The following is a 144179-nucleotide window of genomic DNA, read 5'->3' as shown; positions in this document are numbered from 1 at the left end:
CCCAGTGGGGCAACAGCAGTCAAAAACCATGGCAACTATGTCCAAACGCCATTTGACCGCAGCTCAGACCTATAATTCTGAACTAACTCGCCCAAGACATCGAGTGATGCTGCTGTCCAACCCCCCCACCGTGAAGAGGACCGCTATGTGTTCCACAATGACGTCTGCACAGATGAAATGGGTATGGAGGAGTCGCTGGGGTTGGATTGTAAAGGCTTTGGTGTTTGGGGAGGGAACAAAAGAAGAGCAGTCCCGCCCCTTTCCTTATCGAATCATCCGTCGTCCACGCCCCGCAGTTATTTAACTGTCACTAGGTAGTGATGCTAATGACGTTTACACCCGTTTAGTTTTTGTCTTTTTTACCGTGTTTACAGTAGACATTCCTTGTGTGTCGTTTGTATTTATTTATGATTACCGGTTGAAGATTGGGGATTTAAACAACAAAAATATATGAAAAAAAAGAATCTACCGTACATTGAACACGTGGGAGTGCTTCGACATTAACAAGGATCTCTGACTATCATTGAAAGGTAGAGTTTAAAATAGATATTATATAAATTACACCTGTTAAGCGGAATGATAGAGCACTAAATATTCTCCAAAGTTTTGTGTTAAGAAAAGAGGGTCTTTTTTTTCCTTTCTATTTTTTTTTTTTTTTACTAGGTGAACGATTTCATCACAATCTCATTGTACTTACAGTGCAGGGCTGTGAGTATGAGTCAGTTAACAGTATATAGTGGATTCTGTGCCTAGGGTTTTCTTTTTGCTCCGGATCGGTCTCCTTACTAGTCGCAGAACACTTCACCCACTAATCTGAAGTGTGGCACTGGGTGGTGGGCTCCATTTGCTTTAAGCTTGGCATGCCGCTGACTCACTGACTGTAATCAAAGGCTGCCTTTACTCTGAATGTGAGAGTTGTCTTCATGTTGCACACATCTTTCTGCACTGCAGTTCTTCAGTGAGAGAGGGGTGTTAGAGCAGAAGGAGGCCTGCTGGTTGGATAATTGTCACACCAGTTGGAGAGTGGAAGGAGGGTGGGGGGGGGGCAAATTTGGTGTAAGTTAATTGTAAAAAAATAAAAAAAATAAAAGGCTCCATAGACGTGGGGTGGGGAGGAGCAGCACTGTTGATCGGTGCGACGTGTACATAAACACTGACTGTTCTTTGAATGCATAAGTGAAAGATGTATGAAATATGAAAGCAATTCAATCAAATTTGACTCTACCTAAGTTTGATTCAGGATATTCTCTGCGTTGTTGTCCGCAGACGTTTTCTTTATGTAATTAGAACGTGTAGCAGATGATGACTGAACTCTTTCTTTCTTTTACAAATAAAGAGCAGCTTCCACAAAGATCAGAGCTGGAGTTTGTTTTGTGTTCACACTTGTGGAGTTTTTACTCCAGAATCAGGCTGGTTTCAGTTTCTTTTTCTATATCACTGACTGCATAAGAGTACTGGAAAATGATTTACTTCCAGTTCCAACCAAATGAAGTCAAACCAATCGTGATAAGGACGTCGCCATGTTGGAACCAGACCACGACAGTAAGCGGTGATTGGTCCAAGTCGATCTGAGTCAACATTTCTATGCTAACAAATAAATTGACTGAGTAATAGCTGTTTATTTCTCAACAGAAGTTTTGGGATTTTGGGGATTTACTATCTGAAACGCAAGAGGAGAAAAATAACATTTAAAATACACTTGATAGCAATAATTGGTGTCCCATGTCTGTTATGTTTGAGAGTCTAATCGCAGACAGGAAGAAAGATGTGAAAGCGCTCCTTCCTGCAGCGAGGTGACTGACGGACCTCGGGGCACCCATGGTCTTATGCAGAGAATGATGATGATGAAGAGGATTCTCCATGATAGATTCCATTTTCTGGAACATCCTCCTCTCCTTCACCGCAGTGACAGATTCTTGGTGGATTCCCAGAACAGAACTGGAGCTCAACGCCGGTTGGTAGATCCTCTTCTTGTTCCTGTCAGTGCACACCCCCCAGCAGCTCCCTGCGTAGAAGAGGGTAAATGCAACAACGGCATCATAAAAAAGCCTCAAGGATTCCTTCATACTCCGAAGAACCTCAGTCTCCTCAGCTCCTCCTGGGATGTCCGGTTGCTTCTTAGATGGCATTTTGTAGTTGCTAAGCGACAACAGTTGATCATGTAGACCAGGGGTGTCCAAATGTTTTGCAAAAAGGGCTAAATTTGGTAAAGTGAAAATGTAAGGATCAACTATTTGGCCAGCATTTTCTTTAACCCTCAGTTTTCTTATTCAGAAGTACAAACCATTGTGGTTTTGATCACAGAAATGAACAAATCTGTTCTTCTCATTTGGCCCTTGAGGCTCTGAAGGTGAGGTTTACGACGGCTTTTAAAGGAATATAGCCAATAACAATCAAGAAATCGTACGTACAGGTCATAAAAAGTGCCAGGAGATGCATATTGTCGATTTTATGTCTGGAGCCTGCATTCAACCCACGGGCCAGACTTTGGACATATCTGGGTGTATATAAACGATACACCAACAGACTACCTCAGACCCAGCTCATCTCCTGAATACTTCAACTCCATAGAAAAGAATTTTGAGTTTAAGCAGCAAACAGATATTTAACCTTTAAAAAAGGAAAAGTAAACCAAAGACTCTTAGGCTACTGATTTAACACAAATTTTTTATATATATATATATATACACACACACACACACACACACACACACACACACACACACACACACACACACACACACACACACACACACACACACACGAGCATTTAGGGGCCTTGTTTAAACACCATGTAAAGAAGCAGGACTTTCACACCAAATGAAAGAAAGTGGAGAGAATGTGAGTGCGATGCAGGTAGAGACCAGAGGTCAGTATCACTGCCAAACCACTGAGTCAACACCACTTTGAAATCAAATGTGACTCTACCTAAGTTTAATTCAGGATATTCTCTGCCTTTGTGTTCGCTAAACAGTTTGGGGGGGCCCCCGGTAAACAACATCATGCCCTCTGCATCGGTTGTATTAATTATTGAAAAGAAAAGATTCCTTACAGAATAAAAACGACCATTAAATAACTTCTTTACTGGTCCACTTTTGGACAGCATCTATCTCAAGAATACAAATGTTTACTTGATTCCTTTTTTTTCTTAATATCTCTTTAAAGAGTCTCTCCATGCTTGCTAACTGTTGATGGAATATTCCATTGCTCCAGAGGAAGGGATGAAACACTTTCACTTGAGCAGTCCTATACCATTTCAGTGATTTTTATTTTATTAGTGTCAGTGTTACGGTCCTGTCTGGCCTTAGACTTATAGGTTTGTTGAGGTAACATAACTTGGGGGCTCATCCGGGACATCCTGTAACTGTGAAAAGGGAGAGCCCATGTCATGCAGTTATGGAGGAGGGTGTTGCTGGTCTTGCTAGTATTTCACCCTCAGAGGAGAAAGACTATTTGTCCACCAGAGAGCGCCCCTGCACTTGCCCCACTTTGATGCTTCATCTCATCAGGCTTCTGCTTGACAAAACCAGTCAGGGATGATTCCAGATTTATGACATGGCGCGTTATCCTACTGGAAGTAGTCATCAGAAGATGGAACCACAGTGGTCATAAAGGGATGGACATGGTCAGCAACAATACTACGGTAGCAGTGGCGGCTACTGGTCTGTCAGAGAGGGGGCGCTCATTTTCGGCCTACATCATAAAATTGTCTATTTAAAAGTAAATCCTGCCCTACGTTCCTTTTCAAGAAAATGGTCTGTGACCCTGTCGTACCAACTAGGAGTCTTTTCAAGTGACTTGACCAGTGTCCTCTCAAAGGCCAGCAGAGCTAGGCTGCTTAAATGGCCTTGGCCCATTGTGTTTCGGGTCTAGGACTTGAGTCGCTTTAAACAGGAGAAGCTCCTTTCTACACCTGCAGATGTAGCTCCAATTGTTGCCACTAATGAGAACAGTTTGTAAAGCTGAGGCATTGCACTGTCCAACTCCATGTCTTTAAGGAACACCAAGTAATCACACAGCTTTCCCCTGTTACCCTGCAAGTCCTGATCTAAATACAGGACTTGAAGTTCTGACCTCAATCTTCCTGAATCAAAGTGATGGCCATAACTTTTCAGGACACTTTGGAAGGCCTCCTCTGGAAATACCTGTCTCATGTCATCAACTTTCCCTGGATTGACTAATACTAAGAAGAGCATGGTTTCCAAATTTGAAAAACGTCAAGGAATCTGCACAAGATGTTATCAAGGATGGCCATGTACAGATTTCTGTATCGCACTTGGGGATCCTGCAATTGGGTCAGACGGCTCTTTCTCATGGCCTCATCTCATGGGTCTGATGTGAGATCTGCTGTTTTGGCATCAATGGTTTGGAAACCCCCCTCTGACCTCTTCTCTTTTACAAATGCAAGAAAAGATTCAATTCTGTTCTTGCAGTAAAGAACATCCATCGCCCTCTGCTGGACAACATCAAAGACCACATCAGTCTCAGAGAAGAATTGTTCATATGTGTACAACATGAAAACAAACTCAAAATTGTGCGCAGTTTCACTCACGACGCTAGCCTAGCCTACTAATGTTATATGAATGAATGAAGGAACAAATGAATGAACGATCTAAAAAAATATATTAAACTCTGTAAAACTGAAACAAGGAATGTGGTGTATAATTGTTCGAAATGTATGATGAAAATCATGCAATTTCGCCAAGCAAATATCAAAGAAATAGGTTGCAGCAGTTTTTATTTTGACTGAACTTGAGAAATCCACGATGGGACTGAGCGCGAATAGCTTCAGTGATTCCTTATAGTACAGAATCGCTGTCAGTCAAAAGGAGATGCAGTCTTTCGACAGATCCTCCAATCATCGAGCAGAGGCTCAGAGTCCGGGCCAGCCCACTCCCCATTCACCCCCAGAGACGCCGTGGGCGGGGCATAATCGCAGCATTTATCCAATGACCGTCTAGTTTCGAAGCTGTTCAAAGCAACCCCATTGAAGTCAATGGATGCTGGGCTTCAATAGGGAAATGCACTATGACGCTGCGGGAATGTATGAGAAGGAAATCGAGTCAGCCGACCTGCTATATGTAACTGATTCTGAACGAACTCGTCTTTGAGGTGAACGTTTTCTAATGCATTTTTAGTCAATTAAATGTTAATACAATAGTACATATTTGACCATTAATTTTGTGACATTATAGGGGAAGCCGAGCTTCCCTTGCAGTCTTAAAGAAATCACAGCTGTCAGGTAGGCTGTGGAGTTGTGACCATGCTCAATTGTTACTAAGGGCCCCAAAGTCTGCCAAGAAAATATCCCCCACACCATTACACTATACAACCACCAGCTTGAACTGTTGATACAGGATGGATTCATGCTTTCATGTTTTTGATGCCAAATTCTGACTCTGCCATCCGAATGTTGCAGCATAAATGGAAACTCATCAGACCAGACAACGTTTTTACAATCTTCTATTGTCCAATTTTGGTGAGCCAGTGTGAATTGTAGCCTCAGTTTTCTGTTCTTAGCGGACAGGAGCGACACCCAGTGGGGTCTTCTGCTGCTGTAGCCCATCAGCCTCAAGGTTGGACGTGTTGTGCATTCAGAGATGCTCTTCTGCAGACCTTGGTTGTACCGAGTGGTTATTTGAGTTACTGTTGCCTTTCTATCAGCTGGAACCAGTCTGATCATTCTCCTCTGACCTCTGGCATCTATTTTTGACAATCATTTTTATTCTATTTATTTGTAATATGAATTAGACTTTTCTATGTGGAGCATATTTTGTCCCGACTTTCAAAAACCAGTGATGTAAATAAATTCCTAATGAAATGTTTGTGCTGAATGTTGATTGGTGTTTATTCCTGCAATAGGGTTACCATTTTTAATGTGCAGGATATTTTTTGTGCTCAAACAAGAGGAATTGTTTCCTGACTGAAGTAATTTAATCAAAAACACACTAAATATATCCCACCAAGTCATTTTTTCACATTTCAGAGATTTGAGCTTCTTTTTTTTTGTTTATGATCAATGTTGTATTTTTCTGTGAGCTACTAATATCTCTAAATGTTTTTCAAAGATACTGAAATGTAAATTTTCAAAGGCAAACAATGGTTCTGTCAGATTGGTATGAAAAAAAAATCAACTACAAAATCCAAAATGCATCATTTTCAACATAAATAGAGATGTAGCAAAGTACTCCGTGTTTTTAAACAGTTAAGACGTGCGGCATCTCTTTTTCCCTAATCCAGAGATAACCATCAACCAGTTAAAGCAAATACAAAACCAAGAACGCCGGCAAAGCTGCTTCTGTTTAAAAGTTGTCACGCGGTTTTCTACATTTCTGGGAAATAAAATCTTATTTTTTGGTTCTTTTTTGCCCTTTTTTCGACAGATGTTCAGAACCCCCCCCCCCCCCCCCCCCCCCCCGATAAAAGCATGGTTGCCAGGGTGCTTTGGACCTCTAGTCAGGAAGGGGGAGCCTTTGACGATTGATCCCCTCTGAATGGCTATGAGTCAGTCACTCCTAATTCTGTATTTTTACGTACATTTAAAAAAAAAATTGTATTGTATAATTTTTGTAACGTGTTTGTTTAGGGTTATTTTCTGTGTTTTTAGTCATTTTAAATAATTGCAAAAGCTCTTTTTATTGCTCTTTGTTTCTCATTAATATCTTATTCTCAGTTGCAAATCTGTAATTGCCCACATATTATAGTATATTTAGAATATGCTAAAATTGAAATTTTATTTCCATATTTTTAGTAGGTACATTTGGTGTTGCACCTAAATATTCATCCTGGAGCCCAAGACAAAACCTGAGCTCCAGGAAAATTACGCAGCGCCCCTTAGTGGCAGCATCCTCCAGCTCTCAGGATCACTTCGGTCTCCGTGGGAGGAGAACAGATGGGGGAGCAGATCCATGTCGAGAGCGTGTGATTGCTGTTTGACCTCGGCCTGTCTTGCCTGCCTGCCTGCCTGCAGGGATGCTCACACCCCTTTGTCAAACATGGAGGCTAATCAACTGGCGACACCTGCTGGACACCGCCTGTAACTGCAACACAAATATGCTGGAAGTGCTGAAACGTGAAAAAGGCGATTGAAGGGTTTTTTGAATTAAACTAAAAACGAAGAAAACCGCAGGATGACGTTTACATATGTGGTAGTGGCCGCTTCATATGTTGCGGGTTGCTAGGCCCTCTCCTCCCCATCATCATCATCATCATCATCATCATCATCATCATGGGATCCGCCCACTCCTCTGAGCTCACGGCGCGTCCGAATGCCGCCTCAGACCCGCGGATCACACGAACCTGCTGACTGCAGAATGAGGATCCAGGAAACGCTTTGTGGGATTACTAAGGGAGTCCTATAAAGTGAGTAAGAATCTCTATAATCATGCTGCAGTCGTTTACTTTACTAAGGCCATAATGAACCAGGGTCCAACAAGTCCAAATTCCATCTTTAGTTTAGTAATTTAAGTAAAAAGTTAAATAGGTGGTCCTGGTCCACTTTGCGCACGTTTAGTTCTGCAGCTGCTCAGAAAAACACGCAGGAACTCCAGGCTTTGCTGCGCATTTCAGACCAAAGTTGAGGCGTTTGTGTTGTTTGTTTCTGCGGCCTCCTCCTTGAATAAACTTTCCAGGAGGAGCGCACAGGACTGGAGCACTGCAGGGATGACTCACATCCTACATGAGAAGCTGCACACACTCAGGAATGAAAAACTAAAAACTCTTCTTCTGCCTAAATTGGCTCCGTTTTCTACTTTTAGGGTCTACTACTCCAAATATGAGCCCCTGTTTCAAATCTCTGTTAAAGTTGGTAGTTTTTTTTTTAGTTATAGGTTGTATTCTTTAAGTTTACTTTAGAATGAGCTAAAACAAATGTATGTTTTACTTTTCCAGTCATAACTCCTTGAATTGTTGAAATAGCTTGTTGTCCTGCAACTATTTCTGGCCTGAATATAATTAAAGGATGCCAAAAGTTATTACCCTTAATCAGAAGCTTGTTGTGCGGAAATCAGACAAACAACTCTCAGATGAAAACAAGGTCCTGGTCTTTTAAGTCTGGACATCAACACAAAGGCACCATAAGTAACCACTTGTTTTGTTTTGTTTGCCTTGCCCAATTGAGGACATTTGCCGCACTCACACTCCTGAGAGGAGCAGGACGAGGAAGAATGATTGACCTGAGTCACCTGACGGAGGAGGAGCAGGAGGCCATCATGACGGTGCTGAGGAGGGACGCCGATCTGAAGAAAGCCGAGGAGGAGAGAGTCAAGTATGGAACCTCTGTCTCCCTCTAATGTGAATTTAAAACAAAAAACATGTTAGCAATCCACTCCCTTCTGTAGCTCATTCCTATGATCTTGAGATTATTTAAGTTAATGTCTTTATAGGTAGATCTTCATCACCCGCTGTTTGAGAAGAGATCTTTTGTAGGACAGTGTTTGCTTAATGGGTTAACAAAATAAGAGACACTGCTGAGAACCTCAATGTGAGCTAAGAAATTAGATTACAGACAATTTGGAGTCAGGGCAGAGCAGGGGATCGTGCTGGTCTGACACACATCACACCCTTTTGTGATAAATCAAACATGAAAAAAAAAATATTCTTTTCAAAAAGTTAAAACTGGGATGTCTGAAAACACAAGAGGAAAAAACTCCAACATCTCCAGTTGAAGATCAGACAAACAAGCCTCTTAATTCTCTGCAGAACAAACATTTTTCCATTCTAAGTTTAATATAATTGTGCTGCCGACTTTGTTTCTGGCCGGCGCTTGAATGCTGGCTGTGTCTTGTCCAGTCTAGTGTAAAAGGATTAGGCCAGCAGTGTGTAATAATGCGGCAGGCCTTTTTTCACATGACAGCCACGATTCTCCGACAAGTGGAGAGATGGAGAGGTGATTGTGAAGCGCGGGACTTTGTCTTGAACTCGCTTCCATTTTCTTCTAACTTGATAGAGATGTTTTCCAAATTCCATCCTGAAGACGATCATGTGCCGCTGTTATGCAACGCCCATGTTGAAGCAAAAGATGAGAGGAAGCAGTCACATGAAGACAGGAACTGGTTTTCTCTTAGTATGACATTTGAACCAGACAGAACAACTCGTAAAGTTAAAAAAGCAAATATATGTGGACAAAAAAATCAAAGGGTTAAAAGAGGGCAAGTGTTAAAGAAAAAACACCTTTCTGGTACAATCTGTGCAGAAGAATGTCAGAAAATGCTTAGCATGACATTGAAAATACTGTAAATATAACTATTTATTGATTTAACTTAACTTTACTTACAATTTTGTGACATTAGATAAGACTAGCTATTTTGCTCGCTTGAGGCTAATGTTCTTTATATGCTGTGCCTGATAAATAAATAACATGAGATATAATTGGATAATTTCTGAATTTCAACAGCAGTTAAAGCCCCTTTTATCCAAATCCTACATGACAGCTTAGAAAAGTCCTTATGCTCCTCTAACCATAAAACCACAAAACCTCTAACCGTAAAACCTGCAAATGTCCTGCTTTTGTAATGTTATTTAAAGTTTTTATGCTATTTATTTACTAATCCCATCTTTTTCAATGATTATTATGTAATCTTAATCCAGGTATAATCCATTATGTCCTTCACACTGTTACCAAATTATGTTTCATCAGAAAATTGTGTTTGTATTTAGTTGAACATAATCTCTACTAAAAGTGTTATCAGATCCCAACATCTACAGAAGTCCAAATGTATTCCTGCTTAGATGTTTCTCTACTGGTAATGGTCTCATTACTGCTGCTGTTAATAAAGTTATGTGTTAATAAAGTTTATGAACTCAAAGATTGACAACAGAAAAGTCTACAGGACAAAAACCAATTAGTGATGTCAGATGGTTTGTACACATTAACAAGTCTAAAACTAATAATCTTCTAGTTTAAATAAAGTAAAGTGTATTTCAGCATGGGTGGGACGGCTGTGGTGCAGAGAGAGCGGTTGACCTCTGATTGGAGGATTGCAGGTTCCGTTTCCACCTTGCTTGCCCATGTGTGGAAGTATCCTTGGGCCTTAAAGCAAGATAGAAAAGTGAAAGTAAAGTAAAAGTACACGCCATTTATCATGAGTGTTTTAGGCCTAAGTCACACGCACCCATATGGGTGTTGACCTGTATGGGTGCTCTGGGTTGCACATAGAGTTTTGTAGACAGATGCAGCAGCATCTTAAGGAAACAGAGGTGTGTTCCCTTGAGTTTCCTGCTGCCACCTTAAGGGACGTCATGAAACTGGAACGTTGTCGTTCATGTGGTAAGTTTAATGTGAAATATTTGCAAGGATAATAAAAGTTATATGCACATGTGACATGCAGGTGATGCTGCTCATTTCTAATAGCTTAACAGCCAGGCTGTTAGAAATGAGGGATGCACGAGGAGCGTGCACCTTTTACCTGAACAGCACTAACAGGCTCCCTAGGCAGGGTTTAGGAGGACTTGAAAAATGGAAAATTTTGGAATTACATGCCTGCATCTTAAGTTTCCCCCACGACCTGTCGCCTAAGCATGCCTATAGAAAAAATGTGCATGAACATTTTTGTTTTACAGGCTCAAAGAGCGGCCTGCGGTTTTGATATTTCCTGCATGCCCCGCCAATGACTTTAAAAACAATGGATTAATCGAGGTGTGATGTCACCCATAGAAAATGCCTCACCTCCGGCTCACGCGAAATGAGGCAAAATCCCTCAGCAATGCGTGCGCCGCCATGTTTAAGCCAGTGTACAGTGATTGGTCCAAGTGGCTCTGAGTCATCGTACTTATGGCAATGGCGACAGTAGTAGGGGTTGAGCTGTCCATTGTTTTTACAGTCAATGCTTTGACCATTTTTTGCCCACAGACAGCCCGTATCCACCCATAAGGGCAGTTGTGACTACGGCATAAAATGTTGATAATCTGTGCTTAAATGTAATCCAGCGAACGTACAGAAATGGGATTCATCACAAACACTGCGACAAAAAACATGGTAAAACTTTATGAGTGAGGAATAAAACTCACTGTCACAATCAATTGAAAGAACAAGGCTAAAATATCAAAGTCTTCTCCAGGTTTGCCTGTCTGACCATCCAGGACGTCTCACGCTGGACTATTTCTCCCCTCCTGGTTTGAGGATCTGAACCTGGTTCCTTTTTTAGGAGGAGTAAAAGGCCTGCATTTTCTGTTTGCTAATCCCTTTGGATGTACCATCCCATGTTCAACAAATGCACGCATGCTAGACCTCCCCATTTTTGCCTACATACAACATTCTGGTCTGAATATTTGCTGCAATCACCAAGGTCTGCAGTCATGGTGGCTCCACCTGTGCCTGCGCCCAGGTCTTTGTTCTCACCTCGTCACAGCCTGGCCTTTGGGGCTCGCACTGTCCCTTCACTTTCAGGGCTAGTTGATTGTTACACTGTCCAGGATGGGTGCAAGGATGTACAACTCGGGGCCTCCAGCAGCAGGGACCTGTCAGAGTTGTACTTGATCATGGAGCCTGGGGTATTCTGCTCAGTCCTTTGCCAGAGCAGCAGTAGTCCATCAGTGATTGCACTAACCAGTGCAGAGGGGTCTCTCCCATCCTGGAGCCATGCGGAAATCAATAAAGATTCATACCTTTAAAACTATACATGTTGTTTATGTTTGGACAACTGAAGTTTGATTTTCCAGATTTGTAGTTTCATTAAATAGATAAATCATAAATCATAGGATTTATCTGAAATTAATGAATCAGTTCTTTACATGTTTTTATTTAATTGTCTGTATCATTAATAAGACTTCAAAAATGACTCTATTGTTTGCTCTTTTACTTAATTCTTTGTGTTTTGGCTGAACTGCCCGCTCCTCTCGCACTTTAACTTTTTTCCTCCTGGTAGTTTTTCAAAGAAAGTCTTCAGGTTTGAGAACTTGGACCTGTCTCCTTTTGTCTTTTGCCTGCAGGAAGCTGGAAAAAGGGCTGCACAGGGATCCACAGCCGGACCTCAAGCTGAAGTACTTGACGGGAGAGTGGTTCTACGAGGTCAAGTCCCGGAGACACACCGACAAGATCCACGGCTCGGAAATCATCCTGGCATCCATGAAGCAAGGGAAAGCAGCCGGTTTAGGTGCGGCCATGCTGTGCATTTTTAATCTGGTAAAGAATGTAGCCCTGTTTGTGACCTTACAGTTAGTATGTGAGAGATTTTCTTTTTTTGCTCTAATGGACATTCTTTTTCTTAAACAACTACGAGTTTAACAAATGTGGTGAAATTTGTTATTTTTTCCCAACGTTTCTGACCTCGACTTACACAATTAAGTATTAAATGCAGCGTCTTTTAACTAACTTTCTCTGCAGATGGCTCTCTCAGAGTCGACAGATCTAAGCCCGCCAGCATTCGAGGCTCAGACGTCGGGCCCCCGGTGAAACCCCCGAGATACTTGGAAACCCTGCAGCCACAAGAAATAAAGTAAAGTAGTATTTTTCAACCTCTTTTTAACCCAATGTTCACTTTTTCCTTGACAAAAATCATAGGAACACTGACAACATAAAAAAAGAGAAATTGAAGTACAGGCACCCCAAAATGCTATGTGCTTTTTAAAAATTTATTTTGGGGAAAAACAATTATTTCATTTTTAGCTTTAGTCAAATGTGTCTGCAGGCCACTTGACCTTAATTCTGTTTACTATATTTCGTTGTTACTTACATTTAAACTTAAATGTCATTTTTTCAAAAATGCTTAAAGTCTGAGATTGAATTTTCCTTCAAACAGACATTATTAAAACGCAGGTAGAAAGATGATTTGGACCAATCGCTGGGATCTATGCGTGTTAATAATGGCTGTCTGCTCTTGTTAGTCCTTTTGGCACAAAGAAGTGAGGAAGTTTACCACGTCTGATTGGTCAGATTGATGACGTTCAGGAGGAGGCCTCCAAGAATAATTGCTTTAAGCAGTTAAACTTTTTCCAAAACGAGAGCGATTGTTTGCCAAAGTTGCAGCAGAATCCTGCTACAGTCTTCTTCTTCTTAAGGTTAACCCTAAACCTAACCCTAACCCATTTTTTATGACCTTTTATATTTATAACTACTCAGTGTGAAACCTTGGCCTTTTTGATGAGCTGATATCCTGGTGATGAGGATTGTCACACACTTTTTTAGCCAAAGTGAGCAACACATCTCCAACATTTGACTCCAGTCTCATCAAGGTGGTGTTAGAATTAAGGTTACAACGCCACCAAATGATGTCTTGGGCATTTTGTTCCTGTCTCCGGATGAGTTTGTGTTCAGGGTGTCTTGTGTAAACATAGGTGGTGCTAAGCAGAAAATATCTATTTTACAATCAGCTGGTATGTCGTGAACTGTTGTCAACGCACTGAATCAACACGTGAAACTTTTTTTTTTACTTGAAAGCAAATATGTGACAGAACAAATGAACAGTGAGAACATGGCTGTTTTTACTGAGTCAATATTAGCAGTTAGGGATTAGAGTGGGAATTCGGACAAAGCCTTTTTTCTATTTTCTGAGATCTTTTAGAGGCTAGACAAACCTACACCTGTTGAGTATATATATTCTGATGATGTTACCATGTAGATTTAAATGACTCACTGCATGTAACAGAAAAAAGTGAAAATTTGATTTAACATAACTATCTTTGTTTTCTGCTGATAGCTTGAGTAACATATAACTTTTTAAAATGCAGACATCTGTCGTTAAGATTTAGACAGATTGTGCAGGTTAAATCACATCAAGAGACCACAGAAAATAGTGGTTGGACAGCTTAGTTGGTTAAGTGCAGGACTGGCATACATGATATCAGGGTTTAATTCCCAGGGGGCACGATGAGCTTCATCCAGTGTGGGTCCTTGGGGAAGACCTTTTACGCTACTGCCTTACTATGTGGCCACAAGGAGGCCCAAGTCCGGGTCCCCCTGCCCCTGACCCCAGCCTGGATAAAATATAGGGCTGTGTCGGAAAGGGCAACAACAATAAGAGATCACAGAAAGATTTTTTTTTAAAGGGTTGTATTTCTTTGATTTTTTGTCATTTTGTTTATATATATATATATACACACACCTTAAACAGCTTTTCAAATATTTTGGTTCTGCTGGTGAAATGTTTTACTTCTTTTCTCCGCAGTGATGCAGAAAAAGAAAATCGATATTCAGCAGTTCGCTCCCCAAAAACGGTAAACCAGATTTTTTTTTAATTAACTTGGATCTGGTTTCTTAAGCTACGTACACACCAGGCATGCATGGTGCACTGAACGTGAGTTTTTGAACTTGCTTTTAGCATGTGGTGTTCACACAGGTTTGATGCTACCTCATACTAGTGAAAGACTGGAAATCGTGAATCTCGTTCCAGAGTTTTTCTTTCACAGTTCTGTTCCGGTATATGAAAGACTTGGTGTCAAAAAATTCTGGCTGGACACAAACTGCAATTATAAATTTCTCCTTTACGATCCATTTTCAAACAGTTGGCCCTTCCGTGAAGTAAAACGGACGCCAAATCCAAGTCCCTGATTGGTGAAAGTTCAACTGGTTAAACTTTCAGCATACATTCAATTGCAGCGCGTTTTGTACATAGAGCCTGAAAACTGACTTTAAAATGTGCATAGCGATGCGTGAATGCAAGAGTTTTGAATACTGAAGCCATGAACCACGCATATACAGTTTACGTTTATATAGAGCTTTCATTGGAAGTGGTCACTTGAATGCTCGTTTCCGAGCCTGGTGTGAATGTAGCTTTACAGTCAGATAGTCATCTCTGGAATGATTCGTTATTTTTCATTTTCCATGCAGCCGAGGCACAATCCTTTTAACCGCGCATCCCTCATTGTTGTTGATCATCCCGAAAATAATTGTGAGTTAGTAGCCAGTCGGAACGTGGAGCAACAGCGGACAGGTTTGAGCTAAGTTTTTAACATTAGATGAGAAGCATTTGAAGTGCTGTGATACAAGAACATCTCCTTCTTCTGCCCTCAGATCCCATCTCCTCTCCGAAGAGCCACTCAGCAGGCGAGTCCACTAGAACCTTGGGGAGTTCCATCACATCAGAGGGTTCCTCTATGGGCTTCAGACCAGTTCCAAAGAAAAGAACATTCCTCTCCAGAAGAACCAACAGTCAGTTGGAAAGTAACGGTCAGGTGGTTGCTCCCGTGAGGCCTGTTGGGATTGTTCCCGCTCCAAGACAGCGACGCCAGCGAGGATCCAATGAGAGCTCTGAGCAGCAGAGCAGAACTGCAGAGGAAAACCTGCCTCAGCCGTTGTGCAGCGTTCCTCAGGTTGTCTCGACTTCAACTCTGGAGCTGTAAGCATTCCCACCTTCTGTAACCAGAGCCAAGTTAGTGGATAGCTGTTAGCTATAATCTGGTTTAAGACCTTTTTCCATTATGACTTAAAGAGTGTTTTTCAGATTGGATGCCTCCGCTGGGAGAGGAAACCTACAGAAGAAAGAAGACCCAGATGATCTGGGCCAAACCTGTGAAGATTTAAACTTTGTCAGCCTTCATCGAAGCAAAAGTCACGACAAAGAGAACAAAGGCTGTGTGGGAACATCAGCAATTCAGGATGACAAGAGTTTCCCTCAAAGCACTATGGGTAAAAACATTTTTGTGTCTGTTTCTAGTATTTTTCACCCCCTTTTTTTCCTCAAACACTGAAATGAACAGTAAATAGGATCATTGACAAGTGTTCTTTGCAACATAAGACCCTTTCCAAAAAATTAGAAGATAATTGAATAGTGTTTTCATTTTTATAATTACAAAAAAAAAACTTTCATAGAATATAGATTCAGGGTCCACTGTTTTATTTATTTATTTATTTATTTATTTATTTATTTATTTATTTATTTATTTATTTATTTATTTATTTATTATATAACTTGGAGTTCTATCTCATAAAACCCATAAAAACAGAATTTCAGAAAATTAAAATACTTTGGAGAAATCACCAGGTTTTGGTGCTTCTGGAGCTATGGGCAGAGGGCAGGTCATGCTGTAGGATGAAATCGCCATCTCCATCCAGAGTCTTAGAAGAAAGAATCGTGAAGTCCTCTTGAATGTTCTGGTAGACTATAGCAGTGATCTTGGATTGAAGAAGGCAGAGTTACAAACTCCAGCGCTGGAAATCACAGACCAAATCATGACTGACTGCGGAGATTTCACACTGGACCTAAAGCAGCTTGGGTTCTGCTCCTCGCCAGTCTTCCTCCAAACACTTGGACCTTGATTCCCAAATAAAGAAAGGACCTTGGACCACTGGCCAACAGTCCAGTCCTTTTTCTCCATGGCCCAGTTCAGACGTTTCCTCCATTGGCCCAGGTTCAGATGTGGCTTGAAACGAGAACCCCTATAGTTGTAGCCCATCTCCCATGTGTCTGAATGTGGTGGTTTTTGACGCTGTTCTCCACCTCATTCCGCTTTGCCTGGATGTCTGCAGGTTCTTGAATCTTGTCCTTTTGATTATACGCTGAAGCCCACAGTTGTCTCTTTTTCTGGTGCATCTTCTCCTGCAACACTTTGTCTTCCATTAGACTTTCTGTTGATCTGCTTGGATGCATCATTCTGTGAACTGCCAGTCTCGTTAGATATGAACTTTTGTGGCCTATTATCCATGTCTATGGAGGGAATCAATGATGGTCTTCTGGATGGTTGTCAGGTCTAAAGTCTTCCCAAAAGCGAACCAAACTGAGACAGTTGAACCAAACTGAAGAGATTTAATGACATGTGGGGAAGCTGTGAGGGTGCTTTGAGTTTAGTGGATTATTAGTTGGTGAAACTCAGTTTTAAAAATTCATGTCCTGCACAATTTGGGACGATTTCCCCACCGTATTCTAATTTTCTGAAATTCTGTTTTTGTGGGTTTTATGAGCTGGAACCCCAATTTATGTAAAAAAATAAACAAATAATAAATATATAAATTAAATAGTCTTCTTTGAATCTTTAACCCCTGATTGGTTAAATCATTTTTATTGCCCTAAAAGTTTATTAGTTTTATTTTACACTTTTAAGATGGAGGCAAGTTAAAAAGCTGCAAATATTTTTTGTGTTATTTTAATAGATAAAAAATTGAAATGTATATCCTCTGCTGCAGAGAGCTGCTGATTTTTGACTTGTTTGTTCTCTTTTGTCCTAGATTTAGATCTGCCAGTCCACTTTGATCCCAAATTCATTGATGATTGTGATCAGCAGGAGCAGATGCTAAATCAGAAGCATGAGTTTAAATTAACCCCTCAGTCTGTCAACCCCAGCGGTGAGGAAGACTCCATCGCAAAGGTATTGGATTGGTTTAACCGAAGCACAGACAGCAATGATTTCCTGATTGAAGAAGATGAACCGATGTTCTCCGAGAGCTCCGCCAGACATGTAGCTGTCAGAAAAGTCCAAGAGGAAGACTTATCAGCAAGACACGCCAGTGAAAGGAAGAAGGAAATGGCTGAAACGGAGAGGAGTATCTCACAAAGACGGACAAGCCACGAACCAGACTTTAGGGCTGCATGCAGGAACGGCAACCAGGAGCGACTTCCAGCCCACGAGGAAGCATGGGCAGAAAACAGAGAGAGGCTGATGTCTCCAGATGTGAAAGATATCATTGACGAAGGTCAACCGCTGAAGATCTCCAATCTGAAATCATTCTGGGAGAAAAGCAACACAGGCGTCAAGATACTTATTAGCAAATCTATAACGCCTGGTGAAAAAGAGACGGAGCCTGCCCACCTTTCAGCAGAGACGGAGGCAGATGTAACCTCTGGAATGAACAGCGGGAAAGAGACCCATGAGAAGTACACCTTGGTTAAGAGCAATGATAGACCAGCAACAACAGACATGGGAGTCAGACTTCACTCTCGTGAAGAAAGCCTTATAGTCACTCCAACTCAAAGGAACAACAACGACGTTGACCATCTAAAGCTGCGATCTTCTATTCCACCAATGCTCAGCAGAAAAGACCCTGACACCATCTGTGTTTCCAATCTCAACTCATTGGAGAAGGAAAGCTGTGATCCAGAATCTGAGATCCTGTCTGTAGTCAAACCCAAGCTGCAGGCAGACAGTACACCGAAGCAAAGTGACCCAACCCAGCAAAAGAGGGGTTCAGTGCCAAAGCTTGATACAGATCTCATCCCGTACGTGGACTCTAAGCAGGGCATCGACGTTCAAATCCCTGCTAAAGCGCAGCTGCCAAGAGGCTCGAGTGAAGACGTGAAGAGGAGGGAGAGTGAGGACAAAAATGGGATTTCAAACCTGCCCTCTAAGAGAAGAGACAGTGTACCCAGCAAAGACAGGACTAACAGTCCACACCTGGGTAGGCAGGCAATACCCCATCAGGAGAGCACAGCAGAGAGAATCAAGCAACTGAAAGTCTTCTGGGAGAAGGAGTGGAACAAGCCTGTGTTCTATACTGGCAAACCTAAAGCGTCTGGAGAAAGCAGAGCTGCTCATGGCAGCAGTCAAGGCAAACTCAACAAAAGATTTACAAAGTCTGAGTTTGACTTGAGAACAATTGGAAATGAATTAGGTAGCGATCAGGAAGATGGGGACCGCAATCATCCAAACTTTAGCGTACTCCCGTTTCAAAGGCTGGACAAGCTGTCGCCGAGCCTCAGCGCAAGCCGCATGCAGTTCAACACTCTGCGGGAATTCTGGGGCGAAGCGGCGTCCGATTCCAGAGGATTGCTGACTGTTGACAAACCCAAAAGCCCCAAACGAAAAGAGTCACTCGGTGGCCAGATGTCAAGTCCGGAGTTAAAGAGCTGTAACTCTGAGATTTATTTCCACAATCAAAGTCTTGAGAAAACAAAAGCAGCTGTCAATAAGTCGACTCCAGCATCTCCCAATCAAACGACACCTCTGTACAACAGACAGGTGGTGGCTGGGGTCAGAACGATAAATGACAGTAAAAACAACCAACTGAGTTATATGTCCGTTGAGTCAGGGCAGCACAGGCAGTCCAAGAGGAGTTCCAAGGAATCCAGTAGAGATGAGAAGTCCACCAAGCAGCAATGCAGCGCAGGCAAAGAGGTCCGGTCTCGCTCCAGCAGTCGTGGAAGCCCTATGCGTCGAGCCACAAGCATGTTTACGCTGAGCGCTGCCGATGACAAAGAACAGCTCAGAAAGGATGTTAACTCCATACACTCTCAGAGCAGGAAGCACAGGCAGAACAACGAGAAAGGGGTTCAGTCGAGAAAACTGTCAGAAGAACCTGAGACCGTGGCTCCACGCGCACGGGCGTTTGTTCCTACGGACTACCGGCATTATCTGGGGATGACAGACAAGTCCAGTGTTGACAATCTGCTGGCCCTAGCTGTGGAGGACCAGAGCTTTGACTGCACCGACAACTATGAACTTGACCTGGGTGGACCAGAGAAGGCGAGCAGCCCCGTGACCTCAGAGGAGCGTCACAGCAGAAAAGCCGGCAAGTTGAGCCAGCGGCAGGCGTGGGCCAATCACAGCGAGTCTGACACGGGGCAGGAGTCCTCCCTCAGCAGCGTGTCAGAGACCTGGTCCAACACAAATCGTAAGCAGCACCCTTCCATTCACACTGGTATTAAACCAGATCTGTAATCTCAAAGCTAAAGACATTAAACCACAGCTTCCAAAAAAACAAGTCAGTTTGAAGACCCACCCTCATAAAAATTGTGTTTTTAAACACGTTCTTGTGGCAATTTTTCATGATGGAGGGCATTTATTAAGACAGTTGAGCTCAAAATTGAATTTTTGAGTATTTCTTTATTCAAATCTTCATTAATCAGGATCAGCCGAAAAAATGCTATCGGAAAAAACTGTTGGCTGGATAGCTCCAATATTACTTGCCTTTTTGGTTGCGCCGCTCATGTTAGGTTAAGGGTTTTGGGGGCTGTAAGCCAGCAGGAGAGAGGATAAACGGAAGGATGACGGAAAGCAGGGGTGGGCTTACTCAGCACTGAAGGTCTCTCCCACATGTGAGAGGTGAATTTCTAATGAACTACTGTCGTTCAGCAGAAACAATATCCTGTAAAAAACAACACAGTTTTGAAAAATTTTGCTTAAAATTTAAAAGCTCACTTTGACTTTAAAGTTCGGAAGTAAACATAAGTTGCTTCTGCCTCATTTGAGATGGTTTCATAGCCCTGCACCTCCATGAAATTTAAAATTTTGACATAAATTTCAAAAGCCCCTGAAACAACTAACAAATAGTAAGTATCATACGATCAAAAGGGATCATAAATACATAGAATTCAATAGGATAGTACTAAACTTTAACTAAACAGACTAAACTAAACTGGCATCCCTGCCCTCTGACCCTCCTTAGCGGTAAGGAAAAACTCCTAAAAAAAAACAGATTCCGGAAAAAACGAAGAAACCTCAGGGGTGCCCACATGAAGGAGGGATCCTCCCCCAGGATGGACAGGCAGTTTACCAGAAGTCGTAGAGAAGAATTAATTTATCTAACTCTAAAACTACATATTTAAAGTCCAGCAAATGATCTTAATCCAGTTGAAGTTTGGGAACGCCTGGTGAGACGAGCCGGAGACAGGATCCACAGCCAGGTGTAGGAAGGCTGATGTAGAAATCAGGTGAAGTTTCAATCAAAGTTCAGAGGAAGTAATCCAAGGGGTCTCACAATTATGTCCCATAAGTCTTATGTTCTTTTTAAACCAAAAATTTCAAAGCTAATCATTGATGTTACATTTTGAATGGAGACAATGCAAGGTGTGCGGGGGGGGGGGGTCCTTCCTACATCATAGTAAACAGCTGATGTGATTTGCAAAGTTCAAAGACTACTGAGGATTAATTCAGAACAGGATTTTCGGGCACCTTATTTCAAGTGGAAATTTGGATTTATATAAGAAATTGAAAAGTGATTAAAAAGTAATTTAAGTGCAGAGTTCAGCCTTTCCTTTACAGTGGTCATGGCTCCTGCTGTCACTGTCACCATGGTCTGGATCTGACTGAGTCCTTTGTGTTAGATCTTTGTGCTTTACTGTCTAAAGTCTGTACACAGCTGGGTCACCTGCCCATGTTTAGTTTTTGGGTTGGTCCGTGTAACACTTCAAACTTTACTAAATTCAGTTTAGAGAAAGGTTTCCCAGTTTAAAGAATTGTAGTTGTTTTTGCTGAAATCTTAATCCAAAACATCAGTTTGCACATATTGTTGTGTTTTTACTTCAAGCATCCTATTGGTCGAATACGTAAAGGGCTCTATTTAATTAGTTAAATACTTCAAGCTGCCACAACATTGTATTAGCATGCGTGTGAACATTTAAGGTAGCCATTTATTTATTTTTCTCTGTGTAATCAGATACATGATAGTCTGGATGCTGGTGTCATTTTTTTGTTTTCGTTTATGAAATCTCCCTGCTTGTTTACAGTTTTGAAACAGTTGATCTGTAATTATATTTTAACATGTTAATTTAATGTTTTTGCCATGTTTAGGAGAGAATAAGGACGAAGACCAAAATCCTGTGCGGAAAGCCCTGCGGCGAGCCGAGGCGCGGGCTAAGAACCTGGCTAAAAGTATGGAGGACATTACATCATCTCCACGTGAGCATGTCCTTCATTCAGAAACTTTGCTTTACTTTTTGTGGATGCAGTTTTGATGACGACGTTTCCAAACTGGCTTTTCCAGGACAGGAGAAAAGACAAGACCCTGCTATTGATTCTAGGCGCAGCAGTGATGGTAAAGGATTTCTTTATGATCAAAATCTTCCAATTATGCTGGAAAAGTAGTAAATGAAGTTTACGACAGTTTTAGCCATCACGCCTCCTTCCTCCTCCTTGTTCTCGGATCCTGATCACCTGAAGAAGATGAGCAAATCTGTTCCTTCATTTCTGCAGAAAGAGGTAAAAGATCTCTACGCTTTAGCCCAGTGGCACAAAGCCCACTCCACATCCACACCGCTTCCTCCACCTGCTATCTGTGTTTCAGGACACAGACGAGGACTCTTGCTTGCAAGAAAGACTAATGGCAGGCCACCCAGTGACTAACCTGAGGAGCTCTCCTAGCATGACATCTGTATGTTGATACTCAGCATCACTGACTGCTTTTGCATGTGACCCCATTCTGTCCCCTCCCTTCTTACCTGCACCGCTGTCTATTCAGTAGTTTAAAAATGTGCTTTTTAGAGTCGTTGTCCTTTTTCTATGTGCTTATGTTTTATGGCTGCATGCTAAAGAGGTCACAACCAGGAAAACTAACCTACAGACTCAGAGTGGGCAGTAAACAGCAAAACACTGAATGAAAGTCAAACAAGGGCAAACGACAAAGTCAAGAAGTGAGGCAAGCAGCAAACACCAGGAGATCACATTTATCAGAGGAACAGAGCACAACAAAGTGGAAATGTTTGGAACTACACTAATTTTAACAACAGGAAATCTGAGAGACTATTTGATGAAAATGAGCCAGCATAAGCAGGAGACCAGAGCAGAAAGGATATGTGTTTTAAAAACAAGATAGAGAACAAAAACGCCTGTAAAATGTGAAGAAATACAGTTTTAAAATAAAAGACAGCTAAAATAATGAAGAAATATTCAAAAGAAACTGGAACATTTTTTATTTCGTTTGGCTTCTCTAGGTCAGAAACTTCTAAATAAAGTCCTTCTGAAAATTTCTCACAGGCCTCCTACACAAGCAGTTGTAGCACAAGGTGTCACAAACTATGCTAGTACCTCTGACCTTGCTTTTCTTTAAAATATGGAGCAAAACGACGTTGATATTTTGTGACATCAGTCTAGAAAAAGCTCCGGTAAGCAGCAGAGGTGAAGATGTTATACAGGTTTTAAAGCCATAGTTAACCCTCTTTACAATTGCTTTCATTGCAAAATGCAAAAAAATAAAAAATAAACAGAAGCAAAGAGTGGATTCTGTCCTCTATCAACATGAGAAAAATGGCAGATTTATGCTACAACAGGTGTGGGCTTATTCTAAAAAATGTAAAACGGGAAAAAGTCTATTGAGTTTGACTTTTCGTTTTGAATATTTTGTTGTGAAAACCAGACAAAAATTAATTAAACAAAATAAAAGCAGTAGGAATCTGTTTAAGTAAAAGTAACTTGTATGTGAGAAATGAAAGAAATATATCTAATACATTTTTATTCATGTGAAAAGTGTATTAGTTCATTCATTCATTCATCTATCTATCGGAGCCTATCCCGGCCACTTGGGCGTAGGCAAGGGATGCCCTGGACTGGTCGCCAGTCTGTCGCAGGGTAGAATATCCTCAATCACACATCCATTCACTCTCACACTCACACCTATGGACAATTTAGAGTTGCCAATCAACCTATGTAGCATGTTTTTGGACGGTGGGAGGAAGCTGGAGATCCCGGAGAAAACCCACGCATACACACAGAAACTCCACACAGAAAGGTCCCCCGTTGATGTTGTGTTTTTCATGTCCCCCAGCCGGGACTTGAACCGGGGGCCTTCTTGCTGTGAGGCAAGAGCGCTAACCATTGCGCCACTGTGCATCCATAAGTGTATAAGTGTTAATAAAAAGTTTTTTGAGTCATACTCTTAAACAATTGTGGTAGATTATCGGAATATGTAATGTATTGTAACACATGTATCATGACACGTATCGCATCTCCAGTCTCTTTCCAATACGCAACCTTACTTAATTCTTGCCTGCAGAGACTTGAGACTTGACCCCAAGGATTTAAGGTTTAGAACTTATAAACAATGTTAATTTGTTAGTTTTTTTTCCCTGTCAGGTCTAAATATAAAAGCTCTCTTTATAATGTTTTTACTTTGGAAATGCCAACACACCAACCTCCTCTTACTGTGTTGATTAATAGTGTTTTAATGACAATTTCTGATAATAAAATGATCATTTTAACTATAAGTTTGAGTCTTGACAAAGGTTATAAAAAAGGTGATCATCCATCTTTGTTAAGCACTGCCTTAAGTGCTTAACCAATGACGCATGTCTCCATATTTGAAGGCTTTGACATTTTTCTATGTCGAGAACCTGCAATCTTCATTCCCCATAAAGTATCCAGACCATGCGCTGTAAAAAAAACGACAAATATTTTAAAATAGATTTTCTCCTGTGTGTTTTCAGCTGAGTGGAAGTGTGATGACCATGTACAGTGGCGACCTTGTTGAGGTTCAGGGCAACATTCATTTCTCCATCAACTACGTTCAGAGGCTCCGAGAGTTTCACATCTTCGTGTCTGAGTGTAGAGACTTGGCTGCTGTGGACCCAAAGAGGGGGCGCTCTGACCCGTGAGTGATGTTTGAATTTCACATGGTGGTGGCCGTGTACCGCTTTGCCCGTTTGGTGTGAACAGCACTGACTGTATAGGAGAACTGGAATGAGTGAAAGACGTCACTCATAGAAAATGGCTTACTTCAGGCTGCAAACAAAATTCAGTCAAGTTAGTCGCCATCTTTTCACGATATGGACGCCGCCTCATTGGAGCCTGAAAATGACAACAAGCAGTGATCGGTCCGAGTCAGTCTGAGTCTACGTTTCTATGGCAAACAGTTTCTCCAATCAGTAGTGAGCTTGTTAGAAGTTCACACCCCTACCACTTGAACTTGGGCTCGGGAGAATCAAACATATTTAGGACAAAAAGGCATCCCATACTTTGGTTGAGGCATCTGATTGGTCAGTTTATAATTTGTATAAATTGCAATAAAAAAAAGATTATGCAAAAAAATATATTATTAGCAAGAACATGTTAAAAGCAGGTAGTAGAGCAAAAATAGTTATTCTGAAAAACGACTGAGAAATAGCTCTACGGGATTTTGGCTTCTTGGAGCCGGTGGGAATTGGGAGGCCAGCAGGGAGGGGTCACTCAGTCTAGTTCTCTTTCACAGTCAATGGTAGCAAGCTTTTTATTTTCTTCAATGACCATTGGTGGCTTGCTTCCAAAGTAAGCAACATTACATTAACTTTTGTGTTGTTAATTCAAACTTTATACCTGAGGAAGGGGATTGTCAGAGACATGATCCAACACAAATTGTATGCAGCACCTCTATTCTTCTAGTTATCATGTGATCATATTGCCATTAAACTAGATCAGTGATCTCTAAGCTAAAGACATACAACTACAAAACAAAAACAGCCAATTTACAGACGTGCTTCAATGAAAATTGTGTTTTTTTCTTGTAGCATATTTTTCATGATTTAGGACATTCATCTTAAAATTGTGTTGCTGAGTATTTCTTTATTCAAATCATTGTGAATCAGAAGCAGATGAAAAAATGCCATTGGAAATAGCTTGAAGCAGTGACGTAGATGCTACAGTCAGGGGGGCTACCAGCTCCCTGCTTTGCTCCGTTCCAAAGCATCCACTTGCAGACCACTAGATCCATGTACGTTTTTGTTTTCCTCGCCTAAGCTGGAATCTGGCTCTAAACTGTATGACTGGATAACTTCAAGATTGTTTGCACAATGCTAACATAAAGTGTTGTGAGGGGCTGTAAGCTACTGAGAGAGAGTGTAAACAAAGATATATATTTTTTCCACTCTACAGAAATGATGTCCTAGAGGACTACACAGATTTTTATTTTGTTTTTAGCTAAAAAGAGCAAAATTGTAATTAAGAGACCACTGGGAATGCTTTTACAGTACAGTGGATCAAAAGATGATACATAGGATTAAAACACCCTTCCATCCCGTATAGTATTGTCTATAAAATGTAGCTTGACTTTTACAGTACACTTGATATAACTAAAACTATGGAGTCCTATACTGTTCATAATTAAATAAATATGGCCTCATGCAAATACACAATCAACCTATAAATCTCTCATAAATATAAAAAAAGATCATGAAATTGTGAAAAACCTGCACACTGATTTTAAATAAGCCATTATATTATTCAATATATATAATTTTGCTTTAAAAACCTTTTCATTATTTTAAAACAGCATTTTAAAATATTCATTTTTAATCATGTGGAATATTATTATAATTCTGTCTTTTTTCAGAAGCTCGTATTTCAAAATCAATATTTTCCAAAGTAGCTTTGTTTTTATTTCATGTTGCTGTTTTTCACAATAACTGATTTATTTCATGAAGAGCTTTTTCAGGAGAATGAGTCTATCTGTCAATCAGTGAAAGTGGGCGGGATCTAAACGCTCATTGGCTCATCCATGGAAATCGACTCTTATTCCTCGATACCCGCTCAGCGGTGTGCCAGTCCGATAGATGATATATTTCAGCGATATCTGCACGGCTTTGCTGACATTAGAGATCAAATAGAGACAAACAATCTGTCTGGTGGAGAAGATGGAAACATGGACGACTCTGTTTTTGTAGTTTGAGGGTTTGTGTGGACCAAACCACAGAGAAGCTCCGGTCGTCCACGTCTATAAGTCCCCCGTTGAAACACTCTTCATTCTTACGCCATTCACTCGGAGCGCACATCTTGCCTTATGTCGGCTCGCAGGCAGACCGACAGACCAGGCAGCTGCGCAAAGCGGAACAAGCCTGCTCAGGCCTCCTGAACCTTATGATATTTTTCTATTTTCATTGAGACAATGATTATAATCAGGTCCTCTGATTTAACCTTTCCTGCGATGACGTTTCTGACCGTGGTCGGAAAACGCAGCGGAGATCTGGGATTGATTGAGCAATTCTGCAGCCAGGGCTTACTCCAACAATCAGGCTCTGTACTTTGGAGGAAACCTTTTTTTACTATTACTTTTCCAGGGGACAGGGCAACAGACCCTTAACTTGCGCTCACACACACACTCGCGCTGCCTGGGCGCTCTGATTTACACGTAATTAAGACGTAGTTTGACTGCAGGACTTGAAGCAGAGACTCTCTCTGGGATGATGATCTCATGAACTCAAACATGGAAACATTGTTATCATGTGAAACTATTCAAAATAAATAACCCTGATCTTTTAATACTCCATGTGCATTGTGCATCCATGCATTTTTACTGAGATAAGCACAGGCAACCGCTCCATGTGGCTATCAGGCTAAAAACATTAGCTGGTAGCCCTTCCCACATGCGGCATGGTGCATTCATGGAACTCCAGTTCATAGAAGTTTTGTGGAATCCAACAACCACCCAGCCTAACTTAGACCACTACTAGATGTAAATGAGAAGATGAAAATTGCCGAACCGACCACAAAATAACCCAAATTATGCACACTCGCCCAAAGCCATTTATATACGCAAATTTAGAACAAAAACTGCCCAATTTCGTGTAACACTGTGGATGTGTTGAGGTGCATAATCCCCCTTGTGTTGAGGAGTGTGCATTTCGCTGTCAGGTTTGGTGAAGCATCTTCGATCGATGTAGTCAGGGTGCTGCTGCTCATGTCTGAGTAAAGGAGTAGCCAATCACAAAAGTGTCTCCGCCTTGTCTAATTTGATTGACAGACAGACACAGTCTCCTGAAAAAGCTCTTCATGAAATAAATCAGCCATTGTGAAAAACAGCTACATGAAATAAAAACAAAGCTACTTTGGAAAATATTGATTTTGAAATACGAGCTTCTGAAAAAAGACGTAGAATTATGATAATACTCCACATGATTAAAATGAATATTTTAAAATGCTGTTTTAAAATAATGCACAGGTTTTTAAAGCAAAATGAAATATATTGAATATTATAATGGCTAATTTAAAATCTGTGTGCAGGTTTTTCACCATTTCATGATCTTTTTATATATTTATGAGAGATTTATTGGTTGATTGTGTATTTGCATAAGTTCATATTTATTTATTTAATTAAACATTTATTTATTTAATTATGAACAGTATAAAACCAGCAGCTCAATAGTTTTCCTCAAAAGCTTTGATTTGTTTATACAAAATATTTTAGTTATTTCAACTAACTAGTTATTTCAAAATAAATCTTGGACTAGTCTATAAACCTACATTTAATAATAATAATTAAAAAAAAGTAAAAATCCTCCAATTATATCTATAAGAACATAAAAAATTGTATTATTCAATGGAAGATACCTCTACTTTATTTGTCCTTCTTTATGTTCTTAAAATGTCCTCACATATTTATTTCAACATAATATGATATGTTTATGCACTGTCTAGCATTGAAGGTGAATTGTGTGGTTATTCTTTAAAGGTATGTTAAAAGCTACCTGGTTCCTGACAAAGCTAACCTTGGAAAGAGGAAAACATCAGTGAAGAAGAAGACGCTGAATCCAACTTTCAATGAGATCTTAAGAGTGAGGCAAAGACACAGAAGCACACACACACACACACACACACACACACCTCAATACCTGCCCAGGAAACAATCACAACAACAACAAAAAAAGCATTCTTTCTTTCCAGTATCGGGTTCGCATGGATTATCTCCAAACGCAAATGCTGGTTCTCTCCGTCTGGCATCACGACACCTTTGGCAGGAACAGCTTTCTGGGAGAGGTAGATGTGGACCTCTCCAAATGGGATTTTGACCACACCCAGATGAATTACTTAGCTTTGAAAGCAAAGGTACAAACCAAGCACACAAAAATAAAAGCTGCTTTATCTGCTGTTCTCTCATCAAATATCAGCAGGTCTTCTACATGGTCAGCTGCTCATTCATTTTTAAGCTCTTTGCACCGCTTGTATTACATAACTGAGGATGTCTCCTCTCTTTCAGACAATGCCTACTGTGGAGCCCACAAATGGGAGAGGAGAGATGAGACTGGCCATACGATTCCTGCCTCAGATCAGCCACAGTGAAGGTCTGCTTTGAAGTGGATGAATGACATTCTTAAATAACTCGAAAAACTGAAAAAGTAAACAGTAGCAACAGATTGACAAACAACAGGATTCAGCTACCTGGAAGTCCTCTCTCAACCCATTTTTTATCAAATACTAGGTAGTGGAGTCTCCAGAGACCTTACCAAAAGCTACCAGACTATTGAATAGCTAATGCATAAGGCGTTAAGCAATTCAAAGTAGGTCCATTTATATTATCGTAATAAATCTTGAACCCATTTGACCTGCTATTAGGAACTTGACTGACCAAAAAACACAAATTCTCTCCAAAGATTCTTTTTATTCTACAATGTCGAGTTTTAATACCAGCATTACTAGAAGTTATATTCAATTAATGAATGTGTCTTTGTCATGTTTTAGTACGAAGCTGGTAAACCATGAAGCTGTTGGAGCATCATGGGTACTGTAGTCAGGAGCCTCACAGAGTGATATGTACTGTGCTCCAGGTTTTGGCAAGAAGTTGAATAAAGTTTGACTCATTTGACTGTTTCGCTTGATGCCTTAAAAACATTTCATTTTTCTTCAACTAAACAGCCTAAGACCCTAAGCAAAAGGACATTTTCCCACATTTCCCACCTTATTGGGTTTTATGACTGCAACAGAAAGTCCAACTCTTCAAGGCATTTCCTGCAGCCCAGACAGGAAATTAATTACTTTAGCTCCGTTTGGTTCTTAAATCAACTGTTATGATAAAAAGGATCTGTGTTATAGATTCATTTCAAATATATCTGAGCAATAATAGGTGAAGCATGTGAGCAGTTTTAAAAGTTTAACTATTGTTTCATAAATATATTTGGTTTGATATTTTCAGGTGTTGCAAAAGACATTTCCAACAGCGGAGAGATTCACATTTGGGTAAAAGACTGCAAAGGCCTTCCTCTCATCAGGGCCACCATCGACCCTTACGTCAAGTGGTGTGTTCCCAGTCCGTGATCTCAATCAGAGTGTCCGTTTATCTTTGAGTTCAGCTGTGTGCACGTGCCTTCTCTCTGACCTTCCTGTTTTGTCTTAAGCTTTGTGCTGCCAGACACCAGCAGAAAAGGTCGGCAGAAGACGCGAGTTTTACGGAGGACGGTGGATCCGGTGTTCAACCACACCATGGTGTATGATGGCATCAGCATGGCCGACCTGACTGAGGCCTGTGTGGAACTCACCGTCTGGGACAGAGACAGGCTCGCTAGCAACCTGCTGGGGGGAGTGAGGCTTGGAGTTGGAACAGGTTCGTCAGTCTTTTATTCTAAAGCCGAAAGACTAAAGTGGATCTGAATAGAATGGTTAGAGTCATTGTTACACGTAGAACGAAATTTAAATGCTCACTGGTCAGTGCCTCAATCATTCTGTTTCTAAAAACATAGTAAAAATATAACTTATACCTAAGAGTTTAAGAATAAAATAAAATAAGTATAAGAACAAAATAAAATATGTAACAAATATCCACATACACTCTCTGTCATTACATGAATTATTATAAAGCACATTTTTTGCATACTACAATATCAAGAATTTAATGCCGGCTGTAGATGGTTTTTGCCCGACAGATTATGCAAAAAACTAAACAAAATACATACAAAAACATCCAAATACAGCACAGAACAGTGGAGCACTGAGCTGCAGCAACTGTGTGCGCCGCCATCTTGACTCGCTGCTGTGATGGGAAAACAGGCGATTGCTTGAATGTGGGGCGGTGTGTCTCTTCATTAAAACGATGTAGACCCTGATATAAGTTGAAAGGAAATAAAAAGTAACAGACAAATGCATCTTAAACATTCTTACTTTGACGCCTCAGCCTCAGCCAGTACTTTTCATAAAAACAGATCAGAATGCTTTACTGAAACCTTGAGGAACCTCTCCAATAAAAATAGCGTTTTTGGTGTTGACATGTTCTTGTGATTTTTTTCAAATAGTGGAAGAATTGTAAGTGTAAAATAGCATTTCTGAGTATTTCTTTATTCAAATCGTTGTGAATCAGGATGTGACAAAAAATGCTGTTGGACAAAACCTGTAGATGTGATGTAGAACCAAATACAGCAAACCACAAGCTCCCAGCCGCGCTCCATTCCGACGCATCCACTTGTAAAAGACTCGATCCAAAACTGTTAGTCTGGATAGCTCCAATATTGCTCATCATTTGTGTTGCCCTGGTAATGTTAGGTTGGGGATGTGAGTGGCTGTGAGCTAGCAGGAGAGTGTCAGGAAAGGGATGATGGGAAATGAAAGGAAGGCTCACTCCACGCCTACGATTTTGCCCACAACTCATTTTTTCTAATGAACTCCTGCCTCTCTGCAAAACCTATGCCCTAGAAAACAACACCGTTTTTTATTTTTATTTTGGTGAAAAACAACATAATCATAATCAAGACCACTGGGAAGGCTTTAAAATAACTCAAAAGATGATTGCAGTCGGACTATGAATTTTTGCAGTTAAACACATTTTAAGCCTTTTGTTTCACATGTTTTAAAGTATAATGTATCATGCATGTGAATATAAGCAGCCATTTGCCATCACTTTTACGTTGGAAGGATTTAGTGTTGTGAAATATACCATGGTTCTCTTTCACAAGCTGACCCATTTGCCATTATACTAAGAAAATGAGAATTTTTGTAAAATGACTAGTGAAACCTGAACCATCTAAAGGTTGAACAATAGGGTTGTAGCGACCCATTTCAGGGATTAATATTGTTTTCTAGATGAAAGCATTTCATAAAGGGAGTGCCGGCTTCCATGTTAAGGATTGTAGTTGTATAAAATCACACAGAATTTAGTAACTAAAGGAGTATTTTTAAAATGGAGCTAATCCGTAAACAAACGTGCGATGTGTTTTTCTCTGCAGGCAGGAGTTATGGAACGCTGGTAGACTGGATGGACTCTGGACCTTACGAGGTGGCCCTGTGGGACCGCATGATGGCCTCGCCAAATGAGTGGGTGGAAGGCGTTCTGCCACTGAGAATGCTGAATTCTGCTAAAACTGCTTTTAAATGAGTACACCCAACAGCAGAAAATCAAATAACTTGTCTGTCTCAGAGAGATGTCTGTTTTAAAAACCTTCATCCTAAATGTGCCAAAATGTGCTAAACATCAGTGTGTTTTTTTCAGTCAACCTAAACCAGATATATTTATCATTTATCTATATTTATACAGAAAACATTGGTTTTGCGGTGCAGAAATACTGCTGGTGCATTGCTTTTAAGTAAAGGGGATTTTTTTTTGCTTGTTGCCACATCACTCTAACATTTGTTTTGATGGTATTTTCTTCATTCAAACTGAATTTGACTGCACTTCTTACATGGTATATTACATTTCTGACAGTTACCAGAAATGGGGGCAAATCCAAAACATGTAATGTCTACACATTATGTTTTACAGTAAAGTGACTGATAAACCTGCTGGTTTGCATCTAGTGGTGATTTTCAATGATTCTCTAATCTACCTGAACAACTACTGCACTTGTTTTTTCTCACAAATCTCACTGAAATCTTGTCTAATATTTCTGTTGGTGACGTCCAGGATAAATAAATGAAAGTACTTATTATTTAGAGCTTAAATAACACTGAATTAGATTGCAAATAATCCTCCAAACACGCTGAACACAAATGGATGTAATCATCAACAATCGGAACGTTTTGTAATGGAATTCTTGTTTTAAATCCTTTTACTGTAACTATCATTACCTCTTATTTTATTGTGTTAGAAATGCACTTTTGATGCATAAATAAAGAAAATACACTAAATTATTTGAGGATTTCTTGTTTTACACATTTTGAACTTTTGGTTTTTGCATTGTGGTTTCGCTGCAAATGGTAAACTGTGTTGGTAATAAACCAATGTGGGAAACTGAAAGGGTCAGAGGCTCAACCTTCAGCTCCCATGAGCTCCCTGAAGACAATGTCAGATATCATGTAACTGTCTGAGTCATAGCTCTACTGTTAGCCACATCAAACAACAAACTTCTGCAAAAAAGCCACAGATTTGCAAAACAACTAAATATAAAAACTAACAGTAAAAATTGATTTAATTCCCGATCGTGCTAGTTTCAATTGTACATAAATACAGTCGTTTCCCTCCAATGGTTTCTATAAGGTTTTCAGTGTTCTAAAATAAAACTGCATGACAGCTTATCTTGGATGCTTTGAGAAAACCTTTATTTTTATTACATGTTTTAGTGTAACTTAAAACTTTATTAAAAAAGCAAAGAAGCACATGCTTTTAATATCTAAAAACAAAACAACAACAATAATTCATATATCAAACATCAACCACCTTTACACCTCTTCTTTGTTCATCTTTGTTCGTGTCTTTGGTCAAAACAATCAAAAGAAAAGGGTTTTATGAGGACAAATGAAATGTTTTCACATCATGCTCATTGAAAACGTTTCCAGCACAGCAGACTACTAACACTTATTAAATATCACAATAATTAATTCTAACTTGAGTCCACATGTTTTTTTTACACATATCAAGCCCTTCACATCAAAAGGATTATTTACTAAAATTGATTATTGCATGCCAAGGTCATTAATGTGAACGGCTAAACACACCCTTTTCAGCCATCGGATGTCTTTTGCTCCACAGGAAGTGTTTAGGGCAGCCATGAAAACAGCAGTAATGACAATAATGAGCCCAACAGCGGACTGCTGCAGATGATCTCAGGTGGAGCAGCTGCTGGAGCAAGAAAAAAAGGACAGACATTCAACATTCCACCTATTCAATTTTTCCAACATGAAAGGCGGCACATTTTCATTGTGGTGCAGATTCATACCTCCATAAAGAGGGAGCGCCTGAGTCTCTCCTGAAAAAAAAGGAAGGAAACAGTCAGAAATGGACACCGTTTTATTTACGTTGTCTTGTTACAATTATTGTGTGAAATAAGTGTAAGATTACAAAAAAATTATTGTATTATTTCTGAATTGATTTGGACTGTGGCTCTGTCTTTTTAAACTTTTATGGGAAAGTATAGGCATGTTGGTTTGTTTTAAAAAAAAAAAAAAACTTTTATTTCCAAAAGCAGAAATTTAGCTAACTTAATTATTGTTTTTTTCTTTTCTTTTGAACCTCCATTTATTGTTTTTCCTGAACATATTTGTCAGTTTTTAAGGTCATTTTTTACTAATGGTTTGTCCTATCATTAAAAAACTAGCCAAATTTTGTGGGGAAAATAAAAGAAATGTGAATCTCAAAAATGAGTCACTTTAAGTGTCCATGTAAACAGCCATCAAACGAAACTTCATAGTGTTTTACGGGCAATTATCTAAAAAAATGCCTGTCACGAGACCCTTTTTATAGTTCTTATGTATTTCGTTGTTATACTACTGTTGCTGTTAATATACAGCAACAATATCTATCAGTTATGTCAGTCGTAGCCTAAGAATTCCTATTTTGAACAGTGTGTAAGATTGTGCATGCAGTCAGTGTTATGCATGTTGGTTTATAAAACACACAAATGTACCCATACTGAACATGTTCCCATATACATGCATGTGAGTTTTATATAATATAAAACAAAAATAGGGGTGGTGTTTTTTCCCCCCTTTGAAGACGCACCAACACTCTGTTTGCCAACAAATATGGGAGGAGAGGTGATTGTTGTGTTGGTCGGCACAATCTCTGCTGCCCTCCTCCTCCTGATTTGGGTGGTTCCACAAGCCTGATGAAGCAAGAAATACACAAATTTCATATATTTTTATTCCCAAATGACTTTTTTTTTTATAAGAAAACAAAACCAATACTCACTGGCAATAATGAGGCACAGTTGGAGGCCTCACACAGTCTGGTGGCACAGTGCAGGTAGAAAGTAGAAACTGTCAGGTTCTTGTGCTCCACAAATCTGAAGGCCTCAAATGAGAAGCGTGCCGTCTGTGAAACCCCGTTAAGTTCTATCTTTGTCTGCGCGTCACGGGTACATCTTGGATAAGATATGAGGGACGAGTCAGTCGGAAGGAAGTACAAAGGGTCTCCTTGTAGTATTGTGTGTACATTTACGCAACTCACCCCACAAACAGGTCATAATAGGTGCTCAGCATAGGATAGGGGCTGGTTGTGGCGTAACACCTGTCCAGCAGCAAGTTAAACCTGTAGGAAGATTTACGTTGCTTTTATATTTCTATTACTTTTGTGTTTTTCCATTGGTGTTACTTTGATTAAGTTGTTGAGTTTTGAGTACCTGTCTGTGAGATTGGTGGCTTTGACATTAACATAAATCTTGGTCTTGAGGTTGAGTCCGGTTGGTGGAACGGTCAGAATCTGTGTGTAGGCTGGATCCTGATGGAGGAAAAGTACAAACAATAAATTAATTAAACCATCAAAGGAAAAACAGCTCATCGATCACAAAAGCTAGGGACCCACCTGATAAAGCTGCATGCTCAGTGTGCTGATAAAGCTGCCATTGTTGTCCCGTATGGCAATGTTCACACCTGATCTGCAGTCAGCAAAGAACACATTTTTTAGTTTTTTATGGTTTTGTTTAATATTTTCAAAAGCTCTGGTTGTGATTTTGAGAGTCAGCCAGCACACTTACACTCCGATTTGGGTGTTGTTGAGAAGGTACTGCATAGGGTAGTTGCACGAAAACTTGTACAGAATCTGTGGACGATAGGTGATCGCACCTGCAGAGGGGTCTATGGAATTCACCATGCCAGAGATGTTCACATACTGAACTTTTGAATAGTCTGCAAATATTCCACTTCCAGTCTGATCTGTAATCTGAAAATAAAATAAAGGATGAACCATGTTTCCTCATAAGAATACTTTTTTTTTAGAGTCTTCACTTTTTGAGGTTTTGGGAAGCACCTTGTACGCATTTGCGCAGGCTGAGGCGTCGGTGTCATTGATGGGGAATCGGAATCTTAAAACAGGTGGTGACACAGTCCAGTCAGCCTTCCCAAAGCACAGTTTGTTACTGAGCTGATTATTTACAACCATCAGGGACTCGTTGTAAAGAGCTTGGTACATTGGACAGAGGAAAATACTCAGGTCCATGTACTGGGTCCCACAAGTTACATTAATGTCTGCATTTTCTGGACAAATAAGAATAAAACAAACAAGGAAATGTCAATCAGTGTTGTGAAAAGTTTTAAAAATGACTAGTTGTTTACTGAAAACTACACACACCTGGGGGTCTGTTTGTTGGGCTAGTGATGCATGCATCTGGTATTTGGGCTTTAACCTGTAAAATCAGGCAAAGCTGCAGTGTAATGATGAGCAGTCTCATAGTTTTCATTGTGGACCGGAAAAAAGCAGCTTTGAAGTGAGAACCAAGGAATTTCTGTTGGTGAGACACGACAAATCACAACAATCACTGGGTCAGCACAAAATAGAAGAGCAAAATAATGTTGCTTTAAACTATTTTTATTTTCAGATGTACCAAAAAGAAAAAAAAAACAGTTCAGTGGTATTTATTTTGGCGTAAAACATAGCATGCATGGTTTACAATCATCATTTTATTCTAAATCAGTGACCACCAATACTTACTACTCATATGAGTTTTGAAACATGAAAAATTGTACAGCAAATCCTGAAATCCTTATATTCTGTTTCAGTTTTCGTATGTCTGTATAAATAAGACAAATACTTTTATATGATGCTGCTAATATTACAAACCCATGATCACAGTATAAGGTACATAAGTTACCAAACTATCAGGTAAAATTAACTGGGGACTCACCTGTAGGGCCCTCTGTTGCACATCCTACCTTCTGCTCGCACATCCGTCCATTTATACCGTTATTGTCTCAGGGGAGGAAGAGGGAGGACAATGCGGCAACCTGAACCGGGGTTTAAATTTCAACTTTTTTGAGAACTGATCACATGTGTTGCCTTGGTGAAAACAAAATCTGTTTACTGTCCATTGTATATTAATCAAATAACCTAAAATGTCACATTATTCATTATACAAATCAGATTAAAGTCAAAATTCCAACAATTTGAATCAGTTTGTGAATGAAATAATGCATGGCACAAAAAAATAAATGTTTTTTTTATAAATGGCCTTAAAGAGCAGAACATTAATAACTATTACATAAATGTATGCAAGAGCTAAACCTATCAATGTGACTATTGGACATTATTTACTGTGAAGTTGATGATTCATCTTAACATCTGAATTGGAAATCATCTGCCCCACTCTTTTGCACAAATATCTGAAAGTTCCTGATAGGGGGATTTGCTAAAACGTTTGCATGGAAGCTCTGGGGTTGTGGCGACACAGAAAGATTTCCATTATGCAAAATCCATTGCTGACTTTAAATTATAGCAGAAATGGGTGTAAATATTGGTGTGGCCTAGAACGCTTCAGCCTCCACTCATCAGCATCTGCCAAGACAAAATACGGAACACACTGTAAAAATCTAAACTATTCTTTATGATTTTCCATAGCTTGGTTGTTTTGTTGACCTCGTGCTACTGGCCTAAATAATGGTGTTATTGGGTCATGTTAATGGCAGTCATCACACCTAGTTCCATCATTGGAAACCATAATGTGTTCACTTAAACAAAGGTCTTAATAGGGCAGGGAAAGACAAGGATGAGAGTGATTTGATCTCCAAGGTTCACCTCTGAGATCTGTTTACACGATAAAGAATCACTCACTGAATCATTCTGTAAAGGATCCCTTTTTTGTGCATGTTATGACTTCAGGCTGTAACCTTTAAATAGAATCTTCCAGAACTTTTTGTACACATTGTGAACAAATGACACGCCCATCCTAGAAAAATCCAAAGACTTTTGTTTAGCATCACAACACGAAAAGGACTCCTGAGACGCAGAAGAACACAGGCCATAATGCAACAAGAAGATGCGGCCTCAATACGGCACCTGGTAGATTACTGTGGGAATATTGGATGTCAAGAACACCACTTTTAAACTCTAGGACATGCCACTTGTGTCACTGAATCTCACGTTCTCCCAAAACCAATCGACAAGTGAAAGTTCTCGTGGAAATGGGTCGGAATCTGAACTCCTGTAGAATTTCTGGGAATCTAGAACTCGCTCGGCTGAAGAGTCTGTTCTTTTGTAGATGTAAACATTTCTAATTTTGTATTTTATGTGCTTGGATGATGCCAATTTAAAAAAAAAATAAAAATAAATAAATCACTCAATAGCTCTTTCCCAGAAATCCATGAGCACAGATTGTGACTTTGAAAATCACAGAATTATTTTCAGCACTTATGTATGCATAATGTGTAATATTATTTTTCCAAAAATAAACATTTTACCAAAACATGTAATCTCCTTTTTAACATGATTGTATTTTTTGCTGTCTCACCAGAAAATGGAAATGATCTTTTTCTAAGTTATCCAAGCTTTATACTCACTGAAAGGACACATATCGGGCCAAATGATGGAAACTTTTATTTTAAAGTTACCTTTTTGCAGATATTTTGGCTCTCTTAACAAGCCAGTAGTGTTCGTAAATCTTTTGTTTGGTCAGCTGAATCCCAGAATGCATTCAACTCTGTCAAAGCTCTTCTTTGCTGTGCCCCTGTCCTGGCTGCTTCTGATTTGGATTGTCCCTTCAAGTTAGAAGTGGATGCCAGTGATTGTGGTACTGGGGCAGTTCTGCTGCAGGAGGATGAACATGGTATAATAGGAACCCTTTTGTTATTTTTCAAAGAGTTTACCATTCATCAAAACTCGCACAGTATGATTGAGAAAGAAGCTCTTTCTTTTTTGCTGGCACCAGTTCCCATCCGGTTACAGTTTACACTGATCACAACCCTCTAGTTTTTATTTTAAGGATATAAAACTCAAACCAGTGATTCACCAGATCACTGTTGGTTCAGGATTTCAATCTTCACATCAAACACAAAAAGGGAGCTGAGAATTTAGTAGCGGAAGGTCTTTCACACAGCATCCACTCAACCTAAGTAAGTGCTTCTTGGGGGTCAGAAGTTTTCTCTTAGGTAAGGGGGGGGGGGGGGGGGTATTACAGCTGAGGCTGTAGTTTTTCTTTTTTCTTTTTCTGCTGCATTGGGAGGTTTTGTCTTTCTTGTTTTTCCTCCTTTATCTTTATTTGCAGATTGTCCCAGATTGTCCTGAGCATCTTATTGGTTGATGACATCCAGCTCTGTGTTTAAATACAACCACGTCATTTGTTGGAGAGGCTTTGGTCCTTGTATACTTATTTTCAAGTTTAGTTTTTATTTAGTTTTGAGTTTTTCTGTAAATAAATAGAAAAAATTCCCAGTTTATTTTCAGCATGGGTGTGTTTGTGAAAGTTTTTTAATTCATTGTGGTACTTAATTAGTTCCTTTTACCTTTATGTTGCATCCTTTTTCAAGCCCCTAGACAGGGGTGTAACATCAGTCTTGCATCCTTTTAGAGACAGAGCAGGAGCTTCCATCAGCAGCAGTAAGTCAGACTTATCTCTAGGTAGGTTGTTGCATTTATTTACGAAACATCTATTGTAACTTTTACTGTATTCATAATCCTAACCACCCGTGTAGCAAATAATAGATGGAACAATAAAAAGTGAAAACAAATAATAGATGGAAAAAGAAAAAAGTGAACGTCCATGAAGTTCACCGCAGATTAGATCTACTGGTCATAAAAGCAAAAAAGGTAGAATTCCTAAAAGTTTGATAATCTGCAGCCTTAACTTTAGGATTTTTCTGTTAAAATAAAGAAGACAAATATGTTTTTATAAATTGAATTAAATTAAATTGCATTTAAATTTGAAAGTATTTTTGATTTTCCGAAATACGGCATAATCAAAATCAAAAGACGCCTTAAAAATATATCAAAAGATGATTGTAGTGGAGCTTTAAGGAAAAATCCTGAATATTTTCTACTCATCACTTTCTGTGACCTTTAAATGCAGCAGTAATATCACTCAGAATCTCTGATATTTTTCAAAAACAAAGGAGAAAGGTTTGCTTCACTACTATTGACATTCATGCCTTTTTTCGGGGGACTCCAGCTTCCTTCCATCGTCCAAACACCTGCTTCATATTGATAACTCTAAATTGTCCCTGGGTGTGAATGTGAGTGTGTATGGGTGTGTGGCTGTGGCCCTGCGACAGACTGGCGACCTGTCCAGGGTGCCCCCAGCACCCATTTGCCCATGGGTGGCAAGGATGGGCTCCGGCAGCCCCGTGACCCCGAAAGGGACAAAAACTGGTTGAAAAGATGAATGAATGATAATGTCAGTGAAGAAACTTTTTGCAGATTCTCTTTTTGTGCTCTCTAAGTCTTCATATATAATTTCTTTTTGGGAGTTAACTTTTATATTTATTTTTTATTTTTTTTTATTACTCTTATGTTATAATTAATAATATTTTTTATACCTCTGTCCCCTCCTGCGTTTGTGTCCTCTCACAAACCACTAACAGCTTTTTCAGCAATGAGGGAATATGAAACCATGTAGAAGCTGGACTTTATGAGTAAGCCAAGAAACAATATGGTTTTTCAGCATTAAGATGTGCTTCTCTATTAGCATAGATGACAACAAACACAACTTTTTTTTACCATCAAAACTTTGACTAGAAAGTAAATGTAGCACACTTCTGATTGGTTCATATAGGGGACTAAAGGAAACATGATATGTTTCCTTTCTGATTCCATATCTGATTTTTAGGACAAACGAGAAAGTATGTGAGGTGATGTATGTCATGAAGAGTCACTGAGTTCAGAATGTAACATAGAAGTGTGTAGCTATAAAATTATTCGATAATAAGTCAAATGAAAGGACAATGATTATTTCTTAAAAAAAAAAACGACAGGACAAAATGATGATACAGATCATTCGTATTTTTTTATTTTTATAAAGCTAATTTCATTCATATTAGAATTTTTTGCCATTTTGCTTGATAATTAATTTATGCTATCCTAGGCACTTTAACATTGGGAGTTGGGTCATCTAGACCCACTAGACAATGCTCTGAACCTTTTTTCTTCAATGATTTGTGATCTTCACTGGTGTCCATGGATTACATGAAATCTTTCCACCTTTATCCACCTTTGTCATGGTGGGAATAACACATCAATGCAAGGGTGGGGTCATCTAAGATGGCACAAGGGTTAACTCATTACTTTTTATGTTTTTACTTATTTTTATTTCTTTTTAAAACTTTGTTTGTCACTGGGAAACAATAACTTGGGCATAGGAAAAAATAAATATCTGTAATGCTAAATTCATCAACAATACTTTGTGAGCCGTCATTATTGCCTTTTCTAGTAAAACATTTGATAAAAAAATAAAACAAACAAACAAATAAAATCAGTCCATAACTTTTAAAATCGAATTCAGAACTCTTTCTTCCTTTTTTTTAACGCCCGCACTTTTAAGTTTGTGATGCATTCAAATGATTTAGTGTTGGATCATGTGTGCCAATCCTAGAATGGTGTCAATGAACTGTAAGCAGTAAGTGGAGCACGCTGTTCTATGAGTCACGCCTGAAACACACGCAACGCCTATGAGCTTCATCAGTATCCAAATGTTTTGTGGCAGTAACTCTAGAGAAGTGCATCTTGCTTTCAGTTGTCACATTAAGAAAATGTATTGCATTGAAATGGATCCCATGAGATCAGACTCAGGAGTTTGAATGGAACTTGATCATTCACGGCCCACTTCTTTTTATGTACTGCTATGATCCAACCATTTGTTGTTGTGTTTTTTCCTAATAGAGATGCCACTTTTATCCACTCAACATTTTTTGTTTTTTTTACCAAAAGCAAGCACGTGCTTCACTTTGTGTAAAAAAATTAATGAAGTGTAACTTTTTGTTTTGTTTTTAAATGTTTTAATCGCTTTCTGTTCTATCTCATTATTCGTGTGCTAACTTTGTACATGATTTTGCTCTTTACGGCATAAACCAATATTTCAAGACACATCGCTAAAAATTTTGAAAAAAAAGATCACAAGAACAATAGAAAGTTGTGTTTCTAGCTTCTGTCCACAATTTTTTGTATAGTTTTTGATAATGCCAAAACACAAAGACACATTTCAAAGCACCTAAGACATATTTATTAAGACTTAAATTAAGGGCAAAACATGGTTTCATTCATTACCAAGTTAAATGAAAAGAAAAAATAAATAACTAAAGATATATATATATATATATATATATATATATATATATATATATAATGTGCAGGTGCGTAAATTTGGGCACCCCTGTTGTTTTATTGATTTTACTACCTTTAGCAATAATTGTTGGAACACAAAATTTTAAGCTCATTGACCCTTGACCTATAAACACATGTGAAGCCAATCATGACAAGAGGTATTTAAGGTGGCCAAGAGCAAGTTTTTCTCCTCTTTGCATCTTCTGTGAAGAATGCCAACATGGTAACCTCAAAACAGCTGTCAGATGACCTGAAAACAAAGATTGTTCAACATCAAAGTTTAGGTGAAGGATACAAAAAGCTTGCTAAGAGATTGCAGCTGTCAATTTCCACTGTGAGGAATATAGTGAGAAAATGGAAGACCACAGGCACAGTTCAATGCAAAAATCTCAGATAGGCAGAGGTGAAGGATGGTGACAACAATCAAACTCAACTCATCGTTCAACCATTCAGTTTACTTTGCAGAAGGCGATTCTGTATGGAAGAGCAATGCGGAAGAAGCCTTTTCTGCGCACATGCCACAAACAGAGTCGCTTGAGGTATGCTAAAGCACATTTGGATAAGCCAGCTTCATTTTGGAATAAGGTCTGTGGACTGATCAAACTAAAATGGAGTTATTTGGACATACAGTAACAAGAGGCGGTATGCTTGGCGAACAAAGACCAGCATTCCAAGATAAACACTTACTACCCACAGTAAAATTTGGTGGCGGTTCCATCATGCTTTGGGGCTGTGTGGCCAGTGCAGGTAATGGAAATCTTGTCAAAGTTGAAGGTCGCATGGATTCCATTCAGTATCAGCAGATTCTTACAAACAATGTTCAAGAATCAGTGACAAAGTTGAAGTTGCGCTGGGGCTGGATACTTCAACAAGACAATGACCCTAAACACTGCTCTAATTCTACAGAGGCATTGATGCAGAGGAACAAGTACAATGTTCTGGAATGGCCATCTCAGTCCCCAGACCTGAATATTATTGAAAATCTGTGGTGTGATTTAAAGCAGGCTGTCAATGCTCGGAAGCCATCAAATCTGACTAAACTGGAGATGTTTTGCAAAGAGGAATGGTCCAAAATACCTTCAACCAGAATCCAGGCCCTTATTGGAAGCTATGGAACGAAATGGAATGGAAACAAGTTTATTTAAAATATAAAAAAACACAAATAAAAAAAAAGAGAAAATAAAGAAAACGTTCACACTCGAGAAAAATAAAAAAAACATTATTATAAACAAACAGAAAAAAAATATGAACACAAATATTATGAACAATTATACAACTATACTGTAAATATTCAAAAAGGAGTGAGAAGTATAAACTCATATAAACTCACCCCCTATTACTCATTAATGTTAATTACATTAGCAAACAGCTTCTTTATTTATATATAAATAAAGAATATGTATATTTGCTGGTAGCATGCTATATGTGGCTTTGAACATGATTAGTGCTGTACGCAGCTCCACCAGATCTGTAAGTCTCAATAATTTTGATTGTAGGAATAATGCATGTGATCCAGATAACCCACGATTCGTATGATTCGTATCGCCCTCTTTTGAAGTATTAACATTGAATGTAATGATGTTTTATAATTGTTTCCCCATACCTCCACACAGTAGTTTAAATGCGGTAGAACCAGGAGACAGTATAGAATATAAAGTGATTTATGATTTAGGACAAATTTTGCTTATTTTGCACTGATATGCTTTTAGACCATTTTGATTGTATGTAGTTGATATGTAGCTTCCAACTTAATTTATCATCAATTACAACATCAAAAAATTTACATTCATATATTCTTTCAAGTTTGAAATCATTAAATCAATGTGCATATTTCTTTTACAGTTACTAAACAACAAATTTTTTGTTTTGCTCAAATTCAATGATAATTTATTAATATTAAACCATACATTCAACTTATTCATCTCTTTAGTTACATCTTCCAACAGTTTGTTTAATTCATCACCAATACAGAAAATATTTGTATCATCTGCAAGGAGAACTAATTTAAATATTTCAGATACTTTTCATATATCATTAATATACAAAATAAATAACTTGGGGCCCAACACTGACCCCTGTGGGACACCACAAGCAATTTTCAAACATGCTGAACAAACATCTCCCAGCTTCACAAACTGCTTTCTCATGCTCAAGTAGCCTTCTGATCCAGTCTAACACTATCCCTCTAATACCATATCGTTCTAATTTATTCAGTAATATATCATGGTTAATAGTGTCAAAAGCCTTCTTTAGATCAATAAAAATTCCAGCAACATATTTTATATGATCCATTGCATTTGTGATTTGCTCTATAAAGTATGTGATTGCCAAGGGTGTTGATCTGTTTGCTCTGAATCCGTATTGACTGTCACTAAGAAGTTTGTGCTTTTCGATAAATGCATCCAATCTACATTCAAAAAGTTTCTCCAATATTTTGGATAACTGTGGTAATAAGGGTATGGGTCTGTAATTTGTGAAGTGCTTGTTTTAAACAGCGGTATGAATTTGGCTATTTTCATGCTGTTTGTAAAGGAACTTGATTGAAAAGATAAGTTACAGATGAACACGAGTGGTTTCAAAATACCATCAATCACTTTTTTCAATAAAGCCATATCAATGTCATTGACATCAGCTGAATGTTTGGTACTCATCTTTTTTTTACTAAATCTAATATTTCCTTTTCTGTGACACAACTGAGAAACATTGAACTGGGATTCCGACTGATTAGTTCATGGTACTGGTTTCCAGATGAATCAGAGAGTGTTCTTGCTAATTCGGGTCCAACATTTACAAAATACTGATTAAAGCTTTCAGCCACATCCTCCATCTTGTAACTTTCCTTTTCATCATAAATCAAGTATTTAGGATAACTATTTTCTTTGGCACCCTTTCTAATAATTGCGTTAAGAATGCTCCAGATGTTTTTGATGTTACTTTTGTTTTCGTCAAGTAACTTATCAAAATATTCTTTTTTGCATCTTGTTATAATATTGGTTAATTTATTTCTGAATTTTTTATATCTGTTTTCTGCCTCTTTAGTTCTTTGTTTTAAAATCTCTTGGGTGGACAGTTTTTTTTACAGGCATTTTGTAGCCCCTCTGTGACCCAAGGGCATTGGCTATAATTTGTTTTTCTTCTAAATGCTTTATTATGACTTTTTTTTATTAAATAATGATTCAAATATTTTTAAGAAGCATTCATAAGCCTCATTAACCCGTTGTGCAGTCCTAGGCACTTTAACATTGGGAGTTGGGTCATCTAGACCCAGTAGACAGTGTGTTGAACCTTTTTTCTTCAATGAATTGTGATCTTCACTGGTGTCCATGGATTACATGAAATCGTTCCACCTTTATCCACCTTTGTGATGGTAGGGAGAACACATCAATGTAAGGGTGGGGTCATCTAAGATAGCACAAGGGTTAACGCATTGTTTGTTATAAATTTCATCCTAATTGTGGGCTAATAAATCATTTTTGAATGCATTTATGGATTCCTCACTTTTAACCCCTCTGTACCGTGTTGACTTGTTAAACTCATAATTTCTGTAATTATCATCATATACTGTAAACACTGGAAGATGGTCACTTATATCATTAATTAATAATCTGTTAACGGTTTTATTTTCAACATCATTGGTGAATAAATTGTCAATTAAAGTTGCACATTGGTTTTTAATTCTGCTGGGTCTAGTGATTTTTGGAAATAAACTAATACTGTACATGGTATTTATGAATGCATCTACTGATTTGAGTATTTTAGGATTTAACAAGTCAATATTGAAATCCCCACATATGAAGTTTACTTTATTATTTTTACTTATAAACATTTTTTCAATCCAAAATGAGAATATTTAAATGTTTGAGCCTGGTGTTCTGTATATACAAGTGATTATGATGTTTTTTTTTTGTTTTCTTTACAGATTTCAATAGTTATACTTTCAAGTACATTGTCAATCACGGTTATCAAGCTTTCTAACACCTGGAATTCCAGGGTATTATGAACATTCAATGCCACTCCTCCTACAACCTTATTGAGTCTATTGTAGTTTCTGAGTTCATAACCATCTAAATTAAAGTCCATAACTCCCTTTTCTGTGTTATACCAAGTTTCTGATATTGCTATTACACTAAATGGATGTAAAAACTTATGTAAATATTCCTTGATATTGTTAAAGTTTCTATACATGCTTCTGCTATTAATGTGGATTATTGACAAATTATCCTTAGTCTCAATGTTCTGGTTGTAGTGATCCTCAGTAACCCTTGTGCTATCCTAGGTACCTTTTTTCTTCAATGATTTGTGATCTTCACTGGTGTCCATGGATTACATGAAATCTTTACACCTTTATCCACCTTTGTCATGGTAGGGAGAACATGTCAATGTAAGGGTGGGGTCATCTAAGATAGCACAAGGGGTACAGTAACAGCAGTCATCCTTGATGGTGGGGAAACAGTTGTTGATTCAATCAATGTCATGTTTATGTCCTGTATATTATAAGCAGTGTATTCAAATGTCCTTAGCATCAGTTGATCCAGATCCGTTAACTATAGGAAGCAATTGGAGGCTGTCATTTCTGCAAAAGGAGGGTCTACTAAATATTGATGGCATTTTTCTGTTGGGGTGCCCAAATTTATGCACCTGCCTACTTTTGTTTAAGTGATTATTGCACAGTTTCTTTAAATCCAATAAACTTAATTTCACTTCTCAAATATGACTTTTTTCATCTGCTATATGATACATTTAACTGAAATTGATGATCAGAACTACCAATGATTTATGAAGAAAAATCCTGAAAATTATCAGGGGTGCCCAAACTTTCTCCCACCACTATATATATGAATTCATTTTAAAACATACATGACATTCGTTTGTTGGGTTGTCTAGGGCAGCACTTATGTCCTCTGCAACCATTCATTATGACCCCTCTGAGTTTTTATTAATTAAAGCCTTTTTCATTTTGGGAATAAGAGATGTGATTTAATCACACACCCAAAAAAATAAAAAAACAACATCAGTAGTTGGTTATCTTAAATAAGGTAAGATTTGACTTGTGCTCATAAACAAATAAAAGGTGAAGGGCTTTTGCACAAAGTTGTTGACTACACACAATTGCACAACTGGCAGACAAATGAAACTTCTATTTAAAAAAATAGTACATTTATGGAAACGTCTTAGAAAAGATTTTTTTTCAGTCCATATTTAATTCATATTTCAGTGTGTATTTCAATCACATTGGCTTTTCTACTGTCCTGTGAGTCTCCTGTTTTTGATCTGAAAGTTTGGAAACCTGTATTTACTAAAAATAGACCCGTATTTAAAGGTTCCCATTTGTCCATCATTTAACCTTCTCTGGATTCCCGGTTGCTGTCATCAGATCAACCTCTCCTGCTGTTTTGTTTTTAGATGATTTTTTTGAATCTAGAAACAACTATAAATCTTTTCTGAGATGGAAATATCACTAAAGTGCTTCACACATGATAGTTCTGAAGAGGAAAAAAAGAAAAAAAAATGTCTGAGCTGCAGCTAAATGTTATGACTGTCTTGTAAGTAAAAAAAAAAATAAGATATGTTTTTTAAAGTTAAAACAGATGTTAAAAAACGTGTTCTTTAGTCAATAGAGAATATGTAAATGAAGTTGAAAACCAGGGAAAAAATAAAGGAGTTATTACAAACATGGAGATTTGTGGCGACTCTCTGCTGCCCTCTGGACTTCAAACAGGATATTGCACTAGTGTGTAACAATTATTTCTGCAACTGCAGAACAGATTGATTGTAAAGGGGGGAAAGCAAATCCTAAAGATAGATTTATGCAAAGCAATCATTGTTTCAACCACCAGAACAACATTAAGAAATTGAATTGATCAAATTAAAATAATGTTATGATAACTTCCATTTCAAGGTGTCATGTCAACCAATCAACTTTGACCAGCCAATCAACCAATTAACGAATAAACTTTTAAATTAACTGGGAAAAAAATGTTCTTCTTTTTCAATTTAGTCATTTATTACTACTGAACTTTGTTACAAATTGCGTTACTTAAAAAGAAAGGCCCAGAAACTACTGGAACATATGCCAGGTATTTGGTGAATTTTCCCTCTGGCGGATGCCTTCAGCTTCAACTGGCTTTCTTTGAGTTGAACAGGTAATTTCTCGCAAACAAGAACATTCTCTCCATTTCGCTGGTCCTTTCCAGAAACAAAGTCATAACAAACCACACTCCATTTAGCAGGCAACAACTGTTGTGAAAAAATGTGGCAAAAAACGACTTCTCATTGGACAATTTTCAGTGGCAGAAAATTCGATGAAAGCGGATTGGCCAGCGTGGCTCCTCCCATCTTCCAGAAACTTCTGGGTAGCGTTCTTATTGAGGGGGGCGCGGCAGCAATAGCAGCACGCGCACACTGTTGTGAGCCTGAGCGCAGTGATAGGAACTCGTCATCGGCACACCGGAGCCGTTCAGGGGAAGCCAAGCTGCGATATTACTTTCAGTCGCTGTAATTCAAGAGGTGGTGAAGTTTGATGAGGTGAGTAGCGGTGTTTAAGATTTATCTCACTATAACGTGTTGCTGATAGATAACAATTAGCTGTTTAATAACTGGCGTCACAGGTAACCGTTTTTAAAGTCTTAGCATTGAAAAATTTACGAATGTTTTTTTTTTTTCTCTTATCAAACGTTTTCGGTTTTGTAGCTGGGTGTTTATCTATTAAGGAAGAAAAGAAATCTCTAATATTATTGAGAACAAATTCAAAGCAAATTATTTACTGTGTCGTTTTCTAGCCAAAACGAGCGCATTTTTCTAAACTACCTTTATAGGGTAGAAGAAGAAGAAGGAGGAAAAAAAAGTCTGGAAGGTTCTGGACTTCTGACACACCCCCTAACTATGTGGGTCCTACGCCAAAAAAAGCTTGCTTCGTAAAATAAACTAATCTCAATTTGGGATTTTTATTTTTATTCAAATGTATGAAAACGCAATGTATTTTTAATTATATATTTAATGTTGTACTCCACCTTTGATCCAACAGAAATGTGCACGTGCGCACACGCGCAATATTAGGATAACCACCCACTCGGTTTCTCAACAGTTCTTATCGAGCGTGAGCAAAGTCATTCAAAATGCAGGAGTGTTAAGGATTTTTGTCACAGGTGCACATGATGGTTGTGAGGATCAATGTTCTTATTAAATAAAAGGATAGCAGTTGTTTGGACTTAAAACTATGGTCATCACCCATTTATTTTTCTTTAGACACCATAATAGAGGTAAAAATAGTTTGAGTCTTGTAAGCAGGTGCTGCACACTTTCCTTTTTAAGACTGTTTGATTAAAGATTACTCCAATAATGGATCCATTACAGCAGACGTGGGCACTGAGGGCCGCATTCCTGCATGTTTTCCAGCATACCCTGCTCTGGCATGTTCTAATTGGCTGGACACACCTGAAGCAAGTAAACAGCCATGAGTAGGGCAAGATTATTGGCTGGACACACCTGAACCAGGTAATCAGCCATGAGTAGGGCAAGACTATCTGGAAATCATGCATGAAAACGAGGCCTGGAATTGCCCACCCCTGCATTACAGCATACTGCATGAGTAAGTGAAGGCACCAGCTCACTAAAATGAATTATTGTTTGCTTCTTTTTCAGGAAAAATGTCTAAGGGACCAGCTGTTGGCATCGATTTGGGCACTACCTACTCCTGTGTGGGAGTGTTTCAGCATGGCAAAGTTGAGATCATTGCCAATGATCAGGGAAACAGGACCACACCCAGTTATGTCGCTTTTACCGACACAGAGAGGCTGATAGGAGATGCGGCCAAGAATCAAGTGGCTCTTAACCCCAACAACACAGTATTTGGTATGTATTTGAGCAGGAAACCAAGCCTAATATTTGTTACTTCCGAGGCCTAACTTGCACTTTTTGTCTTCAGATGCAAAGCGCCTCATTGGACGCAGGTTTGATGACAGCGTTGTCCAGTCAGACATGAAGCACTGGCCGTTCACTGTTATCAATGATAATACTCGGCCTAAAGTAAAGGTGGAGTACAAGGGAGAAACCAAAACCTTCTACCCAGAAGAGATCTCCTCCATGGTTCTTGTAAAAATGAAGGAGATTGCAGAAGCCTATCTGGGCAAGGTAATAAACTCTGTAGCTTTTATATACTGTACATATTTACTGTTCACATGCTCATTTATAGCATCATATGTGGTCTGCTTATTAAACATGTTTAAAGTTACTGTTTCCTGACTTGATGCAAGGGAAGCTGGTAAAACACTGAGTATTTTATACTATGAACTAACCATTAAGAAATTATTTTTGCAGACTGTAACAAATGCTGTGGTGACTGTGCCTGCCTACTTCAACGACTCCCAGCGTCAAGCTACCAAAGATGCAGGAACCATTTCTGGCCTTAATGTGCTTCGTATTATAAATGAGCCCACTGCTGCTGCTATTGCTTATGGCCTGGACAAGAAGGTATGAGCGCGCTCTATGCCTTTGAAATAGTTTTGCAAGCAAAGTGTTTTTCGCAAAAATGACTTCTATCAAACAGTTAAAAACTTAAGGGATTGACGTACATAAACTACATCTTATGTTGGAAATTTCTTAACCTGTAAAACATCCAATGACAATTATTTAGGACTTGTTGAACAAAGCATCATCAACTTGATTGATTAAATTACTAATGTTTGGAATAAAAATGTGTTTTCTTGTCCTAACCAACCATGCAAGCTGTGTTTATCTGCTTCAAACATGAGGACTTGGATCAAAAAAGTTCTATCTTGACTTATAAGTCAGGTTTTTTTTGTTTTGGTTTTTTTTTTTTGGTTTTTTTTTTTTTTAAGCTTATGGAGTTTTATTTAATGTTTTAAGTGACAAATCTATTTAATTGAATTGTAAATCAATACCCAGTCCTATCAGATGCCCCTTATTGTAAATGCATTCAAAAGTTAGGAAACTTAGAACAAAAATGGCAGCATTATTGCTTGAATCTAAAATTTGGTTTAAAATTCCAGGTTGGCGCTGAGAGAAATGTTCTCATCTTTGACCTGGGCGGTGGAACGTTTGACGTCTCCATCTTGACCATTGAAGACGGCATCTTTGAGGTCAAATCCACCGCTGGAGACACACATTTGGGAGGTGAAGACTTTGACAACCGGATGGTGAACCACTTCATTTCTGAGTTCAAGCGGAAGTACAAAAAGGACATCAGCGACAACAAGAGGGCAGTCCGGCGTCTGCGCACAGCATGCGAGAGAGCCAAACGAACCCTGTCCTCCAGCACTCAAGCCAGCATCGAGATCGACTCTCTGTATGAAGGAGTCGATTTCTACACATCCATCACCAGAGCCAGGTTTGAGGAGCTCAATGCTGACCTGTTCAGAGGCACCCTGGATCCTGTGGAAAAGGCTCTCCGGGATGCAAAGATGGACAAAGCTCAAATTCATGACATCGTGTTGGTGGGAGGTTCCACTCGTATTCCCAAGATCCAGAAGTTACTTCAGGACTTCTTCAATGGGAAGGAACTGAATAAGAGCATTAACCCTGATGAAGCAGTAGCATATGGTGCAGGTATGTTTTAACTTCTGCTCTGTCATCACTTCTTTGTGTTTAGTCTTATCTCTAACTTTTTTTTTTTCTGCAGCTGTGCAGGCAGCCATCTTGTGTGGTGACAAATCTGAAAATGTTCAGGACCTGCTGCTGTTGGATGTCACCCCCTTGTCTCTGGGTATCGAAACGGCTGGAGGAGTCATGACTGTGCTCATCAAGAGGAACACCACAATTCCTACAAAGCAGACGCAGACTTTCACCACCTACGCAGACAACCAGCCCGGAGTGCTAATTCAGGTAATTTGACCCCATCTGCATCTAAAGAGAGAAGGGGGGGATAAAACGAAAGATGAGGCTGATCCAATCCTCATGTTTTCAGGTGTTTGAGGGGGAAAGGGCCATGACCAAAGACAACAACCTTTTGGGAAAATTTGATCTGACTGGGATTCCTCCAGCTCCTCGAGGGGTTCCTCAGATTGAGGTGACTTTTGACATCGACGCTAACGGCATCATGAACGTGTCTGCAGTTGACAAAAGCACCGGAAAGGAGAACAAGATCACCATCACCAATGACAAAGGTTTCCCGAAGTGCTCTGCCTTTTTGCATTTTTCTTTTTCCCTTATTTGTGTTCATGTCAAAATAAATGCCATCTCCGTTACTCAGGTCGTTTGAGCAAGGAGGACATCGAGCGTATGGTACAAGAGGCAGAGAAATACAAGGCTGAAGACGACGTGCAGAGAGAGAAGGTGTCAGCCAAGAACGGTCTGGAGTCTTATGCCTTCAACATGAAGTCCACCGTAGAGGAGGAGAAGCTGAAGGACAAGATCAGTGAGGACGACAGGAAAAAGATTCTGGATAAGTGTAATGAAGTCATCAGCTGGCTGGATAGAAATCAGGTCAGATTTGATCGCTTTCTATTTTAGACATTTATAAATGTACATTTATGTTGGCTCTGAGTTAAATGTCCTTTTTGTCTCTTCAGTCTGCAGAAAAAGAGGAGTTTGAGCATCAACAGAAGGAGCTGGAGAAGGTGTGCAACCCAATCATGACCAAGCTGTACCAGGGAGCAGGAGGGATGCCAGGAGGTCCGGGCGGGTTCCCCGGAGCCGGTGCAGCTGGACCAGGAGCGGGAGCAGGTTCCTCTGGCCCTACCATTGAGGAAGTTGACTAAAGCAGATTGGAGGAGTAAGGACCAGGCACCAAAATGTTTTTCCGCCTGTTCAGATTGTGAGGAGCAAAGTTCATATGTTCTGCGGGGCATTAGTTTGCCTTGTTCATGATGGTGTCTGGCTTTGGGAGTATTTGAAGTTCACGTTCCTGATGAACTGTTCTCTTAGCATGTTATGAAAATTGTAAATGTTAACAGTGTTCTGGTATTTATATAACTTTTATTTGGTTATGTTACGAAGCTAAGATTGTTTCTATTGCACACCAGTTTGAAAAATAAAGATTATTTTTGACTTTGAACCTGTTTGAAGTTTATTGGAAAGAAACACAACAGTGTTGGGAACATCGTTTTATTGCTTATTTAAATTATTTTTTTTAATCAGACACTGGTTTGTTTTGTAATTTATAACGTACGTTGGTACTTTTTACATTGATAAAAAATAATTTAAATAAGCAGTATAATTTTATAGACACAATGAACCTCTTTGAATCAACATCGTTTTATATTTTTAAAAGCACTCCATTTGTAATAACTTATTCAGAATCATTTTCAACTTTGCACATGTCCTCTTTAAGAGGCGTTATAGCAGTTTTTTCTTTTAGTCATAGCGTTTTGAATAGAACTTTATTCATAGTTCCGGTTCACATGGATCTTTGGATCCCTGGCCGCGTCTAGGCCCTGTTGTTGCTGCTTGTAAAGATTTCGTCAACTCTGCTCGGTCAGCGAGAGTTGGAGTTTCTTGGGCATTCGTGCATCCGGTAGGCACACATGAAGAAGATACCTGAGAGATAAAGAGGGACGCATTAAAGAAAAGCATGCAGAATGAGTACGTGCTTGAAGGGCATACCTGAGAAGAACGTGAGCACCACTGCCACCCAGCCCATGATATAAGACCAGGAGAACCGCCAGTTGCCATAGCGTTTACCATAGTAGTTCACCGTCACCCCGGTGTAGACGGCCATCGCCAGCAAAACAAAGAAGCCTGTACGGCAGAATACCAGGACAATAAACGCGTAACAAATTCACTGCAACACACAGGAGGTGTGAGTTATTGGAGCTCACAGGAGATGAAGAAGAGGATGCCAGCTGCAAATGTCTTGTCAAAGCCGTCAAAGGAGGAGTAGTGGATGAAGGCCATGATGCCAATCACGATGCCGATAAAACAAGCCAGCAGGGAGAGAATCATGAAGGCCCGAGTGGCATCCCAGTACGCTGAGGGGAGAGAGAAAGACCTGACGTGCAGCAGAACTCCTTCAACATGTCCAATTTATGTCAGACATTTTATTTTTAAACAGCCGAGTCTGTGGATGTTGAGGAGATTTCTGTCCACTGGTCTCAGGGATTATCCCCTTAAACCTTTTAATTGGTGACTGTTTCCTTAAAGTACGCAGTGGTTAAAGTTAACCCAGCCTTACCGATGCTGTCTGTGTGCGCAATGCATTTCCCCGGAACGCAGTACCGCCACAGGCCCTGGTGCATGTAACTGCTGGAGTGTCGGTACTGCATCCAGTAGTCTGTTGCCGTGGAGACGATGAGGAGTATATTCCCGACTCCGGCGCAAAACAACCCGCCTCCCATAAAGCTGTACATCCTGCTAGAGTGTGAGACTGACAACACAGGGAGTGTTCAGAGCAGGTCAAGGCCTCGGTTACATCCAACTGCCCCTGATGCTGCTCTCCCAATTAAAGCAAAACCCAGAAAACTCTGGGCATGACTGAAACAATCTGTGGATTTATGCAAGAGATGGTTAAAAAAAACCTGTCAGGCAGGGCAGATCTGATGGCAGATACATCAGTTAGTCAAAATGTTGAAGCAGAGGAGATGGCTCCATCTTTCTCCAAACACACCTGGCCCTGAAATGCCTTTCTAAGATCAGCTAATGAGCATAAAATGCCTTAGATTCTTTAGATTCATCTTTCTGGACATAATAAGCAACATTTTATTTAAGATATTTCAAGAAAGTGAACTTTTAGGAGGAAAAGCTGGTCCATAAGTAAACCAACACACCTAAAGAGAGTTTTTCTGTTACTGCACAAAACTGCACAAAAACCTCAATGACCTTACCTCTTCCTTTATTTTGGCCTTAGAAAAAGTCAGAGCATCCAGTAAATTGGGTTGTCAACGCACAGGGGAGCCCAGTATTGGCAAAGACTGCAGGAAAGTTTTGTTTGTGTGCAGGAAACCAAGTGAACAAACGGACCGATGGAACAATGGGGCCCGCTGAGCCGCAGCCAATCACAGAGGATGAGTTTTGTGTTTTAAGGAATTTGCTGAAAACACAAAACTGTTATGGTGCAGCAATACTGATGACATGGGACTTTTCATTCAAAACGCCTCACAACCTCATAGTTAACTGCAGTTCCCTCTGAGCTCTACATTTAAATGGTCTTTAGATTTAGGTTCAGTGGGACTGCTGGTGAATCTCTGACACTGGTTTCATATTATTGTCTGCGTGTCGGCTGATTCTTTTCATAAAAACACTTTTTTTACAGCTGTTGGGTAATAACCATGACAGCCTTTCTTTTTCATGAATCAATCCAACAGTTCAAAAACTACTAACTGTAGATTCTTTGAGTGTCAGTCGGTTCATCTTAATAGCAAAAAAAAAAAGATCAGCTATTGAATCCATCATTTAAGTTTTGATTCTGTCTTTGAATTTAGCACAGATACATTTAATCGGGAAGTGCATAAAAATCTGTTCTGACCCGTAAAATAAAAATAAGATAATGATTTAAAAAAAAAGTCATGTTTTGCGCTCGTTTCAATGATTTCTCTCGGAAATCATTAATGTGGCCATTTTTAAAAGTGTTTTTAGTTTGTGTCTGTTCAGAATGTACTTTTTTTTTGGAGCAAAAGATAAATAAGTAAGAGTTTATTGAGAACTGCTAAAATCTCAAGGTTTTTTTGATTGAATGTGAAATTTTATTTATCGTTGTTCTGAAGACTAGAGCTTTGAATATGTTTTAATTCTTTTCATGAAATTAATGGCTTAGTAATATTTTCCCTTTTCATTTTTACACATTATTACCCACCTTTTAAAATACAATTTAGAAAATAAACGTGTTAATTTCATTCACCACCTTCACAATCCACCTGCTTATCTCTGTTTGACCACTAGATGGTGGTATTCATTCATAACAAATATATATAATGTGCTTCTGTTTTCTTTCCTACTAACAGGTCGGCTGTTCCTACAGGTCTGAAAAGTGTCTTTTACTACATAGTGATTGGTATATTTATTCAAATTGTTACATATAATCATAATACATTATTGGTGCGATTCGTTGCTGCCTTTTAAAATTTGGACCATCTTTTTAAAAAGGAGTTTTTACTAACCAAATGGCAGTTCACTTAAAAAAAGGTTTTTAGTGCCCTTTTAATGTTTTACTTATTTGTGTATTTTACATGTAAAACAACACTTCAAGTCCCACTCCAATCATTTTTTGAGCTGTGGACAACCAGTGGTCTTTAAATTATGTTTATGCCTTTTTTAACCAAACTCAGAAAAACCTGTGCCATTTTCTAGGACATGTTTTATACAGAGCGGCAGTGACTCACTTAAAAAAATTGCCTATGAGTTGTGGGCGAGAGTGTTGGAGTGGAGCTACCCTCTAATTTCCATCACCCATCTACACGCTCTCCTGCTAGCTTACAGCCCCTCACAACCCCAAACTTACAATACTAGTGCAACAAAAATGGCAAGCAACATTGGAGCCATCCAACCGTACCGTTTTGAGCCAGATGCCAGGTCAGATGATGACAACGAAGACATACATGGTTCTATTTGACTGCAAGTGGATGCATCAAAATGGAGCGGAGCAGGAAGTTTTGGCCCAGCTGGCATATTCTCCACATCACAACTACAGGCTTTTATCAAAGGGGCAATGGTTTGACTAAAGGAATACTCAAAAAGGCAAATTTAAGACTACATTTTTTATATATATATCCAGTACAGACCAAAAGTTTGTACACACCTTCTCATTCAAATGAATGGGAAGGTGTATCCAATCTTTTGGTCTGTACTGGATATCCTCCATTAGAAAAATGCCACGAGAACATTTTAAAAACACCAAAAACACCAAGCTCAAAGTAGAGTAAATGTAACCCAATCGAGGTAATCAGAAATGAATTCTATTTTTACTAAGTCCATGCTGTTAAACAGACTCGGTTAGAGATGGTTCTGTCACACTTGGGTACTTTATGTGAACAAGTGGTTCTGCTTTTTCTTTTTTTTCTTTTTTGCAAGGCTTGTTTAAAGTTAATGGTGTTGGAGTGGGGCGCACTACATCAGAAACAAATTCAATATAATTTATACTAATGCATTGCTGCTCCACCATGCATTTTCACTCCAGTGATGAGCAAATGCTAGAATTATCACCTTTCTGACAGTTTCAAATTTAAGGCAAAGAATATAAACGCTTATTAGGAAGAATTAACAGCACAGCTGCTGTTTTATCCTGTATAAGATTGTGTAGGTGGGTTCATTATAGCAGAAGGTCAGAAAAGGTGGGATTTAGTTTTTGTTGTTCGTTTTGTTTATATTAAGATGCAATTCTATCCATTAAAGATTTAAAACATGTTTTGAGTTTAATTAATGAATAAATTAGTCAGTAAATAAAGTCTTTTTTTTGTCTGGTGATGGATGTGTAGACATTTCTTCACTCACTTACATATTAAATCCTACTATTATTATCATTATACAGGGGAGGGTATATAAGTTCACTTCCTCCCACTCGCTTTCAAGCAATTAATTAAACTCCTTTTGACAAATTTAATATTAAATAGTCTTGTGTCTTGTTCTGTATGCATAGGAGTTGTGTCTATTTGTGATTAAAAGTAAAAAGTGAATTATTTACATGGCATGTGGATGTATTTTCCAATCGATCACAACCAATTATCCTAAGTTAGACATTTCTTTTTATCCCTTGTGCTATCTTAGATGACCCCACCCTTACATTGACGTGTTCTCCCTACCATGACAAAGGTGGATAAAGGTGGAAAGATTTCATGTGATCCATGGACACCAGTGAAGATCACAAATCATTGAAGAAAAAAGGTTCAGAGCACTGTCTAGTGGGTCTAGATGACCCAACTCCCAATGTTAAAGTGCCTAGGATAGCACAAGGGTTACAGATGTACACTTCAGTTGTTTGGTTGTTTAGTTTTATTTCTGTTTTATTTCTGTTTTGATTGCTTGAAATAAACCTGTTCAAAATTAAGATTATTTGCCCATATTATGCACACTTATAACGATAACAAAATGATGAAATAAATAAAACCAAATTAAATAAAATTTTATTTCTATAGCACTCGTGCCATTCAAAATGTTTTACATAAAAAGAATCAAATTTAAAAAGAAAAGACAAGACATTAAACAAATATATTGTCAAAAGCCCATACAATGCCCAGAACCCACGTTAACTCTCACATACACACACCATGGTAAGAAAAATTGTGCAATGTAGAAATCAGGAAAAACCAGGAAGAAACTGAGTAGAAGAAAGGACAGATGAACCAGGAAACAAGTCAACGCTCATAACTTTTTCTGGAAAGAAGTTGAGACACAAGAGGAGTTAGGAAAACAAGTGAGTTTATTATCAAATTTTTTATAAGGTTTAATTTTAATATCATCTGCAAATGCTTTTTTTCTACTTAGCTTGGATCTTTCACTGTCAGTGGGAAATAGAACAGAAACCACCAAGTAGTCCCTCTCGGGCAGCCAGGCCAAGTGAGTCCCTATTGGTTTAACCCTTGTGCTATCCTAGGCATTTTAACAGTGGGAGTTGGGTCATCTACATCCACTAAACAGTGCGCCGAACCTTTTTTCTTCAATGATTTGTGATCTTCACTGGTGTCCATGGATTACATGAAATCTTTCCACCTTTATCCACCTTTGTCATGGTAGGAATAACACGTCAATGGTCATCTTGACCCCATAGGATAGCACAAGACAATGTGTTGTAAACACAACCCCCACAGAGACTGCGGACAAACTCATTCGGGGCCCAGATTTTCTGCCCACTTTAAAACCAAAGGGGTCCACTTGGCCTTGCTGGCTGGGTTTAATCTCAATTTCTGTCCCATAGCAAGAAAAGGATTTTTTCCATGTATTTTACCAGCCAGTTGTTGTCCAAGTTCAAAGATAATGTGGAAATGTGATGGCTCTGTCTGAATTTGTGTCAAAAACAGAGCAAAAATGGAATGTTAGAGTCAAACATGAGATAAATGTGGGTTGGAAGGGAAACGTAATGTTTCTAAAGATATCCGAGTTCAGCTGAGGACCGAGTCGAGCCTCGCTGTCAGTGTGAGGAAAGGATGAGCGAGCTGCAGACACTCTAATCCACGCGACAAGCCTGAGAGCAGAAAAACTGTAGAACACCTCTAGGTTGCATAACCCGTCCAAATTGCATGGGATTACCATTATCCGAGTGGCCTGACAGAACCCAAGAGTTCAGCTCACATCTTGCACAATCCAAATGCATTTCCCTCTAACTACTGCTGTGCTTTAATAAGATCTGCACACAAGAGGCTCATACAGCTGAAGATGGCACAGACATGAGGCAAAGCCGCTCACACCTCACGGCTGTCACATTTCTGGAGTCATATAGGAAGATGAAGGCTCCCACCTCCTAATAAGCTTCATTCCAAAGCAAGTTCTGCGGTCTGTGGATAGGATCAGATCAAATAAAGTACCTCATATTAGACTCTTATTTTTCCAGAGAGTACATTCAAAAAAGGACAGAGTTCATCCAGAGCTTGAGTGGTTATTACTGTAAACCCTCAGATTTGGACACCAGAAGATTCCTTTTTTTGATCAAATGAACAAAGAATCTGATGGTTTTCTCTCATTTGACCAAAACAGTATTTGCCGGTATAATAAAGCTGGCAGGTCTCAGATGATGAATGTTTGTTTGAATATTTCTGTCGCGATATTGACTGCTTTTGTTTCTTAACCCTTGTGCTATCTTAGATGACCCCACCCTTACATTGACATGTTCTCCCTACCATGACAAAGGTGGATAAAGGTGGAAAGATTTCATGTAATCCATGGACACCAGTGAAGATCACAAATCATTGAAGAAAAAAGGTTCGGCGCACTGTCTAGTGGGTCTAGATGACCCAACTCCCAACGTTAAAGTGCCTAGGATAGCACAGGGATGATTCTGTTGGGTTTGTAGGGTCTGTTGAATTAAATATTCAATTATTTGCCAATAATTTTGATAATTTCCTAAAACCTCCCCCCTCAGGAGTGGCATTTTTGTTTTAACCAAAGGTCAAACATGACCCCTCTTCTTTCTTTGTGGATAACTCCAGCCATCCAGGCAGCAGACCTGTGGAATCGCCACTCACCTGATCGTTTTTTTCCCCATCTCTGCAGACACTGCCTTTGCTTTCTGCACCAGTAAGTCTCTAACATGCAATCATGCTTGAAATGAGGTTTATGCACTGCAGCCTCAAACGTGAGCAGTGTTCTTGCAGACAGAGTGATCACATCCCAAATTGACATTTCCAGTCACCTCGGGAAGACCTTCTCTTTTGCTCTCGACAACACAAAGCCCTCTGATGCTCACGGGTCGCTGTCATCAGAAGCATTTCATGGCGCAATGCTTAAAGATCACAGAGGCTGTGGTCATGTAGACAGGCATCATGACAACAGCTCCATCAGAGCGGAAGAATGATCTCAACAGAGATCATTAGAGATGATAAAGACGTTTTCAATGTCTTTGCACCATCAACAAATAGTGTTAATGGATTCACTGGTGAGACTTCTATCAAATTGTTTTTCCTATTTGCCCCACATTGGGGCAAGATCAAAGTTTAAGTCCAAAAAATGCTTACACAATTATTTACATGTATTGTAAATAATTATACCTTTACAATTAATGTTGCAAACATGCATTCACACAACAGTCCTCTTGACTTAAGGCAAACAAATAAGATAATATGTTATCATATTTAATAGAATTATTTCAAATTTCAAAACAGAGATAGAAATGTACTTTATTTAGTTTTAAACATATATTAGATTACAATTAAGTTATTGAAAATATGGTTAAACGTAAATTATGTTTTATAGCAAAAAGGCTATTTCTTTTCTTTCACTAATGATCTACCTTAAGTCTTCCACATTCAAAGTGTGTGACTAGTTTAATGGCAGGACTGCATTTGACACTATCAGTTCCAACTTGAAATTACAGAAACCTGAATAAAGTATTAAAAATTTAAAGCTACATGAAACAGATGCACATTCTTTTGACAGTCTGGAAGGGCTGCAGATCTTTTGGTTTTCTTCTTTCCCTTATTCAACATGTTTGTTTCTTTGGGAAAGAGTTAAAAGACTCTTCAATCCAGCAACACAATTTGCATTGGCTCATTACTGATGCAGAGCTATTATGTTTCCCCCCCCCATGTTTTCTTAACTCCTTACTGTCATCTGCTAATGAAAACACATTATGTGTCACTACGCTGGCACATAACTCATTACAAATGTCAGTATTTATGACAAGAACATTTACTGGACACCATGACAAAATGATGACTTTTAAACGGCACATTCGTAAAGAGGAGCCATGTTTTACTCCACCAGAAACAATAGAACTGACAACATTTTTTGAAATCCATTAAAGATCAGCTGTCATGGTTTATGAATTGAAAAAATAGAAAATAACCATCTCATCTCAGTGGCTAAAATCTGAGTTCACAAATTGTATATTTTTGCTGTAATTGTTCATCAATGTGTCTGCCATGTTGTTTTAGAAAAGTATAACATCATTATTTATTGGGTTTTGTAGATACTCAGGTAACTTTTGATGTAGGAGTTAAAAAAGGATTGATGATACTTAGCTGCAATGGATGCAGTTTAATTTTCTTCTACAGCAGGGGTGTCAAAATCATTTTCACTGAGGGCCAGATCTGCATACTGTCTGTCCTCAAAGGGTCAGACATAACTTATACATGTAACTATATGTAATGAAAAATAAATGTAACTACTCCTTAATGTTAAATAACTCATTATTTATTTATTATAACTTTTTAAAGTGACAATTACAGTTGCATAGAAAACATATATTTGCTTGTTACTATAGCATAAAACCTTTTACATTTGATTCTGTCAGATTAGGTTATATTGACAGTGTTTAAGTCCTAATGTATAGTTGCCCAATCCCATATTTCAAGTCCAGTTCCCCCTAAATATGACTAAATACACACCAATTTTTATCTTTTATTCTAAGAAATTAAAAACTGTTATGCTCTCGCAGGCCACATAAAATAACATGGAGGGCCACATTTGGCCCGCGGGCCTTGAGATTGACACATGTGTTCTACAGAAACAATAAAATATATGCTTATTTTAATGCATTATTTTGTGAAGGACATAGTGCAGGGGTCTGAAGCCTGAGGCTCTGGAGCCACATTCAACTCCTTCATCCATCCATTGAGGCTCTTTGACCATGAAGAAAAATGCTAACAATTTCAATAAATAAACAGTTTTGTAATTAATTTATTTTTGTTAATTAAGTTTTGTTATTTATATTCAACATTTTAATATATCAGATTACTGAATAAGCCAGGTTTCAAACATCAAAGCCAGCTTTCTACATTGCATTATCCTATCACTATTTTATCATAGTGTGTCTGTGTGGGTGTGTGTGTGTATGGGGGGAGGGGGGGGGGCATTGTGCGGGTTTTAAACAAAATATTTGTGTGTCTTGTGCTTTTGTTTTTTAATTTGATTACGTTTTTGTAAAGCATTTTGAGTGACCTAAGTTGTAAAAGTGCTATACATATAATTGCCACATATACCTTCCCATTCATTTGAATGAGAAGGTGTGTCCAAACTTTTGGTCTGTAGCAGACTTATTCTCCCATATAACTTGTATATGATTTTTTTTTCTTGGCTTCTTTGGCTGCTGCGACTTATACTCCATATTGACTTGTAGTCCAAAAAATATGGTACTTAATTGTAACGTTAACAGCATTTATTGTACAATTGTTTTAAGTCTTTTTTTTATCCCATTAGTCTGGGTTTCAGTGCACAGACACAGTTGCCGCCCCTTTGTTTAGCCCTTGTGCTATCTTAGATGACCCCATCCTTACATTGGCGTGTTATTCCTACCATGACAAAGGTAGATAAAGGTGGAAAGATTTCATGTAATCCATGGACACCAGTGAAGATCACAAATCATTGAAGAAAAATGGTTCAGAGCACTGTCTAGTGGGTCCAGATGACCCAACTCCTAACGTTAAAGTGCCTAGGATAGCACAAGGGTTACAGATAAATATTTTGGAAACATCTTAATATTTTCAACTTTAATATTTGGCTCTTATTATAGAAAAAAAAATACAAGACATACAATAAGTACCTGCATCTAACTAATGGTTATATTACTTTGTGTCTGTCAGCAGCATAAGGTCCATGTTACACCACCGTGGTACAAAAACATTTATCTAAAACTTGTGCCAATGCAGTAAAAAAAATTATATGAACTTTCTGCTATTTAGATCAAACTTGTTTATAATTTGACAGTTTTATCTTGTGGACTGCAAGACAGCTTGGACTTGTCAACCACCATATGTCATGTACATTTTCTTTGAGACCTGGCTGTTTGAAATTATGTTTAATGTGATTTAATGTTACATAAATAAACCACCTGAATCATCCCTGTAACCACAGCAACCACTTTCAGTGAACCTTCAGCATTCCTCTAGCAATTCTTTTTTAAACATTACTTGGATCTGTCATTTCTGCCATGTTTTGCAAATAATTTTCTCATCACACTCAACCAATTTTACACAAGTGTGAGGGAATAGCAGATCTATTTCTGCACCGTTTTCTTCCTGAAAACATCTGTAAGAACAATTTTCCCCCCTTTTTTTATTTTCACCCTAATTTGTCACCCATCAATGGTTCCATAATCACATCACAGTTTGGTATATATTTTTAGACCTTCTTAAAACAGTACCGTTTTTCCCTTGCTTTTTGCTTTGAAGACTGCCGATATTCATAAAAAACTAAAATGCAACAAAGAACACAGCTTTATAATATGCACACAAAAAATTGTAATATACATTCTTGACTTTTTTAATCCAAGTGTAAATGTTTCAACTGAGAAAGACTATAAAGTAGCCAGAAAAATAAAAATAAATCAGCATTCTTTTCCCTTTAAAATAATCTCAAATGGTGTAATATTCACACAATGACAGACATATTTTTTAACAAATGCTTTATTATTCTTTTTAAAAATCAACGCACAGGTGATCTGTAGAAGTACAACATATATGAGTGAGAAATAAAAAAGCACAAATCAGACACAGACATAGCCCCGTGCACAGAAAAACACACACACGCACACACACACATACAACAAACATGATGGACTATTATATTGTCTACCTTAAGTCTTCACCAGTCTTTTGTCAAACTTGTGCTATTGTTGTCTGCCATCACTTCATGGTCAGGAGAAAACAGAGGATACATTCAATAATCTGCTGTACATCAGGGTATACCTCTTTTTTTTTTGTCTTCTCCCCAAAAATACATCTTCTCAGAACCAGTATTAGTAATATATCTGATCAATTGTAAATAAAATAAAAAAAGCATTAAGGATGTCTATATGCATTAAAAAAAAAAAAACAATACAAAAAATTACAAATAACTTGTGAAAAAGCCAGCCATGACACGTTCCCTTTAGTCTTCAGGAGTTTGCAGGTTGCCATGACAACAGATTGATGGTTTGTAAAGTCTTCACAAACCAGTGAAGGGTGCAGTAGATGTCACATGACGCCAACCGCTGCTGTCTAGGTAAGTTTCTAGAAGGAGAAGTGAGACAACACAAAAAATTGAACCAATAAAAAATAAATTATTAGTGACATTTATATAGAAACATGCAGAGCAGCTTAACACTGAAGTAACACAACAACACTGAGTTGCTTAAATTTATGCTGGCATTTACTCTTTGTTTATTTCAAAATTATTGTTCATTTCTTAATTCAAACACAGAATCCGTTAATCGTGAAGCAAAAATGTATTAAACACACAGAGATACAGGCTTTTTTTGTTGCTGTTACATGATTAGTTTGAACAGTCTCAAATCACTGAGCACTTTTATCCCACAGCTGTTTTATTAACGTGGAATCACACCATGCAATAAATCAAGTCATTTTCTGCTCATTACTGGTGCACATCTGATGCAAAACCTTCTTTGTGTCACATGTGCAAGGCAATGCAAGGTTGAAAATGAGGTAAACTGCACTTGTTCTATACTTAGAAAATAGTTGATGGTAATTTTAAACTTCTTCTGAGTAACTGAAAACTACAAGGAAAATGCAAAAATGAGTTTCAAAGATGCACTGACTGTCCTCTGCCCACAGAGAATTACCAAAGCAAAACCCGGTGGACTGTTCAGTCCAAAAATGATAATTTATGGCAGCTGGCTATAAAAGTTCACAGTGGGAGCAACTTCATCTCCAGACGGACTCATTCATGATTAAAGGACAATAAATAGCTGATTGGGAAGAATTTGGACTCCTTCTCTTCTATTTCTAGGCTTAGTGTGTCTGCATGCATTTTAATCAGGAAGACTACCGGTAATTCACCTTCTTTCATCTCCATTTACTTTAACAGTGTGCCAAATATTTAGTAGAATTTAGAAAACAGAAAAAAAGCACCATTACAACAGATTACAAATGTAGTTTGCAGTGTAAAAGTTGTCAGGCAGTGTTGTGCCAACAGGACTCCCACTGTCATGAAGCAACTTGTAAAGTTTCTTTAGTTTTGTGTGGTTTTTGGTCATGTTCTGAGTTGCCCTCACTCACACTGGTTCCAGGTTCATCATCCTCCACAGTTGTCGTCATTTGAGTTAATTGCCTTCAGCCTATTTAAGTGTCTGTTTTTTAGGTCATCTGCTCTGTTGTGTCACTGTTTTTCCATACCGCGAAGGGGGGGGGGGGTCCTAAGGGCAGGGATGTCCAGTTTAGCTTAGTCAGTTTGTTAGTTCAATTTAGTATGAATATATAGTATATAGATTTTATGTTTTAATTTTTCAATTACCTATACGAAGCATATTGAGATGACTGTTAAATAAAATTGAATTGCTCCATGGGGTTTGTCTTTTTCAGTTTGTTTATTAAATGTTTTATTTTCTGTCACTGAGCCAGAGTCTCCTGCATTTTGGGTCCTTCACAGCTCCAGACACAACTGTTATGGTAAATATATAACTTATATAGTGCTTTTCTACCTTCTTCAAGGCCCAAGGTGCTTTACAGTCATAGTCCCGTTCACCCAGTCACACACACACATTCACACACTGGCGCTGGCTCCGCTGCCAAACACTGGCGCCAACTTTCCACCAGAGGCAAGGTGGGGTTCAGTGTCTTGCCCAAGGACACTTTAACTCATGGGCATGCAAGGCAGGAATCGAACCTGCAATGTTATGATTGTGGGTCGACCGCCCTGCCACTGCACCACGGCTGCCCCTGTTAATAAGAAGGAGACTGCAATCAAGTCCTGTTATTGTGCAGTTGCTGCCCTGAAAACGAAAAATTTCTGGCCATGTGTTGCTTTTATTTTGGAAATTCACGAGATAATTAACAGCAGAAGCAACACTGCAGGTTAAAGAAAAATAGCAAAGTTTAAGGTAATTTTTTTTCTGTCATAAACACTTCAATAAGCCCTCTGACTGTTTGACCAAACAGAAGAAGGTTAGGCAGTCATAGCACTTTTAAAAGAATAAGAATGTGGCTTTGAAACATTACAGCCTGCTAAAGAAGCTTTCTTTGCCTACAGACCCCTTGCAATGACATCGCAGGCACACAGTGGTCAAAAAACACTCAAATTCCCTTCATTGATTTCCTGGAGATGAAGAAAGAAACCATCAGATCCCCGCAGTCAACAGGAAGAGTAGCAGCCTACAGATGCCTGTAGAATTTTTATGTCAGGTATGCAGATTGGTTAGATGGCAAGACATTTTACTTGTCTTAAAAGTGATACAAATTTAGGAATGTGTACGGCTTTGGTTTTACCCCTTACTTTTGAAAGGGTACCATTACTTCAAAAGTGCTGGAACCTTTTTTTTTCTTTTTTTTGGTTAACAGTAATCGAATAATGGAAAACATGCAAACTTTTCCCAAAAACATACAAATGTGAGGAAGCAGCATCACAACTTAGCCTGAATGTGCCGAGTTGTTTGTTTCTCTGTCTGTCAGTCTCCCAGCAATAATAATAAATGATTATTGCATTTATTAATGTTATAGATGCGCAGTGCACTGCTGTAGTATGAATGCTTTTTCTGTCTTGTCAATATACATTATGTAACCCAGTCTTTTGACTCTCAAAAAATGTGATTCCCAAAATGGCGAAGAAGGCGTTCATGCAGGCTGTGACATAACATGCAAGGGGTCTATAAAGTTGTGTTCCTTTAATGATCAAGTAAAAGCTGCTTCACACTGTCAGACAGTTGTGCTGGCAAGACCAAAAAAAACCTTTTGAATTGACTGAAGTTAATTAGGATAAAGATCTGGTTTACATTTTTCTATTTATCATTATTGAAAAAATAAAGTAAATCCAGGTCAGAGGATGTTTTTAAAATCCCATTCCAATCTCTTGTTGTAAATGCATTCCCAGTGGTCTTTTCGTTATCTTTACGCTGTTTCTATGCAAAAAGAAACTGTTGTTTTCTAGGACAAGGTTTCTGCAGAGCTGCAATAGTTCATTAGAAATTTGTCTTTAAATTGTGGGGTGGAATTGTTGGTACAGAGTAAACCAGTCTCCATTTCCCATCATCCAACTGTTCACAATCCCTCCCGCTAGCTTACAGCCCCTCACAACCAGCAACCTAACATTAAAAGTGCAACAAAGATGGCGAGCAATATTGGAGCTATACAATCGTAGAGTTTTGAGCCAAATACCATAAGGTAAACAATGTACATGGATCGAGTCGTCCCCAAATGAATGCATCAGAACAGAGCGGAGCCAGGAGTGGCCCGCGATTGTAGCACCTATGTCACTACTACAAGCTTTTTCCAATGGCATTTTTACGTCTGCTCCTGATTCACAACAATTTGAACAAAGAAATACTCATAAATGCAATTTTAAGCGTAAATTTCTTTACATGTGTCCTCCATCAACAGCAAAAGAAGATGTTAAAACCACCAAAAAGCACAATTTTCAGTCTCTATAACCTCACTTTCAGACAGTTTAACCCCATGCACACACCATCAGCACAATCCCTGCATCAACTTTAAAGTACCTCGTCTCTCCTCTGGTCTGCAGGAGAGGATCCAGAAGAGATTCTTCCACCCAGAGACCCATAACTCTGGAGCTCAGGGAGGATGTTCAGTTTTCCATACGGGATTACATTTTCATCTGCTGACCACAAAGAGATCACTAAAATGACAATTTTATTCATGCAGGTTCAATCCTAAAGAGGTCAGACTGAAAATAAACCCCTTGATGTTGAAACTAGACTTACAACCACAGAATAATATGTGCATTTAAAGATGGCAGCTGTTTTTTTTTCTTAAGCCTGAAGGGATTTGCATGAAGCTTAAGAACAATATTCATTCACAATATTTGAGAATATCCTGTTGTTATAGCGCCACGACCGCAGACGCATGAAAATAGAGTTTTGTACCTTCTGGCAACCACTTTGTAGAAACCTCCCTTTGGGGTGGGAAATGTTCTCCGCTCTTGGGAAGGGTGGGAGAATTGCTGTCTTCATGTCTTTCACTGTCCGCTCGGCTGCGGCTCAAAACATCCACCAGGAGCTGCAGGGAGTCCTCTGTGGAAGGAGGGGGAGGTGGAGGGGCGAGTTCTGAGTGATCCATAATGATTAAAAAATACAAAAAACTTCATTAAAAAAAGGCTTGATATTTTATTACTGAAAGCTAGATTAAAGGAAAAGTCTGCTTTGACTTTAGATTAGGCATGAAACTGCAGCTCTGAAAGGAATCGGAACAGTGGGGAACTCTTTATGTGGCTTTTCTTCAAAGTGTCAGTGATTGTGTAAAATCCCCATTATTATGCTGAATGATGTTTGTTTGGGGAGTACAAAAGCAGCATGGAAAGAAATCACAGGCTGTTTGCACAGACTACAATGATCTAAACTATTTCTGAGTTTAACTACTTATCTGGTTTTCACAAAAATTAAAACAGCAAAAAACATGACAATGATTACAAAGTCTTAAAGGGAAATCAATTTTGCTCTCAAATACAACAAGAAAATAGTGGTAACTGAATACTTTATGTATCATGAGGTTAAAATTCTAAGGAGAAACTCTATAAGAGAACTGGTTTGAGTGAGCATGACGTGAATTCATTCGCCATTTTTTATAATATGGATGCCGCAGATGCTGTCAATAAGCAGTGATTTGTCCGAGTCGGTCTATGGCAACCACTCTCACCAATCAGGAGTGAGCTTGTTGGAAGTCCACACCCCGACCACTGAAAGCAGGCTCTGGAGAATCTGTCAATCAAACGATTTGAACGTTGGACCCAAGATCCCTTTTATTGAAGCATCTGATTGGTCAGTTTATAACTTGAATAACTTGTAATATAAGATTAGCAAGAATATGTTTAAAAAAAAAAGGTAGCAGAGGAATAATAGTTATTCTGACAATAGAAGTCTATGGGATTTTGGCTTCAGGCAGGAGGGGTTCCTCAGTCCATTTCTCATGTACAGTCAATAGGAAAAACTGAAGTATATATATTTTTTTCTGTCACCTCTTAGTGGGGCCTCCTCTGGTGAGGGCAGAAATACAGAAAAGACTAGACCAGCAAAATTTAGCATATCTTCCCAACTAAAGGAGCTATAAGTCTTGGTCAAAAGTAAAATAGCGTATAATTATATGGTGCCTTTCTACCTTCCTCGCTTTACAGTCACAGTTTAATGAAATCCCAACAATAGAGTGAAAATAGCACTATCAAAAAACTGTATTTTGTAAAATTAGAGTTTGTAGCAGAGGGGGTGTTTAAAGCTGTTAAGGATGAAACTTTTTGTTGTCATGGTCCTACATATTGCCATCCTAGTCTATATAATTACAGATGCAAACGTCCTGTTTTATTTTCTTCTCTCCATAAAAGATTGGCTCCACCATTCAACATCTTATCCACCTCACTTTTATTTTTTAATTAAACGAAAAACGTTCTTCAGTTTTTCTTCCTTTTAATGTGATGCTAAATTACGTGGAGACCTGCATTTAATGGGATGTTGCAAAATTATGGACATACAGCATGAAGGGGTTAAAAGTTTGCGTTACTTTCATTCTTTTACAGATGAAAGAAAAAAAATTAAAAGAAGGGGTCACCGTATATTGTAGCCGCTTGGTTGTGCTGCTCCCTTCTCTTTTGTCCATCTTTTGGCGCTTTCTTCTTACTCCTGGATCTGTGTGCCTGGGGGGCTGTGGGGCTCGACTCTGCAGCAGGAAATTGTCCTGACAAGAAAGCACACTGCTGTCATCGTCAGGAAGCAAACGAGGAGCTATGAGCTTCATTCCCCGTGAATGTAGCATGATATCCTTGTGCAAATGCTTTTTATGAAATAACATCTCAAATGAAATAATGCACATCATTGAGTTGTTACATGCAGCCTATTTTTCAGCCATTAAAATAAATTCAAACTGACCCTTGCTGAGGCTTTCCCCTCTGAAGTCATCTGCCCACTGGCTACAGTTGTGCGAGTCCCTAATATCTCGGGTCTTGCTGTTGGTAAACAGATCAGGGTTGGACTGGGACACCTGGGAACCCAAATGGTGTCGGGCCAGGAGGTCAAAGTGCTGCAGGCGTGGGCTATGATTAGCTTTGGATGCATTCTTCTGAGGGGAAGACTTCTGGGTGGCTGTGCAGGAAACACCCTCTGGATTAGAGGGTAGGCTGGAGATTTCCTCCCTGGAAGTGTCCATCAGGTAGGTTCTGGCTGGCAGCGGAGGACACCAGTCGTCCTCTTCCTCCTCTGAGCTGTGGGATGGATGATAAGTAACAGCAGCATGAGTATATGCCTTCGAGGAGAGCAGTGAACATGGTAGACCTTCTTACAAAACCCTTTTTCTTCCTGCAAGACACAGAGAAAATGGTACTAACACGTCAGAGTCCTATAGGAATAAGAAAAGGTAGAATGATAAAATGTAATAACAGTTTTATTGTATTTGATTTATAACAAAACTTTTGGCTGAATGCGTAATTTAGCCTGAGAGGTCAGAAAAAATTGAACTAATAAGATTAACACTAAAAGTCATAGGACAAGGTAATAGAAGTTTGTACTGAAATCTTGAGAGGTGAGTAGAGTAGCCCACAATAGAAGGATTTGTCCAATAATGACAGTGGCTCAGACAGTTGAGCAGGTCAGCCAATGATTGAATGGTCAGTAGTTCGATCCCCGCTCCCCCCAGTCAACTGCCACTGCATCCGGGCAAGACACATCACCCTCCCTGTCTTCAGTGTGGCTCCACTGGTGTGTGAATGCGTATGAATGGTGATGGTCAGAGGGGCCACTGTGGCTGCTGTAGCTCACCATCAGCAAGTATGAATGAGGACTGAGTGAAAAATCAACACATCATAAGCACTTTGAGCGTCTGGAAAAGCGCAAATAAATCCAACCCATTGTTATTATTACTGTCACTATTATTAAAAGTAATATTTTAAAAATGCCTCTAAAGAATACGTAACATTTGTTGTCTTGTATTAAGCTAAAATTATCAGATCAAAACTTAAAAATTAAAACAACAAAAGTAAAAATAAAATCCATCAACAAAAGCCTTTCAGACTAAAATAAAGATATATTCAATAATGAGAGAGTCCCACTCCAATCATCTTTGTATCTATTTTAAAAGAAAATCCAGTGGTCTATTATATATGATTATGCTGTTTTTTTAGCCAAAATAAAAACAAAACTGTTTGTTTTTCTAGATCATAGTTTCTGCAGAGCGGCAGGAGTTTATTATAAATTCACCTCAGACTGTTGGTGCACAGTAAGCCAGCACTGATTTCCCATCATCCCTTTATGTACACACTCTCACACTAGCTTATTATTTTTCTGTTACATTCTTTTTAACATATGCTTGCTAATCTTATTTTTGTCTGCTCCTGATTCCCCAAGATATGAATGAAGAAATACTCAAAAATGGTATTTTAATTTTCATAAAAAATGTCTTCTTTCATGAGAAAATACTACAACAACATGATAAAAACTCCAAAAACACAATTTTCTTTGGATTGGGTCTTTAAGTTAAAGGTGTTGGGGAAAACAAAGTTTGTTTTTTCCCAAAAAGTGACAGGAAGTAGATGTTGGGGGGGGGGGGGGGTATACTTTGTTACAACCCATCTCTGATAAAATTCTTACTTTACAATTTCAGATTTTATTTTCAAAAACGATTTAACAGGTAAATTAGTAGGAGTCTGTATCTTTCCTCTCACATGATTTGATGCGCATCTCCATGTAGCATCTACAAATCGATACATAAAAGATTAAACTAACTTTGTGGCGAAACATGAATCTAAAAATATATTAGTCAGATATTTATTATTCATTAAGCAATTAAGATTATAACTGAAAATGCTGTGAATAAAAGGGTTATCTATGTTTAGTGCACACAACACACATCGCTCACTGTGGTTCACCTGCAGCCAAATGCAATTGACCCAACTTGGTAGAACCAAGCTTGTGATTGGGTGTTTTTTTTTGTTTGCATCATATGTACGTACAAAGACAAAGTAGAGAAAACACAAGGAAAAGAAACTGACAGTTTCCCAGAAACCATTTATTAACTTCCTGATTGATTTTAGGCCTTTTTAACAACATAATCTTGTTCACATCTGTGGTTTTCACCCGATACTGCTGTTACTCCCAGTGCTTGATTGATTTTTCTTTTTTTTTTGCACACATATCTGTATTTTATACATCCTTGTAAATTATTTTTTGTAGTGCTGTGCAATATTTTAGAATCATTTCATTTTGTGGGAAATTGATTTATTGATTATTTTCTGAACCCATTGAGTCCTTTTAAGGGTCAAAGGGTTGCTGGAGCCTGTCCTAGCTACTGTTGGGTGACCCAGAACAGGTCGCCAGTCTGTTGCAGGGCCACAAACTCACTCACACATACTCGCATACACACCAAGGGACACTTTGGAGATATCAGTTTACTTGTGAAGCATGTTTTTGGATTGTGGGAGGAAGCCAGAGAAAACCTACACATGCACGGGGAGAACATACAAACTCCACACAGAAAAGGCCTTGCCAGGATTTGAACCATGGCATTCTCATTTAAAAGCGTGTCTTGCAACTAAACAAGTATAATGATAGATTAAGGATAAAAAAGATAAAAAGAAAGCAGACAGGATAATTTAGCCACGTTGTAACAAGACCCCATTTTTAGGTTGGGTTTTGTTTCTGATAGAAAAACATAATTGTTAAGGAAATTGTATTTTGTTTCTGTCCTTCTTGTCATTAGCCTGCAGTTGGATGTGACAGAACAGCTTGAGTGATCAGTCACAACACAGGGAAGTAGCTGTGCTGCCAAATTTGGGATGAAAGCCACTAAAAAGAGTGTTGCTCCTCATTCATAGACTGTCACTTCCTGGCATTTTCAGCTCAAATGTTACACACACAAAGAATGTCTCAGACGTTTTTGCAGAAAAGAACAAACCAAACACCCAAGTCTGACGCTAGTGGAATATGACATGGCTAAAAAAATAATCATAAAATCCAATAACCGTCTTTTTCACACCAATAAACATCGAGATCACTTTTGACAAACATGCCGCTTTAAATTCACATCTAGTCTAGAATTTAGAGAATTACAAATTTGTGTCTAAAATAACATTTAGATCATCACATAATGTGCAGAATGTTAATAAAGTGCTTTCAAACAAGTTTACAAGAGATTTTCTGTGCATCAATTTAGTCCCTGACAAACTTCAGAAGGTCACTTCCATCAGGAATGGTGCTATTAGTCCGAGTAATACAGAAGATGCTGCGTTCGACCTTATTCATTCAGTGAGCACATGTGTACAAATGAGGTGTGTAAGTGTTTTGCCAACTGCTCAACCTTCAGAATGAATGGAAATGATTGTTTCTTGTGCTGAATCATCCTTCATAAGTTTGCAGAGTGTAAGCTGCAGCATCTAAAGAGCAGTGCCTTTTCTTTCTGCACAGTTGATTTAACAGATTTTTTGGCACATTAACCACTACGGTTTCAGGCATTTAACTGTAAGGAGCTAAATTTGAAAATAAAAAAAGACAAACCCAGCAAGACACAATGAAAATTTGAGACGGTTTACTTTGAAAATACAAAATGTGCACGAGGACCGAGGGAGATCTGACAAATAAATAAATAAAACATCAGTCATTTCAATGGGCTAAAAAAACAGAGAGGCGGTGACGAGCCACAGACGATGAGATCCACCTCCATGATTTCTGTTGTCACTTCGGTGCCATCAGGGCTAATTTAATGATGGACACGCCATTGAAAATGGAAAGTACTAATCTAGCCTGTCAGACGGAGGCTAATGTCACTACCAAAGACACAGTGCAGGCAGGAAGGCCCCTGCAATGCTGAGCCCGTTATGTCCTCAGTCTAATGTGTCAGAATAAGTTAGAGCAGACGCTCCCTTTTGTCGCCCTAAAGGGCAATCGACTCACGGGCAGCAGGACTAACAGTTAATTTGTAATCTCCCCAGACTCCAAACTTCATTTAAGTTCTGCCTGATAGCCTTGACGGCGTTAAAGGGCAACTTTGATATCCAGCTGCATCAACTCCCTCTTTCACAGAAGTGAAATCAGTGGCCTTGATAACAACAAAAACTGTTCCTGAGAGCAAGAAAGGACCTTGAAAACTACTCTAGAGTGTGGCACTGTCACTCTCACCTGTCCTCTTTGTGCGCCTCCTCTTTGTCTGATTTTGTGTGACCTCTGATGTGGTTTGCAGGAAGAGGGAGAGACAAAACATCCACCCAGGTCAGAGGAGCCGACCTCGACGGAGGCTTCTCCTGTAGCTGCTTGTCTAAAAAGAAAAACAAAAGCGTACCATGTTAAATTCCAAGGCTTATGCACTTTTTTCACCTTTATATTTTCATCTTATAAACCAGTGACCCAGCAGTCTTATCCTCCTAACTCCAAATGCAATCTTACAGAATAACCAAAGCTTAAAAATAAACATGTAATTTCTCTGCCTTAGGTTCACAACAGTGAAGACTTTTTTACCCTCTGAGCATATTCACAGGATTCTGCGACGGAGTTTTAGGGCCACTAAAAAAAATAAAAAATAAAAACAGGGAAATTACAAGATTTTAAGTCGTAGATTTACAAGTAAATAACTCGTAATTTTAGGAGATTAAAGTCGAAGTGAGCACACAGAGCAGCAAGTGAACGCCGCGCAGCACAGCAGACCGACTAAACGTAGTTGAACAGGTAAGCTGAATGTTTATTGATAACGATCCAAATGTTTGGAAGCTCATTTGTTTGATTTACGATTTATTAATGTTTTATTTATTGATGGGTGGTTTGCAGGATCTCTGCAGCCCTTGATGAAGCCATCGGTGTCCCTGCAGCTGTCCACTTGAATCCTTTCTTCCTCCAGCAAAGACCAGATCTCTACGTTTGTGTGATGCTTCCGTCTGAGGAGGAGCACTTTTTTGGGGGCATTTTCAACGTTCTAATGCTATTATAACAGACTACTTTCATTCCTCTTTATTGTTTCATGCTGAAACGGGACGTTTCATCTGGAGGGGGGGGGGCGTATGTAACACTGTTTACTTTCACATTGGTGTTCGGATGACAGGTTCATGACGTAAGGTGACAGATGAACTTCAGGTTATGTGAATGAAAAGGAAAATAAAGGCTGCAGCGGTCATCTACACCCAAACGTGTCTCTGAGCTCCTTATTTTACATGTGAAACTCCGCTTTACTGGCATCAAACCCCGGAAAGCCGGCTCTACGGAAAACAATCTGATTTTGAGTCGCCAAAAGGTTCTGAATCTCTTTGTTTGTTAAACGTATCCGGAAATAGAGCTTCACAAAAGGTTCCACATAGTTCATCTTCAAGCTTGGCTCCAATAAACGAAAAACTTTGGTGTTTTTTCCTCGTTAATCTGTGACTTTTTTTTACGACTTAAAATCTCATAAATTTAAGAGTTTTGATCTCATAAATTTATGAGAAAAAAACTCGTAAATTTATGAGAAAAAAACTCTGGTAATTAAACAGTTGTGACTTTCTTTCTCGTAAATTTATGCCTTAAAAGTCGTAATTTAGAAACAAAATTCTGTAATCTGGCTCTAAAACTTCACCGTAAGATTCAGAGGACGTTTTTGAAAAAGTAGAAATAAAATTTAAAAAAAATTTAAGATTAAAATATATATTTTTTTTATCATTTCATGTTTTAAACCAATCAGATTTGCTTATATAGCTTTTCAAATATTAAGCCATGCTTCCATTTTCTTTTTAGAGAAAATTCATGTTTTGTTTTGTTTTTTATTGTAATTGCTGTTTTTCTTTCAAAAGTGCATTCAGACCGGGATGGTAAAGGAAGTGAGTCATGTCAGTTAGCTTGAGACAAAAAATGTAACCCTTTTTTGTTGTTGAATTATTTTGCAAAAATCTTTTCATATTTTACGTTTTGCTGTTTTGTCCATTAGATATTTGTTTTTGAGTCACCTCACCAGAGAACTAAACACAACAGACTTAGGAGACAAATTGGTTTGAACTAAACTGTCCAGCTGTAAATGGACCCCCTAAACATCCCATTTCAACTTTTAAAGTCCAAGATACATTTTCTATTTTTGTTTCTTTCTCTTCACATTGACAGCTCTGAAATGGGACATAATCTGAACTTCATAGTTGTGGACAGTCTCACGTTGCATCTCATCTATGACCACCATACTTAGAGAGAAATATTACATTACTGTACAAAGAGTAATTTATGTTTGAAAAAGCTCTTCTGTCAGCAGAATTGTGTTTTTGTGAATTTCCTTTCAATGTAACTACAGGGTTTTTCCCGTACCATGGTTTTTCTTGGTGTACTGGAGCTTGGCATATTCCGATCCAGACTGACCAGATTGGATGGTCCACTGATCCAGATCTTTCTCCAAGCACACCAGCCCACAATTTGACAGAACCGGGTTGCTGCTGTATGGGTCTGGACCCTGGCTGTATGACATGCTGGAGTAAGTGTTGTAGTACGCCAGCAGGTCGTCCTCGGCAGTTGTGTTGATGGTGCTGTAGATGGGACTGTCATTGGATGCTGTGCTGCGTTTTCCCGTCTGGTTCGGATAGCTGATGATCCCAAGAGCTGGACATCAAGAGAACATATTAAACTAAAATCACAAACCTAAAACTTTTGTTTGTATGTTTGTTCACTGCTCTGCACCAATTTTTTTACAGTTATAATATCTGTCAGGTTCCAGTTTTCCAGAGCAGCAGTTGACTGAGTCTTTGTTGTTGTGGGTGAGGTTTGGAGTAGGCCAAGAGTCCGCCAGCCAAGGATAGTTCCCCATGTTTGATCCTAACAAACCCGGCCTGGGGAGAGAGGTAAAGACAAATTAATGCTGTACAGAAAAAAAAACAGTACTTTCTGTCAAAACCAAAATACAATGTAGAGTTTACCCTCCATTGATGATTCCTGATCCCTCACTGTGAGCAAAACCCACTAAAAGGAGAAGAGCAAAAGATATGGATCATGTTTGACAGCAAAGAAAAAAGCTTTTGCCTTGGGGTGTTTCTTTTTATAAAGATTCACAAGAGGATAAAGGCATTTGTGGCAAATCATTATACTCCTCAATATGATCCACCAAACAGTTGATCTCATATGGGGTTGTAAAAAAAGCAGATTTGAATTTATTTCTATGAAAATGCACCGCTGACCTACATACACTAAGAAGCTCACAACAGATCTATACAGAGAATGGTATGTCGGCAATGCAAATAAATGCTCTTCCTCCTTTGCTGCATTTGGAGTCTTTTCTTTTGGAAAATGACAGGCCAGAATGCGTGTGAGAAACATGATACAACAGCGCAATTATTATGAAGCACTTGTGGAGAATCAAGTGGAAAATGTAATGGCTTTGGGCTCTGGATAAATTATGTTTTTATAGGCTTATGCACAGTACAAAAGGCCGTATTCTAAAATGTATTTTTGCAATTATGATGTACGTTAGTTTAATTTTGTTTCAGTGTTTTCACTCAACCTTTAGAGAATATAACATTTTAATAACATAGGAGGAACTTGGCAAAACGTGAAAATATTTAAAATATTCATCAATATGAACACAGTTAAACTCCTGCCGATAATTAAATGAGCTCAGGCTTTCCCAGAATCCTGTCTCATCTGAAGAGTGCGTCGATGACCAAGACCAATGTTTTTTGCTTGTCTGAACCAGAGCTCCAGTAAACCTCAGTCTTCCTGCTCACCTGCTGGGGTATAAGCAAAAGAAGTGGTGTAGTGTCCCAGCTGCTTCCTCTTGCGGTGCCGACTGTACAGCCAGCCACTGAAGCCCATCAGCACCAACCACGCAGCCACACCCAGGCCTGCGATGAAGGCCGGCTGCCGAATGACATTTACAATCTGCTCTGCGATGCTGACGCTGCTGCTTTTCTTCACCTCTGGCGGTTGAGCTGAAGGGAGAGGTCATGCAGAATGATGATACACAGGCAAAACACAAGCACCTGTGTGGGTTTTTTTTTTTTTTTTTGGTTTTCTTTATACAGCTTGATGGCTTTTGTTGTTTGTGTGAAAATGTTATTTCGGTCAACGCAGAGAACACATTTCTATGTATATATAAATATATGTGTGAAGGAGCTGCAGCCAGTTTCTGGCAGAAAAACAAAACACGCTGCCAGTGACGGGTGGAGCCGACGGTGAAACAGACAAAAACTCAAATAGGAGCAATCAAATAAGCATTTTTCAAAGTTTACTATTTTAAAATTAGTGAAATATCTATGAAAACACAACAAAACAAATAATACGTCAACACTGGGCATGTGATGCGCACATAAGAAAGCGCTAAATGTTGATTCTGTGTTCATACTGAACAATCAGGGAGGGGTTTCTTCTTTGCTTTTATCTACCGTTTACTAGTTCATGTCCACCACCAACAGTTGTAAGAGGCTGGGTGTGAAATGTCGAAGGGGTGTAAATCTCGGTAATCTTCCTCCAGGCTTTTTCTTTCACCGCTGTATTCCGATATATGAAAGACTTGGTGTCATTTTAATCCGATTCGGCACAAAATACAATTATTAATTTCTCATCCACTATCAATTTTCAAATGGTTGGCACTTCCGTGAATTAAAAGGAACGCCATCCCTACATCACTACCAATCCATGATTTTTGGACCTGGTTTAACTTTTAAAGTGGGTTTGAAAAAAAACAAAAAGTAGAGTATATAAATTTTTTTTGGTGTTATTTCCATCAAAGGTGATGCTAAATACAACTGAGTCCTGGATTAAATGGTTTGTCGGTAATAAGTCACATACAGCATGGATGGGTTAAGTAATTTGACAATTTTTAGGTGTAAAGACTACTACCAACACATATACAACCATATAACTCACCACTCACTTTACTAACCTTGATGTGTAACTGTGCTTTAAAGTGACCAAATTAAAGACTTTCCAAAAGCAAACAGAGCTGACATTTATACAGGAAGTATGCTTCAAAGTAGCTCATCATATTTTGATCAAAAGTATAAATATTAAATTAAAGATACACAATTCTCTTTCTAGTATATTTAATAGACTGTGAGAGTTCTCAGTTTTCCAAACACGTTTTTCCAAAAGTTTAACTTCCAACTTCGGAAGCAAGTAAAGAGTTTGCAAAAACTACAACAACATAATAATGTAAAATAAATTTAGCTTGATAATATGAACAATTTGCCATTTTCAGTCAATTAGTTGTTTTTGTTTTTTGTTTTTCTATCTACATTAGCCAGTGCAAAGCTAATACGAAAAGCTGCTTTTCTCTGCATCAGAATCAGCTGATTCACATTGATTGTATGAACGGTCGAGGAGTTGTACGTCAAAGAGCTTGTGTTATTCAGGTGTCGCCGATGACATTTCCAGTGTTGAAGGGTCTACGAAGCAGTAAATGCTGAAGCTAAAGTCAGTTCGACTTTTACTTTCTAAAGAAATGTGTTCCGTATCAATTTGCCCTGCATGTAGAAACCACACTGTAGATGAAAAACAATCCTGTCCTCTTTTGGGGAACCTTGATCCATTTGTACACAATTGTACACCACAAAACCAGTTGAGATAGGAGGGAAAAAGGCGGTTGTGTAATGAGGCTTGGCATTGTTTCACGGACAAAGCTGAACAGATTCTCACTCACATCACAGTTACAGGAGGATGAGTCATGGGCATTTTAAGTCCTTGTAAGGAGTGCCAGACAGAGATCCATGAATGTATTCATGAGTTAAATTCTAGGTCTCTTGTCTCCAAGAGACTCGCGTTTTATCTGCATTTCCGAGGCCTACTGATCAATCACAAGGCACACTGAATTCTCTGACATTTTGAAAGTTTTATGTTGAAATGATAAAATTAGACAGGTGGAGTGGGCTAAGATAATGAGGCAATTCAATAAATTAGCATCTAATTCATGGTAGATTTATTACTAACACATCTAGGCTGTCATACTCCAAAAATCAGATCATAAATTTGCCTGTTTTTTTCTTTTTAACACATTCACAACCTTCTTCACGCAAGTTCCCCTTCTGTAAACCTAACTGTGCGGAGTGCACTTGGCCATATTTTTCTCTGTGTGTGTTGCTGTAGCAGTTTGAGTGACTCACTGAGAAGCAGGCTGACAGGCGGGCTTTGGGCACCCACACCCAAGCTGGTGACAGCAGCTACCACCACAGTGTAACGGACGTCAGGCAGCAGGTCTGTCAACAAGATGGACAAAACCGCTCCATCCACAGTTCGGTTTATCTGGCTCTCCCACTCCACGTCGCTGGCCAGACACCAGACCTGACAAAAGCAGAGAGGGTGGCCCAGTGAGATCATTTTTCTGCTTTTGTGAGAGTGTAGAGCTTAATATGACTGAAGGGAGACAGGACAGACGTAACTAAGCGCAGTCACAACGTTTAACTAATATTTGTCAAGCATTTTCAACGTAAACTGAGAGCTTGGTCAGATCTACATCCTACATTTTTCAATGCATAATTATAAAAATATTTTCCAATGAAAAGTTCAGAAAGCATAAAGCATTTTCTAAAATCCAGTTTTTGAGAAAAACTGGATTTTAAAGCCCAAGAATTGAAATAAAAAATATTTACAACATTCAGTTGTAGGAAATTCATCGTTTTTTGTTTTGGGTGGGAGGCTGGAGCCTATCTCAACTAGACAAGTCCTTTGCAGTGTCATTATTGATTGTATATGAGAAATGGACTGAGTGACTCTTTCACCCTTGTTTTCCAAACAGGAAGTACCCGGTGGTCCCAAAACGCAGAAATCCCAAAGACTTTTCCAGCTATTGCTCAGTCATTATTTGTGTCAGAATAACCATTCTTGCTCTACTTCCTTTTTTCAACATGCTCTTGCTGATTCCTAATTTATTTTCTGTAGGGAAAGTTATTTAAGTTATATACTGACCAATCAGGTCAGTATGTGGTCTCACCTCAAACTTTCAAAATATTTGATTCAGTAGATTTTGAATAGCCCACTTTCAGGTGGTAGGGGTATTGTTGTTCCAGCAAGCTCCATCCTGATTGGTGAGAGTGTTGCCATAGAAACGTTGACTGGCTCAAACATGGAGAAGTCCATATCGCGGAAAAAAATGGTAACTGAATTGATTTATTTTGTTAAAGCCTGAAGTAAATCTTTATGGGTGGCGGCCCACTCACTCAGTCCGGTTCTCATATACAGTCAATGAGTATCAGATATAGACCACCAGAAAGAAACCATTATACTGAGAGAAAACCTTTACATAAGCAGAGATGTTATGATTAAAACCTGAACTGGAGGTTGCAGAGTTAACCACACAACCATGCAAGCTATTTTATTTATTTTGCTATTTATATGGGTGTTCTTGTTATAGTCACAATTGCCTTTGTGATGCATCAAAACTTTTCTGAGCACAAACACACTGAAGGATACACAGAAAAAGGAACAGTTATACGGTCTGATGCAAGCCGTCTTAAACGACACAATTCCAGTGTTGACCTTAATGTCAGACTATCCATCTAAGAAAGGTTTGTTTGTTAAAAAAAGAGGTATGGCTCATCCTCATTTAGTTCAAGGTTACATTCATGGACGCAGGATCAGGCCTTTCTGAAAAATGGTTGCTGAAGGCAGCCCCTCGCCCAGGTTGCCCCCATGGAACTCTTGTTCAGTCCCACTTGTGGGTTCCTAGGTAACACTCACAAAATAAAGTGGCTTCTGGTTTTTGAACCTGGACACTCGAATTTCCCCAGAATCCCTGAACTGATTCACAAAATATTAATTAAAAGACTGACCCCCACTTCTTTAGGATTTACCGCACTGTCATTGGATATAATTTTTAACTGAATTGGACTTGTTTCAGGAGTTTAGTAACCTACATCTGAAATCAATGAACCTGCCGTTCTGTATTGAAGTCACACATCTTTTTGCATCCTGATCTAATTCCTACAAATTAAATTAATTTAAGCGTTTTACAGACAAGAAAGGAGTTTCACTGCATTATACAATGGTTTTCAAATTTAATTACAAAAGTCTTCCAAATTTTGTTGCAATTGTGTCTTTTTTTTTCAGAAAATGACAAATCACAAATTTGTATTTTAATGTTTCTCACTTGCTTTCTCTTGCTAGACATTCATATTAAAAGACTCAATATTTCATTGTAATCCAGTCTTTGGTCATTTTCATTCTAGTTTTGCTAATGAGGTGTGTTTCTGCTTGTTCTTTTTGGGTTTTTGCAAAAAGAAAAAAAAACAGCTTGTAATTCATCTGACTTTAAATCAAGCCAGCATCATCTTTGTTTTTGCAAAAAGGAAAACAACAGGTTATGTGTTATCCCTGAGCCTCTAATACAGTTTTTTCTTCCTTTATCTAGTAGCTCAAACTTCCTGACATGATCATTCATTTCTGGAGTAAAGTACTCAGTCTGTTCCTTTGGGCCGTTCTTGTTCTGTAATTGTGCTCCGTTCTTCCTCAGATTGCCAATGTCTATGAATCAGCCAAGCTGTCATCCAGCCATGCTTCAGTCATTCACATTCTGCTTATATTCAGCAAAACTCAAATCTGAAGTTAAGATTTTCTTTCAGTCCTTGTTCATAGAAAAAAGGTTTACCCTTCCATTTTCTACTTTCTCTTAGTAACATGATATAATTAAAATTACCTTTGGTCCTGTTAAACCAGTAATTATAATCAGTATTGGGCTGATGCTGACAGGAAAGTACGTTGGTTTTTTAACAGAAAAAGTAGGTAGGACAATGCCACTAAAATTGAGTTAAGCTGAGAAATGTCAGCAGTTGGGAATGCGGGCATGCAGGAACAAATGAATGAAAGAGGGGCCTTTCAGGAAGACAAGAATCAGGCAGCATTGATGGATTGATGTTCAGAGAAGGAAGGACAGCACAAATTTGGATGAAGGTGAATTGGGAGGGAGAGGAACAAACACTGAATAGAAATACAAACCCTTTCCACAATTTTAGAATATTATGTTAAAGTGTATTCATTTCCATTATTCCATTCAAAAATTGTTTATATATTTCATAGAATATAGATTCAGAGCACACTGTAAGGTTGATTTAAAGTATTTTTGTTTATTTCTATATACATTGGGGTTCCAGCTCATGAAACCCATGAAAACTTGAAACTTGAAAAGAATTAAAATGCTATGGAGAAATCTGACCAAATTCTGCATGACATGAATGTTTTCAACTGAGTTTTACCAACTAATCATCTAATAAACTTACAGCCAATATTAATATATTGGTTTTGTTCAGTTCAAGATGAGGAAGACTTCAGGCTTGATGGCAAGCCAAAAGACCATCATTGATCCCCGCCATAGACATGGATAATAGACCACAAAAGTTCATAGCTAAGGAGACTGGCAGTTCACAGAGCGCTGTATCCAAGTAGATCAACAAACAGAAAGTCTAATTGAAGGCAAAATGTTGCAGGAGAAGATGCACCAGCAAAAGAGACGACTGTGGGCTTCAGCAGATTAACAAAAGACAAGATTCAAGAACCTGCAGACATCCAGAAAGAGTGGAATGGGGTGGAGAAACAGCTTCAAAAATCACCACATTCAGGTGCTTCTGTTAAATGCACCTGAATGTACCACACACAAGTGCATTTAAGGGATGGGCTACAAGTGTCGAGTTTCTCGGGTCAAGCCACTTCTGAGCCAGGGCCAACAGAGGAAACAAGAAGAAGGACGGGACTCTCTTTATTTGGGAAATCAAGGTCCAAGGGTTTGGAGGAAGACTGGTGAGGAGCAGAACCCAAGCTGCTTTAGGTCCAGTGGGAAATCTGCAAAGTCAGTCAAGATTTGGTCTGTGATTTCCAGCGCTGGAGTTGGAAAACTCTGCTTTCTTCAATCCAAGATCACTGCAACAGTCTACCAGAACATTCTAGGGGACTTCATGATTCCTTCTGCTAAGGATCTGGTTGGAGTTGGCGATTTCATCCTACAGCATGTGACCTGGCCCCCACCCATACTACTGAAGTATTGAAGATGGACATATCATTTTGAAAATACTGTATTTTTTATAGATTTGATGTAATCATAGTCTTAGTCTTTATTTTTTTTACAAAAACTGAGAAGTAAAAGGTGATTTCTCCACAGCATTTTAATTTTCTGATATTGTGTTTTTGGGAGTTTTATTAGCTGGAACCCCAATTTGTGTAATAAATAATACAAATAAACACTTTTCCATGACATTCTAATTTTTTGAAAAGGGTCTGTATATTATGATGGACGAGTTGGAGGAAGAAGGACCTAAAGGGATTGAGGAGGACAGGGGGTAGATGGATGAAGAAGGAGAAGCAGGCTGTGGTTGGGTTGGATTAAAAGACAAGAGCTTGGGCAAAATTGTTATGAAGTGGCTCGCCACACGTTTAAAGGAGAGTGTGAGACACACTCTCAAACCCAACAGATTAACTTCACATGGCAAGATGCACCAGTGTTCAGCAGAAAATCAAATGGAAAAAACAAGTACTGGCAGCTCGTGTGGGTGAGTAATTACTAAATGTTAATTAAAAATCTGTTTTTTCATAAAAAAAATCAATGCCACTGGGAAAATGACAACACAGCAGATAGGAAAAAGACCCACTTGTTCCACTTTGTTAGGCTGTCTCACCTTGTACTCACGGATGGTGCCGCTCTGAATGTTGTGAGGAGGCGATTCCCAGGAGACACTGATACTACAGCTGTTGGTGAGCTGCACCACTGACACAGCGCGAGGAGGAGCGCACAAAACTGGATGCAGACAAACACAGAAGACATATTAGAGTCATCAGTAACAGATAATGTTGTGGCAAAGCTGTTAATACTCCTATCATTTCAAATCATTGAGTCAAATAGTTTTAGGCTCATTTAATTTATTTATTTTTCTTTTTATGTTTCATGTTTTGTTCAAAATTAATATTGCTATTGAAAAATATTTAATGTTTAAACTTAAAAATATTTTTTCTTAATTATTTTACAGTTGGATTACATAGCTTTTTACAAGATTCATTGCTTTGTTTTTCAAAGAAAAAAATATTGTCTTTACTGAACTTTATACAGAATATTATTGTGCTAATATTCTATGTTTCTTCACTAATTGAATACTAATGCATATGAAAACATCTCATCTTTATCTAATACAAATATGAGATATAATACAATAGGGGAGCTTAATAGAAAGTGTAAATTTGCGCAATGACTGAAAAAATTGATGTTTTTAACTCAGTGGTAAATGCCTTAGTTACAACTGCCCTTGTGGGTGGATCTAGGCCAGAGGTGGGCACTGAGGGCCGCATTCCTGCATGTTTTCCAGCATACCCTGCTCTGGCATGTTCTAATTGGCTGGACACACCTGAACCAGGTAATCAGCCATGAGTAGGGCAAGATTATTGCCTGGACACACCTGAACCAGGTAATCAGCCATGAGTAGGGCAAGACTATCTGGAAATCATGCAGACACACCGGCCCTCGAGGCCTGGAATTGCCCACCCCTGATCTAGGCTGTCTGTGGGCAAAAAATGGGCAAATCTGTTTGGGGTATGAAGGTGGTTCGAACAAAGTGTTATGACCATATACTGTTCGGTAAATAAAAAAGGTTTATGCATGTTTTTTTACGGGCTTGTTGCTGGCGACAAGTTGTAGTGAACACTTATATAACATGTATGGGGTAAGAAAGGGGGAAGTAGGTGAGACACAGGCACGTCGTACACATTTTTCAGTTTTTCAACCCCCTCAAACCTGCTTCCTGCGCAGGGGGCCTGTAAGTGCTGTTCCAGTGATAACTGCCCTGTGCTTGCAGCCTGACAGTTAAAAATGAGGAAATTAGATGTAGTTGTGTGGACATCCTAAACGGGCCTCCTACAGGCACCTATCATCCCCTGTACACCCTTGGATGCAGCATTTGCACACAGTTTGTCAGTGGCCAGTGCACCTCACCAATGGCTAGAGGCATAAGGGTATGGTATGAATGCCTCACCTGTATGTACTGAGTGCATGCAACTTACATTATCCTTACAAATACTTCATGATACACTTCCCACACAAAAAGCAATGTGACTAAGGCCTAACCTTTCTGGTAAAAGAAAAAAGATAAAAAATGTTTTCTTTACCCTCCTCTGGGGTTCGCATCAGGAGTGTGATGCTATCATGACCCTGAAGTTCATTGAAGTAAGGTCTCATCTTGACCTCATACTCTGTATTACTATGTAGATTCGCCAACACGCTGCTATAGTCAGATGTGGCCTCCACGTCTTGGACCATCCAGGAGCTGCCAATAGTCCGATAAAAGATACGGTAACCCTGAACATAGGGTGACAGGCGGGTGACCTAAAATGCAAAAATTTAAAAAATGTTCAAGCTTCGACAAGGAATGGAGCAGAACTTTGAGGTAAGGTAGTCACAATAATGTTTCTCCTTTGAGACACTCACAGTCCAGGAGATCCTGGCACTGGTGGGGGACAGAACTACAGGTCTTTGCAGGTAGATGGACACTTCACCCAGCTCCTTCTGCACCTGTCTGTGGTCCACACCTTGTTCTGTTGGACTCCCATCTGAAACCACAGAGAAATCTGTTTGGTTCAGGTCCATGAAAGAAAAAATAGCACAGCTCAAAAGTGCATGGGAGAAAGAAAAAAAGTTGAAATTCAATATTGCTTACGGCAGAAGAACATCACACCGAGAAAGCAATTACTTCTGACACTGCAAAGCTAGATTTTTCAAACCCTCTCTCACATTATCGTCGTCCTACATCCACTTGCTCTCATTTCGTTCTCTAAAAAAAAAAAGGCTGAAATACATTTGCAACAGTGGAACTTGTGTAAGGCTAAAAAAAGTCTTGATTGAATTATTATTTTGTGACTTGTATAACTCACCCTGAGTTCTCACAGGCTCAGAGATGGGACTGGGGTCACTGAGGCCGTAAGAGTTGACCGCTCTGACTATGAAGAGGTAAACTGTGTTTGGGAAAAGCCCCACAACTGTGTGCGTCTCCTGCTTCACTTGATCCGCCACCGTTTGCCAGGTGCTGCCCACAGACTGGCTGCAGGACAGAAAAAATATAATTAGTCCAACAGAAATTATAAAGGGATAACAGTTTATTATCTAAAAATATCATTTCCCAGGATTATGCCTTTAATTTTCCAACATCATAGAAAGAATGAGCGAACCGGAACACGACTGGACTATTAAAAAGGAGGATGTTTGCCATCTCAAAGAGAATAATAATGATTCGCTGCTGCAATCGTGTATGTTATCTGGAGTGATACAGGTTTGATCAAAACTCTCAGCTAACTGCACATGGCCCTCTATCAAGATGGGATGAAACAAGACCAGCAGGTATTAGAAAGATAGATCTAAGTTTGTGCATAAAATTAATTCTCCAATATCTTCCTTGTGAGGTGATAGCTCGGATTTCCACAAACGATATGAAAAAATATTGAAGGGACCTTTAAGGCAAAGGTATGAAGGAAGTTGGGGTGAAGATTGAACTCCTTCTAGATTTTTGGGTCATCAATTTATTTTGAGCAAACTTGAAAACATCCATAAAACGTATTTACTAATTATTTCTAAAATTTAAAATAGCAACTATTTGAATTGCTCAGTATAGTTTAAGTCCCACTCCAATCATCTTTTGATCTATTGTAAAAGTGTTCCCAGTGGGCTTTTAATTATGATTTTGCCATTTTTAGCCAAAAATGTAAAAACTTGTGTTGTTTTCTAGGACATAGTTTCTGCAGAGTCGTTGGAGTTCATTAGAAATTCACTTCTGAGTTGTGGGTGGACCCATTGGTGTGAAGCAACACAGTTCCCCCTTACTCTCCCCGTCTCTTTTTACGTTCTCTACCGCCATCTTACAGTCCCTCAACCCCAACCTACCATTATCGGTGCAACAAAAATGGTGAGCAATATAGAAGCTGTACAGTTTTACTCCAGATGCCATCTCAGACAAGGAAAACAAAGACACACGTGGATCTATTTGTCTGCAAGTGGATGCATCAGAAGGAGCGAAGCCGGGAGCTTGTGGCCACCCTTATTTAGTAGATCACAAATAAGCTCTTTTTCGACTGGATTTTTTCGTCTGCTCCTGATTCACAATGATTTGAATAAAGAAATATTTAGAAATTTCTAGCTTAATTAGTTTTCCTTATATATGGGTTCTCCATCATCAGAAAAAATGCTACAAAAACATGTTAGAAACACCAAAATCACAATTTTGATCGGAGTGCGTTTTCATTTATTTTTATATTCCTCATTAGACAATTTGCTTGAACTTCTGTTTCAGGGCTTTGCTTTTACTTTAAAAGTTTTAAAGATCCAAGCACCAAAATAAGTACTTAAAAAAATTAAAATAAACAAATTTAGAATATAATTTAAAAAGATATATCTAATTGAATTGATAATTATAAATATCCATGAAATTGTTATGGCCATACCATCACTAAGATTAGAATAATCAAAACTGGATTTATTGCCACTCCCAAGTGGGTAAAATTATGTATATGAGTATGCAGGTCCAGCAGGTAAGAAATCCATTTATTACATAAACGTTTTGTGATAAAAATTTCAATAAGTCATGAATATGATAGTTTTTTTTTTCAATGATAAAAAGAGAAATTCCTCAAAAATATTATTTTATTTTCCTTATTAAAACAGAACAAAACCCAAACCTGCTGCCTCTTGAGCTGATATTGATCATTTTTATCCATCTCAGGTAGAAAGTAATCAAAATTACCAAAAAACAAAACAAAAAAAAAACAACAACAGCATCTGGTGTTCAGCTAAAATATATATAAACAAAGGTTGCGTTGTTAAAACGCTGATATTTCTTGAATGTTTAAAAAAAAACAATGAAAGGAACCTGTGGTTGTTAGACTGAGGACACAATTTTGTTATGGCCCTGATGGCAGAAAACTTGCTCATAAATAAGCACCGTAGCTTGCTGGATGATGGCTACTCTCAAACAGCATGAGTGCAGCGGAAACATTTTCCACAACTCCACAGAGAGGAAAATAGGAAGATAATTAAATCAAACAGGTCAAAGCTATTTTCTATCATCAAGGGCAGTTTTTTTTTCTCCCCCAAAAAGCAGTTTTGCCATTTAAAGAGTCAAGCTGCATTATAAATTGCTTTTCTGGTTGAATCTGGACAATTTGCTATTTTGCTGAATTCTCCTTAAGAATTTCTCACCGTTAAACTTTAAAAATCAGCTTGTTGGTGATGCTGCATGGGTGTGAAAGAAGAGATGCAACACCACAGAGACCAAGTTCCCTTTGTTCCTTTTGAGAGCTATCCAAGAGCAATGATGACAAGACGAGTGCATCCTTTCTTCATATACACTCACCAGCCACTTTATTAGGGACACCTAACTAGTATAGCGTGTTGGGCCCCCTTTTGCTTTCAGAACTGCCTTCATCTTTGGTGGCATACTGTAGATTCAACAAGATACTGGAAACATTCCTCAGAGAGTTTGGTCCATATGGACATGAAAGCACCACACAGTTGCTGCAGAAATATCTTCTGTTCTTAGCGGACAGGAGTGACCCCCAGTGGGGTCTTCTGCTGCTGTAGCCCTTCAGCCTCAAGGTTGGATGTGTTGTGCATCCAGAGATGCTCTTCTGCAGACCTTGGTTGTAACCAGTGGTTATTTGAGTTACTGTTGCCTTTCTATCAGCTGGATCCAGTCTGGTGATTCTCCTATGACGTCTGGCATCAACAAGGCATTCCTGCCCATAAAACTGCCGCTCACTGGGTGTTTTCTATTTTTCTGACTATTCTCTGTAAACCCATTGGAGATGGTTGCTCATGAAAATGCAAGTAGATCAGCAGTTTCTGAAATATTCAGACCAGCCCATCTGGCACCAACAACCATGTCACGCTCAAAGTCCCTTAAATCACCTTTGTTCTCCCTGGTTTGAACTGCGATAGATTGTCTTGACCATGTCCACATAAATCTATTGAGTTGCTGCCACTTGATTGGTTGATTAGCAAATTGCATTGATGAGCAGTTGGACAGGTGGGCCTAATAAAGCGGCCAGTGAGTGTACATTCCTTTTACTCCAAAAGTAATGTACAGTATGTGTCTGAGTGTTTGTGTGTGTGCTTGTTTGGGTTTTTTCAGGCTCTTTAATGAGTGAACTTCCTGACATGCCATGGACCCCTCACTTTATTGCCCCAGGACAGCACAGAGCTGCCAGGCTGACCACTGCAGTAATTGTTTCCTCTTTCAGCCGCTGCCCTCCTGGCTGATGCTCCCAGACATTTGTTGTAGCAACAATAGCCCTCTTCAGGACACCCGTGCTGCAGACTGAGGCAGGCGACTGTCACATTATAGCTTCCTGATGTCACGTCACGGAGCGGAGTCTACCTTGGGCAAACGACTATTAATGAAGAAGACTTCATTACTGGGGAACCCACTGTCTGAGGAATCTTTATCTTAATCAGGAGTGTCTGCTGAACTTCAACTCCAGGAGACTCATCATTAGGTAGAAAGCGCACAGAAAAATAAATGTTATAATTGATGCCTCCTGAAACACCACTGCTGAGCTTGCTTCTGGCTGTTTTTTTTCCCCAAAATCACACAGCGTCAGTCATGGTTTGTCACACATTACACACAACTCAGAAAGAGCAGGCTCTTATCTGCAGCTAACAGTGATAGTCGTAACCTTGTAGAAGGCAGCCAAAAGAGCTTGTGATGTTTTGTGTTCTAGTTACTGGTAATGACATTGACTGCATGCACATGTGGGAAAAGTTTCCTTGCTGATTAAACGAAATATACCATATACTATTTTTGTTGTTGTAATTGACCTGAAATGTGAACAAAGCTGATTGTAACCATTTATTCAATGTGCAATATACTTGTAGTATATAACATGTGCTGGATCTTGCTCAAGAGTGTCTGATGACAATGCAGTCCATTCATTTTATGTATATTTCAGTCAGTGTACATTTTGCTTAAGATTTTACATCGTTTTTCTGGTTCTTGTTTTGCAAAGTGCTTTAAACACTTTCAAAATAGCCCAGCTACGGTGGCCCTAAAGTGCAATTCACTCCAACAAATTACTTTACTCAAAAACATTAAAGATCACAACAATTTAAAAAGCTAAACAAACGATAAAAAGAATCATTACATTTTGAAAATCAAAACAAAATTCCAGAAACCAAAATATAACTCTGAAAAAAATGAAATGAAAGTGAAATATTTCATAAAACAAAAGTGATTTCCAGAAATCAAAAAGAAATGTTAAAAAACGAAACACAACAAGAAACCACAAAAAGTATGGGACATCGCTGATCGGATGATGATGTTTGTGTTTTGATGTTCTTTCAAATGTGCCTTAAATGTTTGCAAACTAACAAAAGTATAATGATTACAGAGCACATCCAGTATTGCTTTATGCTGAATAACCTTCAGTTGAAATGATGGACAAACATCATCATCCAATCACCGATGTAGTACTAACCTTTTTATTTTGTTATTGTGTTTTACAAAAATGTATTTTAAAACCCAAGGAAAGGATTTTGAAAGCAAACATTTAATATGTAATTTGCTACTTGGAAAGTTTTTTTATTTTTTTTAAGTTAACATTTTGTTTGTAATTAATGTTGATTTCAAAACTGACTTTTGTTATCATTACTCATTTTATTTCATACTTTTTATCTTTTATGATTTAAATCAAACTACTGAAAGCCCCAAACCTATTTAATGTCAATAACAAAAGATTCTTTATGAATCTATGTTTAACATAGCAGGAACCAAGAATTGCATTTCATCATCAGCTTGTTTATTTCTGGGCAGGGATTCCAGGATAGATTCCCAGAAGAAGGCCAACATATAATCAAAAATTGTGAGTACTTCTTTCACACTTCAGGTCATTAGAATGTCTTGTATATTTCTGTTATAAAAGGGAAGTCCTTCTGGTTTATGCCCTTAATGTAATACTGTACATTCTGATGACAAACACACCACCGTTTTTTTTCTTCAAACAGCTGATTTTCTATCATGACTATGTTCACCTTATGGAAGCATTAAACAGTGATACCACAAATATCAACAACTGAAAATGAGTAACTGGGCTCACCCAGCAACCCTGACCCCCCCATCTCCTCAGAAAAATAGTAGACCAAGCTTAAGAATACATACAATTGTATTTAGTTTACGTAAGCTGAATGTCACCATTTGATTGATCAGTTCTTCAAGTCACTAATGGATGGTCAATGGTGTCTGAACATCTGTGTGTATGAAGTACCTGAAGGCCTCAATAATGTAGGATGTGACCGCAGCTCCCCCTTCATGTGGATTGGACTGCCAGGTGAGAGTGACAGTGTTCTTGGTCACATCAGTCACCACGGGCTTCTGCGGAGGTCCTGGAAGCTGGATGTACTCAGAAACTCTGGATCCTGAAGAAGTCCCTTCTTCTGCAAAGCACAAGAGGCAGGCTGAACTTTCATCCTCATTAAGGCAACAGATGGGGCTGTTCTGAAGAACAACGGCAGACTGTGTGGTTTCATGACAACAGAGGTGTGAGAGTGACAAAGTGTGAAGTGGGAAAGAAACAAAAGCAAGTGGAGAGTTTTGGTTTGAGTACCTCTCACATTCAGAACGCCACTCCAGCTCGATTCGCCTGTGACACTGGACACCACACATGTGTACATTCCAGAGTCTGTGTCCTGTTAAGCAAAAACACTGAATTTATGATAGAATCCATAGAGGGAAGTCAGAAAAACAGTTCTGGGATGTTTTTTTCTTCTTACAATAGGAAAAGTATTTAACCTCTGATAATTTTGCACAATTGATGAAGAAACACTTATTCCTGAATTGCAATAACTTAATTTAAAAAAGAAATAAATTCAGCAAAGAGGAATAAAAAAATACAGATTAATTGACATTTCAAAGAGTGCCACTCTAATCATCTTCAATTCTAACCTTCAGCTTCCCAGAAAACCCTTGGTGTGTTTCTTTCTTCTTGTGTTTTTGGGGTCACGGTCATGCTGGCTGGAATACTCATCCATGACCTACATTTAATGCTCTGACTCACCAAAGGTTTTCACCAAAAAAAAAAAAAAAACTGACAGACTGGATTCCTCTCCCTCATAAACAAGCAAAGGAGTTAAGATTCAAAACTCTTAATTTTGATTTGGTGAGGATTGACATCTTATGAGTTCAGTTTTCTTGGTTTTCTTACATGAAGGTTCGAGTTTTTAACAGTCAAACTAGTTTTCAGTTTTCACAGCTGTTACTGCTTTAGTTGATTAACCCTCAGTGTATTTTTCAGTGGCCTTCAGTCTAATCTGTCTTTTCCCTCAGTAATGACTGTCAGGTTTTGAATTTGTCACATTAAAATCGATGGCGTAGTTTTTGTAATCCATCTAACTGTTTTCCAAACCTGGTTAATACCTTTTGGGGTGATGGGGTTCCTGGAGCCTATCCCAGTTACAGTTGGGCAATGGTGAGGTACACCATTGACGGGTTGCCAGTCCATTGCAGTGCCACACAACTACACACTCTCATTCAAACTATAAGGACAATTTGGAGTTATTAATAAACCACTGAAGCCTGTTTTTGGAGCATGGGAGGAAGCTGAAGTACCCGGAGAAAAGCCATACATACACAAAGAGAGCATGCAAACTTCACACAGAGAGGTCCCAGCTGGGAGTTGAACCAGGGTTTTCTCACTATGAGGCAAAAGTGCAAGCCACTACAGTTTAACTGTGGCTTTTGTCAATTTTAAGTTAATTTGTTAAAATGAGTTACACCCAAAAGTCTCTGTCTTCTGCATCAAGGTCTTCCACAACCACCATTGATTACAGATCTGTGGGCATGGACATGACAGGTAAATGTGGTACATTATAGGATTAAGGTTAAACCAATTTTAATAAAAACAATCAACAAGTTTCTTTCTTTTTTCTGATGGGGCATTTGAAACATTTTATGAACTTGAAGTGCTTTTGTTTATGAGTAAATCTTTAAAGACATTTTTTGTCAAGCTTTCAAAAGTGCTTTGATTGTTTAAAAAAAAACACAATTAAAATAAAAACAACTGAAAGTGGTCAGATTGCTTCCATGTTTGATGGGAAACAAATCTATGATTTGAGGAATAAAATTGGTGAGACTGAAAGGTTTGGTCCACAGCTTCTTTGCAACACAACTGCTTGTGAACAAAATAATGGAGCCAGTCATTTAAATATTCGTGCATTTTGTGGTAAAAGTACCAAATTTGGCACCCTCTTTCCGAAAAGCACAGTGGCCACAAGAAAAAAAAAAATATATATAATGGTATTTTCTATGTACCTCTCATTTTAAACACAGCATTTTGTGCATGGACAACCCATATTGTTGAGACTTGGCCAAATAGACATAGAGTATTTTTGTAACAATTGAGTGCTGCCATCTTTACAAATTGCTGCCATTTTGGATTTTTATCGTGGCTAACCTGCTTTTCCGAAAGAGGAGATCCTAAAATCCATGCCAAATTTGGTTCTTGTGCCACAAAATGCATGATTTATCTGAAATGCCAAACGAACCAGCTATGCTAATAGGTTTATGTTAACAAGCTCTCCAGACCTGTTTAGTTTTGTAAACCTAACATGACGTTGCATTAAACTTCTTTAGCTAATTTTATGCTAAACCTGAATTCACTAGGCTTGAAACAAAGACATTTGTTTCAAAATTAATTATTTTATTTTTTATGTTCTTTCAAAACCTTCCAAGATAACTATATTGAGAAAAATTGGAAGATTTGGTGAGAAAGAGCGCCCCTTTTTTGTTTAAGCCTAGACAAAACATTTTAACAAAAACATTTAACAAATATACAAAAATACAGATTTCCAGTTTTCAGGAATTCTTTTTAACCAAACATGGGTTTTTATTAACATAATTAATATTTAGGTTTTGCAGTTTGTTTTTGTTTCCAAATTAAGCTATATTTAGCTGGTAAATGAGTTGGGTTTGGGCTATTTTTGTGGAGCAGACTTTTAAATTGTTTAGAAAAAAAGGGTTTTAATTTTTTTTTTACATTTCTTTTACACAGTAAGCATATCTAATAAGGGTGTTTTGATACGGCTACAGTCTAAAACATAGTATATTGTGATCATTGTAATATTTTACCAGGAAAATAGTTAAAAACAATTTATGTTTTTGGCGTCAAAATAAATGTATTGTTTCTAAAACAAAAGAAAATGAAACAAAAGTATTTCTGTAAATTTTTCTTGTCTTATCAATATATGGTCATGAAGTTTACCAGAAGAAATTTGTTTTTGTTTTATTCTTTTTTAAGTAAATGCAGCCTTCATTGTATTACATCAATTATGTCATTGTACCGAGGGGCTTCTAATTAGGGCTAAATTACATTCATCAAATGTTTTCAAGCTGAAAATTATTGATGAAATTACCGAAGAAGTGCAGTTAGACAGCAATTAAAAAGACAGAAAAAAGCCAAAACAAGCTGCACACAACACTGGAACTGGATACAGTGCAGCTTGAGCAATGGAGCAAATCATTGTTTATGTGGAGCCTTTGGTATCTCTTCTCTGAAAACTGCTGCCTGTTGCTTATGAGAACAGCCAGAATAGACTGGAGCGGGAACACTGCAGGTCATAAAATCCGGCACAAAAAAAAAGCTGAAACGCATCAAAAAGCTCAACTGAGCTGCAGGCGAGTGCAGCATTGTGTCATAACTCCCTGCAGGATTGTCGCAGCTAAACAGCACCCTTCTCTGCACGCACAGATCTATGATTCATTGTTAAAACACCGAGTTCAGTGTCTTTCACTGCACACATTTAAATGCATGTCATGCAAAAACACTGTAATTATTTCCCACCAAAACTATCAACAAAATAAAGCTAAATTAATTAAGAATTTCTGCAATTTATTTGGTTGCAGATTGAACACAAGTCTTGATAAAGGTAAGAGAACGCAACAAAACAATTATATTCAATAGTTGAACATTAATTAAGCGGCGAATACTTCTTAAAGCATGGTAAAGGTAAAAGCTTGATTATGTCGTGTCGGATTTGTTTGTCTGAAATTCTTTACAAAGCTGCTTGACTAATCAAGCAAAAGAAAGTTAATCAGCTGCTTCGAAAATGATTTCGCTGGGGTTGGATGCTTTTGATTTGCAAATGTTAATTTCAGAGGAAACGATAGAAATCATTTACATTTGTCCTTGTGCAAAAGAAGTGAAGCCATATAACTTGTTTTACTTCTACCAAGCTGTAATGCTTTCAAACATCAGTGATGTAAATCTAATCAGTATTTCACTGTTTGATATGAACTTAAAAAAAGGTTGTATTACTTTTTACACAACAATAGCATTTTGCAGAATCACATCTGCATTCTTCTTTTGTTTTTTTCACTTTTTGCGAGAGGGTTGTCTGCTTTCCTTCAGTAATGGGGTTTATTTGCTTTTAAGCTGTGCAAGAGAGGTCTGTTAATTGATTTATGCAGCTCAATATTCCGCAAAACATCAACCAAAAAGGTCTTGTCCTTTTTCTCTGCCCCATCGTTGGGAGCGGAACTGTTGAAGGCGCTTGCGTGTTCATCATTGATCATCAGTTGTTCAGTAACAGAAGGAGACAGGCAGTAATTCATGTTGTGAATGTAATGCCTCTGCTGTAATGTTCTTTCATTGTACAAAATGATGTTTCCTTATTTTACAAGCTATTTAGAAATTATTCTCCCCTGTTTTTCTGGAATGTCAAATTATTATTATTTTTATTATTATAAAATATTATTAACTTTTTTTAATATAACAAACCCTAAATCAGTACCAAGAAACATTTAAAATAAACTAATTAAAAAAAATCCTTGGATATGTGTTGGAACAATGTATATAAGTTGTCTCATATTTGCTTTTTTATGCATCACCTAGCTATACATAGGTGATATAATCATGTTTACAGAAGTGTCTGTGTCCAACTCTGTTTCACAGAAAGGTGGAGGTGACACCCTTGGGAGAAAACAATTATCTTTGTGTCTTTCCAGCATCTTCCTGCAAACTTGTGTGTTAACTGTGTCTAGAATGCATCGAAGGACGTTCTGTGTTAGTTTATCCGTGAGAAAAGGCTTTGCAGGTCCGAAGATGATGTGGGAAGACTGTAAAAGATAGACATGTCGCAATTAATGTTTTCTAATCGTGCTGCAGCTGTGCTTTCTTGCCCCCCCTTTTAGAGCACAGCGCATGTGTAACTTAGGGAAAACCCAAAACAATTTATTTAAGGGGGAGAGCAGCAGAATATGCATCAGAGTGGAGAGAGATTGTTTCTGGGTGTGATCTCTGTTTGCTCTCCTTGAAAAAGGGACATTTGGTCTGTTGCCTTTCTTTCCTTTTTGAGTTGCTCTGATGTTGCAGGTTGTTTGAACCCAACAATAAGTCTCACTAATTTAGTTCAATTTTCACCACACAACCACAATGAATGCATCAGCATCAGAAGCAAGTTTACCATCGTTGGGGTGTGGAGATATCTTGAAGCGGCAGAGAAAGAAAACAATTTATGATTTGCAATGTTGTTAAAGTAGTAGTCATGGGTGACAGGGTAGACTTGACATTTAAGGGAGGGGTGGGGGCAGATGACTTTGGAAGGATGGCAAAGCAGCGGAGTGGAAGGCAATTACAAATGAAAGTATCAAAAATGTATATTTCTAACTGTTTTATTATTGTTCTTGTTTTTAATTTCATTTAAAACATTACTTTTATTATTTTCGCAGTGCTTAAGGAAGCTTGTATGGATCATTTCTTCATCTTTGTTGACAATGATACTTGATGGGGGGGGGGGTCAAGTTTAGGGAAAAGCTTTTTACTGGAGGGGGCAGCTGTGGCTGTAGCTCTGCCCCTGATTTAAAGTCCAACTCCTATAATCTCTTGATCTACTTTGAAAAAGTTCCCACTAGTTCTATTTATGATTATGCTTTTTGTTTTTGCCAATATCAAAAAAGCTGTCGTTTTCTAGGATATAGTTTCTCCAGAGCAGCAGTAGTTCATTTCTGAGTCGTGGTGGGATTGTCGTTACCGAACAACATCCCCCCCACCCACTTCCCGTCATTAATCCACTTATGAGCTCCCCCGCTAGTCAACCCTAAACCTAACATTAGCGATGCATCAAAAATGGCGAGCAATATTGAAGTTATCCAGCCATACAGTTTGGAGCCAGGTCTGGCATCTGGTCTGGCACCACGTGTGGCACGATGAAAACAAAGACATACTGTAGATGGATCTATTTGTCTGCAAGTATATCAGAATGGAGCAGATCAGGGAGCTTGTAGCCTGTCCAATATTTTTTTTACAATATATAAACTATCTTTTCCCAACTGCATTTTTTCATTCCCTTCTGATTCAGAATTAATTGAATAAAGAAGTATTGAGAAAAGCAATTTTAAGCTTAATTTTCCTAATAAATGTCATCCATCATCAGAAAATTGCTACAAGAACACATAAAAAACACAATTTTCAAACAAACGTTTGAAATTGCATGTTTGTTCTTGGTTGCTATAGAATTTTGGCAAAAAATCTGTTTCCCTCTTTTTATCAATTTTTCCCCCTAAAACACCAGAATTTGCATTTTCCTTACAAACATTTGTTTGTAAGGAAGTTTCAGACTACATATCGCATCAATCGTAACTGTTTATTTGCATCTGTGCTGTTTCTTATAGTGTCTGTACTTAACCCATAACCCTAACCCTAACTTTTTACATCTTTTTGAGTAACAATGTTTTAAAGCAGTGCTCCTCTTTACTATAATTGTATATTCTCCGGCTGGCAAACAAACAACCGATTGTAATCCAGCGTAACAGTTCCATCCATCTTATCCATAATCTCTTTCATTTCCTTTGGCGACTTGCCATCTTTTTCTTGTGTCTCTAGTATCTTTGTCTGATGTCAGAATAAAGTAAAAGCTTTTTGTTTTTTGTTTTTTTAATCATCCTGGTCATGTTAAGTCATCCATTCATCCATTTTCCAAACCCACTCAATCCCTTTTGCGCTCACGGGGTTGCTTGAGTCTCTCTAAGCCATAATATTGGGTACACCTTGGATGGGGTCACCAATCCATTGAAGGACTGTGCAACAACGCACACACACACATATACACGCACACACACACTTATATTCACACTTAGGGACAATTTAGAGCCAGGAGAAAATCCATGCATGCACAACGATAGCATGTAAACCTCACATAAAGAAGACCAAACCGTGATCCAAACCCCTACACCACTGTGCAGCCCACCATGCTAAATTGTCGAGTTTCCTACTTTCCATTTTTGGTTTTGTTTTATTCATGACTTTCAGTTTATTCTACTTAAAATCTGTCATGTCTACTGTCAGTCTCTTGCAATTAGATCCTCCACAACCACGTAACGTTAGGTAACGTCAGCCAATGAAAATATATAAATATTAAATTCTCCAATGTAATTAAAAAAAGAGATGGCTGGCACCCGGTTTGTAAACATGCAATGGGATTGAGCGCTATGAATTCCCGGTATTCCCTGGTGGGACCTCATGGAGTCACAGTGGCTGTAAACATGGCTGTTGACACGACTCATATGCATGAGCCCACATGCTTGTGGCCTAATTCTGGCTCTGAGCCAGTCTGAGGAGTTACCATCAGACCCTATGAGATCATCCTCCACAGAGTCGACTTCTGGATGACAGACGGTACAGCAGGCAGGTGGAGCTTTCTTATTTCTTATTTTTTCAGCTAAAATATTGATACCTGTTTGGGGCATCTGTGGGCTGAATATTTTTAGCCCGTCACTCGTCATCTCCATTTCTCCTCTTTTTCCCTAATGTCAACCCCTCCATGCCCCGCTAATGCATCTTTTCTGTTCCATTGAGCACATTGGCATGTCAGATTCCCCCTCCCCGCCCCAGAGGTGCAGCGGACCGAGTCCTAATGTTTACTGCACACTGCTGCGGAGACCCAGCAGGGCGAGGAGATGAATAGGCAAAGTCCAGCAAGAAGATTTAATTAAAAGCCAGTTAGATGATTAATCAGCGATAGCTGGTCAATTAATGAAATTGATGCTGCTTTTGTATTGTCCTGCACACACTCACTGACCTCAAGATGAGGTTACGGCACAAAGGGGACTCCTGAATCCTCTTCCATCAAGGCAGAGCACATTAGCATTTATAAACAAGCGCCTTCATTAACATTACAATTACACAGCGCATGAGCACATAATTGCGCTGGAGAGATAATGCACTGCCTTAAAGAGACTGCCCTTTGAATCTCAGTCTCACCTTAATTTTGCCGCCGAAAATGGAATTTGGGATTGAAATTAGATAAAGATCTGTCAGCGTGTGGGCTGCCGAGAAGGTGACAGGAGGTCAGAGATGAGACGTCCTATTATTCCGCTGGGTTTTTGTAGTTTTCCATCTCTCAGTTCTCCTTTTTCTTCAAAGGAAGGCATACTTTCACAGCCTAACCTTTCCAAAGCCCTTCCCATAAGCACTCTTCTCGCACATACACACCTTTACATCAGTGATTTGCAACGTCCCGTTCTCCATCAAGGTTAGTCGGAGTTTATTTCCCTGAAGTCTCTCTCCGTCCTTCTCCCATGAGATCTTCACTGAAGTACCCCTGACCACGCGACAATGCAGCTGCACCGTCGCACCCAGGGAGACGGTCTGGTTGGCGGGGCCTTGCCGGATGATTGGAGGGATACGCCCAGAAGGACCTGGCGGAGGAACGGAAACAGAACACTTACAAACACCAAACAGCAAAGTGCCAGCTGTATGGATGCAAAACACTTTAGAAGCCAAGCAGGCGTGAAACAATCAGCAGTAAAAATCATAAATCTGTTGTTTACAAGCTGCACAAAGAACATTAAAGTCATTCCTCATCCAGCATGGGCTCCTACTAAGCAATTAGTGTGTTTCCCCTCATTAGCTGAAGATGTGAAGTAAACCTCTGGAAGGCTCAGACATCATCCTCAGCATCAAAGTCTCACCTCCCTCCACCTCCAGCAGTGCCTTGGTCAGCACACTTCCCGCCACGCTGATGGCCTGGCACACATAAAAGCCAGAGTCCTCAGGGTGAACATCCGTGATGGTCAGCTCTCCACTCTTGGAAACAGAGTATCGGCCTGACTGTGATGGTGGCTGACCAGGAAACAGCAGCATCTAGACACATGTACACAACAAAAATGGGGAAAAGTGTCTTACTCTAACCACTTCTGAAAGGAATATAAAAAAAAGATAATTCTAAACAAAGCAGAAGAACACCAAAAGAAACACAATTCAGTTTAAATACACCCCGCTGACCCATGAGACAGTAATTCTCTTAAATCTTTATAAAATAGTTTTTGACATTTGCAGTATTGCATTTTATTTTGACACAGTGGTAGATATCATTCTCAGAACCACTGGACATCATTTGAACAAAATATACATTTACCTGAACAGTAGAATACACTGGTGTTGCTGATCAACAACAAAGCCCATGATTTGAAAAAGTAAAAAAGCAAACAAACTGGATTTTCTGTAATCACAAGGGAAAGCTTGATTTAGTTTAATGTGTGGCTTGTGGCTCTTCAAATCTTTTGCCTGATATTATTGTGTTACATTATGTCATGTTACATGTGTTTCATTATTTCAACAGTTTCTGAGTTAAGTCAAAACAATGCATGAATACTGGATCTAAACTGTATTTTGGAACTGAGTGCCTAATTCCTAAATTATGATAGAACCTCCGCTGTGTTTTACTATGGGACATATATGTGTAACTGTGTTCTGTTCATTTCATGTAAAGAAAAAATATTCATTATCAAAAAGCATGACTGAGTTTATCAGTTAGCAGAAGGGCAAGAAGTTCTAACTTTCACTAAAGAATTCTGGATATCACTTGTTGGTACTTTTTTTTTATTTTCTGTCCTTTCTTTGGTCTTTTTCGACAGATTTCTCCGTGGTTTAGTGCTCTGCTTCTGATACAGCAGAAAAAGCACACTTGTGATTGCTGAAGGTCAGCCTTAAGCCCTTTAAAGGCCTGGGTGGCCAATTTTTCCAACATCAACCTTTGCAGACATCTCCTGCTGAGTTCTGTTATAAGGCTGAAATCTTTGAAGCATCTTTACAGTTTTTGTCCTGTGGACTTTATATGGTTACAAAAATCCAAAATCAGATTTTTTATTATGAGGCTTCCTTTTTCTCTCTTCAAACACTCATAGCGAGAAGACTGAAAAATGTCCTTTTCTTCACTGAAATATCTTATTTCACAGATTATTATGAAACAATAAAAAAAAAATTAGAAGAAAATACAATAATGCCACATGTGCATTCAATCCATCACTCGCTATTTCTATATATACTTCCTTTCAGTTCTTGTTGTTTATTGACTAAAATAGCATATTTAAAGACACTTTTACACAATATGCATACATTTCCAGTAAAAATTTAAAAAATTGATTACTTAATGAAGATAAAGTAGGTGTACTTATGCATCAGCAAGACCAATTTTTAATTTTTGGGTCACAGAATAATATTTACATTTTGATAACAAAAAGGCTCCACACATTTCATTACTTGTTTTTAAAGCTATTCTTCTTTTTAATCACTAAATCAGTTTTGTTTACAGAAACAGCAAACCACCACATATTCCACTGGCTTTTTTAATTTTAGTTTTTATTTTATTTACTTATTTTGTTTAAATTAACACCCAATGTGTTGCATTTCTTCTTACCAACCTTACTGTTCTAGACATTAAGTGACTCACAATGTTTCTGCCCCAAAAAATAATATATATTATGTTTAAATACAGTTTTGCATGATATGCATTCTTTTACTACTAAATCTATTCAGTATAATAAGTTAGTGGAGATCAGGAACTTGTAATTTTGCATTGACAAGACAGATATAGAATTTTCGTAGCACAAAACTATATAGTTGACATCCTGGCGATTTAGTGGCTCCACACATTTTATTATTTTGTACATGTTTCTTAAAGAAATTCCTTTTTGATCATTAAATATTTTCTTGTTGAAGTACCGGCAAACAGTACAATCACCACGTCTTTTACTGATATTTTTTTGTTATTTTACTTTTGTGAGCTAATGGACACAGCATTACCTGACAAAATAACCTCCAATGTGTTGTTGATTTTTTTCTTTGCAAAAAGTAACACAATTTTTAAAATAAGAGTGGTGTTGTTGTTATGGAGGCTGGTGCTCACTCACAGTTCTCTTATGTAGTTTTTTTTTTTTTTTAAACTGACATAGATGTGAATGAGGGGGGAGCATCAGTCTATTCAGCCATCCATTTCATTGCATTAAGAGGCTTAGATTTCAGCAGACCGACCAAGGTTATGCGGCTACAGATAATCCACCAAATATAGAAAAATACTCCCCAAGCAGCCACGCCACAAGTATCCCGGAGACTGACAGCACCCAAACCCGTAATCCCTGTTGGTGAACCCAGCTGCTAATTGAGCGGGACTGTTTGAATAGCTGAGGGTAATGTAAAAGGAGGGCAGCGTGTCTGCAGGTTTGTCCCAGGGAAGCGATTCACCCGCCTGGCACACCTCCAGTAAACTGCCTTTCTTTCGCCCACTATTCCTCCACCCTCATCCCAGTAAGTGTGCTCTGGTTGCAAACAGGAGGAACATTTGTTGTCAACATGAAACATCCTCCAATATGACACCCCTCCCCTACTTATGCAAAAGTGTCTAAAACGAATGTGGGCAGCTTGAACAAAAAAGGTGTCATCATCAATTCAGACGAAACCTGCCTGTGAGTCACCGCCGCCTTACAGAAGAACTGTGAAAAACTGTGCTTAGTGGTCTGTTGAATAACAACAAAAGAGGTTCAACACACATGTATAACAATTCAAAGACAACCATAACACAAATTCTTTTGTCCGAAATGTTGCTCCCACTCCAAAATTCACCATCCCCGGATGTTTTTGTGCTCTGGTAATGTTTCTTACCTGGCTGCCCTCTTTCTGCCAGAAGATGGCAGGTGGAGGGTTTCCTGTTGTGCCACACTGGAAGGTGACGCTCCTCCCCTGGGTGGCAATCTGGTCTCGGGGCTTTGTAGCAATCTGTGGCGGTACTGGGAGTATAAAAGGGACAGGGAACATCCATTAGAGGGCTGCCTTCTGCATTAAAATTACATTTGTCTTTTTTTTCTTTTTCTTTTTTTACAAAGCTAATGACCTAATTCTTCAATCTGAAGGTTGGGGTGGGGGATTAGGGTTTTTGTTGGAAAATGGAAAATTACAGAAGTCACACTAGCAAAAAGACTTGCTTTCAAATTGGAGTTTTTTTTTCTTCTAATAATAAAGTCTCTTGTGAGGAACATGCTGTTACATTGAAAGCTGCAGTAGTGATGCGTCATGGAGTTAGCTGACTTTTGATGCTGGAGCAGGTCCTACTTTTTGTACACTTCAGAAGTCAGGTGCTCTTTCAATCACAGGGTGTAAGGGAAATGCTACAATTACTGTATCGAGCAATGTGTGATGAGTCACATGTTTGAAAGAGAAAAATATTCTTGGATGAATTCACAGAAAGAAAGTGGAAAAATAGAGGTGAATGGTTACATTTGCTGCAAATCCTGGATGCAATCTTTAGCAGTCAAATATTCATCAACTCCATTTTGTCAGCGAGCTCAAGTCCAGATCATCCCAAACAAATAGAAAAACACAAATGAAGCACTATCCAGTCTCATCCTGATGACATTTACACTGTTATTTTTGGAAAGGTATGACACTACTAATTTCAGATCCCTTCATGATCCACGCCAACATCTTCTGCAAATTCCCACTGACCACCACCTAGACCTCCACTCTGTGTAATTGGCCGAAACTGTTCTCTAACCTGCGTTTGTCTTCCCTTCAAACGTCTGCTCGATGTATTTGTGCGCTCACACAGGTAAAAAACAATCATTCATTCTGCAGGGTTTCCTCCAGCTTCAAGCTCAAATCTTTTTCGACAAACATCAAATATGTGAGTAATCTAAATGGATTCTGGAGCAACGTGAGTGATGCTTCAACATGAATTTGGCCGTAGATAGGAGAGAAGTGAATCGTCTGTGATGTGGCTCATTCTCACCGAGAGACACTCTAAACAACATCAAAGCCACGTGAGATGTTTTTGTGAATCCTTTTTTTTTCTTCTGATAACATCTTTTAGCAAATATGGTGTTCACTCACACACAAAATTTTGACACTTTCTCCTCACAAGTTGTGGAGGTCTGATGAGGGTAACAGAGAGTGACCGCAGCGGTTCAAGAAACAGTCGTTCATCGATTGTTTATCTGTTTTTTTTCTTTCATCATCTGATAAAAAGGAGTAAATCCATGACCTACTGCCAAAAGCAGGAAAAATACTGAAGCGGAGCAGGGTCTGTTCACTAGGTAACCTATAAGTGGCTTTTTTTTCTCAAAGGCAAGTCAATCACCTTTGAACTTTCATGTAAAATGGGCCAAATTTACAACAGAAATGCAAATAATTTCAAAAATCTTTTTCAATTCTTTTGCTAAATAAAAAAAGAAAGAACCTTAGAGAACCCAAGAAGAATTCTCTTCTGGTTTTTTAAGTGAATTCGACCATTTTTCTTTGCTCATTTTGGGTGGCAGCAGTTTAAAGCAGCCAAATAAAAAAATACATGAGTACACAAATTGAACCACTTGGGTTCTTTAGGGTTAAGAAATCAGTCATGGAGGTGAATAATTTTAGATATTTTATTGTTCTAATTTTTCATTGACAACACACTTGTGCACATAAGACAGTGTGACTTGATTGACAGTTCTTTCTTTCATTCTCACATCTAGAGTTGGGTGTGTTTCATCTTTTTGGCTTTATCCCACAAATTAATCCATGTAATGGAAAAATTTAAATTTAAATTAGCTTAATCATTCTGGAACACTTTTTAACAGCTATAAATTATCGATTGATCAATGATTGGACCCAAATCTACATTCATTTGTACCATGTTGGCTAAACTAAATACGGTAACCTTTTCACTCTAGACAAAGAACATGACTCATCAATTCTTCCATGTTTTCGCTATCTTTGTTGTTTCCCGAGAAATGTCAAAAGAATTCACAAAATCACTCATGTATAAATCCAGCAAAAGAAAGAGTAGATTCGCCATTTTTAAGAGAGGACTATAAACAAAGTGATTTGTTTCATGCTTATCAATAATAAGAAACTTGTTATAAAAATTGTTTAATGTTCTTGGTCTTTTATCACAGATTCCTGTTTTACTGATTTTCGCTGAGGTTCTAGGATGTCCAGGGTTCTCAAACTGTAGAGCAAACCACTGACAAGAGATTGAGCAAGAATAAAGCACGTTTCCATGTTACTGATATTATATAGGAGTTTCATAGAACTCCTTTTATCGTTTCTGTAGTTGAGATACAAAAAGACTGTCCATTTTTGTGCAGAAATCCACACACTCCTATTCCCAGGAGTTAAAGTTGTTCAATCAGAGAAGCAGGATTCCATCAAGCATGTTTGTGGGGCTTAAGCAGCACAATTCTGCTGCATCTGCAGCTCCACTGTGGCTTTCAGAAGCTTAGGGCTCCGTGTGACAGCTACTATATGAAAATAATAAAAAAGACTTATGATATTTGAAAAAAATACTATAAAAAGTTAAAGTAAAAATACGCGAAGAGAAGGAGAGATCGAATGGGTTTGTACAGTATGTGTGCACATGTTTGAGTGTGCTGAATCGAGCTATTTTATTTTGAAAGTCAACTAAACTCTTCTATCTTTCTTACATCTGAAGAGGTCTGAAACCGTTTCTTTTTAACTTTTGTGCTGCTACTGCTACCCCCTGGAGATGCGAGAAACGCCTAATGGAGGACAGATTTGTTTTATTACTTGGTCAAATGAAAGCGTATTGCATTCTAAAAAATTAGAGCGAAGAAAAGTCTATTTTTCTTTAAACATGAACAAGATTGAAAAAAGATCCCTTTTTTTTTTTTTTTTTTACATTGAATGCCGTACACTTCCATAAATATGTTGTAAAAAAAGTAAATGAAAATTCATTTACACATTTCCGAAACCTAGTTTCAAAATAACGTACAAACGTGGGTGCACATGTCTTTTACTTTATGTGGTTTGCACAAATTGAATGTTGAGCCTTATTCAATGAATATTTGGTACGAAAAAATGTTTTGAAAACACTCATTTTCTTTTTAAATATTTTATTAAAGGGATAAAAAGGCCCCATAATTCAATATTTTATGATTTTCCATCTGTGTCTCAGTGTTTGCTCATTGTAGATTCCTCGTCAGTCCAACTCCTATCATCTTTTGATCTATTTTAAAAGCGTTCAAAGTGGTTTTTGAGCCGCAATTATTCCATTTTTACCTAGATCAAAAAACCTGTTGCATTTTCTAGAACATAGTTTCTGCTGAGCGGCAGTGGCTTATGAGAAAGGTCTTGGCAGGACTGTTGGCATGGAGTAAGCCTGCATTCTTTACCATCGTACCTTTGATTACTTGCTCTCCCGCTAGCTTACAGTCCTTCACACCTCCAACTTAACATTAGCAGTGCCACAAAAATGGCGAGGAATACTTGAGCTTTACAGCTGTACAGTTTTGATCCAGATGTCAGCTCAGACAAGGAAAACAAATACATACTCGGATCTATTTGTCTGCAAATGGATGCATCGGAATGGAGAGAAGCAGGGAGCCGGGGGCTCTCTACTTGTAGTTTCTACGTAGCTTTTTAAAATGTTTTTATTTCTTTGTCTGCTCAGGACAAAATGATTTGGATAAAGAAATACTTAAAAATGCTGTTTTCATCTTCATTTTCTTTATACATTTCCTCAACCATCAAAAAAATTGCACAAGAAAATTTTAAAAACACCAAAAACACAATATTCATTGGAGTGGGTCTTTAAGAGGAACAGTTTCATAGCCATCTGTCAAAGCATATGTGCTCATCCATCATCATGTTTAGCTTAAATGCTTGGCAATGCCAGTTAGCATCTGTATTTAAGCAGCAGACATTATGGTGTTTGAGTTGCATTACTGCAGAAAAGGATTTACATGGTGTAACATTACCATGACACACTCCCCTCCACGCAGCAGATGTGTGTGTATGTGTGTGGAAGAGGGGTCTTTAATCTGCTGTACATTAAGTCACTCTGACTGAGGCACACCAAATGCCTGACTGCAGCAACAAGCATGTTGTCAACATGTCAGCATCTAATGGAAGGACTTATTACCGCCACTAAGCTCTGATTGTTGCCTTTTAAAACGATTTTAGAAATACCACAGAAAACGGGGTTAACTAAAAAAGGGGGAAAGTTACATTTTTTTCTTGATTCACTCAAGAAATCCTTCTTTTAAAAAAAAATTAAACATGGAGTGAGCTTCCTGTAATAATAGAGGAAATTGAAAGATGATGGAGAGAAATTGATATTAATTAAACGAAAAAGAGAGACTGAGCTGCAAAACAGAGGATAAAAATTACACAAAATGAGAAAGGAAAACTCTTGCTTTTGGATTTCATTTCACTGATAAAGGCTTAGTGGATGAAGTCATCTCACTGTTTTTAATTCACAGCAAAGAAAAAAGCCAGAAAAAAAGAGAAAGAAAAAGTGACACTAACGTAGAAAGAGGAAGGAGATAAAGAGACAGAGGGGAAAAGAGGGAGAGTCATGTCTTATTAATACTGTGACTGTTCTCTGGCAGTGAGTTAAAGCACACAGCCACCAAACATCTGTCAAATGGCGTAATCCATACGCTTTAGCATAAGCTGCTGGCACCACCCCTGGACTGGCACACAAACTCAGATAAAAAAAACCCAACTGAACATTAGACGTTGACATGTGCACAGGCTGCATATCGATGCAGTTGTATTGCCTGCTCTCATGTTCAATTAGCATTTTGTATTCCTCACCGTGGACCTGCAGCATGGCAGAAACCGACGTTTTGCCCACGCTGTTCTCAGATGTGCAGGTGTACGTCCCTTCATCCTGCTCTTTCACTCGGAAAAGGCGCAGGTTGTTGCCGTTGCGAATTTCAAACCTGAGGATGAAGAAATTACCCTTCTAAGAACTGCAAAAAAAGGCACTAATCCAAAGTGCAACAAAATAATGTCATTTCTTTCTCTCTCCTGACAGAATTGTCAACTATTTAAATAGAATTATGCATAAATCAGTCCTTAGATATTATCATTGGCATCCAAAGGGTTAATGGAATATTTGCAAATCAAGAAACGGTGGCCATTAAATGAAAGTGTTGAATACTTTTTCATTTAGCTGCATGAAAAAAACATTTATCTCCAAAGAGCCAACAAAAAACAACAGAATATAAATATAATTAAGTTGTCAATGTCTTTGGAAACATAAAACGTTTGATCCCCTTTTTTTCATTAACCCTAGAAACACGAAAGGAGAAAGCTAGAAGAAAAACACGATAAAAGATAAGAAAGTCAGAGACTAAAAGAAAAAAATAATGAATGCAAATGTTTCTTGCTTTTACACTTGTTTTTCCAATTATTGCTGTAACGGTTGGTTGATTATCAGGAATCCAGTTGTTCAAAAAGGAACATACATTCAACTAAAGATCTTTATGTAATGTTTTTGTGGAAAAATCTTGGTCAAAACATATTTATTTATTTATGGTTCCAGTTTTTAAGACTAGAAGACTGAAGGACACAGTTGCTTAAACAAATATACAAAACAACATTTTCTGTCAGATAATTTGAAAGGCTGTAGACAAAAGACGACCTTGCAACATAAAAACTCAAAATTGTTGTCAGTTTATGTCGAAACTGTTCACAGAAAGATTTGAGTCACCGCTGCTTTGACAAACTGTGACGAATATTAATAAAAAACAGATTTTATTCTATATAAAAACTAACAATACCCCTTACAGTCTCAAAAAATGATGTATTTTTTCACTAAACTTTTTCAAAACATAATTCATTGTATTCATTGTAATCTTTGAGTGTTTTGCTGAGTATCAACTGGTGAAAAGATGATTAAATGTATTTTTATTTTATTTTAACACTTTAAATGTTTTTTTTAATTTGCAGCTTATTTTAAAAAAAACGTTTTTTCTTTATTGGTTTGTGCACATAACATGCACATTTCTGTGTGTGAAAGACAAAAAATACTATTTAACTATTTAAATCTATTCATCTTTAAAAGACAAGTTATTTATTTTTTATGTAAAAGTCCTTATCTTGTGCAGAAGTTAAAAAAATGTGAGTTTGTAAAAAAAAGGTTAAAAAATCACTAATTTGATGTTGATGTATAAAATTATTTTCGTTGTTATGGTAATAAAGAACATTTTACATGAGCAAAAACAATCAGATTTGCTTATATTTCTAAAAATATTCATTGCAAATTTCACGTTTTGGGTCATTTTCTCTATTGATGAGTCCTCATGCCTGTTACTCTCACCTCCCTCGGGGAAGCTCTCCTCCCTCCCGTTGCCATCGCACAGTGGGAGCGGGATCCCCGTGAACCTCACATGTGAAGTCCACAGTCTCTTCCTCCATCACCACCTGGTTCACGGGCCTCCGTACCAGCACAGGGCGCTCTGCGGGAGCCACAGAAGCGTCAACATGGGCCAATTTTTCTCCAGCTGCTTAAAGCATGATGGACACAAACAGTTTGAGCTCACCGTACACCACCAGCTCTGCAGGATCGCTGTCCCTCTCACCAACCATGTTGGTGCCCACACACACATACATGCCAGCGTCACTCTTTTTGGTGTGATAGATCATCAGCTTGCCTCCTTGCAACTGAAAGAAAACAGAGTTTCAACAAGATGTCGTTTCAAACTTTTGGCTCAAAAGCTCAAATTCAAATCAAGTTTTGCAGTTTATTATATTTGCAGGTTGCATATAGTTTAGGGCAAGGTTGTATGGGTTAAACGATCCCTCACTACAGCTTCTGTAATGTTAACATTCTTGACCAGCTTTAGCTCGTCAGCGTCGACATCTCTGAAAAAAAAACTTTCAACAGTCCCTGATTGTGCCACGCCATTGATTTTACACATGAGAGGACAGGACGACAGTGACACTGAGAGTCAGAGACATTTTCCAGATCGCAGCAGGCAAGACGTCTGCACAGAATTATAGTGTTTTGAAACCATTGTCAGTCAAAATGAGTGTCCGCCCTTGTATAATGAATGTTTGCTTGCCTACTCAAGGTCAGAAGCGAAAGGGAAAAGAGCACAAGCTGAAGTCTTTCCACTGAGACCAACAGTGACTCCATGTTTCTAACTGATGACAGCTGTGATGACCGCTCATCACAAAGAAGAAAAAATGTTTGATTGTTTAGTCAAACGTTTTCACAATTTTATGAAGACCCAAATCTGTCACTACAAAATTCTTAGTCAAATGATCATAAATTTTTTACTCGTTCAATTATAACTGCATGGCCTCCAGCGGTTTTCAGTGGGAACTACAACTGAGGATTATTTTAACCACAGTTAACTGAATATTTGATAATAATTGTAACAACAGTTCAGTTTTAAGGATTCATATTTATGCATGGAGATCAGAGAAATGTCAGAAAAATGTACCCCATCATTTTGACCTCTTTGTGTTTATTCTCTTTCACATGAAACTGATAAAATTGCACATTTCTGATGTAAATCTTTAAAAACATTCCCAGGCAGTAAACCTTCAGCGTTTATTTGCAGACATAAAAAGGGAATGGAAAAACTGTGAACTTTATGTGTGCAAATATTGCTGCAGTTACAGCTAAATTGATGCCTTAAATCTCTGTTGTGGTAACTTTTAAACGTATTTATCATTATGAGAACATTCATTTCATACGCATACTGAAATTATTAAGACCTTTTTAAAGATACCATCCACAATCTTTATTTTTCAATTTTTTTATTTGATCATCTTTTCAGCTTTTTTTAGCCTCTGATTTGGAAGAGTTGCTTTTTTTGTAAGGATTAAAATGTGTCATATTCTACTGTGCACTATAAAATTCTAATAAGTTAGTATTCTGCATTTGTTCTCTTTCAAAGTCCCTCTTTCTACTGTAGATAGCCGTCTACTGCATTACTTTTTTCCTCTACTACTTCCTTTAATACTTTAAAATGTTTTAAAATGTGCTTTAAATATGGCTTCTGAGTTTTTTAATTTCAATAAACAGCTAGATGTATTGATTTATAAACATTTGAATTACTTATGAGTTATTTCCAGTTTTAAAGCAAAACACTGCATCTTCTGTTTTTTTTATATATATACATATATATATATATATATATATATATAAAATTCCCAGCAGATGTTGAATAGACAGAGTACTTTGAGAGATTAAATCTACGTAGGCCGTTCATTGGTTCATGCAAATTTTGGAAGGTCTGGTCTGTTTTAGAATAAATATAAGAATGTGTGACCCCCTGATGACATGCTTGTGTACTTGTAAAATTAAATACCTTTAAGAATTGCACTTTTTAAAAAAGGTGGTTCAGTTGAGTACGCCTTTGTGTTGAACTCACAGTGATGCGGTCATCTTTGGTGCTGACTCGGGCGTTGTTGCGTTTCCAGGACACGGAGGGCTCAGGGTGACCTCGCGGAGGCACACACTCCAGCACGGCAGGCTCACCAGCAGCCACCACCACGTCACTCGGGGCCTGGCGAAAGTCATCTCTCAGGACTGAGAAGAGGGACACAAATCAAATTAGCCTTATGGGCCCTCTCTCTGTGAACGTTGGATGTATTTTAACACAGCAAGAAGCAGCACCACTCATAAAAATGACCTTCTATACACTAATGGTTTATGTGTATTTAAAATGTCTCTTTGAGGAAAGTGAACACAGTGACAAAGTTCATTACTGTCTGTATGAGCATGACTGCTCAAATCCTCTCAATGTTCTTGTTAGACTGGCAGTTTTGAAGCTTTCCCAAGCCTGCGCCCTTCTCCCCTGTCTGTCCTGTCAGAGCAGATGAATAATGCACGTCCCTCAGCCGAACATGAAGAAAACAAATAATATTGCATCCATAATTTAGCCCCTGTGTGAGTGTGTGTGTGTGTGGAGGGGGGGATGAGAAGCTCCTGCATTAAAGAGGGGACTGCATCTGTGATTTAGAATCTTACAAACCCGTGGCACCGCTTTGACTCATCTGAAATGAGAAAACCGATTCCCGTATCAGCCCTGAAGTCTGAGCTCGCACCACCCTGTGGAGGTGGACAGGATGAGAGCTCTGACATGGTGACCTTTGATATCCTCTAATCTTCTGCTGCAACTGTCAGATGAAAACGTGGCACTGAACTGTGAACTGAGCCTTCTCTGGAGACTTCCTGTACAATGGAAACTCATTCTTCGACAATGACAGGCGCACACATTCTTTGGTGATGTTAGCCCACATGCTGCCGCCTGCAGATCTTTTTTTTTTTTTTTTTTCAAATTAAGGAGTATCATCCCGATATAATCAATAACTGCAGTCTCCTTTTACAATGTCATGAATATTTTAGCAGCCCTTACTGCTGCAACGATTAAATGTCCTGTGCTTTTTTGTCAGTGTGCAATATGTGGCAAAATAGTCAATGTTAACACAGATGAAGTTCAATCAGCAACAAAGCTAGCTACCACGGAATCAGGTTTATGTGCCCAGCAGGTATCCGCATTTGACACTCAGTCTAACTTCTTTACTGGATTTTTTTTGTATGTATCACAAAATCCTAACATTTACATTAAAAAAATCAAAAATATGCAGTGTGGGAGGTTCTATGAAAGAAAAAACATTACAATTTCAAGACAATGGTAAAGTAGTATTGCTGCACGGTGGCGCAGTGGTTAGCGCTCTTGCCTCATTGCAAGAAGAACCCTGGTTGGAGGGGGACCTGAAATAGAATTACCAATGTGGGACCTTTCTGTTCTATCACGGGTTTTTCTCTGGGGATTCCCGTCCAAAAACATGCTTCATAGGTTAATTGGTCACCCTAAATTGTTTGACTGTAGCCCTGTGTCAGACCGGCAACCTGTTCAGGTGGCCAGGATAGGCTCCAGCAGCCCGTGACCCCAAAAGGGAGAGAAAACTTGTTTAAAAGGTGAATGAATGGGTAAAACATTAAAATGAGTCAACGCTTCTTTTTGTGTGTGTGTGGGTGTGTGTGTGTGTGTGTCAGGGATGCCACAATTAAGCCTATGTTAAACTACTGAACTGAATGAAAGTGAATTGTTGCATCCCCGTTTGCATATGTTTATGTTGAAAGTGTCAAACACAAGTGATGTGGTTTTTAGTTTTTTCTGTTGTTGTTCTGTTAACACGCAAATCAAGTAGCCAACCAAAACAAAACCGTGACCCAAAACTCCAGGTTTTGAACCGAAACCTGGGGAAAGTGAAAGAGAATGTGTCATGGTTTGAGTTTGTTTTGTCTTGGTTTTTGCTTTAGTTCTTGTTCTGTCTTGTTTGGTTCTGTTTCCTGTTTTATTTTGGAAGGTTTCCTGTCTTGTCTTGTCTTGAGTTGTACTTCCTTGGTCCCCATCTGCCCTGATCGTGTTCACCTGTGTCTTGTCTGCCCTGTCTGTATATAAGTCTTGTCTCTGCCTTCCTCTTGTGCTGGTCCATTAACGTCTTCATGCCTCGTCGTCCCTTCATGCCATGTTCCTTGTTTCATGCCACGCCACAGTGAGTTTTTGTTTTGTTTTGTCATTCCTGCTCTGCAGCGCTTTTTGTTATTAAAACCCTCTAGTCCTGAACCCGTTGGCCTCCCGTCTCTGCGTCTGGGTCCTACCGGCTCTCGAGCCCCCCCCCCCCCGTGACAGAATGCATAATAAATTTACATAAAATTGAAATGTTCACCACGTTCGCTACCAAATGGCCCAAATGACGCCATAGCGCATGATGATCAAATACAGAGTAGTCAAAATATCTAGTGAAAAAAACCCAAAACATATACTCAACCAATGAAGCAGGGAATTTGCTGGAATCAGGCTGGTTCCTCGAACACAACACAACTTCGAGCGAAACACAAAACATCAAACTGCCACCGCAAAAGCAGTTCAGCACAACAATAAAAAATGGATCCAAATGCTGCTGGTGGGAGCCCTAAACTCTGTTCTGCCCTGTCAGCTTTCAAAAGAACAGCTCAGCAAATAAGAACCTGAATGAAAGAGATATAGGTGGAATAAGACGAGGCATCCATTTGGACAAAAACTAAACCTGACAAACACCTGCAGCAGAGCAGCGCTGCTGCAGATGGGGATCCCAAGTGGCTCCGAAATGATGCTGTGCATCCATCTTAATACATCATACAGACATTTGATCAACCAATAATTTATGTTTGTAACAAAACGCCAACAATCATCTCATGTTAATGCATAATTATGACAAATAAAAAAGGGAAAATGTAAAAACTGTGCTCAAGTCTTTTTTATATATATTTTTTTAAATGTGTCAGATTACAAGACCCCAAAAGTATTTACTTGATCAAGTCTACCAACAAAAGATCTTTTTTTCCCTCTCATGATTTTAGATTTAAAGATATTTAAATAAAATAAATCTTTCAAAAACAAACCTTTTACTTTACATTCACTCATATTTGACATCTGAAGTGGAATCAAACCACTGCAGAGCAAAATTCTCCATCATGTCAACAAGCAGCTTTAAATATTAAGTTTTTAATGTTTACTAAAGTGTTTACTAAAAATCCCACTTAACAGCTCAAAGTGGAAATAAGGAGCCAATTCTTCTTTTACAGGTGATAGTGAGTAAAGATTTTTGAATGAATGCTATTCTCCACTTGTTTTTGCAGAATTTTGCATCATCCAAACAGCTGGTAAAGCTGTTCACAGTCGACCTTTTAAATGAGCTAAAAATAAAGTTTGCACCTATGAGCCTGTGCTGTCTTTGTTTCAGTTCCCAGAAACTCATCATGCTGATGAAACTTCTCGGCAACCGCTGTCACTTTGGTCAACCAACGGCATCAATTTACCCCAAATGTGGTCCCAAATCATTTAGAGCAAGTTGTGATGAATTTATGAAGATGCCAGAATATTTTCCCTCTAAACAAAATGAGTTTGGTGAACCGTTTCACACCTTACAGTCTTTTTTTAACGTTTTAATTTAGTTGTTGCTCACTTCTGTGTGAGCCTAACCTAAACCGGTTGCTTCTAAAAACCACAAAGCAAAATTGCAAAGTAAAGATAGATTAAAAATCTTTCAGTTTTTTGTAAACAAATTGTCAGGAAACTGTGGGGAAGGACCCCATAGGCAGGCTTATGGCAGAAACTCAAATTTTAATAACATTAAACATGAACTAAGAGTCCAAAAGGTGACAAAGTAGATGACTTGATTATAAAGAACTGAAAACCAGACACTAAATACACTGGGAGAGATTCCCTCAAATCAAGACAGCTGTGGATAATTAGCAACCCAAACTGGTGTGATTGACAGGCAGGAAACTTCTAAACAGAACTAAGGAAATATCCCTCCATCCATGTTCTGAACCCACTTTGGGGGTCATAGGGTTACTGGAGCCTGTCCCAGGCTGGGTACACCCTAAACAGGTCACCAGTCTGTTGTAAGGCCACATAAGTACAACTAAGTCTGGGGACGAATTGGAGAATCTATGAAGCTTGTTTTTGGACCAAGCCAAAGGATGCACAAGGAGGACATGCAAACTCCACTCAGAAAGGTCCCTACTGAGATTTGAACCATAGCCTTCTTGCTCGAAGGCAGGAGTGTTTTTCACTACATAACTGTGCAGCCACCAAGAAAATCAAACTGACAAAAGGGCACAATCCTCATACAAAGTTTACTACGAGATGAACAGAGGGTAAAGTTAAATGTATAATTATTGATATTATTGATGCTGCTGGGTTTCTCAAATGTTACCTACTTCATTGTTGCTTTTCTTTTCACATCACTGCTATCTTTTAAATAATTAGGCTTGGAAGAAAAAAAGAGAGAACAGAAATACAAAAACGTTTTAACCCCCTCATGCCAAATGACACTAATTTGCATCAAACCATTAAATCCAAGACTCCACTTAATTTAGGATCACCTTGAATTGAAAAAAAAAATTAATGACTTTTTTTTTAATAATATAGGACTAATTCAGGCATGAAGGAGTTAGGATGAAAGTTAGATAATTTAATAAAATAGCATAAAAAAATAGCAAAATAAAGAGCAAAAGAAATGCAAAAGAAATGCAAAAGAAGTGTAAAAAAGACAAAAACAAAACTGAACTGAACTGGCAACAGAATGAAAATGAATGACTGTGTAAAAGTCTGGCTGTCTCCAAGAAATGTCTCTGTTTGATATAGGTGACAGAAAGCAGCTGTTCAGACATTTTCATGAATTCATGAATTTTTATTTATTTAGTACTTTGCAACTCCTGTAGGAGTTCCAAAGTTCACAATAAAATGAAGACTGAAGAAAGTTTAAAATTAAAAACAGTGTAAAATCACAAAAAGCAGTCAGCAATAAAATACACAAAAAATAAATAAGAATGCAATAAAAGTAATAAAAGGAAATGCCACACAATACTGAGCATTAAAGGTCATTCTAAAAAGTTGTGTTTTTAATTTTCATGTCTTCAAACAACTTTGTGTTCTTCATCTCATGCCTATCAGAGCGGACTCAAACATTTGTACAAATCTCGCAAGAAATCAGTTTTTAATTTTACACTACTTCAAAAGAGTGATCGACCAAAAGTCTGTTCAAATCTGAAAAGGACTTGCAAACACATTTGCAGGCACATAATGATTAGAACTAACCACAAAGTGAACAGCAACATACTGTCAAAAACTAAATCTAACAGAGCAAATAGCTTTTTTTAGGCTGCACTTAGTTCCCCACAGAATATCTTTTTGCCTCACAAAAAGTGTGGTTTAAAAGGAATTTTGAAGAAATCAAACATGGAGTTTCTTTTCTATTCAGCAGCTAAAAATTTGACTTTTGAGCTACTTTTTTGTCATGCTGTGCTGCAACATGTCATAAACAAAAGTTCAAAGCAATTTAAGCTTATAACCTTTTAGAAAATGGTGAAATTTACGGTTCAGTGTAAGCGACATTCATTGGCATTCATTGATAAACAAAGACAGAGTGGAAAGACCCATTAGAGGATGTAATAAGCAGCTTTAAGAGGGGAGAAGAAAACAACACACGTAGGAGTTTTAAAGCAAATTCGTGCTTCACCAAATGACTCGTGTTCACTTGGATGCCTGTTTAAAATGCTCCGCAGAGGTGATTGAAAAGGCTGAATTATTTTTAGACCTCTGACTGTAGGGCCTGGCTAGGAACACGGGATCTTTGTTTTCATGCCATGGTGACTGAAGTGTAAAAGTAACGACCAGGCAGTTAATCCCCCAACACTCACGCACACCCACAAAAACGCATTTGAATCCCTCAGCACAAACCCCCTAAAAGTGGGACATTTTAGGGCTGACACGTGTCAGAGAGCAGAGGCCTGACATTCCCAGCTCCAAAATTTCCTTTGAAGCTGCATGGAGTTGATGTGATCCTTTCCTGCTCCGGCTTTTAAGTCTGGAGCAATGGGCAGAGCTCCTCTTGGATGCCTGACGTCTACTCCATGGTGAGACAAAGTCCCTTTCCCGAGGGGTTGCTGTCCTCTGCAACGTCCCAGACATAATATGAGCGGGTTTGCCGGGTAATCTCTCTCCTCGCTGCGGTCCGTCTACACCGAGTTCAGACAGGCAGAACAGTTACTGCAGGGCGCCTGAGGTTTTGCCCCGCTTCTGCACAGACAAATCCCCACGTTCTCCTGTGAGCGTTAACAATGCCAAAAGCAAGCCCAAAATGATTTTTATCATTCTGTCCTGTAGGAGCTTTACTAAGCACAGTCTTTTTTTTCTTCTAATCTATACTGATATATAAATTAGGACATTTAATCTCCAGGAAATATTCATAGTTTGATTTGGAAGTGACATTTGTCTTTGTAAAGCAGCGTTAGACACATAGAAGCTAAAGATCTGTTGATGTTTTTTTTTTTAATCAAAACTAACACAGAAACAGATAAATCATACAAAATCAAAATCAATCATTCTTCAAATAAACCATAGATCCTGCATGTTAAAGTCCCACTCTGATCTTTTTTTTAATCTACTGTAAAAGCGTTCCCAGTGGTCTTTTATTTACAATTATACTGTTTTTAGGCAAAAGAGAAAAAAACTGTTGTTTTCTAGAACAGTTTCTGCAAAGTAGGTCATTACAAATTCGTTGGGGAACCGTTGGCACAGAGCAACCCCGCCCCCCTTCCTGTTGCTGAGAGTTCCGTGCTTGTAGCCCACCCAGCATATTTTCTATGTCACAAAAACACTCTATTTCCAACCGCATTTTATCGTCTACTCCTGATTCACCACAAGTTGACTAAACATAATTTTAACCTTAATTTTCTCAACATATGTCCTCCATCGTTAGAAAAACACTAAAAATACAATTATCATCAGAGGGGGAGCAATTTGCAAAATCCCAAACCTCGTTGACAGGTGGGAGGGAGGGCAGGAAGTTAAAAGGCCAGCAGGAGTGAACATTTTGGAAAGTCGGGAGTTCCAGTTCCTTCTGTTTTGTTCTTTTGGTCATGAGTTGTAAACCCATTAGGGAAGTGGTCTAATCCTATAGTAGTGATACTGCCCTGCCGTGATGGAGACTCTGCCTGCAGAGTGCAGAGATTGTTTTAATCCACCCATTGTCTGATTGTGTTGATGGGGGAATAGAAACCACTCCAGGGTAAACAGCCTTTATGAGACAACCTCTGCCATAGAATATCCCTCATACGGGGGTTTTAAATAAAGCTCCATAAAGACACCCCAGTGCATATATTACTGCATCCAAACTATTTCTGCAGCAACGGTTGATTTGCACCTGCACTTCCTTTTCACTGAGTGAAAAACACAAGCAGAAGACAGGAAATAAGCCTCAGCCACAAGTTTTATTCCTTTAAATCCCTCATCAGGAGTAAGAGGAACATCTGGCTCTAAAGCCTTTTAAGCAAGTTTTATTTTTTATTTGTCCCACTTTATTTTAATCCCTCCATACCATGTGACATGCTCTCAGAGGAAGCTTTTGCATTCATGATTTTGAAAAGGAAACTACTACAACTGTGTTTCTTTAAACCACCTCAAGAATGAGGTAATGGATTTGTGCACGCCCCCACTCCCTTAGCATTCCGGCTTTTACAACTGCAGAGGAAGTCAGACAGTTCCTGGCAGCCTGGAGTGAAAGAAACAGTGGAAAGAAGTCACAATAATGATCGCTGCTAGGAATTCTGAGAGATACAAACCACTCACAGTGACATTCCCTACGAGGAAGGTACAACCACCACAAAATAATCATAATAATCCCTTGTGGACCTCAAGGAGCATAATTGTTCATTTGAGGAGAAAAGCATTCACTTGCAAATAAAGGAAGTTGCATGTTCTGAATATGGCCATACTCTTGAGGAGTTAAGACATGACCGTCACTCTAATTTGGAAGTATGCTTTGCCTTTTTAGATTTTTAATGTACTTTAGTTTTAGGTTTTAATCCAAATTATGTGTGCCTTCTCTGTGATACCTTTGGAGAACACCATAAACACAAAAACAACCAGTCAAATTTATGCAAGCAATGGTGACAATTATCTTTTTCTTCTCCCGGGGCTATAATAACTAGGCAAGGGAATTCAAAGAGTCACGCATTTGAAATAAAACATGTTAAAAGGTGTAAGATTTGAAATATATGTATATTTTTTAAAGATAGAAGCTGACAAATTTCAAAGGGATTTTTTTTGGTATATTAAAACTTGATATATGTGCAGCTTCAACTGCAAACATAAAAACCTTAAAGTTTACATGTAAGGCATATCTCTTGAAAACGTTTGTCTAAAGAGACCTTCCACCTTCTCATTATTTTGTTTATGTTTTACCTCCAAATGACAACTGACATTCTAATTTTAAACCTACCTTAGAAGTTGGATGTTAGAAAACCCTTTTTGAACCAATAATAGTCCAGGTTACGCCCTAGACACATGCACCCTCATGGATGCTCCAGTGTTAGGCTCTGTGGACCAGTGGGTCATAGAGAGTAGAGGCCACATCTCAACGGGAGTGCAGGTGATATGTAAGTACCTGTAGGACACCTGTAGGAGGCCCACACAAACTATGCTCGAATTGTCTAATTTCCTAATTTCTAACAGTCAGGTTGCACGCACAGAGCAGGCAACATGCGCACAACAAGCGTGCACTTGAACAGCAGTAACAGGTCCCCTGTGGAGTGTGCAGGTTTTGAGGGGGTTTGTAAAAAAAAAATGAAAAAATCCCTACAGTATGCCTGCATCTCACCTACTTTACCCTTACGTGTTGTTTAAGTGTTGGCTACAACTTGTCACCTGCAGCATGTACATAGAAAAAATGTGCATTAACATTTTTACGTAACAAGCCCACCAAGCACTTCATAATCGGCATCACACAAGGCCAGTTGTAACTGAGAGATGAAATGTAAATACATCTCAATGTTAAAAGAAAGTTGGACCAGTGTTCTATTTTTTTCATCTTTTCCTAGTATCAGGATGGAAAAGCTCTGAATGTTTGGGGATGTCTAAAAAAGTATTGAGAACAGCCTCAGACCTTAGGTAGCAGGTCATTAAAAGCCTCTACTTTTTGCATATTTTTCAGGGGGTACAGTATTATCAGATACACTGGACATTACACACATATTTATTCTTCACTCAAGTAAGATCAAACGGATGAATATATGTAAAAAAAAAACACAGCAGTTTTAAAAAGCTTCTTCCCAGCAGGAGTGATTTGAAGGTAATGTTTTCTGTATGTTTTCTGGCACACACAGAGTGTATAAAGTAGCTGCCATGACATTTTCTTTTACAGCATATCTTTCATATAGCCAGCCTTTTCAGAGTTTGTTTATTCACAGCTCTTTGGGATTATAAAAGCGGTGGTCCACTTTTTATTTTTGTGGAGCTGAGATCAGAGCATTGACTAATTTGGTTTGACATCGGCCTTCTTTTCAGTTGGTCAGCTGTAGCTTCACTGCTGATCATTTTTCCTGCATGAGCCAGCTGGAAAAACCTAAGACAGCAGACATGAAGCTTGACATTTGATCTAAAGATAATTTAAAAAAGAAGACAGTTTGTGTTTGTCGGCCTTACATCAAGATGTGTGGACTCTAGCCACAAACATTCTCCTTTCACCACCCTGTATCTTGTAAAATGTCTTCGTGCTTATTGCTTTTTTCTAAATTGTGCTGGATTGAATTGGTAAAAACCTTTGCCTTGGCCTATTTAGTCTATTGTTCCAATCTAACTTTACAAATAGAAGTATGCTAAGTTTGTTTCTTTATGGAAGCATTTGCATCCTAAATATACTACACATGGTGAAGCATGAGGGTGAGAGCATCATGCTTTGGGGCTGCTTTTCTGCAGAGGGAACTGCATGAATGACCAACATTGCAAAAAGGATGCATGGGGTCAAATATGCTGAGATGTTTCTCCTCCAAAATCTCCTCCATCAGTGGAAGCTATGAGGATGAAACCTGGCTGGTTCTTCCACCATCATATTGATCCCAAACACATCGCCCAGCTAACAGAGGAGTGGCTATGTAAAAATAATTTCAAGGTACTGGAATGGCCTAGTTACTCTGGGAACCTCAATCCCGTCAATAATTTATATATATAGTATATCTATATTGAAATATATCTATACTAAAATAGAGCTGTTTAATCTACATGTTTACATTTAGATTTTACAGGCTTTTGTAACAGTCTTCCATTGACGACTGAGGTTCAGCATTCATAACCAATAAGCTCATCCTATTAATACTTTTTCCTCTTTTTCTTTGGTCAGAATTTTCTGAATCCATGAGAACTTTGGAGTTAGAATAAACACTTTTAGCATGTACGTCAAACGTCTTTGGTGGTACATAATTAACTATTCTCTCAATAAGTTAGGAAGAACTACAATACCTAGGGACTTCTCTTTTATATATAGGTATATTTTAGGCATAGTGCGTTTAGTTATGTTCCACTGACCCAAGATGTAAATATTGGACAAAATATCATTTAAAGTATATACATTCTACAAAATCAGTCTTGTCTAGGATGAATCAGGAACTCAACCGTAAATGTCATATTCCTATATCTAAACTATCAAGCAAAGAAAAAACGACTCTCAGACACATGAATGTAAGTAAATATGCGTCTCACTCAACATCGTTCCTCCAGCTCCTCTGGGGGGACCCGAGAGGAGCTGGAGGAGCTGGAAGACCCAGGCCAGCGTGTCCTGGGTCTTCCCCGGGGCCTAATCCTTATCAAATGGGAATGTGTATTAAACATACATTTAAAAAATAATAACAATAACTTGTGAAAAGCTCCCAGGAAAAAAAATAATATGGAGATCTTTTTTTGCAATGATTTTATATGGAATTTTCTTTTCTTTTTTAACTTTTTATTCATGTTGATTCACCCTAAAAGATGTTTCTGAAAGTGTCTGTTCAAGGTTTTGAGAACAGAGGAAGAATCACTATTCATTTTGGGAATATTAGACTAGAACAGTAAATTGCATGTGGCAATTTTCTACCTTAGTTAAATTTCAAAGGGCTTTAAAGTCACAGTCCCATTGACCCCTGCACACACATACACTGATGGCTCCAACTTGTAACTATCAGGATCAACATGGTTATAAGTGTCTTGCCCAAAGACGCTTTGACACATGGGCAGGCAAGGTGGAACCAAACCTGCACCTTTGTACCACGACCGCCCAATATTTACTGGATCAGGGATAGATTAAAAAATGTCTTGCTGTAACACGAGCTGACATGTTTCATACTTTACATTTTAGCTGTATTGCGTATACACTAAAGCATTTACCCAAATTTACTAAACACATCACACTTGTTTCCTCTGATTGGCCGTGTAGTATTTGCGTAGTATTTGTCTTTGAGGAAAACTCTTTCAGAGTTCAGACCACATATGAGACGTTTCTGAATGGAATGACTGACAACTGACCTCTTTGGCTTGTGTTACCTTGGCTACAGTTTTACAAAGGTCTTTCATTATGGAAATTGATGGAGGAAAAACTTGATTTTTACATTGCAGATGGTTCATTCATGGAGCTACTATAAAACATGCTTTCATCCTGTTCAGGGTTACAGGAGCGCTGACAGTAAGTTGGAAATGAAGGAGTTGCGTGGGTTTTTGAATATCTTATTATCAAAACTTTGCTGTAGTAAATTCATATCAATGTAAACATGGAAAGATCCATGGCAAAAAAAAAACTGTGAAGCAAAGATACATGAAAGAAAGCTGGATCATAAATCGGTGAAACAAGAAAAAAAAGTACTATTAAACAAATAAAGCAATAACAATTGAGGCAACAAGTTGTATTTTTTCCATGAGCTGCTGTGCAACATCTACATGAAAACTCAAACCTCAAAGACACTTAGGAGGAAAAAAAACATCTCAACATGAGGTCTCTTCAGTCTGCAGTGACACAAAACACCCTGCAGTGCGCTGGAATAATTTAGGAAGTTTGTGCAGTAATTAGAAGAAAACATCAATCAGGCGGAGTACTGTGTGGGTCGGAAAAAGTCGGTCCAACGTTCAACACACAACTGGAGCAATCGTACCAACAACAGGCAAATGATGTGGTTAAAGAATTAAAACCAGGTTAGTGGGAACTCTCTCCTGAGTCGCACCAGTTGGACAGATGTGTCTGTATTAATTACTGCTCAGTAAGAGTTTAAAGCTCTTCCTTCCCCCACCTGTTGTTACCCAGACCCTTGCCTCACAAGCAATCACAGCCAGCATGGATTTCTCCAAGACCACCAGCTTAAAACTGGGCTCTCATTAACACTGAATGCCCCCCACCTCCCTGCCACTGCTAATTGGGTCACTATTTACCCCACAGTCAGCAGAGCCTCACGGTGAGGGGAGGGGGGGGGACCTCTAAGACCACCATCAAACTGTCTCAGCTCTTGTGCGAGATAACTGCAGGCAAGGAGATTAGAACAAAACAGGCACATATTAATATTGTTAGTCACTGTGTGCCTGAAGGTGATTCATCCCCTCTTTTTTTACGACTGTGCTGTAATCTACAGCTGCACACAATGCTAAATTTTATTATCAGCACATTAGTAAAAGGCAATGTGACAGTGCATTCATTATATTTGCTCCAAGCTTGGATATCTGCATGAGTTACAGATGCTCTTGGCTCCCAAAATGCATCAGAACTGAGGAGGATGTCCCTGTTTTGTGAGCACAAGCGCTGATGAAGTCAGTGGTCTGTAAGACCACACACACACCACACTAACTCGGTGCCAGTAAGGTCGCCTCAGCATGGCAGAAGATAAGACGCTGCTCAAATTGCCGTTTTGTGTTTTTTAACGAGGACAATTCAACCTTTCTAATCAGTTTTTTTCCCCAAACCACCGGTTAATCCATTTCCTTCTTTTTAAGGAGTGCTGCAGTTCATTTGAGGGCTGAGCCACACTGACACAATTAGCAGAGGGAAGACAACAGAGCATGTCCTGGCATAAGCTCAGACTCTACCGTCCTCAGCAAGGGAAAACATGCCCGGGGGGGGGCATTCATGCTCTTTGATTCTCAGGTGATGGGATGACATGTTCTTACATAAACCAGAGCCCAAACTGACAATAATTAACCACTTAACTTATCTGTACCAACAACAGAGAAAAATTCATGATCTTTATGGTGCACAATGTTCTTTCCAGTCAGAAAATGTATCAATAGTTACTTGGTAAGGCTGTCGTGCACATACTCTGGATGGTAATTTGTCAATATTTGCGGCTTCTTCCTTCTTTTTCCTTTTATAGTCTTAAATTGAGTATTATTTACAATCTGGAGGATTTCCTATTACCTGACTACTTTTAATTTGCATGCTGTTTATGAAATTACCACTTTTATATGGCTCATTTCACAGCTGATTTGGTCACACTTAAATGAATTATGAGTATAATTTGCGTTTAAATGGCAATCACTGTGAAAAGCTTCAAGATGCTTCAGCAACTGTTTATGGAGTCTCAACAACAAAGGTGTAAATACTGTTTTTTTCACGTAAGTATATAAGAAATTGTTTTATTTTTAGAATGGATTTGAACAAAACAAACCCCTGAAACGAATATTAAATGAATTGTATTAACCTTGGATAAGCTAGCATGGCACAAAGCAGCAAATTTGATGTTTTGTCTCAGTTAGAAAATGATTTTGTCATAAATGATAGAAATCATTGGTTGGTCTTCCCACTTAAGCTGCAAAGACATTGTGACAGAAAAGGTGACTTAACTGTAGTTATGCAAAAACAAAAACTGATATATGATGCTTAATGTGGTAAAGATACAATGCCAGCACATCACATTTAGTGTTTTTTCACATTAAAAAAACACTAAGGTCCCAGGATCTAATCTATCAGGTAAGATGTCTCAAAAATGTTCGCCCTTTCCTTAGATTTGGCTTGCTTTCACACTTAAGAAGATTATTTTGCCTTGAAATGTCATGCAGTTCCAACAGCTGCTCATTTCAGAGTGGAATTGGCCAAAACAAACTCTGGCCAAAAGAAAAGCAGCGTTCACCTCCCCGACACACAAATAAGACATATTCAGGTTTTTTTTTAATTAATTTAACTTTTTTAGGATTCTTACTGTGGGCTTTTTTTCCCCTTTCCTCATTTGGCTCCATGCTCAGATCGATTATTCTGTGTTGTTTGTGTCTACTCTTTGGCCTGCTAAATAGTCTGAATACAAATGTGCTGAACTGCACTGGGGTTCACTTGCAAGTCAACATATTCCCCCTTGTTTCATACAACACAGGTTTGGTTAATTGCTCTGCATTGGATTTGAGGTAAACTTGAAACACTTGCTTAACAAATCAGACTCTGGAGGTGGACGTCAAAGCTTTGAATACCAGCACCTCTTAGCAGGGTCTGTTTTTCCACAATTCAGGGTTTAGAGTTTTGCATCAACTCAGAAAACCCAAATTGACGGATCGAGCTGGTACAGAGCCACAACGTCTAGTCTGTACTTGTTGATTTTAAAAACTTTCATTGACAGCAGCTTGAACTAAAAGACTCAGCAGAGTTTTTCAACAGTCAATTGGCATTCTTACTTTTCTAGGTTGCACAGAAAAGTTGGAAAAGGTGTTGAAAACCTTGCCAAAATCATTTATCAGTAGAGACATAAAAAAAAGCTATTTTTTGTCGATTTTTTTGAGTTTTTTTATTCAGTTTAACATTGGCAAACTTGTCTATCTACTCTAACATTTTCTATTTAACATCCTGAGTCAGACTTTAGTGTTTTAGAGCAGAGGCTAATTCAAACTTGATTTAGGTTTTTAAAGACCCAAAACAGCCGTGATTCAAACACCTGCACACTTGAAATTTCCGTGAAGAGTTAATTATCAGTGATTTCAAGCCTTACTGGCAACTTCAAGTGAAGCATTGCGACTAACGGCCTCTCCCAGGTAGTTTCTGGCCACACAGGTGTAGACGCCTTCATCTGGCTTGCTCCTGCGTCCGTGTACGATCCTCAGGAAGAAGAGGGAGCCGCTGGGCAGGAGCATGCGGTGAGAGCGCGGATCATCCTTGTCGGTCTCCACACGCTCCCCATCTTTATACCACTCTATGCTGGGAGTGGGGCGGCCCTCTGCCTTGCAGTTGAGGGTGGCTGGCTCTCCCTTGGAGACGATAAGATCTGAGGGGTCCTCCACAATCCGAGGAAAACTATCTTCAAACCGTGCTCGGGATGCTGTAAGCAGAGATAAGACAGATGTTACCTATCTGGCTGACCACATACCAGTCATGAAAGAGCTTAACTGATTTGAGTTCACACAAGCAAAGCTATGTGAAAGTTTTGGAGGTTCTCCTTTAAGCTTCAACGTTTGTGTTACAACAACACAGAAAACCTGTCTTTTGGTCATATTCTCTGCTGCTTTAAGATACATCAGCTCATTTCTTCCCACGTTTGTACATAAAGAGTAAATAATTTCATAACCAAATGAAAAACGCACTGCAGCCACCATCTGCACATGGATCCAGTCACCCACATGACAAGATAATAGCCAATCTCTGTATCAGCTGGGAATAAGAAAGGAAGATCTTGGTATTTGGTGGTAGAAAGACCCAAGCAGTGAGACTGAAAACAGCAGAGGGATACAGATAATACTCGTCTCCTTGGGGATTCATTACTACCTTCACCTGGTTGTGAGGAGGAAGCTCACCGCCTCTAGACCCATGGTAAAGTCGCAGAGCACAAGCAAAGGTATCCCAGAATTTCCTACAGCCAGAAAAATGAATAATTCAAAAAGATGTTGCTTTCAGGTTGCTTTTAAGGAGCAGATGCACCCACTTTCTCTGATTCCTCTTCTTTTTTGAGAGAACCAAATGGTCACAGTGTCACAGATTATTCTGCTGCTTTCTCTGAGATATTAGAGTCAGCACTAGATCCAGATTGTTCTGTATGAAAATATTTAATTACTGTAGTAGAGCAGTTTGAAGTAACCTAATGGTGCCCGTGCTGTCATTGCATTATACTTGACCCAGAGGCATCAGGATATAAACCAGCGCTTCTGGTGTAAGCAGATTTATCCATGCTGACCAAAAGTCACCATCCATGCATGAACCTGAGGTAAACGCCTAAAGAGCAATCTGAGAGCTTGCAGCTCACGCTTCAGGGTCACGAGTCAGGACAGCTTGAAACACTAATGCAGGATGTGGATGAATAGCAATGGAGCCATTAAAATGTAGTGTGGCACCTTCTGGGCATCCGGGTGCAAAAACACACCGCGCTTAAAAATTAATCCACACATGAAATATCTAATGTAATCCTGAGCAATATTATTAAATATATGCTGTGTCTGGGATTATTATTTGTCTCATATTCTGCATGTAAATTTGCTATGTACTACGTATTTAACTGTGACTTTTAATCACAAAAGCAGAAAAGGAATCGTTCTCTTTGTGTTTGTCTGACTAACACAAATCACTGTACAAAGAAGTTCTGTTAACAAAGAAATGGACAGAATTAGTCTTCTGTATGAGATTCGTCATGTTTCAGCTTGTTTTTGTGATGAAGAAAGTCCATTTTGGTTTATTGTGCCAAAACAACATTTTTTTTTTTGTGGAAGCTTGATTCAGCCAGACAATACCACTCCTCATTGTGCATAATCCGTTGCGTGCATGAAAGAAAACATGCTTATCTCACTGTCTGTGATCCTAATATGCTTTTTTTCTGAATATCTGTAGTCCAAAAATCAAGTAAAGACAGCTTTGATCATTAAGCTAGCGAGATAGAATATAAACAAAGGCATGATGGGAAAGACTTACTCCCCAGCAACAGTCCCGTCCGATACTCAGAGGAAAATTTCAGATGCCGCTCTGCATAAACTATGTCCTACAAAACAACACAGATACTTTGATTTTGGCTAAAAACAGCATAATAATATTTAAAACACCACTGAAAATATTTTGATCAGAGTGGGACTTTAAACTCTGAAGTTGTTCACTTTTAGTGAAACAAAATTGTCTTCCTTTTTGTTCTCTAAAAATTAAATGAAAAACTACAATACTCCTTTAGGTTTTAAAGTCTCTACTTCTCCTTTTATATTGGTTTAAACACTCAGTGCTTTCCTCCATGCATGGATAACTGGATTTATGTACACACACAAAAAAACTACAAACCCTCTGTACGATAATTCAGCAGAAAAATGGTAAAGGCTAAGACCCCCATGTGCTAAAAATAAGACAAAAACATACATCTTTGTCTTAATCCATCAGTAATGCTTTTTCATATATAAAATGGCAGATCAATTTTTGGTGGATTTAATGCATGAGATTTTTTTCTAAGCCTTATTGGCAGTATAAAAGCATCATATTTGCGCCTCTATTATGTCGAGCTCATAGAGCATGGTGTTCTAGAAGGCAGCAGACAGGGCACCAAGTAAAATATTCATACAGCTTCCCCAGACTTTCAGATTTAACTGGAGCACATAGGTCACGTTCTGAGTCATCTCACAAAATCTATGGTACTCATCTTTCTGAGTGCCATAGATGTATGCTTGGGAAAACAACATTTTGTTTAAAATGATCGTGATGAGTGGGATGCTGGTGCCATTGACAGCTAAGCCAAAGGGCACCTCTCAGAGGCTTGTGTTTGAGTTTAGCATCCTTATACTTAGGTTTCTCTAATCTAAATGACAGAGGTCCTTTCCTCTGTGAACCTCAGGAGTCCTGCAAAGCTCACTGAACTGCAGTTGTGATATTCCAAGTGGGACTTCCATGGTGGCAGTTGTACTGATCTTGGAACAAGGATGATCTGTGGTTCTTCCCAGAAAAGATATTGGGCGACAAGCTAAATTTCCCACTCAGGATGCACCAAAGAGATATTAAAGTCAATCTGTTCGAGAAGGACCACAGTTTAACACAAACTTGTACTTTCTGCTGACAAACATACACATTCCAGTTCACTGATAATATAATGTAAGATGTTTTTTTTTTCTTTGCCAAATCCCTTTGGAGATTTAAAGACCCACTCTGGTGAAAATGACATTTTTGGTGATTTTAACATGTTCTTGTGGCATTTTTCTCATGATGGAGAGCATATAGATAAATAAAAATCAAGATTAAATCGCATTTCTGAGTGTTTCTTCATTCAAACCGTTGTGAATCAAGAGCAGACGAAGAAAAAAGCCTTTTGGAAATGGAGCCTATTTGTTAAATAGAACGCTGGGCGTGGGACGAGCTCCCTGCTTTGTTCCCAACACAGTCTCATCCCAAAACGTGTAGTAGCTACGTTTGTCTACAGGGACAAACATAGCAGTTTGTGATGCTCAGTAGGCTCGTAGAAAATGAATAACAAAATGAAATGTAGCCATCCCACAATTTAAAGCCTGTTTTTGTAAAACTGCTACACGTTTTGGGATGAGACTGGGTTGTTCGTTCCACTCTGATGCATCCACTTTCAGACAAATAGATCCATGTACGTCTTTTCTTGCCATTTTTTTGCAACTGTTGTTATGTTAGGATGGGGTTGTGAGTGGCTCTAAGCTAGCAGGAGACAGTATAAACAGATGGATGACGGGAAATGAGAGAAGGTGTGAGACTTGGGTTCCTGAAAACTGTAAATTAGACACTGACTTATCAGGACACTTACTGAAAAACAATATTTAAACGCAGACTTCTGCCACGACACACAATACATTTTTTTCTGGAACGACACTGTCTTGTTTTACCTTCTTTATGATGGACATTAAAATCAGAATGCATAAGAGTAAAGTCTCAAGCCATGAAAATAATCTCCAACTGTGTTTCATCATTTTGCCAGGCGTACTGGGTGTCACAATGTCCATCTGCACAAGCACAATGCTTTTCCTTTGGAGCCCATTTCACAATCTCCCACCAGACCGTGCTAGCTAATAACACATCCAACAAATATAGAGCAAAGATAACATTTATGCATTAGTGTTTCTTTTACTGGTGAGTCCAATTATCTATCTCCTTTAAGATCTGGATTGGGTCTCCTCTAACTCCAGTGGGAAATGAATGCCTCATTAGTTGTTGGATGCTCCACTTTGCTCACTATCCAGTCACTAAATGCATCTGTCTGCTGATGAGTGCTCAGCAGGTTAGCGGTGAAGGTGCAGCACTGAGCCTTTTCCATCTTTTTATGTGAACAGTTTCCTTCTGTGGCTGAGAACAACAGTGTAAAGCTGTGCAGCAGACACTGAAACGAACAGAGTTTAGAAACAAGTTGGTGGGCCATGTAGAGTAACCCAAAGCTGGCTTGATTTAGTTCGATTGTTTATAAATTAAAGTGAGATTCATAAAAGTGTAGAAACAGTCTTTCTTTGACAATATTTCAGTATTTTGGGCTCCAGAGTGAAGATTGTTTGAAAAAAAAATAACTGGAGCTAGGCACAAATTATTAAGTGATACCTAAGGGAACATTTATCCAAGAAAAGTCTGCTTCTTTGGTCCAGACTGAAAGTATATATTTTTTTCATTTTTTGTTTGGGCTGATTTGTATTCTTCCTGCAATTTTGAAAATGGATTGAGAGTATGCATGTGACATAACCAGGCATTACAAAGAAGGGACAACACAACTTGAATTGAACCAAACCCTAAGGAACTTGTTACCCTAACTTGCCATGTTGCACAACTGTCAGTCTGGTTTTTTTTATCTATTTTATGCAGGTTTTGAAAGGATAATTATTTATACCAGTTAACACTTTAATGAGACGGGAGAAATGGCTCCAGTGTTTATATTTTTCCAACTACCCTAACTCTTCAATCGTTGACACAATTAGCTTAATTCCAGCAGATTCTGAAATGGAGAAAAGCTGCCTTGTGCTGATTCGCAACACTTTGCACAAGTAATGTGTTGTGCATGATGCAAGGTTGATATGAAAAGTTGCTTTTTTCCATGTCAGAATCAGCTCATTCAGATTAATCACATTAACGGTTGAAGATTTGTGGTGGATCAAAGAGCGTGTGTTATTTAGGAATCAGAGGGTTAAATGGTTAAATCCTGGCAAGATTACAACAAAAATACTGGCTTTTAATTGACCCTTATTTATACCAGTGACCCATGAGCACAAGCTTTCCCTGTCTTTAACAATAAAAAATACATTTAAATAAGGTTTTTTTTAATCCTATAACATTCTCAGAAAGAAATAGAAACTTTTAACATCGAGCCTCCTTGAAGTACAGATACTGACAAGAACAGGCTTAACCCAATTGTTATTTCATCATTCCAAGCATGTCGTAAAGCCATTACGCTGCCATTTACAATGCAATAAACTGTTAACAGCATATACATGTTTATATTTCTTATAGCTGTGAGGGAGACTCTTTGTCAGCCTTGGGTAAATTACAGAAATGATTTGCTTCAATCAAGCATAATCGTAAAGGATTAAGCTATTATAATCTCACAAGTACCAGCATTTGTTGATATGGAAACAGATTCCAGAGGAGGACAAAGAAATGAAGATAGAAATGATTTTTCCTCTTGGTTCAGTGAACACCAAAAGCATAAATGAGTCAAAGGACATCCAGTGGCAGCTATGACTGTAGGATCAGCAGAAACATCTTGAGGTATCATTAAAGGAAAAAGAGAAATGGAAGTGGCCAAAGTGAGGCCAGAGCAACCGGCTCCACAAAAACTCATTTTCTTTGTGAAAGGGAATATTTTTGCCAGTAACGCCGGCCTCATGGCAGGAAGATTGTTGTGCTGTACTTGAAAGCACCTTTCAGCAAAAAAAAAAGAGAAACGCTTGTGTCACCGAAAAATAAATGTCACAGGGAATGATAGGGATCTTTGTGAAGGTATGTGTTTAGTCAGATCATAAACGCGCCATTAGAGCCTGCAGTGAGTCCACAGAGATCTAAAAGCACATGGGAATTCAGACTGGGACTGTGGTTTGAAGGAAAATCTTCATCGGAGGCAGTCTTCTGTAAAATGACTTTCACATTCACAAGGGATGAACAAGCCAAGAAGGACGGACTAAAAGCGGAGTTTCAGAGATAATGATTATAAAAATAGACAAAAAAGAAAGCTCATGTTGCATCGTATTCCAACTCCTGCTTTAATTAATGGTTGATTTATTTGATGCTCCTATTACAGCAACTTAAATAAAACATTCATCGCAAGCTGGAGATTGTTTTTGTTTACCTCCATTTCACACCCGCACAGAAAACTGACAAATGAAATCAAATTAATTTACGTTATGCTAAATTTTGTTTAGTCATTTAAATAATTAAATCTCAGTTTAATACTGATTGTTTCAGATTAAAGACAGTTAAAATTCTGCGTTGCTTAATTAAAACAAAATTGTAAGAAGTTAAATTAAGGGAAATAAAGGACTTTTTAACCCGGCAAGTGCTTTCAGAGCCTTCCTTTTTCTACGTAAATCCACTGTTTGATCCACAGTGTTTGACTGGTAAATGTATACCAGTAAAGAGGTATCTAAAATCTTTAATTAGCAATGGAAAAAGTGGAAGCTTTTTGACCGGTGCAATCAAAACGCTCCTCATCTATGCGGTTCTGTGCTTCCACAGACAAATTCTTTCAAAAACGCCAACTTCGGTGAAGGTGAGCGGCAAAATAGACTGGAGATAAAGCATGAGAGGGAATGGCAGTCAACCTTGAGCTGTCACACCAAATAGAAGGAGATTTAAGAATGAGAATGTGCCCGGCTCATGCAAGGTTATCACTGTTTAATATACTCTCAAGGCAATGTGGAGTGAGGGATGCTTCTCAGAGGGAAATGGAGTAAATTTCATTAAACATCTTCACTAAGCCTAAACAATGACTAATTAAAAATGTAAAAATATCTTTTTAACCTTGCTAAAAAAACTTTAAAGCCGCTTTTTCCTATAGCTTGTTATTTTTTTCTTGATCATATTGTGATAAGTACTTTTTTTCCATTTTTGATTGCCACATACTGGCAAAAATCTACACAACTTTGCAAGGATAAGCTATTATTTGAGTCACCTAATATTTATTTCTGCAAAAGACTATGAAGTCTCTAAATCTGCAAAAAAACAATCAAAATCATTTTGACAAAATGTCACAATTTAGGTGCATAAATTTGTCAGGGAGGACTTGCTCAACCTTCATTTGTGGCCAAATTCTTTTATTTGAACTCTCTTTAAGCTTTTTTTTTGGGCGCAATCAAATCAACTCCTGAGGGAAATATCTGGCCCTTCAGAATCTGCAGGCTTCCGATCAGACAGTGTACTGAAGGGACTGAGAGCTCTTTGTCAGATAACAACTGCTCGTTGAGGCACAGAAGAGTTTAAAGCAAAGGGGAAAAAAATGAATGACCAGACAGGTAAACAATAAAATGAAAATCACTGTAAAGCTGCTCAAAGCGGCTGAGGTGAGCTGCAGATACGGCTCAGCCTGTAGGCTGACGACTCCACTTGAAATGAAATTGATTTCTCTCTGTCGTTTAACTGGAGGCTTTCCTAAAATGAGGCGCTTCTGGAATGGTCTGAGCTCCATGTTGGGAGTGTCAACACAGAAAACGTTTTTCACATTTACTTCTTGTCTTTCCTGTGGTGTTCCAATCACCAAAACATATTAAATGCAACTTTAGATGTACTTATCATCATTACATAATTGAAAGTTATGTGGGGTTAGACTATACAATCATTCACTAAGATGTGATCAAATGGAATTCCAGGGAATAAGGGGTTTCTAAGTTAAAACAAAGTGCATTAGTGCAGAAAACAGCTCTGACAGACAAGTTATTGCATTGGTCCTAATTGCAAAGTCTGACACATGCCCACATGTTTGCTCGTGGCATCTCCTCATTCATGCCTCATTTAGCAAACAGCACAAGCAGAAATAGAGCTGCGAGGAAGATGAAGAACGCATCTCAAAAACCCTGTTGATCCAGGCCATATCTGGCGTTTCTTGGCTTCTGGGTCCAGAGTTACATAAGATATTGTACGGTGATGGCGGAGAGGGGGGGTGTCATTAATTAGAATTTACAAATATTAAGCATGCATCCTCCTCTCCAGGGGCAGAAATGTACTCCTGTCACGGTTCCGCGTGGAAACAAAAACACCTCAGAGCAGGCGTCCTGCTTCCCTTCAGATTTCTGGGCCTTTTAACTGCTGACAGAACAACAGATGCCAGAACCGGGACCTGTCTGAGCTCACAGCTTCATATCTGCAGGACAGAGAAAAAAAAGCAGCAACCTGCAGAAAGCTCAGAGACTTTGCATGCATGTTAAAGTGAGACAGGAGCAGAAGGCTGGCAGCTAGCCTGTTGGGCTGGTGGCTGTCTGCTGAGATTTCTTCGTGTCTTTTTCAATTTCAGTTCATTTACATACTTGAAAAGGCCAAAAAACATTCAAGCAGTTTATGTTACATTGCCAAGTAATCTGTGCGCCGCAGAAACTTCATTTCAAAGAGAAAACGTCAAGTTTAAACGATCACCTCTTAAATGGGCCTTTTAACCTTATCTAGGTTACGGCAAAGCACCTTAAAAATTTGTTTGGCATTCACACTGAGAACAGGGTGGCTGAACATGGAGGCATGTCAAGGAAAAGTACAGTTTCTTTTAGCTCAAAATTTCATTTGCCAATATCTATGGGTTGTTTCATTTCAAGGCTGCAGCACATTAAAAACTGCATTCATGAGGGAATCTTGAAAATGTCTCAAAACATAATTTTTTTTTTAAGAAAAGCAGGCGTTTGCTCCTAACTTTCCTAAAAATTGAACAAAATACACGTGAAGAAATTATTTAATTTTAAATTTGATTTCAAAACAGCCCCAAACTTGCCTCAATTCATCGTTGAATAAGTAAAAAATAGCAGAAAAATATGACTGCTATGAGAAAATAACAGAAAGTCTCATCCTTTCCAGTGTGTCATTAGTGGCACACAACGCTTGTGTGAGACTCACATGGGTATGGAGCAAGTTTTGCCCACAGTTCAAAGCGAGGTTTTCATGCGTTAGCAATTATGGTTGATTCCAAGTGAAAACCGTCATTAGACTCAGAGGAAGTGACTCTGTGTCTCTTATTCGTCTGTAAAGGCATTGAGAGGGTAAACAGCACATAGAGTCACTGCTGATGAAATCCCTGTTTTATTTAACAAGAGAAGAGTTAGAGCTCTATCCATTATTGCTAAAATCGTGAATGTACATTTAAGTAAATATTTATAATTGAAGAGTGAGCGTCAAAATTGAAGTTTAAAAGCACAGTTGGCTTTCTATAATGAAACTCATAATTATTCACAAAAATGTGTGTGTATTTTTATGTTAAACTCTGGCCATAATTAAATAAATGCAAAACTGTGTAGTAAAATTAACAAAATGTGGTGTCAAACCATTGACTGTATATGAGAATTGGACTGACTGGCCCCTCCCCCCTTGAGTTCCAAACAGGAAGTAAAATCCCACATACTTTTATTTTGAAATTAACAGCAATTACTCATTCTTGCTTTGCTACCTGTTTTTAATGTTTTCGCCGAACCTTTTTGAAAGATTTGAAAAAACAATTTTTCATATCTTTTGTTAATTGCAAGTTATTCAAGTTATAAACTGACCAATCAGATGCCACAATTAAAAGTACAATTAGCTCCCACAATTATAAATGTTTGATTGACAAATTCTCATAAGCCCACTTCCAGGTGGTAGAGGTGTAGACTTCCCGAAAGGTCTTTCCTGTTTAAGAGAGCAGTTACCATGGAAATGATGACTCAAAGAGACTTGGACCGATCACTGCTTACTGACAACTGGCTCCAACATTGCAGGAAATGATAACTGAATTGACTTCATTTGGTTGAACCCGGAAGTAAGTCATTTGCTGTGGATGACATCACACTCACTCACTAGACCCTATGCGCCACTGCCTAACTATGTAATTAATTGATCACAAATTTGATCATGAAAAGAAAATGTACATAAAGGATTAGATAGGAAATGTTTTCAGTTTTGTGTCTTTTAGACCCTTTCACAGTGCTGTTGTGGAAAAGGGTGCAATACATCATCTCTTTTCCACCTCTGGAGGATTCACAGTGAACCCTGTGAATACCCCGGGGCATAAATGTCCCGCCATGCTACAGAATTAAAAAGGGGCAGGGGTTACTCTGAAAAAACCTGCAAACCAGGCTTCACATATATTTATGATTCCTATTTCTTGAACACTCAAGACGCGTACTTTTTCATCTGCTCCAAGATTATTGAACAGTTTTAATCCCTGCGATCAGGATGGATTATTTTAAGAAAAGTATGCCGTAGGTGAGCAGACTTTAGCATGGAAACATGAGTCTGAGCTGGTTTTGAAGGGGAAAAAGTTGGACACCAACTCTAAAGTTTGTGTGCTGAACTGCAGGAAAACGTAATATAGGAACCAGCAATTCCATTGTTGACTGTATAAAATGTTGATTTTCTGAAGGCAGATGACCCTTGAGAACTTAAAAAATCAAATAAAAACATCAAAATAAATGCCAAACAAAGAATATTTGCTGATGACACTGATGTTGAGTTGACACTTCCATCATCTTTCGATCTGTTGTAAAAGCATTTCCACTGGTCTTTTATATATGATTATGCTATTTTCTGCCAAAATCAAAAACCTCTGTTGCTTTTAAAGGACTTAAGTTCTGCAGAGCAGCAGTAGTTCATTAGAAATTTGCTACTGAGTTCTGGGCGGGACTTTAAGGGGAGAGTAAGCCTTCCTTTATTTCCCATCATTGCTTTGTTTACACTCTCTCCCACTACTAACAGCCCCTCACACAGCCATCCAAACATTACCGTTTCAACAAAAATAGTGAGCAATATTGGCGCTATCAAATGTACAGGTTTTATCCAAATGCCAGCTCGGACAAGGACAACCAAAATAATAATGGATCTATTTGTGTGCAAGTGAATGCATCAGAATGGAGAGGAGCAGGGAGCTTGTGGCCCGTCGGCTGCAGCACCTAAGTTACATCCGTTGCTTTTTCCAATGGCATTGTTTTCATCTGCTCCTGATTCACAATGATTTTATTAAAGAAATATTAAGAAACATATGTTTAAGCTTCCTTTTCTTTATATACTGTATGTCCATCAGAAAAATGCCACAAGAACATATTAAAAACACCAAAAATACAATTTTCCCATTGGAGTGGGTCATTGTGCGATGCCGTTGACAGCTCCAATAAAAACTCATACTTCGCCAATTTGTGACAAAGTAGGACGTTGCACAAACAAATATAAATAGAAATATGCATTTCAGACCTCAAAAGCCTGGTAAATGTTCAAATTAGTCGATCATCTAGCAGGCAATTCAATTCAATTCAATTTTATTTGTATAGCCAAAATTCACAACAACAGTCGTCTCGATGGGCTTCGTATTGGTAATTGAAAAAGTTAAACATAAAATCAATAGGATCATAAATACATAGAATTCAATAGGAAAATACTAAATGGAACTAACAAACTGACTAAGCTAAACTGGACATCGCTGCCTTTAGACCCTCCTTTGCGGTAAGGAAAAACTCCTAAAAAAAACAGATTCCGGAAAAAACGAAGAAACCTCAGGGGTGCCCACATGAAGGAGGGATCCTCCCCCAGGAGTCTAAAACGACTGCACAGACAGCTGATTTGGGAGCACTGTCAGTGATCATCTTTCCAAAATAAACACAGTGCAGGGCTAGATTCTTATTACTGATGTTGGTTTCTCATGAACATTTTGACAAAGAAGCCTCTATCCTTATAGGACTGCAACAAATCAGCTTTTTTGCTTCCCTTTGTCATAAAGAACAAAATTTCAAGCCATGCAACTGTCCTCCATCCTGCTCCTTCAACCTCAATGTGATGTCATCTCCCATCATACCAGAAACAGACCATCAGCAGCATCCAGGAAAATGAGTCAAGACTGAGGCACAGGAGACGACAAAAGCAGCGTCTGCTTTTATCACCCACTGTTGTTTCATCAAGCAGGTCTGTAGGAGGCTTTAGTCAGCCTTCAGCTTCATTTGTCACCAAATAATGAGTGCAGGGACAGAGTGGACACAAATCACCAGATAGGGATAGTTTGGCATCGATTTGTTTCTGTCTGATCACAGAAACAAAGATGAGTGAAATTACAGCAAGATGCTGTCGAATGATTTCATCCACATTGTTTGAAAAGCAAAAAAAAACACTGGTTCAGTTTGGTTTCACTTACAATCACAGGAAGACTTGAGCCAGTAAAAAACAAACTGGCACATATCTCAACATTGACCCAACATCACCATAAACATAACCTATCTTGGTCTAGCTGGCATTTTTAAGCCTGGATACTTTCATTTTTAACCAATGTCTCACTGAAGGATTTATTTCTCACACCTCTTCTTTCAAGTAGGCTACTTGGTAGAAATTACACACATTACTGATGAGAACGTGCACAATCACGGAGGTGATTTTTGAGCCACACGAGCACTCCAGATTAATGGATGCAGGCAGATGCTATGAGTGCTGAAAAGTGCCTTTAATATTAAGAGGATAGATGCATTTATCACTGACAAAAATGGAAAACATAGTCAAACCCATAATCTGTTAAGATTGATTCAAGTTGCTTGATGTGTACCTAATTTGGAGAGAAAAAATGGGTAATTTAAAGCAATTATTTGCAAATACTTTAAATTAATACTTTTTTAATAATATAATTGTAATGCCTCTCTGTTTTAGAATAAAGCATTTTGCTAAAAAAAAGGCCCAAATTTCACAGGTTTGTGTGGTGCTGCTTGAAGCTTTTTTAACACAAACTAATGTTTGTTTGCACTGTTTTCTCACTTGAATGCATGTTGCGTTTTATAACACAGAGGCTTAACAAATTGGCTGTACAAGACGTTCACTGAAAGCCCCTGTTTAAATCCTACATTGTCCTAACTTGCAACAGTTTTCTTCTTGGCCATGTGTTGGTTTGTTTATGTTAACAACCGTGAACGCATCAAGAGAGCTGAATTGTTGTCATTTTCAACTTCACAGGGAAGCTGTGTTTGCATAAAGAGCCTCAAAAGTTTCTACAAAACTTCACTTTTTTAAGATGTGCTTATTTTATTTTTTGCTCTAATAGGTGCATTTGGAATTTGTTCCAAATTTTTCAACCTGCTTAAGAAAGACCCAGTTTGAGTTTTCATGGGTTTTCTTAATGCATTTGAGATGTACCTTGGTAAATATAAGTTCTAATAAAAAAATGTTGTGATCAAGTTGATGTTTGTGATGCATTTCCAGCTATTAGTTTCTTCTGAAAAAAAGCCTTACATATCATATTTGATACATGCATTTCTAAAACCTCTAGCTCATTAGTCATGATTAAAACTTTACTTAAAAACCCATTGTATAGAACTTGGTCCATGGTTTCTGCCCTGTAGTTCATCATCACTCCACTAGGGGCAGTGGAAGGGTTTTTCCTGCTCATTTTAAAATGTTTCCATTAAATCCCAAAACACATTGGGCAGGAAAGATTTTGCTTATGTCGTAAACTTTATGGTGAGAATAACTGTTCTATTGTTTTTTAAACTACTTGCCGTATTGAAAGAATCCAAAATTTGTTGATAATCAATGATTGTTAATACAGTTACACCATGTTAAAATCTGTAGATCAAATTTAAGAAAGTAGCTAAATAAGGTGCGTTTTTCTGAACACTCAATACTTTTGCATCTAAAAATACCTATATAAGGCAAAATCTTTTTTTCTAGCTTTTCAGTGTATTTTAATGTTACTTCCTAACTATAAACAACCCCAATGCAATATTTTGATCCATTCGCGCATTTTTGAGAATTCCTCTAAAAATCTGCGCTCTACATCAGCCCCTCCCAATCCACGAAAATGAGCAGGTTATCACATTGTGATGTAGATTAGTGAGGAACAGCCCCTTCCAGGAAGAGTCTGAACTCCTAGCACCGCCCCCAGGCCAACACATATACTCACTTTGCTGAACTAGCTGAAAAAGTGGGTGCAAGACGCATTTCTTTTATATGCACAATATGCTCATCCATCTTTGCAAAATTTCAGATGTTTGTTTTCAAGGGCAGCAGCAAGCCACAAGGAGTGAAAGCCGGTGCATCAGAGATAGAGACGTCTTATTTGTAACAAAATGAACAGCAAAAATAAAAAATATTTCTTTTTAAAAATTGTTATTTAGTGTGCTAAAGGTAATATTTTATCATATTTATGGAAACAGTTTACTCTGAAAGGCTCAAGAAAAGCATGGTGCTCTTTAAACTAACATTGTTGTAATCAAAAACACACCAAATCAGCCAACGTATTGTGATTGAAACCATCTTTATCCAATAAAAAATGTTATTGCTAACATTTTGTTGATTTCATGAAAGGGTTTAAAAAAATGTATTTCCAAAAAATAATTATTTTTCGATCAATTCCTTGCTGTGGTGAGCTTCACAGGGCTATAGGGGCCGTGACCAAATCTAGAATCTCAGTAGTGACTACAACACCATGCTCGGATATGTGCTTGGTCAATACCATCAACCCACACCATCGTCAAGTTCATAGTCCAACAAAGAACTACACTGATGAGGCAACATCTTTTAAGTTCCAGTTACTCAATCCTGAAAACAGATCTGCAGTGAGGATAGTTGAACAAAGCTGAAGGTTTGCAGACATTTCTACATCATCAAACACCTGCGCATTAGGAAGTGTGTTTATTTAGGTTTAAACTTTGTAATATACCAAATGTCACCTTTAGCCATCTTTTTTTTTCTTTAAGTTGAAGACATATCCAAGTAGTTTATGTATGCACGCTTGCATTAATAATTCTAAACATTATGTCAAGTTTTACTCTAAAATGTTTATTGTTCAAATTCAAGAATTATGCAAAAGAAAAAAAAATCTTTTGAATTGTAGACGTGGTTCAACTGGTTGAAGCAGAACCCTAAACTTAACATTAACTTCCTCACTTGAACTTATTGTGTAACACAAAACACATGCAGTGTAAGAAACCCAGTGTTGTTTGCAATATTCAAAGATTACCTGGGAAACTTGTCACACTCGGATCAGGACAAAAACTGTTTCAGATTCACCACAACAATGTTGCATAACACTCTGAGAGGTTTAAAATTGAGGTAAATCACTCAGTCTTTTCTCAGAAAAAATACACTATTAAGAAACATAAAATAATTTTAGGAGATTGTATTTGTGGTTTGGATTAATATTAGATATAGAGTATCGTTTAAATGGTAAAAACATAATCTCTTTTGTGGGGGTGGGGCAATCACAATTGAGATTTTAAAAGCATTCAGATAATTTCCATGGATGTCCACAATTGTGTGTGTGTGGGGGGATGCACTTTAATGCAACAAAGTGGAAGGGTTTTTATTTACTTTTGACTGCAAATGAGCCCCTTTCCACATCTACTGACTAGCGTAATTTGGGGCAAAAATCTTCTTGCCAATCGCCACTGACCTTTCTCAAAATCAATCAAACAGATGCGCCTGTGACATTTCCATTTAGTTTTCAGGTTAAACAGCATCAGTCCCCTCTGTGTGAAAGAACACAAACACGAGCTGCGGCGCGTCGCTCCATGTCTGGCTGTGCGTGCGCAAATACCTGCTAAAACAGAAAGTGGAGGTAACAAACAAAAACACCACTTTACCTGAAGCAATGGCGATAAGAGTGGCGAATGCAAGAGGGAAATGTCCAAAGTTCATCTCCACACTGTAGTGATGCCAGTTCCCTCTAAGGGTCTGCAGCCTCAGCGTCAGTTTCTCAATTGAAGTAAACCTCTGGTCATTGAACCGAGCGCAGATTCTCCTCAAGAAGAAGAAGGCCAGCTGAACGCGCGTGGAGTCGGAGCCTCAGCTGGGATACTTCAAGCGCGTAAAATAACCATGAAAAACTTTGATGTCACTCCCAGAAGCCGGAGTCAGCTGCAGGATCAGCAGCGGGAGCAGCATCAGCACCGCCCCGGAGAAAGCTCACTACTAAACTCAGCATCATCACTTCCGCGCATCACCTTTTTTTAAATGCCCTTGTGCTAAAGAGAATAACCCCTATCTCCCACAAAAAAAAACAGCCTTCAACTATGTTTACCCTGGTCATTTAGAAAAGAGCCTTCTCCGCGGCAGCTTTAAGCGAACGTGAAGCGCAGCTCATTCCGAGAGGAGTAGCAGCGCACTCACACACAGCGATGCGCATCACACTCCCCCCTCAACCCAACATCCACAAGTCACGGAGTTAAAGGGACAGACACGACAGCAGGGCATAGCTAGGGTCTTCACACGGCAGGAGGCATGCAAACCCATCAAAACATGAATCACAGAAGCAAACAGCCTTGAAATTTAGGAATATAATACAATTAAATGTAAAAAGCACAGCAGAAGAAAACGACACAAATAACTAAATTCATTACAGATTTGTTTATTAAAGGCCAAAATAACTTTATATTTCTTTTTTAAATACATTAAATTTGAAACGGATTGTTTAATAAAATGAACAATAAACCTTAAATCCAATCAAATATTCCAGGCTGCAAAGAGTAATTGCTCCCCAAACCAATGACTTGGTTGAGTAGCAGGGACTTCAAGCATTTGCAAAAACTGGGATATGTTGAGGGGAATTTTGATGCCTCTGATTAAGCAGAATTGTTTTCAAATCAGTCATATTTATTGTGGACATATAATGGGCATATAATAAGTTAGATTCCAGTCCTGACTTTGACTCATACTTTGTAGAACCTTGCCTTTTCTGTTTGTTTAAGCCATTAACCTAGAACACACTGGGCATTTGATGCGTGTTCAAGAACACACTAAGCACAG

General features: G+C 38.5%; 6 protein-coding genes across 23 annotated transcripts in view; 3 read left to right on the top strand and 3 right to left on the bottom strand.

Annotated features, from left to right (window-relative positions):
* Positions 1 to 1356, top strand: part of picalm (phosphatidylinositol binding clathrin assembly protein) — an 18640-nt gene extending 17284 nt beyond the window's left edge. For all 14 annotated transcript variants that reach the window (XM_011482451.3, XM_011482450.3, XM_011482453.3 and 11 more), the window contains one exon: positions 1 to 1356. This exon is cut by the window's left edge and continues 161 nt beyond it. The gene's annotated coding sequence lies outside the window, so the exon portion shown is untranslated.
* Positions 1357 to 7257: 5901 nt separating this feature from the next.
* On the top strand, positions 7258 to 32373 carry LOC101169380 (synaptotagmin-like protein 2). Of its 2 annotated transcripts, XM_023961920.1 has the most exons (20): positions 7258 to 7362; positions 8120 to 8266; positions 11929 to 12092; positions 12323 to 12434; positions 14103 to 14151; positions 14765 to 14867; positions 14948 to 15272; positions 15378 to 15562; positions 17099 to 19477; positions 21376 to 21483; positions 21569 to 21619; positions 21689 to 21783; positions 21869 to 21955; positions 24003 to 24166; positions 27995 to 28097; positions 28207 to 28368; positions 28520 to 28604; positions 29453 to 29555; positions 29655 to 29860; positions 31473 to 32373. In XM_023961920.1, the coding sequence occupies exons 2-20, from the start codon at positions 8166 to 8168 to the stop codon at positions 31619 to 31621; spliced, it is 4731 nt and encodes a 1576-aa protein (XP_023817688.1). In that variant the 5' UTR covers positions 7258 to 7362; positions 8120 to 8165; the 3' UTR covers positions 31622 to 32373. The 2 variants fall into 2 exon arrangements, with proteins under 2 accessions (XP_023817688.1, XP_023817689.1); XM_023961921.1 differs by lacking the exon at positions 21869 to 21955.
* Positions 32374 to 32789: 416 nt separating this feature from the next.
* On the bottom strand, positions 32790 to 36323 carry LOC101169130 (zona pellucida-like domain-containing protein 1). Its single transcript, XM_020708201.2, has 11 exons — positions 36300 to 36323; positions 35747 to 35900; positions 35426 to 35652; positions 35154 to 35338; positions 34982 to 35054; positions 34800 to 34897; positions 34628 to 34708; positions 34370 to 34541; positions 34181 to 34283; positions 33399 to 33428; positions 32790 to 33301 (listed from the first exon to the last, which is right to left on the bottom strand). Exons 2-11 carry the CDS (start codon positions 35853 to 35855, stop codon positions 33219 to 33221), a joined length of 1161 nt encoding a protein of 386 aa, XP_020563860.1. The 5' UTR covers positions 35856 to 35900; positions 36300 to 36323; the 3' UTR covers positions 32790 to 33218.
* An 11742-nt stretch (positions 36324 to 48065) lies between these two features.
* LOC100125490 (heat shock cognate 70 kDa protein) lies at positions 48066 to 52709 on the top strand. The gene is made up of 9 exons (XM_004075347.4): positions 48066 to 48223; positions 49340 to 49549; positions 49623 to 49828; positions 50015 to 50167; positions 50707 to 51262; positions 51336 to 51538; positions 51621 to 51819; positions 51906 to 52138; positions 52225 to 52709. Exons 2-9 carry the CDS (start codon positions 49345 to 49347, stop codon positions 52411 to 52413), a joined length of 1944 nt encoding a protein of 647 aa, XP_004075395.1. The 5' UTR covers positions 48066 to 48223; positions 49340 to 49344; the 3' UTR covers positions 52414 to 52709.
* A 36-nt stretch (positions 52710 to 52745) lies between these two features.
* LOC101168310 (lens fiber membrane intrinsic protein) lies at positions 52746 to 54601 on the bottom strand. Its single transcript, XM_004075346.4, has 5 exons — positions 54475 to 54601; positions 53826 to 54017; positions 53473 to 53622; positions 53258 to 53392; positions 52746 to 53191 (listed from the first exon to the last, which is right to left on the bottom strand). Exons 2-5 carry the CDS (start codon positions 53998 to 54000, stop codon positions 53130 to 53132), a joined length of 522 nt encoding a protein of 173 aa, XP_004075394.1. The 5' UTR covers positions 54001 to 54017; positions 54475 to 54601; the 3' UTR covers positions 52746 to 53129.
* Positions 54602 to 63289: 8688 nt separating this feature from the next.
* LOC101168884 (roundabout homolog 2) lies at positions 63290 to 143553 on the bottom strand. Of its 4 annotated transcripts, none has more exons than XM_011482443.3 (27): positions 143018 to 143553; positions 127348 to 127674; positions 112457 to 112614; positions 110615 to 110735; positions 110392 to 110530; positions 108882 to 109009; positions 103953 to 104077; positions 100985 to 101156; positions 100506 to 100711; positions 92628 to 92709; positions 92289 to 92457; positions 86916 to 87082; positions 86473 to 86594; positions 86154 to 86370; positions 84677 to 84795; positions 80180 to 80357; positions 77807 to 78010; positions 77003 to 77045; positions 76779 to 76915; positions 76401 to 76688; positions 74268 to 74403; positions 70032 to 70363; positions 69715 to 69840; positions 68043 to 68222; positions 67659 to 67777; positions 65834 to 65886; positions 63290 to 64221 (listed from the first exon to the last, which is right to left on the bottom strand). In XM_011482443.3, exons 1-26 carry the CDS (start codon positions 143070 to 143072, stop codon positions 65842 to 65844), a joined length of 4095 nt encoding a protein of 1364 aa, XP_011480745.1. In that variant the 5' UTR covers positions 143073 to 143553; the 3' UTR covers positions 63290 to 64221; positions 65834 to 65841. The 4 variants fall into 4 exon arrangements, with proteins under 4 accessions (XP_011480745.1, XP_020563859.1, XP_011480747.1 ...); XM_020708200.2 differs by having other exon boundaries at positions 67659 to 67774; XM_011482445.3 differs by having other exon boundaries at positions 68043 to 68189.
* Between the last annotated feature and the right edge of the window lie 626 nt (positions 143554 to 144179).

Source organism: Oryzias latipes, chromosome 13, assembly GCF_002234675.1.
Source record: "Oryzias latipes chromosome 13, ASM223467v1".
Classification (NCBI taxonomy): domain Eukaryota; kingdom Metazoa; phylum Chordata; class Actinopteri; order Beloniformes; family Adrianichthyidae; genus Oryzias; species Oryzias latipes.
The sequence above is the reverse complement of the archived record's forward strand: the minus strand, read 5'-3'. Positions and strand labels throughout refer to the sequence as shown.

Bases quoted from the DNA above. Each gene is read 5' to 3' on its own strand.
- LOC101168310 (XM_004075346.4), bottom strand. From the start codon at position 54,000: ATGTACAGCTTTATGGGAGGCGGGTTGTTTTGCGCCGGAGTCGGGAAT. The intron at 53,393-53,472 runs GTGAGCTCCAAT...TCTGCCGTACAG, and splicing joins CATCCTCTTCTTCATCTCCT to GCTTCTTTGTTTTGCTGGCG. The intron at 53,192-53,257 runs GTATGCCCTTCA...TTTATCTCTCAG, and splicing joins GGTGCTCACGTTCTTCTCAG to GTATCTTCTTCATGTGTGCC.
- LOC101168884 (XM_011482443.3), bottom strand. From the start codon at position 143,072: ATGAACTTTGGACATTTCCCTCTTGCATTCGCCACTCTTATCGCCATT. The intron at 68,223-69,714 runs GTGACCCCTTCT...TGGATCACTCAG, and splicing joins CCAAGCGGCTACAATATACG to AACTCGCCCCTCCACCTCCC. The intron at 65,887-67,658 runs GTACTTTAAAGT...TCTTATTAACAG, and splicing joins CAGACCAGAGGAGAGACGAG to GGGCAGCCGTGGTGCAGTGG.
- LOC100125490 (XM_004075347.4), top strand. From the start codon at position 49,345: ATGTCTAAGGGACCAGCTGTTGGCATCGATTTGGGCACTACCTACTCC. The intron at 49,829-50,014 runs GTAATAAACTCT...TTATTTTTGCAG, and splicing joins CAGAAGCCTATCTGGGCAAG to ACTGTAACAAATGCTGTGGT. The intron at 50,168-50,706 runs GTATGAGCGCGC...TTAAAATTCCAG, and splicing joins CTTATGGCCTGGACAAGAAG to GTTGGCGCTGAGAGAAATGT.
- LOC101169380 (XM_023961920.1), top strand. From the start codon at position 8,166: ATGATTGACCTGAGTCACCTGACGGAGGAGGAGCAGGAGGCCATCATG. The intron at 12,435-14,102 runs GTAAAGTAGTAT...TTTTCTCCGCAG, and splicing joins CTGCAGCCACAAGAAATAAA to TGATGCAGAAAAAGAAAATC. The intron at 29,861-31,472 runs GTTCGTCAGTCT...TTTTCTCTGCAG, and splicing joins GAGGCTTGGAGTTGGAACAG to GCAGGAGTTATGGAACGCTG.
- LOC101169130 (XM_020708201.2), bottom strand. From the start codon at position 35,855: ATGAAAACTATGAGACTGCTCATCATTACACTGCAGCTTTGCCTGATT. The intron at 34,542-34,627 runs GTGAGTTGCGTA...ATCTTATCCAAG, and splicing joins TATTATGACCTGTTTGTGGG to ATGTACCCGTGACGCGCAGA. The intron at 34,284-34,369 runs GTGAGTATTGGT...TTGCTTCATCAG, and splicing joins ACTGTGCCTCATTATTGCCA to GCTTGTGGAACCACCCAAAT.